Below are 144,179 nucleotides of genomic sequence, written 5' to 3'. Positions count from 1 at the left end.
GGCATCACTCTCGAAACTGCGGATCGCGCAATATAGAATTTTCTGACAATTTCCGAAACGGAGTGTCCCATGTGCCTAGTTATAAATACCATTCCACGTCCAGAGTCAGTTAATTCACGTCGTGCGGCCATAACCACGGCGGAAACTTTTTCACATGTATCACCTGAGTGCAAATGATAGCTCGGCCAGCCCACTGCCTTTTCGTACTTTATGTACACGATGCTACCGCCATTTGTACATGTGCATATCACTTTCCCACGACTTTCGTTGCCTCAGTGTATGTTTGTAGTTTTATTGGTTCTCTTGGTCAAGTTTAGAGCTGTTCCCGTCATAAATCTTTAGAACAAAAAAGAAAAATCTTTCCCTGCATTTATACCTCCTCTGCAATAACAACCACACCAAAAACAATCTGGTGTACCATTCCATACCTAGGCAAGCTATCAGACAAACTAGCCAAAACATTGAAATCACAAAACTATAAATCCATTTTATGTAAGAGGCACTACAGCTAATCTTCTATTCAGCAGCAAGGACAAAACAGATAAGCTAAGCAACAATGAGGTCTGCAAAGTAACCTGCACTGACTGCAATAAACTGTACATTGGTCAAACGGGCCGGGCCATATCAATAAGGCTGACTGGACATCAACGCAGTTGGAGATTAAATAAATCAGACTCCACCTTTGCTGAACATGTCCTCAAAGAAGGACACATATATCTAACACACACACAGAGGTGCTACATATAGCCAACAAAGGCACAAAACTCAGCCTACTAGAAGCACTTGAAATTAACAAACACTTAGCCCTAAATCCTCAGCTAGTCCTGAATGACCAATTGCAACTGAAGACATCACCACTCTTAAATTTTACGCACTAAAGTAAACCTGCTACTAATCGCACAGTGTCCCAATAGTATACAATTTCACACCTCAGTATAATGTCATATACCTTATGTGTTTACATTCGTACTGTAACTCAACTGTAAAAATGTAATATCTGGTATATATCAATGCACAATTTTTCTAATAACAAAATGTAATTCCCAAAGAAAACATCACTGTTGTACAGCCAATAATTAGAGTCCAGTGCAACTGTACACAATAAATACCAAAACATTGTAATTTTGTAATAATATGTATTGTAAGTAATACTAATTGTTGTCATACATGGTACTGACAAACCATAAAATTCGATTTATTGTGTTAAAGAACAGTTTTATACACTCCTGGAAAGGGAAAAAAGAACACATTGACACCGGTGTGTCAGACCCACCATACTTGCTCCGGACACTGCGAGAGGGCTGCACAAGCAATGATCACACGCACGGCACAGCGGACACACCAGGAACCGCGGTGTTGGCCGTCGAATGGCGCTAGCTGCGCAGCATTTGTGCACCGCCGCCGTCAGTGTCAGCCAGTTTGCCGTGGCATACGGAGCTCCATCGCAGTCTTTAACACTGGTAGCATGCCGCGACAGCGTGGACGTGAACCGTATGTGCAGTTGACGGACTTTGAGCGAGGGCGTATAGTGGGCATGCGGGAGGCCGGGTGGACGTACCGCCAAATTGCTCAACACGTGGGGCGTGAGGTCTCCACAGTACATCGATGTTGTCGCCAGTGGTCGGCGGAAGGTGCACGTGCCCGTCGACCTGGGACCGGACCGCAGCGACGCACGAATGCACGCCAAGACCGTAGGATCCTACGCAGTGCCGTAGGGGACCGCACCGCCACTTCCCAGCAAATTAGGGACACTGTTGCTCCTGGGGTATCGGCGAGGACCATTCGCAACCGTCTCCATGAAGCTGGGCTACGGTCCCGCACACCGTTAGGCCGTCTTCCGCTCACGCCCCAACATCGTGCAGCCCGCCTCCAGTGGTGTCGCGACAAGCGTGAATGGAGGGACGAATGGAGACGTGTCGTCTTCAGCGATGAGAGTCCCTTCTGCCTTGGTGCCAATGATGGTCGTATGCGTGTATGGCGTCGTGCAGGTGAGCGCCACAATCAGGACTGCATATGACCGAGGCACACAGGGCCGACACCCGGCATCATGGTGTGGGGAGCGATCTCCTACACTGGCCGTACACCTCTGGTGATCGTCGAGGGGACACTGAATAGTGCACAGTACATCCAAACCGTTATCGAACCCATCGTTCTACCATTCCTAGACCGGCAAGGAAACTTGCTGTTCCAAGAGGACAATGCACGTCCGAATGTATCCCGTGCCACCCAACGTGCTCTAGAAGGTGTAAGTCAACTACCCTGGCCAGCAAGATCTCCGGATCTATCCCCCATTGAGCATGTTTGGGACTGGATGAAGCGTCGTCTCACGCGGTCTGCACGTCCAGCATGAACGCTGGTCCAACTGAGGCGCCAGGTGGAAATGGCATGGCAAGCCGTTCCATGGGACTACATCCAGCATCTCTACGATCGTCTCCATGGGAGAATAGCAGCCTGCATTGCTGCGAAAGGTGGATATACACTGTACTAGTGCCGACATTGTGCATGCTGTGTTGCCTATGTCTATGTGCCTGTGGTTCTGTCAGTGTGATCATGTGATGTATCTGACCCCAGGAATGTGTCATTAAAGTTTCCCCTTCCTGGGACAATGAATTCAGGGTGTTCTTATTTCAATTTCCAGGAGTGTATAACAAAAACTCAAAGTCCCGTTTGATAATTCCAAAGACAATACCACAATTAAAGATCGTATGTAAGCGCGTTGTATCTTAGTCCAGAATGTTTGATTCGTAAGAACACAAGCTCCAGTAGTTATCCGAAGATCGCCTAATAAGCCGAAAGCTAGTTCATACAAATAAAAATCAGTGCACCAAAAAACCGCGTAAGTGTTATTCGACCCTCAATTTCGAGTTGTTCTATCAAGAAGCGACGGAAGGATCCATAAATAAATCTTTAGTCTCCCGGCTTATTCTTAGAACAGACCTATGAGCAATCCGCGTTTCGCGTTTCGCAAATCTCTTGCGGTGTTTATGATTTGCTGTGTATGCATCACGATACTTTCCCCCGCAGAGACGGTGATAGTGATGTTATATGAGCAGCCACGCGTTCACGTGAGCTGCTGCACTATCAGTACCTCGATCTGCTCCGCTCGCACGACGCCGTTCGCGTGCACCCGGAACGGGCGCTCGTCATTTCTGCGTCTCGGGAGCCGCTCTCTTTCTGCAGCCGCGGACCTAGCCCCTTAACTTTATGACCGGCGTCGTTATTAGGACGCCCCAGGTGCATTATCGTCTCAGCCCTTTCCGCCCCAACGGCTGCCTCGTGCGGAGTAATTGGCTCACCGTCTTACTGCATAGGAAATCGATTCCACTGCGGCTGCCGTCTCCTGCGAGGCAGAAGAGACACGCCGCGGACGGAGACGGGTCTCATCTCCAGAACTGGGAACCTTATCTTATATTCGTACGAGATCTGGACTGTCTAGAGTTGTCTTCGGAATGGTGTATTTCGGATACAGATCAAATTTTTCGTCCTCGAAGAAAAAACAATCCATTTGCAATACGATTATCGAACTGAAATTCCACGAGGCGGTTTTCGGCAGTCATATATACCGTTTAAAGAATCTGGACATACTCACGTATCGGGATATTTAAGTAAAAAAAAAAAAACAGAAAATTGCTAGCAGCACTCACCCTGTAAGAGTTCCATTCAATTACATAAACAGATAATAATAATAATTTCGAACTGCTCAATGACCTGGTGCAAGTGTTTCAACTGGACGCAACTTCGGAGACTTGCGTGTACCTAACCTAATTCAATTATCCAAACGGGAATAGCAGCTCTACAGCTTAACGTGGAATCCTAATTAGGTGTCATTTCTGTCGACTCCTCAAGTCGTCGAGAGTTGACGGCTAGGTTAAAACGAGGACTGGAACTTCAATGATCCGACCGAGGCTCGATACTGTGACCTCTCAGTGTTCAGGAAAGCGCGTCAACACTTTTCTTTCTTCACTTTTTCGTCATTTTTCTCATAATTTGGTCTGGGCAGAAGTCATATGACACACTTTCAAGTTAAACGCTGAATACTTCACTGAGTTTCTTTATTGTTTTATTTATTTATTACAGAGGGCAACCTGCCTTCTGAGCGAACACGCTGAGCTACTGTGCCGGGACTACTAGAAGCCCCCCCTCCCTCCCCATGACCGATGATTATATAAACAATTCATTTAGAGGTTGAAATGAGTGAATTTTCGGTTATAAATACACTCCTGGAAATGGAAAAAAGAAAACATTGACACCGGTGTGTCAGACCCACCATACTTGCTCCGGACACTGCGAGAGGGCTGCACAAGCAATGATCACACGCACGGCACAGCGGACACACCAGGAACCGCGGTGTTCGCCGTCGAATGGCGCTAGCTGCGCAGCATTTGTGCACCGCCGCCGTCAGTGTCAGCCAGTTTGCCGTGGCATATGGAGCTCCATCGCAGTCTTTAACACTGGTAGCATGCCGCGACAGCGTGGACGTGAACCGTATGTGCAGTTGACGGACTTTGAGCGAGGGCGTATAGTGGGCATGCGGGAGGCCGGGTGGACGTACCGCCGAATTGCTCAACACGTGGGGCGTGAGGTCTCCACAGTACATCGATGTTGTCGCCAGTGGTCGGCGGAAGGTGCTCGTGCTTGTCGACCTGGGACCGGACCGCAGCGACGCACGAATGCACGCCAAGACCGTAGGATCCTACGCAGTGCCGTAGGGGACCGCACCGCCACTTCCCACCAAATTAGGGACACTGTTGCTCCTGGGGTATCGGCGAGGACCATTCGCAACCGTCTCCATGAATCTGGGCTACGGTCCCGCACACCGTTAGGCCGTCTTCCGCTCACGCCCCAACATCGTGCAGCCCACCTCCAGTGGTGTCACGACAGGCGTGAATGGATGGACAAATGTGGACGTGTCGTCTTCAGCGATGAGAGTCGCTTCTGCCTTGGTGCCAATGATGGTCGTATGCGTGTTTGGCGCCGTGCAGGTGAGCGCCACAATCAGGACTGCATACGACCGAGGCACACAGGGCCAACACCCGGCATCATGGTGTGAGGAGCGATCTACACTGGCCGTACACCTCTGGTGATCGTCGAGGGGACACTGAATAGTGCACGGTACATCCAAACCGTCATCGAACCCATCGTTCTACCATTCCTAGACCGGCAAGGGAACTTGCTGTTCCAACTGGACAATGCACGTCCGCATGTATCCCGTGCCACCCAACGTGCTCTAGAAGGTGTAAGTCAACTACCCTGGCCAGCAAGATCTCCGGATCTATCCCCCATTGAGCATGTTTGGGACTGGATGAAGCGTCGTCTCACGCGGTCTGCACGTCCAGCACGAACGCTGGTCCAACTGAGGCGCCAGGTGGAAATGGCATGGCAAGCCGTTCCACAGGACTACATCCAGCATCTCTACGATCGTCTCCATGGGAGAATAGCAGCCTGCATTGCTGCGAAAGGTGGATATACACTGTACTAGTGCCGACATTGTGCATGCTGTGTTGCCTGTGTCTATGTGCCTGTGGTTCTGTCAGTGTGATCATGTGATGTATCTGACCCCAGGAATGTGTCAATAAAGTTTCCCCTTCCTGGGACAATGAATTCAGGGTGTTCTTATTACAATTTCCAGGAGTTTATATATGTGACAAATGGCCGCGTCTTTTGATTGTATTGACTTAGAATCTTAAATTTTTTACACCGTAATCCTTATTATTTCACATAAATTTCAACTTGATACTTCTATCTGTTCCTGACAAAAAAAGGGGTCTTAACAAACAGAGAAACGGACCGCCAACAAAGTGATCCGGTAAGAATGAGCGCTGGTGTGACACTTCCTGCCAGATTAAAACTGTGTGCCGGACCGATACACAACCTTGACACGTTTGGAATGTAGGAAATAAAGTGCTGGAAGAAGTGAAGCTCCGGGAACCGGTCGTCTGTAATGCTGGGGTGGTTGAGTCGGTGGAGAACGTGCCCGTGAAAGCCAAAGGTCCCGGATTCGAGTCCCACTCTGGTACACAGTTTTAATCTGCCAGGAAGTTTCTGATCCTATAAGGTTTTCCCCATTTACCGACTGAGGCACAGAGTCCTAAAAAGTGTCAGATAACTGGGTCGGTAGTAGCACTTACGAATAGTGAAAACCAGTTTGCAGTGATGGGCGCTGTCTGTGGTATTAGGGGTTTGATATGGTGTTGACTGAGGCTCTGTGCGATAACACTGGTCCCCCTCTCTAGCGATACCAGGATGATCTCAAGGCGTTAGGCTTGTGTTAATGTCGTCAGCTTACACGTAACAGCTAAAGGAGAAACAGCCGTCAGAAACTCCGAATCAATAAAGCTATGCTGAAATGAAAGGCACCATAGATTTTCTTGTGCAGTTCCCTTTTTGTTGTATATTTCTCATGACCTCATTTCCCTTTGAAAATTACGAGCTGCATCCCTTACGGGGACTTCCACAATGAACGCCATGTTGGTAACATAGTCTCACTGGTTTTTCTAATGTCCCATCTCATGCTACTTTAATTCGAATTTCTGTTTATCAAATTGTTTTCGTTGTGAAAGTGCGATTCCACATGTATGTGCCGCACTGTATTTCCCTCTATTACTCGCATTTATTAACGCTGTTTATATTCAAATATTCTTTTTTGGTAACTACGCGCCAAACTACTACCGATATCTGTTCCGAGAATTCCTGAATATTGTTTTCTTAAGTATGATGCCACTTGTCCTAGGAAGATATAGTGTACTTTTCCATTACTGCACTTATTTATTTCAGTTAATCTTACTGATATTGCTTAAGTTACTTCTGTATTCTGAAGTACCTTTCATAATTGTTCCTTCTTTTATTTGGTTTGTGTATCACTCTCCATGTTTTGTACCTACTGTTGCAGCCTTGTCAAGTACTAATTTTATTTTATTTTATTAGCTTTGTTTATTAATAGAAACTGTTATGTAGGCATGCTGTTCCTATTCTGTGCTTTTACTTTGTACTTCATTTTTATTTATTTACTGTCCAATTGTTTACTTCTTCATTGCATTGCCATCACACTGTGAAAGATGTTACTTACGGTATGTTTCTGCTTCAGTCTGGACAAGTTACTTCTCTTCCAATGCTGTTTGCAAAAATTGTAACTTCTTTGGTGACAATAAAACCGGTTAACACAATCAAAGTAAAATTGTAGAACAGAAACAAAGTGGACCTTAAAATAATGATCATACTATTTAACTCAGACGCATGAAAGTCGATCTTAGATTAATATGTATAGTTCAAGACCCAACCGAGTATAAGCAGCAGCTATAGCTACTGCCTTCTGATTCATTACTTCTTTGATTATTAATAAGCACAACGTAGTATGAGAGTTGTTATTTGTTTGTAGTTTAACCAAATATAATTTACCACTCGTCGTTTTAAAAACAGAAGCATTAACTTAAGTTTTTAATCCAAAGCTTAAGTACGTGCTAAACTTTGTTGGAGGTTCCGACCTACAGCTCATTTCGTTCAGGGGTAATGATACCAGAAAATCTCATGCCGACATTTGACAATCATTTAAAAATATTAATACAAGTTTAACATCAAGACATGGTACTTCACACATCCAGAACTCTTCCATAGTTTAATGTTTCAATTTTTTTCTCGACTGACATTGTGAAAAATGAATGGCTTTATATCTCCCAGAGTAGCCCAAGGTGCTGATAGAAGTCGTAGATTCATGCCAACTTCAAGTGTGCTTCCAGCACTGAGATCAAAGTGTTCCTCTCGGACGGAATGCCCACAGATGTTACGTGCGGATATTCCGTCGTCAGCATAGTGGTGTCAAAGCGAGCCGGCATCCCCTCACGTATGCACACTCCGCTCCTGCTGCTCATATGCGAGAAATCACTCCGACCAGTTTCTATTAGTTTAGCTTTCGAAGTTCCTGTTCACTATCTGGCCACCTGTTGCTTGTGTATCAGATAATACTGGACTACTGACTCTAATTAGATTTGGCTGTTTCTATAACTCTGTGTAATACCTCATATCACAACGAATCCATGCGACACTGACGGCTGCAGTAATTCAGCGTGTCTCGTGAATCGTATCTTGAAACAGCATTGAAATGACGGACAAGTGATGTGTGGGCAAAGACCACTTTTAACCGCAGTACGGTCGTGGGCGGCAGATGAATGAGACACTTCGTTTCTGTGATCATACGGTCATTGGAAGTTTTACATAAGACCATATCATGTGTATCGTGTGAGCAAGAATAAACGCCCTTACGAAAATTGCTTATAACACTACTAATATTGAACTAATTTACATAAAAGAACAATGTTTTGTTCCTTACAGTGGTAGAGTTATTACGCATTGCAACAATTCCACGTAATCAGCGACGTCATCAGTCACCTTCCGCAAACGTAAAGGGATAACTGCGACAAATTTCTGCAGATAATCCAGCGGTATGTCTCCAATAACTTAACGAATTCGCTCCTCCAATTCATCAAGAATCTTGTGCCAAAGTTTTTCTTCCGTTCACTCCTGCGATAAGAAGTCGATGGGCATTAGGTCAACACTCCTTGTTAGCCCTCCAAGTGGACCATGTTGACCCAACTAGGGTCCCGAGAACTGGATATGGGTCCATGCACTGGCAGCGTTTGCAAAGTGTAGGGGAGGGGGGGGGGGCGGTAGCGGTTGGGGGTGGGGAGGGCGTCTTGCATATAGATTAGATCGTTTTAATTCTCCTACGTGGGAGGTGAATTATCTTCAGTCATATCAAGTCACAGTTCGGCATTTATTGTTCCTCGCATGACATATGGTTCCACAGCTTTTGTGGACATCATCCTGCACCACACTGTGATCTTTGTACGAGAATGGCTTCTTTGAGTAATCATCCTCAGATGATTAGCTAGTAATAGGAAATTTGCTGGTTAACATCCCCCCCCCCCCCCCCATTTTAAGATACAGTTCCATTTGACCACAGGACGCTATCTAAAATACAGGACTTTTCTTCACATAACGCTACATCTTCTCAAAATTTCCAGCTGATGCTGATTGTCTTCTGGCTCTAGATAACTGCTAGTAGTAAAACGGCTGAAATACGTGAAAATTTAACACGCGCTATAGACATTTTGGGGTTAAACCACTTCCACGAAGTTCTCCCACTCGCCCCACAGTTTTCTTTCCAGATTGTAAGTAATGTGCGTACCAAGGGTGGCTGAAACCTATCCAGGAGTTCGTAGCAGTTTTTTTATCTCCAGCTGTGGCGCGTACGTATATGTCACTACTGTTTCACATATATTTCATGTATTTCACACATATTTTTACACATATTTCATCTGCATCCGTAGCGAATTTCGTTCAGTAGTTTCATTTACACGCAGCTCAATGTTTACGGTGTCATATCTCCTGAACTATGTGCCATACAATGATATAGTTTCGTAGGCACATTCAGATATCTAGAACCTGTCTGAGAATGTGCTGCGAGTAGAGTTAGTAACAAAGAAATAATAAATTTAAACATCAAGCATTTTGAGGTTGTTTTTCACTCATTTTAGTGTTCATGTTCTCATATCTCCTAAACCGTATGTCCTAGAATAATATAACTTTGTAGGCATATAAACTCTGCGCAATTAATTGTGAGTAGAGATAGTAGCAAAGGGGTAATGAATATAAAAGTCATACATGATGTGGCAGTTCTTCACGAATCTCATTCCTTGTCACGTCATATCTCCAGACCTACACGTCATATAGTGATCTAATTTTGCAGGTACACTCAGTGGTATATGTGAGTTCGTCTGAATAATATATCGCGAATATAGTTAGTATTAACGAAGTAATATATTAAAACGTTAGTTTTACTGCAGGAACAGCGAAAATGTGCTAAACGACTAACCTTCTTCTTTTCATCATTTTTGGGGGCTGTCAGCGAGCCAAAGTTTCGCAAACGTCTGAAATTGCACTGATCAGCTAGAAAATTATGACCACCTGTCAAACAGCCGGCATGTCCACCTCCGGCGTGGATAATAGCGGCAACGCGTCTGACATGAAAGCAATGAGGCCTTGGTAGGTCGCTGGAGGGAATAGGTACCACATCTGCACACACAAGTCATCAATTCCCGTAAATTCTGGGGAGGAGGAGGGGGGGGGGGGGGAACGATAACTCTGATGCCAAATTCAATCGAACCCCGGTTGTGTTCGATAGGGTTCAGATCTGGCCAGTTGCGGGATCAGTAATCAACTGGCACTCGCCACTGTGTTTCTCGAACCACTTCATCACAATCTTTGCCTTGTGACATGGTGCATTATCCTGTTGAAAAATGCCACTGCCGTCGGGAAACATGATCATGAAGTGGTGTACGTGATCCGCAACCAGTATACGCCATTCCTTGGCCGCCATGTTACCTTGCACGAGCTCCATTAGACCCATGGATGTCCAGGTGAATGTTCCCCAGCATAACAGAGCAACCGCCAGCTTGTCTTCGTCACGCAGTAATTATATCTAGGAAGCATGCATGCCGGTCGGGGTGGCCGAGAGGTTCTACGCGCTACAGTCTGGGACCACGCGACTGCTCCGGTCGCCGGTTCGAATCCTGCCTCGGGGATGGATGTGTGTGATGTCCTTAGGTTAGTTAGGTTTAAGTAGTTCTAAGTTTTAAGGGACTGATGGCCTCAGATGTTAAGTCCCATAGTGCTCAGAGCCATTTGAACCATTCGAGGCATGCATATACGATAGTGTCAGCAGTCTAAGAAACGTTTTGAGGACTGAGAGTTTTTGTCGGTTGCATCCTCATTATTGATGGCTTACATCGAGCTCTTGTGCAATTTTGCTGTGGGAGAGGGAGACGTTCAAAAATGGTTCAAATGGCTCAGAGCACTATGGGACTTAGCATCTGAGCCTATCAGTCCCCTAGACTTAGTACGTAAACCTAACTAACCTATGGACATCACACACATCCATGCCCGAGGCAGGACTCGAACCTGCGACCGTAGCAGTCGCGAGGTTCCGGACTGAAGCGCCTAGAACTGCTCGGACACTGCGGCCGGCGGAGGGGGAGACGAACAGGCATGTTCATAAATAGTTGACTTGGGCCGAGTCCGTAGTGTAAGGCTGTGACACACGATGCAACGGCAGCCAATAAAACAATGGCATGCGTTGTAGCCCCTGCACTGGGCCTCTGCGACAGCAAGGTGGCTTCGCGCAGCCAGTTGTGAATAGACTGTCTCTTGGAGAAAGCACGTGGCTGCCTTCCGTCTCCGTACACTTGTGGAAGCAGCCAGACCTTGGTTGCATTCTGAAACAAATTTCACCATCAGTTTCGACAGCTTGTAGTACGTGCGGGAATATCCAATTCTGGAGAGACGTACAACATTTCTTCAACTTTATAGCTACTACTTTCTGCCACATTGTTTTGTAAAACACAGCATGTCTTTACTAGTGCAATTACAAATTCTTCTCAAACACCCATTGATCTATGAAAAAATCTCCGTTATCCATTTATTTGCCAGAGAGTCAAAAGTGCGTTCTATAAAGGTCTAGTCCGAGACATTAGATAAATAAAGGTTCTTAAACACTTTCCTCCATAAGGACGCATTAAATTTTCAGTCACAGAAAATGCCTTATCTCCGACAATGACGCATGGCGTCGGTACTCCATTGTTTGATATGGGGCTTCTCTCCGAAATTCCTACATTTTTATTAACGACGATTTCATGGAAAATCGATTGACACTCTTATTTTCCGTTGTACGACAGCTGCTATCGACCTCCGTCGTTATAGTGGCACATGGCGTGACACATGGCGTTATAATACACATCTTTGATATCTTCTACATCTACATCTACATTTATACTCCGCAAGCCACCCAACGGTGTGTGGCGGAGGGCACTTTACGTACCACTGTCATTACCTCCCTTTCCTGTTCCAGTCGCGTATGGTCTGTCCGAAAGCATCCGTGCGCGCTCTAATCTCTCTAATTTTACATTCGTGATCTCCTCGGGAGTTATAAGTAGGGGGAAGCAATATATTCGATACCTCATCCAGAAACGCACCCTCTCGAAACCTGGCGAGCAAGCTACACCGCGATGCAGAGCGCCTCTCTTGCAGAGATTGCCACTTGAGTTTGTTAAATATCTCCGTAACGCTATCACGGTTACCAAATAAACCTGTGACGAAACGCGCCGCTCTTCTTTGGATCTTCTCTGTCTCCACCGTCAACCCGATCTGGTACGCATCCCACACTGATGAGCAATACTCAAGTATAGGTCGAATGAGTGTTTTGTAAGCCACCTCCTTTGTTGATGGACTACATTTTCTAAGGACTCTCCCAATGAATCTCAACCTGGTACCCGCCTTAGCAACAATTAATTTTATATGATCATTCCACTTCAAATCGTTCCGCACGCGTACTCCAAGATATTTTACAGAACTATCTGCTACCAGGGTTTGTTCCGCTATCATATAATCATACAATAAAGGATCCTTCTGTCTATGTATTCGCAATACATTACATTTGTCTATGATAAGGGTCAGTTGCCACTCCCTGCACCAAGTGCCTATCCGCTGCAGATCTTCCTGTATTTCGCTACAATTTTCTAATGCTGCAACTTCTCTGTATACTACAGCATCATCCGCGAAAAGCCGCATGGAACTTCCGACACTATCTACTAGGTCATTTATATATATTGCGAAAAGTAATGGTCCCATAACACTCCCCTGTGGCACGCCAGAGGTTACTTTAACGTCTGTAGACGTCTCTCCATTGATAACAACATGCTGTGTTCTGTTTGCTAAAAACTCTTCAATCCAACCACACAGCTGGTCTGATATTCCGTAGGCTCTTACTTTGTTTACCAGGCGACAGTGCGGAACTGTATCGAACGCCTTCCGGAAGTCAAGAAAAATAGCATCTACCTGGGAGCCTGTATCTAATATTTTCTGGGTCTCATGCGCAAATAAAGCGAGTTGGGTCTCACACGATCGCTGTTTCCGGAATCCATGCTGATTCCTAAAGAGTAGATTCTGGGTTTCTAAAAACGACATGATACTCGAGCAAAAAACATGTTCTAAAATTCTACAACAGATCTACGTCAGAGATATAGGTCTATAGTTTTGCGCATCTGCTCGACGATCCTTCTTGAAGACTAGGACTACCTGTGCTCTTTTCCAATCATTTGGAACCTTCCGTTCCTCTAGAGACTTGCGGTACACGGCTGTTAGAAGGGGGGCAAGTTCTTTCGCGTACTCTGTGTAGAATCGAATTGGTATCGCGTCAGGTCCAGTGGACTTTCCTCTGTTGAGTAGTTCCAATTGCTTTTCTATTCCTTGGACACTTATTTCGGTCTCAGCCTTTTTTCGTTTGTGCGAGGATTTAGAGGAGGAACTGCAGCGCGGTCTTCCTCTGTGAAACAGCTTTGGAAAAAAGAGTTTAGTATTTCAGCTTTACGCGTGTCATCCTCTGTTTCAATGCCATCATCATCCCGGAGTGTCTGGATATGCTGTTTCGAGCCACTTACTGATTTAACGTAAGACCAGAACTTCCTAGGATTTTCTGTCAAGTCGGTACATAGAATTTTACTTTCGAATTCACTGAACGCTTCACGCATAGCCATTCTTACGCTAACTTTGACATCGTTTAGCTTCTGTTTGTCTGAGAAGTTTTGGCTGCGTTTAAACTTGCAGTGAAGCTCTCTTTGCTTTCGCAGTAGTTTCCTAACTTTGATGTTGTACCACAGTGGGTTTTTCCCGTCCCTTACAGTTTTACTCGGCACGTACCTGTGTAAAACGCATTTTACGATTGCCTTGAACTTTTTCCATAAACACTCAACATTGTCAGTATCGGAACAGAAATTTTCGTTTTCATCTGTTAGGTAGTCTGAAATCTACCTTCTACTACTCTTGCTAAACAGATAAACCTTCCTCCCTTTTTTTATATTCCTATTAACTTCCATATTCATGGATGCTGCAACGGCCTTATAATCACTGATTCCCTGTTATGCGCATACAGAGTCGAAACGTTCGGATCTGTTTGTTGTCAGTAGATCCAAGATGTTATCTCCACGAGTCGGTTCTCTGTTTAATTGCTCGAGGTAATTTTCGGATAGTGCACTCAGTATAATGTCACTCGATGCTCTGTCCCTACCACCCGTCCTAAACGTCTGAGTCTCCCAGTCTATATCTGGTAAATTGAAATCTCCACCTGACTATAACATGCTGAGAAAATTTATGTGAAATGTATTCCAAATTTTCTCTCAGTTGTTCAGCCACTAATGCTGCTGAGTCGGGAGGTCGGTAAAAGGAGCCAATTATTAACCTAGCTCGGTTGCTGAGAGTAACCTCCACCCATAATAATTCACAGGAACTATCCACTTCTACTTCACTACAGGATAAACTACTACTAACAGCGACGAACACTCCACCACCAGTTGCATGCAATCTATCCTTTCTAAACACCGTCTGTACTTTTGTAAAAAATTCGGCAGAGTTTATCTCTGGCTTCAGCCAGCTTTCTGTACCTATAGCGATTTCAGCTTCGGTGCTTTCTATCAGCGCTTGAAGGTCCGGTACTTTACCATCGCAGCTTCGACAGTTTACAATTACAATACCGATAGCTGTTTGGTCCCCACATGTCCTGACTTTGCCCCGCACCCGTTGAGGCTGTTGCCCTTTCTGTACTTGTCCGAGGCCATCTAACCTAAAAAACCGCCCAGCCCACGCCACACAACCCCTGCTACCCGTGTAGCCGCTTGTTGCGTGTAGTGGACTCCTGACCTATCCAACGGAGCCCGAAACCCCACCACCCTATGGCGCAAGTCAAGGAATCTGCAGCCCACACGGTCGCAGAACCGTCTGAGCCTCTGATTCAGACCCTCCACTCAGCTCTGTACCAAAGGTCCGCAGTCAGTCCTGTCGACGATGCTCCAGGTGGTGAGCTCTGCTTTCATCCTGCTAGCGAGATTGGCAGTCTTCACCGAATCAGATAGCCGCCGGAAGCCAGAGAGGATTTCCTCCGATCCATAGCGACACACATCGTTGGTGCCGACATGAGCGACCACCTGCAGGTGGGTGCACCCTGTACCCTTCATGGCATCCGGTAGGACCCTTTCCACATCTGGAATGACTCCCCCCGCCTATGCACACGGCGTGCACATTGGTTTTCTTCCCCTCTCTTGCTGCCATATCCCTAAGGGGCCACATTACGCTCCTGACGTTGGAGTACCGGATCTTGCAGACTGAGGGGCAACCTCTGGAACAGGACAAGCAGCCATGTCAGGCCGAAGATCAGTATCAGCCTGAGACTGAGCCTGAAACCGGTTCGTCAGACAAACTGGAGAGGCCTTCCGTTCAGCCCTCCGGAATGTCTTTCGGCACTGCCACACCTTGAGACGACCTCCCACTCAACCACAGGGCAGGGATCAGCCTCAATGCGGGCAGTATCCCAGGCAACCACAGTCTTAGTCTGATCGAGAGATGCGTGGGACGAGCTGGCCGTCCCCGACAAACCCCCATCCGGACCCCTACAGTGGTGCCCATTGGCAACAGCCTCAAGCTGTGTGACCGAAGCCAACACTGCCTGAAGCTGGGAGCGAAGGGATACCAACTCAGCCTGCATCCGAACACAGCAGTTGCAGTCCATATGCATGCTAAAAACTGTTGTGCAAAGAACGTCTGAGCTAATCTACAGAGAGCGCAAACAAATCGCCACAAAATTTAAACGGTTATTAAAATACAAGATTGCCTAGTAAATGCAGTAATGCTGCTACTTGCGCACTGCTGACACACTGCTCGGCGGCGGAAGGAGACTACGCGATTTTACACTATTCAGGCACTAAAACGCGATGCTACAACTCTCAAATACTATAATACGCCTGAAATTTATGAATTACACAATGCAAGTACCAAAAACAGGAAAAGAAATTAGGAATTAAACTACGTAACAAATGCGTGAGGTAGGAGTATACGACGTGCTGCTGCAGCTGCTTATCCAACGGCGGCAGGGAGCACACTTCTGGCACTTCTGGCCGTCTTACTACGACGTCTCCATAGCAACGGGGCCCGTAGATGGCACGTTCAGGCCAGAAGAGTGCGCCAATGTTCTACTAAATATCGTATTATTCAGAACACAGTACAATTGCTGCACAGTGTTCACAGATGATACTTATTTTACATATATCCATTTGTTTATTTTATGCAAACATTATATTGATTAAATAGCCGATGCTATGGATATATTATACTGTTACTAGAAGAAGTAAGAGAATTTCTTTAAAAATAATCTTTTAGAGTTATTCATTATTTTTAACAATCTGTTCTGTCCTATAGGCAGTACTTTCTTATAATTATTCACATTTAGATGAACTATATCTTCAAATGACGCATATTTCGTGTATATCATTCCTCATAGGCTGACGTTGACGTCATTTAGCACAACCAAGGCCTCAGGAGATCTATACAACACAATGCTGTCTAACCAACAGCATCATTTCAGCGACTGAGGCGTACTGACTGTTCTGTACATCGTCAACTTCAGCTGATGGGTTTTCAGTTTTAATAAGTTTTCAGTTTTAATAAGTTTTCAGTTTTAATAAGAAGAAATTACTTTAAGTCAATGACTTTTTTATGTAACTAGCACGATTTCTATCTTTTACAGTGCTGTTCTGAAGATGGTCTAAGACTAGGTCGAAACCGGTAATTTTAAATAAAGTAACCATTGTAATCTAGACTGTTTTCACTAATTCTATGTAGCTTACAAGTCGCTGTTCCTCGAAAACGTTACCAAAAATTTTGAAATCTTTTGTGGCACCACATCTTAAAGGCTTCGATTGTTTTCCGTTGCGATACTCCCAAGTCCATGTTTCGCTAGCATACAACATACTTTCTCAGAAACCTGTTCTTCAAATTAAGCCCAATGTTGGATACTACTAGATTTCTTTTGGCCAAGAATACCCTATTTGCCAGTGTTACGCTGCTTTTTATGTCCTCCTTGTTATATCCGTCATGGCTTATTTTGCTGCCTAGGTAGTAGAATTCCATAACTTCGTCTACTTCGTGATCTTCAATTCTGATGTTAAGTTTCTCGCTGCTCTAATTCCTCCCACTTCTCATTACTTTCACGTTTTTTACTCACAATCCATATTCTATACTCATCAGACTGTTCATTCTCTTCAGCACATCTTGTAATTCTTCCTGTCTTTCAGTGAAGGCGGATTTCAATGTCCTCAGCGAATCCTCTCACTGATAATCTTTGACCTTGAATTTTAATTCCACTCTTGAACCTTACATTCATTTCCACCATTGCTTCTTCGAAGTATAGGTTGAACAGTAGTGTCGAAAGACTACATCCCTGTCTTACATCCTTTTTGAGCCGAATACTTAGTTCTTGGTCTTCCACTCTTACTGTTCCCTCTTGACCACTGTACATATTGTATATCACCAGTCTTTACTTTACACTAAGAGTTTCATAGTGTTTGAACCTCCTTAATTTCACTTGTTCCCTTGTCCAAAGTGGTACAGTCACATTAATGTGACCACCGCTTATGTCAACAACGTACAATAACCCCTCACTCACGGCAGGTGACCACCAGGTGACAGCAGTAGCAATGCAGGATATACGGAGAGCGACGGCTGGGGGGGGGGGGGGGGGGGGGCAGGGGTCGCACGATGAAACAGTGGAGTCGTTGTCTCAATGCCGGAATGGATCGATTTATCTGACGTCCAAAAAAATGTCATCAATCGCTTTCGGTCCAAGGATGGAGGAAGCATCTCTGAAATGGTTAAATTTGTAAACGGTTCACGTGGTGATGTGGTTAAAGTACATCTTGCTTGAAAAAAAGGTGCCTTCCAATACCGTCGTCGAGGCAGATACGGTGCACCACGGTCGATGGATGAAAAGGGTGAACAACGGCTGCGGAAATGTGTACAGGCGAACAGAAGTGCAAGCGTTGAGAAACTTGGCGCCAAAATGGACCAAGGGGTTAGTGATAGTCTCTCCTCAAAGACCATTGAGCGAAGGTTGCTATGTACGGGACGCCACGGAGGCACCTGGTTTATGCATCTATTCTGACTGCAGTTCATCGGCAGATGAGGCTGAAATTTACACGCCAGTAGAGCACCAGGAGACCCACTGAGTGGCCACAGTTCGTCGTTTCAGATGAATCACGTTTTGTACTCCGGTGGACAGGTGTCCGTTGGCATTTTCGGAGTGGAACGTCTGAACGTGAACACCCTGCAACAACCGACGGAATGTTATGGCCTGGGAAAAGTTTTTCTACCAGTCCCTGAGTGATCTCGTCATTCTGCAAGGCACAGTGGATCATTATAGGTCTCATCTATCCTTGGGGACCATGTCCAGCCATGCTTGCAGTTTTTTCCCTTCGCATGATGGCGTCTTACCAGGATGACAATGCAACGTGTCGTACAGGGCACGTGCGTGATTCGAACAGCACTAGGATACGTTTACCATACTCATCCGACCACCTAATTCCCTGGGCTTAAACCGAATAGAGAACCTGCGAGTTTACTTTGATCGGGCTGTGGATCCTCAACCGAGAAACCTAGCACATCTGGCGACGACTCTGGAGTTGTCCTTCTCCGTACCTTCCAGAACTTCACTGCGTCTCGCAGCAGTACATGCTGCAAAATTTGGTTATTCAGGCATTCGACTGGTGTTTACATTAGTATGACTGGACAGTAAATTAACTAATCATCTCTTTCTGAGACTCAAGATTCATATTTCGTTGCGATTGCGAAGGTCGATTTACGTCGTCACATAAGTTATAGTCTTGAGTCTTTTCATATGGCTTCCATGAGAAACGCTCTATCATTCCCATGCAATTCCGGTTTTTGGGCCGCGCGGAGTGACCACTCGGGTTAAGGCGCCATGTCACGGACTGCGCGGCCCCTCTCACAGGAGGTTCGAGTCGTCCTTCGGACATAGGTGTGTGTGTTGTTCTTAGCATAAGTTAATTTAAGTAGTGCGTAAGTCCAGTGATCGACGACCAAACCAGGTCCCTTAGGAAATCACACACATTTGAACGGTTTTTGGTTTGAGTTGTTAACATAAATGAAGACAACAGCTTCAAAGTGTACCTCTCAACTAGTTGTAAACATCGAAAATTCCTGTGTGCTAACATGAATAAAACAGTAAAAAAGTAATCTGTGTAAGACTATCGAATAGCGCCGTGGGAACACTAAGAGTCTTGAGTGAAACACATTGTTGATTTACTTGTAATATTTTGCAGCTGTCTTTGATATCGGTAGTCCTAAAACAAATATTCCTACCCTTCATCCTTCCTTCTGTAGAGAATGGCGACCTATACGTTCTCAGCAGATAAAGTAACTGAACTTTCACATGCTAACATGGCGTCAGTCAGGAAAGCGTTGCTGAAGGGTAGCCAGAAAATACTAGGAGCCACTAAGTCATATGCTTGGTTATGGTAGGAAAGATGGCACATAAATCATGGTATGTGCTATGTGGACTTCTGCCTGAACAACACACTGAAAGTTTTCCACCAAAAGCAACTCATTGTGCTGCCAAGGCTACAAAATATTTAGATGCCAGACTTTATATTCTAGAGGCGTATAAGTTTTTTCAGGAGAAATATCCCCAGATAAAGGTTACATTATACATCTGTTTCAAGGAAAATTTCAACTTACATTTCGGACGGTCTCAAGTAGACTGCTGCTGCACATTAGAAGAGATGGAGGTAAAAATGAGAAGCCCCCCACCTTGACAAATTGCAAAGTGATGTGCCACTGGAGAGCTAGTGCTTCGCAAAAAAGGGCCCAAGAATTTTATACTAAACTTACAAAGAACCTAGAGGAACAGACGAGTTCCATGTACTTGCTATTGGTTTTAACTACACGCAAAGTGTCCACATTCCACCGATTCCTGTCCAGGATACATTTTAACAGCACATATAAAGAGATGGAGGTAAAAATGAGAAGTCCCCACGTTGACAACATTGCAAAGCAATGTGCCTCTGGAGAGCTAATGGTTCACAAGAAAGGGCCCAAGAATTCATGACATTAAAAAAAATGAGGTGGAAGACAGAATTAAAATCATGTTGTATCGGGGCTCCTATTGGCATTGACTGACTGTAACCGGTTTGAGAAAATAATACAATTTCTATGTCAGGGGACACTCCTTCCCCTTTTTTGACAGAGATTACATCATACTCAAAAGAGTACTTAGAAAGCATGACAGGTTCCACACGACAGACAAACCAACAAAGCTCATAATAAATTCCAACAAGAACCAAAATTATGTTTGTGACAGAAATTGATACCAAAGATATATTGGATTTCAAGACTTGATGGCAGCGGTATTACACGAAAACTTGTATTTCAGTTGACACTTCCCTTAAAAATATTCCAAGAGACACGAAAATACACTTTCTTATAAGTAATATCGTGAATTTTTCGTACAGCCCCAGGGTATCATTGCAACACATAGGTCGGTCGCTACTAAAGCCGCAGATGAACGCATATATTAACGGAAGAAAACGATAACTGCTGCAGAAAATATCGAAACGTGTTTGAAGTGCCTTTAAAGTTTTATAACAAGCACAATTTTTATTTTTTCACAATTTAAATGAAACCTGATACTCTTGCTAATATTACGCTTTACTAATACTTTTCAAGGAGGAAAGGAAGAATGGTTTAAGTTCAATCACGTTTTTAATAGTTTCCTAGAAACTGGGCTGGAATGACTGAGGCCACCATAACATAAGAAAAAATGCCTCTATTGGTCGATTCCTTACGGGACAGAAAATTTATCTTCCTTCGACCCCTAAGGAATTCATGTAACATTGAATTTCATTGACTATTGATTACGTGTTTGTTTCACATTTAGGAAGTAGCACTTACAGAAAATTTTTTAGTTAGTTCGAAGACGGTACCAAACAGATGGTTCTGTAGCAGAATCCACTGTAGCCCCCCCACCATGTCGCTGGAGCGCCGTTTCTGTCTCGCTGCTCGCATCTGGGTCTGCTCCGCATCTGGGCCTGCGGATGAGGCTGCCGCGCTGTTCCATGTGTCAACAAAACGGAGCGGACAGGTGGTTTGCCCGCACGGAATGGAGACGGAATATCAAACACGCCGGAGGCCGGCTCGCACGTGCAGGACCTTGCTGTGTTGCTGCCTCGCCCTGAAGGAACCCACTGCTTCCATCAGCTACACGGAATGTGGCTCTACGTACAGCAGGTAGCACGCGTAACAAAAAAGTAACGAACATGCTGCATGCGGTCCCATTTATAAGAATAGTGTCCAGAAAATAGCGTATTTTTTGTTCCATGCTCATAAACAGATCAATGCCCCGATCATGGGAATGATATTTTACAAAAAAGAAAAAACTCAGTAGAAACATTTTAATGAAGAATTTTATCATATTATTATTCCTGTTGGAATAAATCTGGTTCGAAGATAAGCTTTGGAAGCGCCTCGTTGATCGAAGTCAAGCAGGCGGAGGTGAAATCGTATAGCGTTAAATCAGTACTGTACGGATGGTATGATTTGGGTTATCTGTGCGTTTTCAAAACGAGTCCTTCAATGAGAATACCTGCTTGTACATTAGCGGATGCAAGTATATGACGTTCATCAAGAATCCTTTATTTGACTGCAGGTATAATGTCTTGAAGGTAAGTGTCTCAGAGTCTGTTTATTTTTGAACATGTTGTGGTTAATAAAGTCGTAGTTACCAAGTTTCGGACTAGTTTCAGCAACGTTGGTCACTGATCTCCTATTGTGTAAATAGTTCATGACGTTGACGATTGCAAGCACTACATGTATGAAAATAATGCCAAATTTTTACTATCAGCCAGAGACAAGAGGAGTTTGTGACACAACAGGGGGATTGTTCCCATCTGTTACGTTCTTCCTCCTGTGAATAACCAAATAAATTCTTTCCCCAGTATTTACTTCGTTTGCAATACATTTAATTGTTGACAGTAGTATGTGGGTCACTTGGGACCACCCCCCTCTTCTAAGGTTAAATCAACCATAATTCTATTTCTTTTTTAAGGTCCTATTTAACCTTAAAATTAATTGTCACTTGGGAACACCCCCCTCTTCTAGGGTTAAATTCGACCATAATTCTATTTCTTTTTTAAGCTCCAATTTAACCTTAAAAAATTATTTCACAATTTCTTTACTTATGCTCTAAGTATACCTTAAACCAATTTTATTTTTAAATTTTATTTAAGATTAAAACCAACCACACCCTGTCCAATGAGGTTTCTAAAAGTAAATCTTGGTTAAGGTGAAAACTAACCATACAATTAAATCCCAATTTATTTCACAAGTGTAAAATAATTTATGGTTCAAAGTAATCTTAAAATGTGATCAAAAGTTGTGATTAAAATCAACCATGAAAAAGTCACAAGATTTTATTAAAAAATATGGTTCAAAGTAATCTTGAAAAAGATTAAAACGCATTCATAAATGTCGAGAAAGATTATGGTTAAGCTTCATCTTAAACAAGTATTAAAAGGTGTGGTGAAATTATCCATTTTATTTAAATAATAAGTCACAATAAAAGGTTGTAAAAGGTGTGGCTAATCTTCACCTTAAAATGTAATCGAAGATTATTTCAAGAATTATTCCTACAGTGAACCAGCTACCTTCTAGGCTCCTATTAACCTTTAAAAAAATATTTTTTTACCTTTATGGCGTGCTCTAACTAAACCTTAAAAATTATTTTACATATCTTTACGCCGTGCTCTAAGTTAACCTTAACTAACCCTATTGTATTATGGTTTGTGTCTACATTAAAGATTATTTTTTTTATCTTAATCTTATTTAAGATTGTGGTTTGTGTCTACCTTAAAAATTATTTTATTTATCTTAATCTTATTTAAGATTGTGTTTGTGTCAACCTAAATTTTCCTATTTATTTGTTTTCTAATAACCCCAAGGATATGTTTCTATAATACCATTAACCTTGGGCTTAATCATTCTTTTATCATATTCAAATTTAAAGCATTTGGTAACACTCTTATTAATCAAGGTTTTTGATTTAGAATTCCTGGTAATCATTTTATATTGCAATTTAACCTTGTCTATCTCCATATCAACAATATTTCTCATGGTATATATGTTCAAGGCTTTGGAGTTTTCATAGTTTAGTGTGAAACCTTTCACCTTCATAGTTTCCTTACCGTTGTTTGTCCTGTAACCATAGCTCTTAGGTCCTGTAGAGATCCAGTCTGTTATGTGATCATCCTTTCCCAGTTCATCAGTCCATTCCCCCAACATACAACCTGTTTCAACGGTATTCCTACCATCATCAATGTAAACAACACTATCCGTATCGTAGTAGAACACGTTTTTTCCTAATTTGTCTAGCATATCGTAAAGCCGTAGCCGCGCATTTGAAGTTGTGAATGCTGCTATGAAAACGTTAGTAGATAAGCTATCCTCAACAAAATGATCTTTGTACTTATAGGTGACTTTCACGATATAGTCATTAATAAAAGTCATATTGCTTACATCAAGCCTGTCAGCCAACACTATCTGGTACCACCTTTTGACATCCACTACGTATTCACTTTGGGTCAGGTTTTGCCCTTGTCCAAATTTTCCCCACAATGAGTTTAAACAAATCTTAGAAACAGCACGTTTACCAGGGTTTGGAACCACCTCTTCAGGATTCAGGTCGATGTCAAGCCATTTCTAAACCGCAGTGATGTACTCTTCAATAGTATCAAAGTCATCTTTCCATCCACTCGTTTCTAGCTTTATTTTCATAAAGTCCTTAACGTATCCTTTAAAGAGATCATTACTCTTTTCTTCGAAATGCCAAACCTCGTATACTTTTACCGCTTTATAACCCTTCTCTATAGCTTTATTCACTTCATCAGTCGTCCACGTTCCTATTATTGCCCTTTCGTCGTCTGTGTGGTGGCAAACACCACATTTTTCTTCAATACACGTCCTACACAACCCAAACATCAGCTTATCATTCTTTATCGGCAGCACAGGTTGGTACAGTTTCCTCGGTGGTAATACTTTGTGCTTAACCAATCCATACCAATTTTGATCATATTTTCGGGTTTATAAATTCTTATGGGATGACCGACCGGGTAGTAATCGAAATACTGGACTGTAGGATATAGGCTGCATACGTCTATGTATCGTAATAATTTACCTGTGACTTTAAGCTTGCTTGCATTTGTCCTTCCTCCATAAAAGGCATCTCGAGGATTGAGAGGTTCAACAATTTCAATTTTCTTATTTAAGCTTTGGCGGTCAGCTCTCGATTTTACCCATTCACAACTCCAAATTTCTACTAGTTTATGTCCTGCATCACGCAAAACTTGAGTCCGTACCTGTGTCTTTGTCCATAGATCGTCCATACTCTCATTGTTTACATTATTAATGGTTTCACAATCGTAGCAATCAGGACAACCGTGCCAAAAGCAGTCATGGTACTGGTACACAGTATTGGTCTCTTTGTTGAATCCGTCAACCTTTGCCCCACAAATCATGACTTCACCACCATTCAAAGCGTGTTGTACGTTTCTGAACGTGGATAACCAAGCAATGGACTCTTTGCTGAACATTTCTTTCTTATCGGTCTTAATAACAGCCACACTTTTTTCCTGGAGATACTTGGATCGGTATATAGCCATACATACACTCGCGATCGTGATGTACTAAAATGGATCAATGTTAGCTATTTCCAAAAACTGTTTCCTAAGCTCTAGACAACCCCTACGCAAAATATCTACATCAGAGTTACAGTAGTCCATAAATTCCTCTTAAAAGTCAAATATATAATTTTCTTTAATTTTTTGGGTGTACCACTCAAGGAATTCTTTTCTACGCTTCGCTTTCATCGTATCTGCCCCGTTTAGCCTATTTTCATCCAAAAATCTTTGTAGAAACTCGTTCTTATCGTCAGCAATACAAATACACACCCCTTCACATTTCCCACCCTTTTGGTACTTGTTCTGGATGTAACACTTGTATTCATCAGTCTTACAAGGCTCCATGCAATTATAACAAAAAGAGTACCCGCACTTATGCTCTTTAGATGTCGATAAAATAATATTACAGCCTCTGCACTTATAAATTTCCTTGCAAACCTCAGAGTGATGATTCAGGCATTCCTGCGAGTAACAATACCTATTGCAATCATTGCAGTAAACTTTAGCTTTACCTTCGGGAGGGTGTGCTGGTTTCTTGCATAATATACATACTTTTGTGTACGTCTTACACTTGTGCTTATCCTTGTTGTTGTAAGGTGAGTTACAAGTATCACAGTAATAACAGCTTCCTAGGAACACTTTCATACTGTTTATGACATCGAAATGGTTCCCGTTTTTGTATAGAGAAATTTTTGTTTCCCTGTCTTCACCAGAGTATATAACTGAATTAAAATTTTCGGCACACGCAACCTTTATTTGTATATTCAATAATTTTTCCACATTCTTTATATCCTCTAACGTGAAACCTTCCTCGTTGTAACTGCCGAGTCTTTTGCACAACTCTTCAGTTAGTTCTGTTTGAATTTTTCTACCCATTTTTATATGTTTAATATTAATGTCAGTCAGTTGCCTACCGAGAACTTCATTCGAGTGGTACGTCAGTGCTGTTACTATGGCTGGAGGGCAGCACAAATTATCTCTGTTCTTTATTTGAGTGATGCATCTGTAATTTGTAATTTTCGACCTACCTTGACCTCTTGGCATATTCAGAATCTTAATATTGAATCTGGTTTGTGTGATGTCTAGGTTCTCGTTAGAAGATATAATTCTGCCGATATGGTTCATGAATGTTCTAGCACTGACATCTGATTGAACAACAGATGAAATGTCGTGGTGAAAATTCGGATTGCTTGCTACTACAGTCAGTCTGTCTCCTTTTTTGTAGTTTCCCTTCTCTTTGGCCAGTTTAATCATTGCGTTAATAGCGTTCTCAACTTCCATTATTTTACTTACTTTTATGGCGTAATCCATTTCAGTAGCATTAAATTTCTTAATGAATCGCGAGTTGGTCTCTGTGATGGTGTATGGTGGCTTCCGTTCTTCCTTAGGTGGCTCTATTAAGTCGTCGCGAAATCTTAAGTCTTTAGCTACCTTATTACGAAAGACAATGGCTTGTGTCTTCAAAATAGATTCAATTATTTCAGCCTTCCTCATCCTATCAGTCACCTTGATGTTTTTACTTCTTCCTATCTCTAGTAGCTGTTGTACCCTGAGCTTTATCAAATCCTGCTTCTTGTACTACATGTCCATAGTCTTATCCAAAACTTCTTTAAGTTGCGATTTCCTCATTTTCCAAACACTACTAAGATTATAATCTTTAGCCATTTCCCTAAGATCTTCGCGGTATATTTTATCCTTCTTCTGCTCCTCCTTCTCTTCGTTGTTTGTGTCATTCTTAAGATGACCCTTTGATTTCAAGTGCCTGGACAAATTCTTATAAGTGATTTCCCACCCACACTTGTTGCAGTATTTATCTGCATAGTTATATTTGTTTCCTTCCGACATATTCATTTATTATATGTATTTTTTATTTTGAAAAAATCAATATTTTATTTTCGAAAAAATCTTCCTACTTGTACATACGTACAGTTCGTCTACCTTCTACAAATAGTTTTAAGGTTTCGTAGACCTTAAAAATAATATCTTCATCTAATTTAATTACAATGTAGTATTATTTCAACCATCAACTTCTCAAATTGTTTTTCTAGCTGTGACATACCTTCACCTATTGCGTTGAGTTCTCTCTCGTCTTCTACGTGTTCCATAATAATTAGTTGTAAGTACTGTAGGCTGCGTAGATAGTTAAAAACGTGAAACAACAGATTTTCTGGCACCTTATTTATATCAAAAGGAAGTACTGCAGGCCTGTCGTCGCCTTTTATTATGGCCGTCATGCTACAAGGAGGTATTAGTTGGTCATTCTTAAGATGAGTCTTTGATTTCAAGTGCCTGGACCAGTTCTTATAAGTGATGTCCACCCCACACTTGTTGCAATGTTTATCTGCATAGTTATATTTATTTTCTTCCGGGATATTCATTTATTATATGTATTATCTAATTAAAAATAATAATTTTTGTCGAAAACAGCAAAACTTCGTCACTGAGGAACCCTGTGGGGTCTTTTGTCTGTATCATTTCTTCGTCGTCATTGTTCTTCTGCCCCACAGGGTTTTTTTCCTCTTTGTTACCACTTCTCGTCCCATGCTTCTTAGCAGATGAGGGAGAGCGGATCATTGCGGACTTCTCATGATGCCACTCAAAATTCCACGATGAAAACTTTACTCAGTTTTTTCTTCAGAAAGGTGGCCAGTCTTCCTGACCAAACGCGCTGAGCTACCACGCCGGTGAAGCAATTGCATTCGAAAAAGGTACTAAGCTTACTCTCAACATTGCGCGAGTACATCCGACTGATAGTTTTACTCACATTATTTAGTGTAACATACACAACAACACACAAAACCAACAATTTATCAGTGGAAAATTTACGTTTAAGTTAAAATATTACGCTAGAGCAATGCAGACACTGATGATGTCGGCGGACCGACCTTCACCGCTGACCTCCCAGCCTGCTATCGCTACCGCAGAAGCCTTGCCAGTGAAGCTATCGCAAGAGGCGAGGCGGGACACGGTTGCTCGAACCACCGTCAATGAAAATACGGACAACCTTTAATATACCATCATAAGTCAAAAATGTAAATGGTTTACTTGTGCCAATGGTTTCCTTTGTATTTTTACTTTTATTCATAGATAACTCACTATTATCGGTTTTTTTAAATATTAGATATCTCCCTACAAGGGAGTGCTTTATAAACAGAATAAATATGAAAATCTTTACCTTCAATAAAAGATTTTTTGCCAACAATAGTATGACATAAATTTTCCATCTCAAAAATTCTAGCTATATCTTTAGCTTTAAAAACAACCTTATCCTCGCTTCTTTCACCTCTCACTTCAACGTTAAGAGGATGCCCGTTTTTATCCTTAAAACATTCATCATCTAATAATTTAAGAAGTGGTGGTGCATCTTCATATTTGTAAGCACTTATTTGTCCACACAACTCTACTCCTCTCCCTTTATTTAATTTACTATACAAACTTAAAATTCAAATTTTTAAATTCTTGGATTCGAAATATTTTTATAATTTCCTTTCAAATAAATGAACAAAAAAATTCTATTATCAATATTATCCTTGGTATCTGCTCACAATGAAGCAGCAATAAAATATTTGCACAGCTTTGGGTACTTGGACTATCAAGAAGATCAACTTTCTCAACTGAGTGAAGAAGCGTACAAAGATGCACTTACGTTATTCCAACAGAAATATCATCTCGTGGCTAATGGTGAGCTGACTGATGAAACATTACAATTAATGAAGAACCCGAGGTGTGGCATGGAAGATAACGTTTTAAGCTTTACTACACACATCTACAAGTGGAATAAGAAGAATATAAAATGGCATTACTATCTCGCAACTAGGAAAATGTTACAGGTGGCACAATCTGCATTTAAAATGTGGCAAGAACACACGGATCTTACTTTTGAGAACAGTAACCAAATTCCTGATATTATCATTTAGACTAAGAGGGGAGCACACCGACGTCAAAACTGAGCTCTACAGTTCTGTCAACGAAGTTTTGATGGTAGAGGAAGTGTGCTAGCTCGTGCAGATTTTCCTAATTTGTACAACGACCCCATTGAAATCCACGTTCATCAGGATGAATATTGGTACATGGAAATGGACGGTAACACACCTTCTTCACAGACAAATCTGTTGTTCTAGTTCACGAGATTGGTCACACGTTGGGTATGGCACATTCAGATTTCTCTGAATCGGTGATGTACGCATTTTACAATAACACTATCCTGAGCCTATCTGAAGATGATATACGTGGTATTCAAAGTTTATATGCGAAACGTGCTTCTAACGATACGGAACAGCAGCCTACTTCTACTCCGGATTCACCCTCGCCTGAAGCAGTACCCAAAAAAGAGCCTGAACTGTGCACACTGAAGCGGTTTGGAAGTTCTGTAAGTGTGAATGAGTTTCTATACATTTTTTTATGGAAAGTGGGTTTGGATGACTGCTCTTAATAGTAATGAGGAGCTTTCAAAACCGCAACTAATAACAGACTGGTTAACGTTTCTACCTCAACAATTCGAAAATGTATCTGCTGTTTATCAGAGACCATCAGGTGAAGTCGTTCTGATCATTAATAACATGATATACATGGTTCAGATACCGAGCTTAGCGTTACAACCTGGTTACCCAAAAAGACCTATAACAGAATACGAAAAGTATAAAAAGGAGGACCAACCAGTTATTGATAAATTAGATGCGACAGGGAAAGACGTAATTAACGCTATAGAGAAATAACGTGAGACTGAAAAAATGCTACTACCTGACGATGGCGACTATGACGATATGTTCCCTATACCGCCTACTCCTGAGGAGACATCGTTTGAAAGAAGTTTGTTTGTTGATGATCCTATCACACCGAAGACGCGTAGAAGATTAGAACCCTTGTTGGAACAAATTGAAGATGAGGAACGGAGCAAGATTAAGCCTCTAACTAACTACTCAACAACTTACCTTGGACCAACGGTCTCAAAATACCTAGGTGCCCTCAATGATACAACCTTTGGGTTACGATTTGACCAAGGAAGACACTACATGGGTAACTCCGCAGTAACATTTAACAACGATACATCTCTGTTAATGGTAAAGAATTCGATGCTAGTGATGGATTGATGAAACTATTAACTTCTAAAAACGTATCCTCTAATGACTACACTGAGGATGATCTCGATGCTTACGTAACTATGCTGAAGGCGACCAACACAATATTTCAAAATAACGATCCAAAGGGGAATAAACCCAAATCAAGTATTGCACAAAAATACAATACTATTATTAAACCGGTTTGGCAGTCACTCAAGAGACAACGTATGAACTCTCAGACATCGTCACCAGACTCAAAGAATGGTATGGGCTTTGTAAAGAGGTATACAGGCAAACCGGTGGAGTATGTGTGGATGAATGATGTCAGAGGTTCAATTGATAGGCTAATGGTGATTCATGGTGAAGAGAATGCGGGAAATAATAACTACCGCAATGAGAAGGTTGGTATAACTAAGATGATTACGAGTAAATTTAATGACTTCATAGTAAATAATCCAAAGGGTATACCGTACCTAATTCGCTTTCTGAATAATCTTCCTCACACGTTCTGGAAGGCGGAAAGTTATGGAAAGGGTTTAGTGACGCTGATTAATAATCTCCCTGTTGAAATGCATTTACCTAGATACAATTACTGTGGTCCTGGCACCAAACTGGAAGAAAGATTAGAAAGAGGTGGTGCAGGAATCAGTCCTTTAGACGAAGCTTGCAAATGGCATGACATCGCTTACAGGGACCATAAAGATTTGGAACAAAGACATCAAGCTGACAAAGAACTACAGAAAGCTGCAAAGGAAAGAATGTTCAGCAAAGATGCTTCACTTGGTGAGAGGTTAGCTTCTACGGCTGTTGGTGGAATTATGTTCGGGAAACGGAAGCTAGGGCTAGGCTTAGATGATAATGGTTGGGCACTATGAATGTGAATAAAGAGGTGTAATTTTAATGGGTTGTTACCCATTAAAATTTAATGTGGATGTTGCATTAAAATGTTTAATTTATTATTTTTTCAGTTAATAAATGAGAGGATTTAGTATTGACTATAACATTCCCTCCAGTGGGAATCCGAGAGCGAAATCTATTAAAATAAAACTGTCCAATGAGGATTTGAAAAACCATGGCTTTCTAGATGCTTATCTTACAGACACTCAAATGAAACAGAAAACCAATAAACTTAAAAAAGGTGGTAGCTTGTTGATAATATTTTCTATACCTGTCGTGAAGAAGATACTGGATTACCTAAGCTCTAAGAGATTGAAAGAAGGTTCTGGATTGAATAAGCACGAAGGTGGATTTCTACCACTTATACTTGGTGTGTTGGGAGCGATCGGGTCTTTAGCTGGCGGTGCTGCCGCAATAACAAGCGCTTTGCACAAAAAACAAAAAGAAGACCCTGAGTTAGCGGAGCAAAAGAGGCATCATCTTGAAATGGAAAATAAAGCGGGTTATGGTACATTTTTAAAGAAAAAAGTAAAAAAAATTCGAACAAATTGTACAATTAATCTTAAACAAGATTAACCACCCCTTGAGCAACTATGATATCGAGAGGTTAGTAAAGTCTTTAAAAATCAAAACTTTTTGAGGTGTATTCATGGCTGACGAGCTACCTTTGAAACCTAAAAAAGTAGAATCAGGTGTAGTTAACTTGGATACGTCTGATCACATAGGTACTCACTGGACATGCTACTTCAAGAAGGGTAATGAAAAATTCGTTTTCGACTCGTTTGGTGGTAGTATTCCACAAACTTTAGTGAAATACCTGGGTCCTGACAATTTGTTTTACAACGCAGAAAGACTTCAAAATTTCGATGAGTTTATATGTGGACACTTATGTGTGCGTGTACTGAAACTATTTTCAGATGGTTGGAATTTTATTAAAATTCTTATCTCTTTAAGAGATAATAAATGGATATTTTTGGAAACAAGGTACAGAAAGGTACTGGACAACTAGACGATGTCAGAGAAGTCATAAACGGTCTAGAATCTAGCATCAGTAAACTTAATATTAAGAAGTATTTCTCATTTTCAAAGAACTGGGTATCATTGAAAGGAAGACGCATTGTAAACATAGCAGATGCCATAGGTGGATACGACGCAGTCAGCAAAAACCAGCTCGATGCTGTTGCTGAAGTTACTAATGCCAAATACACAAGTATACTAACGACCCTTAATAATTATGTAAGTAAAAACGACCTCACCCATTACTACAGTAAAAAGGACCTAGAGAAAGTTTTCTCTGATTATTATACAAAAGGTGATTTATCTCAATACATTAACAAAACTGAACAAGACGTGAACAAAATATGTGATAAAGAAACAGTTCGATTTACTTTTATGACTGGATTAGAACAACAAATGTACACCTTCGAGTATGATTTTGTACTGAAAAAAGTTATTGTCATTGGAAAAGATATAAACAAAGATTTAACATTTAATGATTTTGATGTTGCAGTAAGTGTGTATGACAAAGTACACGTAACTGAGAATAAGCATAACCCAATATTAATTCATAAAGGAAATTTCGTAACTGTAAGACTAAAAGAGTCAGCGTAGACAGTCCCCGTTGACGTAAGACTCTTCCTATTTGGTGAACTTGCATCAGTTAAAGATGCTATTGATGAGAGCTTAGAATCTTGATCTTTAATTTTCTATTAAATAAATGACAGACGAAAAAAATATTTGGTGTCTAAGCTGCAAAAAAATTACTGCAACACTTCATCCTAAGAGAGTTGTAGAGAAAAACGGTCGTCACAGGATTGAGTGTTATTGTGGGGTGTGTGGAAGTAAAAAAAGTAAGTTTATAAAAATAAAGTAATGTCTCCGACAAGTAAAAGTATTCGCGAAGAAATTATACATGAGCTCCACAAACCACTGTGAAAGAGTTTTCCAAGAAAACCTGTTACATCGTACGGTATAGACGATTTGTGGCAAGCTGACTTAGTTGAGATGGATTCTGGTCACCTAAAAGGTATATCCAAATTCAATAAGGGTATGAAGTATTTACTGACTGTAATAGATGTCTTTTCAAAGTATGCTTGGGCTATTCCTGTTAAAGACAAATCAGGTATAAGTGTAACCAACGCTTTCAAACGTATTCTACAAGAAAGGAATCCAAAAAACTTACAAACAGATAATGGCAAGGAATTCTACAATAATAATTTTAAGGAGGTGATGAAGTTCGAAGGTGTAAACCACTACTCAAACTTTACAGAACTTAAAGCATCAGTCGTTGAAAGGTTTAACAGGACTCTAAAAGAAAAAATGTGGAAACAGTTCGCACTTCAGGGGAATCAAAAATGGGTTGAGCTACTTCCAAAACTGGTGTATGACCACAACAACAGGAAACACAGAACAATAGGAATGAAACCAGTAGACGTAAAAGAAAAGAAGGCAAAAAAGATGGTACCTGCGTTGCAACTCAAAGCAGATCCACCCAAGTTTGTGATAGGTGACGAAGTTAGGATAAGTAAACTGAAAAGCTTGTTTGAGAAAGGCTATACTGCTAATTGGTCGACAGAAATATTTGAGGTGAGTCAGATCAGTAATACCAATCCACATACATATAAGTTGAAGGACACGAATGAAGAAGAAATCAAAGGAAGCTTCTACAAACAGGAGTTACAAAAAACGAAGTAACCAGATGTGTATCTTGTAGAAAAAGTTTTAAGAAAAAAAGGTGATAAGGTAGATGTAAAGTGGTTAGGTTTTGATAGCTCACACAATAGTTGGTAAATAAATGAAATGTGATATTTTAATGGTTAAAAAACCATTAAAATCTGAAAAATGTTTTAATTTTGTTACAGTATTTTCCTCCATTCGATTTTTTAGTCATATCAGCAGTTATGAATCCAAATTCTTCGTTCCAAGCCTTTCTACAAAGTTCTCTAAAGTCACTCCATTACAAGTCTCCACCCACTAATACGTCGTAGATGTGCTTCAGATTAATGTCATCCTGTCTAAATATGTTCAAAAAGTTAAGGTTGTCTCTCAGTAGCTGCTTAGGTATCTTTGAGTATGTTTGTGCTAAATAGAAGCAGTCGATGTTCTTATGTCTTCCTCTGGTAAAATATTCTCTAACAACATCTTGATTTTCTGATATAAAGTCGTCAAACACCACAACGGAGCACTCTTCACATTCATCTAAGAGTATGATGTCATCACTGCTACTGATAGAGGTAGCTACTTTCTCACTGTGTTCATTTTCTATTCGTTTACATTTTTCCATAAGATACTTGTATTTGGTTTGTTCTAAGCTTTTTGAGTAGATGTACAAGTGTTGTATATCATTGCAGTTTAGCCAACCTGGACATAACAGATAGTTATCCACCATTAAAGCTGTTTTACCACAACCACTTGGACCAACGATAGCGCAACGAATTGAACTAGGTAATAGCTTCCCATGTCTGTTTTTGATTCGTTTTTCTCGAATTCTGATCTTTGGATCCCAATCAGTTTTATCTTTAGTCATTTTACTTTTTTATTTACTACTTAATAAATGAATAGAATTTTTGAAATCAGTGGTACATCCTCTAACTTAAAAAAGAGGTTTAATGTGCCGATACGAAACACGTACACAAAGGTTGGGTTGGTTGGTTTTTATTCAACATTTTTAACCCCAAATATCACAAAGGATAATAACAGATTACACTATGAGAAAGATGGTGTGGTTCACAGTATAAATATTCCTCCGGGGCAGTATAGTCTACACAACTTAGAGAAGATTATTCAGAGCCAGGAACCTTTCAATACTAGTAATATAAAGATTAAGGAAAACAACGTACTGAACAGAGTCGAGATAGGAAGCTCAGAATTTAAGCTGTAATTTGACAAGGAATGTAGTATTGGGAGGGTTCTAGGTTTTAGAGACGAAATTGTGGAACCTGCAACAATCGTGGTTGCAAATGAGTTACCAAAACTAATACCTTTTGAAAAAATTAAAGTACATTTTAACTTAGCTGATGGTATGTTTGTAAGGATTCTGACCACTTTCATCGAGAGACAAACATTATTGCTTCTTTTAAGCCCAAGTTGGAGGAGGGTGGCCATTTACATTGTGGTAGTCCGATAATACACGAGCCTAGCTATCCATTATTTTTTTCCGGTTTGTGATAAAGTTCAAAACCTGGAAGTAAGTGTAACGGATGAAAATAATGCTGCGATAGATTTTGTAGGAGCGTCGGTAACTGTGCTTTTAGAAATGCTTTAATGCTTTTTTTTAAAAAATATTGCAGTAAGTAAAATGAATAAGATAGAAAGCTATCAGTGGCAATCTTTTCCAGTAAATGAGAAGACTAGAAATAATTTGAACCTACCGTACAAAGATGTAGAAATAGACATCAAAGTTGGTGATGGTTGGTTTGACAACAATGCATACTTGTATATGACATATAACGTTACTCATGCAAATGGTTCAGATTACACTTATTACGAAGGAAAATCGAATGTGAAACTAGTTGACAATTTTACGACACAACTGTGCAGTGCAGTGATTGTTACGAAAAGAGGTCACATACTCTATAGGTTAGAGCATCCAAGCATTTCTTCAACGGTTTTGTATCACCTTACGTCTTCTCTCGACGATGACATTAGATTCGAGGGTAATTTCATTAACAATGGAAAGCTACATAGAAAGGAAAATGAGGTGTTGTACCCACTAAAAATGTTGGGTGGATTTTTTAAGGATTACAAAGAAATCATGTGGGAAGGTGACTTAACAGTAACATTTGTGGGAAGCGCAAATGCTGGCGATGCATTGTTTAGATGGTTTTCAAAAAATAATAGTGGTGCCGATATTGAAGGCTCTCGACCTGAGTTGGGTAAAGTAACCATTACCAGTTTAGAGATTCGAGTCCCCTTTGTTAAGTATGAGCCTAATTATGAACTAGAGCTAAGAGAAAAGATGCTAAAGAACCCTAAGATTCCGATTTCATTTTTTGATCTACAAACGCAGGAAATAGCAGGAATTAGTGGTAAGAGAAACTTTGAGCTAGATATAACGAATTACTACAATTCTATGGAGTTCGACATGCCATACTTTGTGTTTGTGGTGTTTCAGACGAATAGGAAAGGAAACCAAGATGCAGATTCTTCAGTGTACGATCACGTTCTTCTCAAAAATATTTATCTAAAGAATGGTAGAAATGAGATATTTCCAGAAGAATTGTGGAACATTGACCCTCCCGGTACTTGTTTGAAGGCGTACAATGCATTTGCAGACTTTAAGACAATAACTGAATTGAAAGATGACCATAAAATTAGTGCATACAATGTCATTAATTCGTACCCTGTGTTTGTCATCAATATGAGTAGACGCAAGAATGTAGTTACTGCACAAAAAACACCATTGAAATTATCGGCGACATTTAATGCGCCTATTCCTGATAACACTTTATCATACATAATTATGTATGGTAAAAAAAGTCTGACTTACGATCTTAAGCATGGACTAATTACTGAAAAGTTTTGATAGAGAAGGTTTAATTTTAATGGTTCACAAGCAATTAAAATTTATGGAAACAACTGGTTTTACCAGAGTTGCGTTTACTCCAGCGACATCTAAAGCTTGCTCAAATCTTTGTTCTTCAGTACCGAGATGAGCTGTATACAATACTTTAGTAGCCCACTTACGGAAACAATATCCTGTACCTGAATTGGATCTAAAAATAACCTTTAAAAGACCATTATAAGTAAAAAATGTTCTTTTGACTTGTTTTTCTTCTTCTGACCCAACTAGAGAAGATGTATTTAGTTGGGTCACAAAAAATAACACATAATCTTCTTTCAATTTATAATTAGTTTGTTGTGATCTAATCTCTTATTAAATTTTCCATTTCAAACAATTTTTCAATATCAATAGCTTTAAAATATATTTTGTCTTCTTCTCTGACTCTTCTTACTTCAACTTCAAATAAATTACCGGAGTCATCACGAAACTTCTCACATTCTTCTAACTCTAAAATAGGTGGAGCTTCCCTCAAAACAACTTTAAATGTTGTTCTTAGAATGATTGAGCCTGAGGTAGAGGGTATTATTGAAACATATCCTTGGGGTTATTAAATGTAGGTTGGTTTTACCATATTTAAGGTAATAAGATAATTTAAGGTAGACACAAACTTAAACAAAATTAAGGTAATAAGATTGGTAAAATAATTTTCAGTTAGACTTAGAGCATAACTAATATATAAATAGAAATAATTTTTAAGGTAGACAAAACCCATAAAAACTACCGTAAGTTAAGGTTAAAAGTAGCCATAGCTAATAATACAAGTAAAATGATTAAGGAAGATATTTATGGTTCACTCAAACCACAGGTAACTAGATAAGTAAAAGAATTTTCTAAGGTTAAATGGGACCCTAAAAGACGATTCAATTTTGTTATTTCTCTACCTAAATTCATCTTCTGTAACAGTTTAATGGTTGTGTAGAACCTTAATTATAGTCATAACTTTATCAGACATTTAATGGTTGTGTAGAACCACAATTAATGAAACATTTAATGGTCGTGTAGACATAATGTAATCAGGTATTTAATGTTTTTGTAGAACCTTTATTTTAGACATAATTTCACCAGAAAGTTAATGGTAGTGTGTAACCATAATTAATGAAACATTTATTGGTAGTGTAGATCTATAATTTTAGACATAATTTTTATCAAACATTTAATGGTTGTGAGAAACCACAATTAATGAAACATTTAATGGTTGTGAGAAACCATAATTTTAGACATAACTTGATCAGGCATTTAATGGTTGTGGAGATCCATAATTTTAGACACAATTTAACCAGAAAGCTAAAGGTAGTGTGTAACCATAATTAATGAAACATTTAATGGTTGTGTAGAACCCTAAGTAAATATAATGTACGAATACTTTTCAAGGTTGATATGGAGCACACCGCATCAGATAAGTCAAATAATTTTTAAGGTTAAAAGGGACCTTAAAAGATAAATAGATTTATGGTTGAATTTAACCTTAGAAGAGGGGGGTGGTCCCACGTTGACTTGTAGTACATACCTAAAAATCTCGAATCCTGTTTAGACTTAATTTAACTTAAATTTCTTAAGTAGATTTTATTTAAAGTTTTCTTACCACATTTGCGTAATTCGTTTTCATTAGGTCACACATAATTTTAAGTTAAAGTTGAGTCAAGTTAATTATAGATGACCACACAAAAATACTTCAGATAAAAGTGTTTTTTTATTGTGTCATCGGTCTTCTGGATGGCTCTACGCAGTCTCTCCTGTGCCAACATTCGGTGTCAGAGTAGTACTTGCGCCCTACGTGCTTAATGGTTTACTGGATGTAGCCCAATTTCTGTATTCCTCTAGTACAATGGAAGTTGTTCACTGATGTCGTAACGAATGTCCAATCATTCTGCCTCTTCTCCTTGCCAGTGTTTCCCACATGTTCCCTCAAGCCTTACCTTACCACTCCATCTAATTTGCATCATTCGTCTGTAGCCCTACATCTCAAATACTTCCATTCTCTACCGTTCTGCTTTTCTCACCGCCAATGCCTCAAGCATACAATGCTGTTCTCCAAACGTACATTCCCAGAAATTTCTTCCTCAAATTAAGGCCTATCCTTGATAGTTGCAACCTGCTTTTGGTCACTATTGCCCTTTTTGCCAATGGTAGTCTGTTTTTCATGTCCTCCTTGCTCCGTCCGTTGTGGATTATATTGCTGCCTAGGTAGCGGAATTCCTAAATTTCGTGATCACCAATCTCGATGTTAAGTTTGTCCCTGTTGTCATTTCTGCTACTTCTCATTACTTCCGCTTTTCTTCAATTCACTCTCAATCCATACTCTGTACTCAGTAGATTCTTCGTTCCATTCAACATATACTAAAAGTCTTCTTCAGTTTCATTGAGGACAGAAGTGCCATCAGCGAATCTTATAACTGATTTACTTTCAGGTCGTATTTTAATACCCCTCTTGAACCTATCTTTAATTTTGCTTCTTCGATATACCGATTGAACACAAGGGGCGAAAGTCTTGCACTTTTTTTTTAATCCGAGCATTACATTCTTCTTCTTACAGTCTTTTTACATCTTGGCACTTGTACATACTGTATTATACTTGTCTTCCTCTGTAACTTAGCTCTACTTTTCTCGGAATTTCCAACATCTAGCGCCATTTCGCACTGTCGAATGCTTTTTCTAGATTGGTGAATCCTCTCCTATGAAAATGTCTTTATCGTTCTTTGGTATTACTTCCAGTAACAGCCACAATGCCGGAACTACCTCTCTCGGGCCTTTACCTTTCCTAAAGGCAAACTGATCATCCTCTAGCAGATCCTCTGTTTCCAGTCTTCTATACATTATTCTTGTCAGTAACTTGGATGCATGTGCTGTAAACACGATTGTGCTATTAACTCTCGAACTTATTGGCTCTTGCAATCTTGGGAAGAATGTGGATGATATTTTTCTAGAGTATGATGGTATATCGCCAGACTTACACATTCTACACACAAATGTGAATTATGGTTAAATTGCCAAGTCCCGCAATGTTCTTAAAAATTCGAATGTAATGTAATGTATCCTTTCTGCCTTATTTGATCTACAGTCATCCACACTCTTTCAGTTGAGACTGTAAGAACGGATTCAGTGTCTCTTTCCTGTTTCTTCTTCTTCTATCAATCTGTAAGACAAGTTCCCTCCTTCCACCTGTCCACTACGTCCGCCGCATGGAATTTCACTCTTAATGTTACCGCCCTTACTTTTAATTTCATCGAAGGTTGTTTTGACTTTTCTGTATGCTGAGTCAGTCCATCCAGCAATCACTTCTTTTTCGATTTTTTCACATTTTTCTTGAAGCCTTTTGGCCTTAGCCTCCCTGCACTTCAGGTTTAATTTATACCCGAGTGAATTGTATTACTCTATTCCTGAACTTCCCTCAACATTTTGGCACTTCCTCATGTTACCCTCGATTTCTTCTTACCTTCCTTATACATATGTTTTCATTCCAACGTATGTGATTGCCGTTTTTAGAGAGGTCCTTTGCTCTTCAGCTGAATTGCCTTGTGAGCTATTAATTATCGCAGCATAAGGATTCAGAGAACTTCAAGCGTATTCCTTGATTGCTTAGTACTTACGTGTCCCAGTTCTTTCTGCATTGATTATTATACATGGGGGAAGGTTGCACACCATTCGAAAGCTAAGAAATCTGACTTTTTTTTGTAAATTTCGACTTTTCCCAATAATTAAAGCTGAAGTTATGAACGAATGCTCTTCTCTGGCTCAGATTTTGTGATATTTCATCTTAGATTCCGGCATCTACTAGATACTTTCGTTACCTTAATATTTCCATGAAATATAGAAATGATTTATGCACTAATTAATAATTTCTTATTATTTATTGTCATTTCCAATATGGCGGTGATTCATGTAAACGAGGGGAATCACACTGCAGAAGAAAAATATTATCCATGTACTTTTATAATTTTGCAACCGGAAATTTTTTGTAAATCAAAATGCCATTTTTTCTTGTAGTTCCTTAAAATCAAGGAGATTCCAATCAGGCCAAATTTCATAGCATATTATAGGTTCGAAATACCAGTTTCGTTTCTGACGTCCATCCCTAAGTTATCGGCCGACACCTGAAACATTCATCTGTTAGAAAGGTAACAAGTGATTTGTATGTGGTACAGGCTCTGCTTGCTGACTCACGGCACAAACATGCACTTTCTGTACTGCCCAATAAGGGTAAGGTAACTACCTGTGAAAAGTCTGAATCTCCACCTTTTGCAGCGCAGACCACTGCAAAATGTACAGGAAGAGGGTCAGTGGCGTGGAGCCATGTAGATTACAGTGCAGTGGCCAGCTGCGCTAGGTTCCATGGCTTAGGATCAGTGGCGCGAACGGCCCGATCCTGGTGGTTCCAGAGTTCTAGATTTCGTTTTAATCAGGTGTCATGGGAGTACAGTAGACTCATCCTAGTGCTCTTCGAGGCACGTACATACGATATGAACCGTGTGACACGTTGGATTGCCTGCTGGTAGATGCCATTGTGCAAGGAAACTGCATGTAGAGCTGGATAGGGTCCCCACGACAGATGTATACGTTTGTTGATCCACTGTGTCTCAATAATGACGAAAGAGGGAATGACGTCCAGCCAGGACCCTTCCGACGATAGTTGCAGAGTGTTTTCTTTCCGATGTTTCACGCCCTGCTCGCCAACGGCCATCTACCCGATAGAGCATAAAACGTGACCCAGTCAGGAAAGGCCACCTGTCGCCACTCAGTGTACATCCTGTTGCTATACTGGAGTGCCAATATCAGCCTTCGTCGCCGATGAACAGCAGTCAACATGGGTGTAGGGACCAGGCGCCTGCTGTGGAGGCCCATAAGCAAAAACGTTCGCTTTACGGTCATTGAGGAGACACAGTTGGTAACACCTCGGTTCATCAGCCTTTCAGTTGGTCATCAATGAAGTATGTATTTGCCAGTATATATTTCTGTAGCCGTCGTTCACCCCTGTCCTCTATGGCCCGTGGTGCATAAGAGTTGCCTCAGCACCGACTTCGTGTAGCGCCCTTTTGCCACCCACGGTATTCGTTAACCACTGCAGCAGACGAACAGTTCACAAATTTAACCGTTTTGGAAGTGCTTCCAGCCTTGACCCGAAAGTCAGTGATCATCCGCTTTGGATTTCAGAAAAATTGCTCCATTTCCTCGCTACGTCATCGACTGTTTACCGTCTCCTGTCACCCCACACGCTATGTATATCCTTCACTGTTAATACTGCCACCTGCTATCTTTGAGAGGTTATTGCACGTGGACGTCGAACATAGGAGGTGATCACATTAATGTGAATGGAAGATGTGTAGGTCCGAAATCAGTATCTAATTACTTTCAAGTGAAGTCTACAATCTAAATAAATTTACTTTTCAATTGAATTTTGTTGCGATTAACAAGCACTGTGAACGTTTATTGTCGTCGTAATGAGTGACTGATGAACCAGGTGATGTTAATTATCAGAAGACGTTAATGAACTATCGCATTGTAATTATATCTGATGAGTTACTGAAGGATTGTGCTAAATGTGAACTGTGTCTGTTCAGATAAATTTGAACTCTTTACATTTTGTCACAGTAGAAAACAATGGTGTGCACTGGCCTGAAGACTTGCGCTAATGTTTTTTTTTTCATACTGTAAAAACTTGGCATCTTAATTAATAACTGAAATTTGCTTGCACAAAAATGTTTTTTTTGTGAGTTTCATGTAAAATACGCTGTTGTGTACATTTTTGATCAAACACCATTCGGCACGCGTTTAAATTTCAAGCTTGTAGGAGATCCATTTATGTGCTACTGGGGACGCTTGTACGAAATTCAAGGCAGTTCCCTTGACATTTGGTTAAAGAAGCATGGTTCATTGTCACTTTACGAGACTCACAAGTGATAATTTTTTCAAAAGAGTGGATTCAGGCCAGATTGTATATCAGAGAAGAAAAAAGAAAGGCAAATGTACTGGAAAAATGGGATTGGAAATTTGCTAGGTTAAGGCATTTTCAGCAAAGTAAATATTTTAGACACAGTTTCTCCCAGTGGAAGAGTAGACAAATATTAGAGGAGAAGAAACTGAGAAGAATTTCAATAGCAAGCAGTGAACCACAAGAATCTAATACATTTTGTGGATATGTTGTACAATGACGAAAAACAGAAAATGTATGTAGCGCTGAAACATTGTGCTGGAAACAACAAGATGGGCTTGAAAGCACACATAAAAAGCAGTACCCACTTTGGTAAGAACGCCGGTACTTAATCCAAGTAGTTTGGGCAGCCGTGTAGGAAATAGACCTCTTCAGGTGAAATTGTAAAACTGTCTAAGTACACGAGCATTGTGGCCCATTAATTTGAAACGTCTTATAGTAACATTTACGATGTTATACAGAAACATTATATTTGGAGCACATCTGTTCACTACCTACAAAAACACATCTTGGTAGCAAAGGAACTGTTCCCAAAGTCATCAAGATGTTTGGTTTTGACAGTTGAGCAAACATTCAAGAGATCAGATATCGGTGTTGCGGAGTCATTACATCCATTTGCAAAAGATGACGGATCTTCAACTAATCGAAAATCTCCTGCTTTCCAGTCACCCGAGGTAACTAATGGACATGAGAGCTTTTCTGGGTCCAAGGTTGAAATTTGGAGCAGTGGAGTTACTTCACGTAACATCACTAGTCGCCAGTAACCCCTTGAAGATGTCTGCATCAATAGGTGGTTTCAAAAATTGCAAATTAACTTGACTATTTCGTGACATATTTGCGAAGAGGGGTGTTCGCAAACGATCCAGGAACGAGACTCCGTCTAGAAAAAATTCGACAGCATAGTGGTTCTTACGCAAACGAATCGATCTGTGGAGCATATTCCTTTGCCAACTCTTCGTGGCGATGATTAACATACGACGACAGTTTCACCGTATCTACTGGAATTCCATTATGGGGAAGTAATATCTGGCACCGAAAATCATGTCGATGATATTACGGAGTACCAACTTAGTCAGGACCGAAAGTAGCTACAGCAGCGGCAAGGGACACAACGACAGTTGACAATGAACGCGTTATACTGTTATCCGCAGGCTGCTAGCGACGTTAGTGAATTTGAGTGGAAACGTCCGAACCACTGCATTTGTGTGACGAAAGACCCGCTTTTTAAGCAACAGCATCACCTATTATATTCTGAAGTGGATTGGATCTGTGTGCGTATAGGCAAAACGTAGCCGTCGTTGCCTTCGGTGCGGAACGAACTGGGCTCGATTCTCGGTACCTCGTCAGATCTTTCTTCTTAGGTTGAGAGGATAACGTGCTCCACTCAGCCCTTGTGAGGAAAAATGAGAAGTTACTGGAGGAATTCGCCAGATGCTTATCACATGTCTTAGGGTCATACATCACTCCTGGTACTATGTTAGTAAGTAGAGCCTAATCGAAGTAGTTTTGGACAGCCGTGTTGGAAGTAGACCTCTTCATCTACCCATCAAGTGCGATATTGTAAAACTGTGTAAGTACACGCTAATTGTGGCCCATTAATTTGAAACGTCTTATATTAGCATTTACGATGTTATAAAGAAACGTCCTATATTAGCATTTACGATGTTATAAAGGAACAGTATATTTTGAGCACATGTGTTCACTACCTACAAAAACACAATCACTTCTGTAGTTTTTACTCACATGTTGAATTTAAAGCATTAAGCAGGTTAATGATAAAAATATACATCCACCGTAATGGAGAAAAAATTTGACGCGTGCTTGCAATAACCACTAAACCAGCTCGTTCGGTACATATTCTGATGCTAATCACCTGTCGCCATAATTATTTATTTCAAAAATCAGTCACGAAATTCTGCAGTTGCAGTGCTATGAATTTATACAACAAATAATATGCTTTACTAATAGCATCGTACAAAGCACAACTGGCACTAATTAACTGCCACGTGTCAACTCGCGTCATAAGCGGCTCGTCGCTCTAGACTAAAAAAAACCAGACTGCCTTCTGCCCACATAGTGGACAGGTCACGCCCCGGCACATCAAGCTAAAACTGTCAACAAGGCCGGAGTTTGAAATTAGCTCAAAACGGGTGCAGAATGTTCTGGGTGGTCTGCGTAAGAATAAAGATATGACTAAGTATCTTATTATATATTGCGCTCCATGTCCCTAGCTTCATGTTTTTTTTTTTTTTTTTTTTTTTTTTTTTCAAATTGCGGGCAACCGCAGCCGAACTTTCACATTCTGAACGAGACAATCCGCACTGGCTGTAGAACACTTTTTATTAAAAGTCACGACCGATTTCGCGCCACTAAAGGAGGCATCTTCAGATGATTAAGGCGACCCGTTATAAAGTATCTCTAGTTTTAGAACCCAAGGCCACAATTTTACGCGTGCTTTTGTATTTTTATGAATAAGATGAATGTTATTACTTTGCTTAGTGGTTTATCATACCAGGTCTTGAGATCGACCCTCAAAGGCGACGTCTGTTAAAAATTCCATATCTGCAACTTTCTTCTGATGAGATCGATTACTCTCATTTCTCCTGCAGTCGTTTCGCCCAGGCTTCCCTGCACATCCGTTTATTTTATTCCTAGGTGATTTCTATTGCTGGATTCCTGTCTTTTACTTAACATTTTTGTACTTCCCTCTTGCGTCGGTTAGTTACCAAGGACTTTTTGCATAGAATTTCCTTGAACCTATTTTTGTCTGTCGAACTTCTATGATTGCCGTTTTCAGATATGTCAAAACCTCTTCAACTGAACTGCCTACTGTGGTGTTCATCAGCGCAGTATGTACGCCATTTGAGAGCCTGAAACGCATCTCATCATTCCCATTTCTTTACACAGTGATGCGACTGATTTTCTTAAACTTATCCCTACTCTTCATCATTACCGAACTGAGATATGAGTCAATATCTGCCAGTGAGCACGGCTTGTAATCCAGTATTTGATTTCGGTATCTCTGCACCACCTTCACAAATTGAGCTGCAATGTTTCAGTGTCTCCTGGCTCTCACCATCTCCTCCTGAGATTTTTGAACATTGTACTCGGTATTATTAACTTAAATATATTGCAGAACTTTATTAGTCTTTCTCCTGCTACCAGCCTGTATTCCTCTGTAGCTCTTTCTCCTAATCCTTCCGCTTGATAATGATAACAATCTCCATTTAATCATCGAATTACCCGTTCATTATCGTCATATACTTTCTCACTGTTGATCTTCTGTCTGCGACGTTGAAATATATATCGGCTAGCGTTATTGGCGTTTATTTAGTGTTGAATCTCATTAGAACAAAATTACTACTGAATTGTTCATAGTACTTTACTCTGTATTTTACTTTCTCATTGATAGCAAATACTATTCCCATTAAACAATTCCCTCCTGCTGTTGATAATACACTAGACTTGTCTGATCTGAAATACTGTGTTTTCCTTCCTTCTATTTCACTTCAATGATCCAAAGTACGTCTAGATTGAGCCTCTACATTTCCTGTTTCAGATTTTCTATCCCCTCTAACATATTAATTCTTCTGACATTGTACGCTCAGATTCGAAGAATGAGTAATCAATCTTTTTCTGATGTTTATCTAACATACAGCAGTCCCCTCCCGGAGATTCGAATGGAAACTAATCCGAATTTTTTTGCCAATGCAGATTTCAGGTTATCAATTTTAAATTACAGGCTACATGCTCTGTGGGTATACGTAGCGTATCTTCAATGCAGTGGTTTACATTGCGCTCTGCACGTTCACCGTGTTGATGATTGCTTATTAATCAGCCTATTAGAGCAAGTTACCCTCCCTAAGGGTGAGAGATGGCAAGATTTCACTGAAACTTGGTTTGCTTCTCCTCTCATTTTGGCAAGCAGCTGACAGAGTGAGATAACTCCTTATACTGAAGTCTTCAAACCCCCACTGCTGGAGATATTTATTCAAAATTTAAGCAGCGGCTAGGATCGATCCCCATGTGCAGGACGTATTAATTGATAGTTTAAGACGTTGCTCCTAGCCAACAGATGAAATGAAAGCAAAAACATGTTGCTATTATTCTGTTCTCCATACGTTTGCGTTCGTATGGCTTCACACGCTATACCATCATTACGTCGCAGATCAAAACCGACGTCTACTATCAGTAACAACAGTCCACCGCGGTTCCTTTACAGGAGTGGTTCTAAGCTTCGACAATCAAGATGGCGATATGGGTGTGTGACCGCTGCATCCCATATCCCATTAACGACTATATTACAAGAATGGAAAATGCTCCTACCATAGCACAAAAGAAAGCGAATACACCTGTGTCCTGGGCAGACTTAGAAATGTGGAAGAAGGGATCTAGCTTTCCGACTTAACTGGCAGATTAAAAGACATTTAAATGAAAACACCTCGACATATTAGTTCGTTTCTGCTTGTTAGTCTTATAACCAACGTCATGTAATAAAATGCACAGCGTCAAGTAAAGTAAAATGATACATGATGTCATGTAATATAACATGACACATGTCATCATGTCATTTAACACTGTATTTGTCAAATCGTGCAACATCACACAAGTGTAATTGAAGTTTAGGATGCATACATCATAGGTATGGGATCGGGTTGACGGAGGAGATAGAGAAGATCCAAAGAAGAGCAGCGCGTTTCGTCACAGGGTTATTTGGCAACCGTGATAGTGTTACAGAGATGTTTAGCAAAATGAAGTGGCAGACTCTGCAAGAGAGGCGCTCTGCATCGCGGTGTAGCTTGCTCGCCAGGTTTCGAGAGTGGTGCGTTTCTGGATGAGGTATCGAATATATTGCTGCCCCTACTTATACCTCCCGAGGAGATCACGAATGTAAAATTAGAGAAATTAGAGCGCGCAAGGAGGCTTTCAGACAGTCGTTCTCCCCGCGAACCATACGCGACTGGAACAGGAAAGGGAGGTAATGACAGTGGCACGTAAAGTGCCCTCCGCCACACACCGTTGGGTGGCTTGCGGGCTATAAATGTAGATGTAGATGTAGATACTTCTTAAGACTGGTGTACCTAGAGTCTCGGATTCTTCGTATTGTACAGGCATCCTACTCTCTAGAAGTACATAAATTTGTGTATGTTTGTTCATATCCATCATCATATGGGTAGCAGGGATTGGGTTTGTGGCAGAAATTGTCTCCTTGGGGAAAAAATCGTGTACCCCTACTCAGAAATTAAAAAAATATGTTTCAGCGCCCCCAGTAACAAATCCAACTGCAGAAATATTATCCACCCAGAAAATAAGTTTTAGCTATTAAATGTATGCTCTTTAGCCATATGACATACAGGGTGAACGTTAGTAAAACCGACAAACTGCATGGATGAATTTCTGACGAGAAATGGAGAAAAGGGGTCATATAAACATATGACCGGAAACAGACAGTGTGCGTTCAACGACAACAAATCGTCCCCGATCACAGTACTGAGCTTCATCGCATACGTGTCACAAGAAATGGTGAATACGCAGGTTGATGATGCCAGGTCTTGTGAATGTTACTTCGTTTGCAAAGACAACTGATACCATAAATCCCATAATTGTGATGACCTGGTGCAAAAACCATCGACGGAATCCTTCCCGTAGAGGGAAATCCACTGCTAATAATCTTCGCACTCGTTGCAGGTGATAGGGACAGCAGCGGTTGTCAAGGAGGATACACGTGACCATACTTTGGCTTACACCATGTTGGTGAGCCACTTACCTGAAACTTATACCATGATTCGTCTCAGTATCCTGTAGAAACAGATCCTCCAGATTTGATGTACGCAAAGTCCGCCGTCTCCTGCACGTTCGTCTTTCTATAAGGACCCATGATCACACAAACGTCCAAAAAGGGCTTGAGAAGTTGTATGATGTAGTTGGCGCTCAGAGGAACTTTCATTCGTCAGCCAATCTACGGTGGCAACGATGCACATCCAGAACACGTTCATAGGACCTTTTGTTCTAAATTTCCAGCCAGGATTCAGTCCCTGGGGTTTCTCGGGTTTAATAATGTTGACCCTTTATCTTGTTTACTATGGCTGGCAAATCTTTTGAATTTTGGTCACAGGATCAGTGACTTCAGCCCACTAACTGCAAAGTGCAGGTGTGCCAACACCCTACAGTTAAGGCGCTCACTGCGCTGAGGAAGTAGGATTAACTAGTAAAAAACCGCTAACGTGTCAAAATGTTTTGATTTAAATGTCTTTGAAACTGCCAGATAAGTATAAAAGTTAGTTCCCTTTATTACATATCTATCTCTGCCCTGGACATATCCGCCATGTATTGTGCTACGATAGGAGCATTTTTCATTCTGGTTCCTAATTTTTACTCTGCCGCTATATCTTGCTACAACCAGTCCGAAGTAAGTATGAGTATCCGGAATGAGATTTTCACTCTGCAGCGGAGTGTGCGCTGATATGAAACTTTCTGGCAGATAAAAACTGTGTGCCGGACCAAGACTCGAACTCGGGACCTTTGCCTTTCGCGGGCAAGTGCTCTCGAGAACTTACCCGCGAAACGCAAAGGTCCCGAGTTCGAGTCACGGCCCGGCACACAGTTTTAATCTGCCAGGAAGTTTCACATATGAATATGATTGGCTGAAATAAGCTGCAGAACTGCGAAGCATCGTATGTACGACAAAATACTATCAACTTTTCATGCCTGCACGACAATTGACGATCTTAGGTCTGCTCTGTCCCAAAAATAAATTTTGTACAAGATAGCATAGCAGTTTCTGAAGATTTTACGTGTTAGTTAGGCCGCTATATCATAGCAACCGAAAAAGTTTCACAAATAAACAGGACGACCATTAATTACGTGTATTTCACTATCTTCGTACAAAATTTGAAGCGAACGCACAACTTTGAAAGACAGAAGTGGCACCCGTAAAAAAACTTACAAAAAGGTTTTGCACGAAAAATCCGAATGAACTTACATTTTTAAAAGCCAGTTTTCAATTTTACCGTAATAATGCGTTTTTCCGCACATTCAGTTCGCGTAAGAACAAATTTTACGTTCTTCATATGACTTGAATTTCAGCCATCATAACTCAACAACGGATAAAGGTTATTGGATCAATTCATCCATTTATCGTGCAAGGTTTGAAACTATTCGCACAAGTATAAAGTACAGAAGTGGCGCACTTCACAATCCCCCAGAAAAACGTGTTTTTTAATGTAAAATGGTTCAAATTCTTCTCAGACCAAGATGTGACACATCGGTGGACCAAATTTGAACCAGCATTCTCCCTCCAACCCGGAGTTATTTAAGGGTGACAGTTTTCGTGCCTAAAAGCCGAACGTTGCAAATCCAATGGTGCCATTAACTGAGCGTTAATTTGAACCCAACTAATATCCTTTGCAAAAGGAATTAATTGATTCCCAGAATTTTCCTGGCCCCAGCTTCGGTTCGTCCTTCTAACGTTGTTTAATACACTGTAATGGAGCTACAGTAAGACGGATGTTCGAACGGCAGTACAAAGGCAGCTTGTCCGGGCTAAACCAGAAACTTTTCATCCCATATTCTTAACAGAACCGAATACCAAAACCACATCCTCCGCCCCCTTTCCGCGATGTAACGATACATGCGAGAGTTTGGGTGTGAGTGCGTTTGTTACTGTTCCACGCTGGAACTGCTGGAAGGGTCTGGGAAGCATCTAGAATGGAATTACATTATTCCCTTAATTATCACATAGGCTACTTTTAAAAGTCGAAGTGTGTAGTACAAGGTATTTATAGATTTGAAGAACATAACTCTAAACGTGAGACAGTAACTACTCTTAGGAAAACCTATGTACTATTTGACTTTTTTGTAGCGTGTTTGTGAAAATGCTTTTGTTATTTAATATGTCTTACATAATGTGATTCTGTGTAATGAACACAGTGCTCATATAATGCTCAGACTGTGTAATCCACACTTCTATAGAAGCCCATTGCATTATAGCTTCTCAGATGCATGTAGAGTCACTACGAAGGTGTCACGTATGTGCTGTACGACAGAGAGACACCGTATCTTTACACGTTGAACGTGGTAGACTTTTAGTGAGAATGGATCTGATTATGACATGTGAGCATATCCGCTACTAACAGGAGCATCTGTGTGGCCAGATGACGTCGTTGCTAATAGAAATATCATAAAATCTGCACTGCGCCGGACTAGAAACAACTTATTTTCTGTTTTAGTCGACTTAGTATGTTTGCTACTCCTTCAGGCTGAAGCGGCTGGACGGTTTTGGATGAACGCTGGAATGCAAATAGCCTATATCCTGAACTAACACATACGCTACTTTTCATTTCGAGAGAAATCACTGTTACCGCGACATGGTCTACATGACTACTGTTCCTATGGGATGGGTAACATGAATGTAGTCATTTATTAAATTTAACTATAAAATGAATGCATTAAGTTTAGCAGAGAAATTAAATTACTATTACAACAAATAAAATAAGTACATACATAAAGCTAGAATAGCAGAAATGTGTCTATAGAATAAAGTCATCACTAAAACCCGTAACAATATGAAGTATGCTCATGGAAATATTTCACAGCAGGTAAAATGTTTAGGAAGTGCGTTAGTTTGGCATATTAGCGGGATTCCTAAACACTGACATGGATTTTCTGTTTGGATTTCTATGATTTAAATTTTTTTTGTAGGTTTCGTATTGATACTTCAGAAGAATTAATATTGAGAATTGTATTAAGGATGTTAAGTTGTGAGCGATCCGTCAACTTCTCCCGCCGTCTCAAAATTTGGGATATTTTTCGACGTTGAGTGGTTTACTAGAACGCAAATGGCTCACGCCTCAGTATCTCGAACGGTTAACTTTTGTGATGTTCCATATGTTTGGATAGTGAGTTTCAGCATTAACATTTCTTTACAAATACGCAGCCAGTATTCGATAAAATTAACAACGTTTCGAGCATTACAGGCAGCCTTCAGTATGGTGATTACATGTAAAACGGTCACTATCTAGAAGAATTTTATGGAAATAATTTAGGTTGAAGTAGGCTACGTTCATATAAGTTTATCTCTTCTCTGTTCCTTTCCGTCCCGCTACATTCGTTTGTAAAATACTGTTGTGTCAACGATTTCTACTCTGAAACACAAAAAGCGATACCTCTTTTTACTCACGATGATACAAAAAGACCGGCAAAAGATGTTTTAGCGCATTCCTTTTTACATATTTTGCAGGTGTTCGTCTTTATAGTGGTGCACCTACTGTGCCATTTCACGTACAGTACACAGCTCAGAGTGGGCACTATCAATTTGTTGATAGTGATCCCGGTGGGGAGAAGGCAGAGCGCGTCCAGTGTGTTTATCATCCACATAATTATATTGTTAGATAGCTCCGGTAATCCTGGTGCTCCCGAGCATTGCGGCAGATACACAGTCTCAGCATAATAGCCCATAATTCCCAGCTTTGCGGTCGATCCGTGGGATAACGGGCAAACCGGCGCAATGCAACCTAATAGACTTGCAAGTTCCTCTGCGGCTTAAAACACGACCAGTCTTGCGAACTCGAATCCCGAAACAAAACGGCAGCAGATAATGTCGCTCTGTTGTTGTACTAGCTATTCAGTGTGCACAGGGGATAGCACGTTATTTCGTCCATCCAGATGAACTCGCAAATCACATTTGAAGTGTACAGCAGAGTGATTACAACTTTTACCAAAATCACTAACTAAAGCACTGAAATCATATTCATTAGCTTCAACCAAACGCTGTCAGATGTGACTCATTCATTAGATTTGAAACTCAAGTTACATGAGAGCAAACCGATGGGTACAGAATGGACACCTCACGGTACATTAAGCTCATGTTCGAACGTACTATGTCACGGAGGTCTTAAATATTAGTAATCACATGACACATGAAATCCGTAACGCCTTCTCATAGAACACATTTGTAGAATAGCTTCTATTACCGACAATTTGATGACTATAGAATCGAGAAAAACGCTTGTAATTTTCTTATGGTAGTTTTTATGATTTTCACTTTGTGACAGTGTGACAGGCAAAGATTATACTATACGGTGCTCTCACATCTTTAAGGCAGCCAACGAGAACAAAATATTATAACCACTGCCATGGGTACTAGGGTGAAATTTATTGCCGACGCAGTAAATACTAGTATATTTTCGTCGTGCAGAAAAATGTATAAACACATTCGTTGTCAAATACAAAATAATGCGTCAAATGTAGAAATACTTCTAGAAGTCACTAGTCTTGACCGAGTCGCAAATAAGTTCGCAAATATTTTCTCATGTCTTTGTGTTGTAATTAGGCTGCTTAGGTTTTTATGTTGGTAATGCCACCTAGTACTGTGAAGTTTGTTGAGTCAGAATGTACAAAATCACCTTTAAACGTCGATATTGTGCATAATTATTCACGAGAATTTATACTCAATGTATAATTGCAATTGGTGTGAAAAAGTGTTTGAATGACCGACATTGGCAATCAGAATGTTGCGAACGTTACGATAACTAACACTATTTAATGAAGTGTTCTGTGCTGTTTAAATTCGTTACTAGGGTCGCTAACTGAAAGTAGCTTCATTTGTTGTTATCTTTCTAAGCCGACACTCCGTCCCTGTACACGAACTAATGGTGCAGCAAACACTGTATGCTATCAATTCATTGCATTAGCATTTCCATGTGCAGTGCCTCGAAAAATAAATTTGTCTCGAAACAGACTGATACATAGTATGAACCAGAAAGTATTTAATGGATGTTCTGTTAATGAACGTAATATCAGTGCATCGTGTAGTCAGTGCAATGGTGCGAAGCTCAATTACGTCTCCCACCATTGTTGCATTCACGCGTCATTATACATCATTAGCTCGACAGCGTTACTATTCCATTTACGTCAGTACTGTTTCCACGGGTCCCTCTGTTTCATCATAGACGTTTCCACAAGTTTCACGTTGGGCAAATCATTGTTTACCTTTCTCTTGAACTATGTCACTCTACTAAGTGTTTTTTTTTTTTTTTGGGGGGGGGGGGACTCCGCCCATTCCGTTTGACAGTACTTTCAAGTCTCCTTGGCAGTGTGTCGGGATGAGTCTGTCACATTCTAGCACGGTAATCATTACTTAACCACATTAACGGGTTATGCCTGCACTTTCATTTACTCTAATAAACAGTAATTTTTTTCACTGTTAAGAACATGATTACAGTTACAAGTTCTGGATTAAACTACTTCACTGAATTAACTTTACTCTTAGATTGTAAATATCAGCATAAGACACATTTTCACTGTGTGTCAGTGATTCGATATCCAAAAAGAGACAAAGATGTGCAGTTGGTCATTTGAGATCCATAGTTTCGCTATTATTCGTTTGCGAAATTGAAGACTATTTGAAGTTACAAACAGGTGGCCCTCAGTATTTTCTCAAATTCGTTGAAACACAGTTCTGTCAAAAGAGTAATACACATATTAAATAATATCAGTTTATAATAATTGTTTGGGAGCTTGCCTTGTTCGGTGATGCAGGAATCTTGTATCTGCTCCCCTATCTACATCTACACACACATAGATAGTTCGAAACCCACTGCATGGTGGGTAGCGGAGGCTACACTGTACCACTACTTACCATTTCTCCTCCTGGTCCAGAGCGAAAGAAAAGCGACTGTCTGAACGCCACTGTAAGAGCCATATCTTCTCATATCTTGTCTTCAGGATCTTTGCGCGCGATGTATATTGGTGGCAGTAGAGTCGGCGAACACTCAGCTTCAAACGGCGGTTCTCTACATTTTCTCAGTAGTGTTTCTCGAAAAGAACGTCGCCTCTCCTCCAGGGATTCCCACATGAGTTCCCGATGCCTCTCCGTAACACTTACCTGAGGTTTGAACAAACCGGTAACAAATCTAGCGCTCGCCTCTGAATGGCTTCGATATCTGCGCTCAGTCCGACCTGGTACGGATCCCAAACACTCGAGCAGTATCACAAGCTGCGACATTGTCGCCAATAAAAGAGTCACCTGTATATACAATAAATTTCCTTGAATTTACGTCTATGGACACAAACTTTTTATTAACAGATTACCGGTTTCGGTCTATAATGACCACCATCAGATCTGTTTTATAAAAACAAAGTCCTAATGTACTGCAGCCATAGGGGCATTTGACGATACCACTATGGCAGCAGTACATTAGGACTTTGTTTTTATAATACAGATCTAATGGTGGTCATTATAGACCGAAACCGGTAACCTGTTAATAAAAAATTTGGCTGCAGTACATTAGGACTTCGTTTTTATAAAACAGATGTAATGATGGTCATTATAGACCGAAACCGGTAATCTGATAATAAAAAGTTTGGGACCATGGACGTAAATTAAAGGAAACCGAGCAGTACTGAAGAATAGGTTGCACCAGCATTCCATATGCGGTCTCTTTTACAAGTGAACCATTCCTTCGTATAATTCTCCAAATAAACCGAAGTCGACCATTTGCCTTCACTACCACAAATTTCACATGCTCGTCTTGTATCTTCCTACAGCCACTCAACTTCGACACCTTACTGTTCACTACGACGTCATCAGCAAATAACTGCACATCGCGTGGCCACCCTGTCCACCAAATCATTTATCTATCAAGAGAACAATAGCGGCCCTGCCACACATCCCTTTGGTACTCGCGACGGTAACCTTCTCTCTGACGAACACTCGCCATCATGGACTATATATTGAGTTCTATTATTTAAGAAGTCTTAGAGCCACTCACATGTCTGTGAGCTTATTCCATATGCTCGTACTTTCGTTAACAGCCTGCAATGGGGCACCTGTGAAGTACTTTCTGAATTATGGAATCTATCTCCTGTCCTTCAACCATAGTTCTCACTACACTGAGAAAACGGCAAACTGTGTTTCGCATGAGCGATGCTTTCAAAGACCGTGCTGATATGTGCAGTAAGTTTCTCAGTCTCAATAAGTTTTATTAAATGCGAATAAAGTAAATGTTCGAGGATTCAGCAGAAAGCCGAAGTTAGGAATATTGGCCTGTAATTTTGCGGATCCGCTTTTTACCCTTCTTATATATTGGAGTCAGTTGCGCTTTTTTCCAGTCGCTTGTAACTTTGAGCTGGACGAGAGATTCACGATAAATGCTAGACAGGTAAGGAACCAATGCCATACAATTACATAATGAATTAACTCGAAGAAAACAGTCCATTGACACACAGTCATCATGGGTTTAGAAAACATCGTTCTTATGAAACATGAAGTGTTTAGTGCTAATGAGAAGGGATTTTAAATCGATTGCGTATTTCTGGATTTCCGGAAGGCTTTTGACACTGTACCATAGAAGCGCCTTGTAGTGAAATTGCGTGCTTATGGAATATCGTCTTAGTTATGTGACTGGATTTGTGAATTCCTGTCAGAGAGGTCACAGTTCGCAGTAACTGACGGAAAATCATCGAGTAAAACAGAAGTGACTTCTGACGTTTCCCAAGGTAGTCTGTGTGAAATCTTATGGGACTTAAATGCTAAGGTCATCAGTCCCTAAGCTTACACACTACTTAACCTAAATTACCCTAAGAACAAACACACACACACCCATGTTCGAGGGAGGACACGAACTTCCGCCGGGACCAGCCGCACAGTCCCCAAGGTAGTGTTATAGGTTCTTTACTGTTCCTTATCTATGTAAAAGATTTAGGAGACAATCTGAGCAGCCGTCTTAGGTTGTTTGCAGATGACGCGGTTGTTTATCGACTAATGAAGTCACCAGATCAAAACAAATTGCAAATGATTTAGAAAAGATATCTGAATGGTGCGAAAATTGGCAGTTGACGCTAAATAACGAAAAGTGTGAGGTCATCCACATGAGTGCTAAAAGGAATTCGTTAAACTTCGGTTACACTACAAATCAGTAAAATTTAAATGCCACAAATTCAACTAAATACATATGAACTACAATTACGAACAGCTTAAATTGGAAGGAACACATAGAAAATGTTATGAGGAAGGCTGACCAAAGACTGCATTTTAATGACAGGACACTTTCTGTGACAGATCTACTAAGGAGACTGCTTACACTACGCTTGTCCGCCTTCTTTTAGAATACTGCTGTGCGGTGTGGGATTCTTACCAGATAGGACTGACGGAGAACATCGAAAAAGTTCAAAGAAAGGCAGCACGTTTAGTATTATCACGAAGTATGGGAGAGAGTGTAACTGAAATGATACAGGATTTGGGCGGGACATCATGAAAAGAAAGGCGTGTTTCGTTGCGACGCAATCTTCTCACGAGATCCCAATCATCAGCTTTCTCCTCCGAATTCGAAAATATTTTGTTGACATCGACCTACATAGGGAGAAACTAACACCATGATAAAATAAGGGAAATCAGATCTCGTACGGAAAGGTGTGTGTTCATTCTTTCTGCACGCTATACGAGATTGGAATAACAGAGAATTGTGAAGGTGGTTCGATGAACCCTCTGCCAGGCATTTAAATGTGAATTGCAGAGTATCCATGTAGATGTAGATGTACATGTCGAGTACCTTTAATGAAATCGAACTGAGGTTCCATCCGCACCTTGCGATTTATATTATTTCAAATATTTCAGTTGTTTCTGTACGTTAGGTATGCTTTACACTACGTCACCAATACGGGAGTCAGGACGGTACGTTTGTACGATTCTCTTGTGTGAACGATTTCTAGAAAACGAAATATTATATTTCAGTTTTCGTTTTGCTACCTTCAACTGCCACATCATGCTGGTGAACAAGGGACTTAATGGAACCCTTAGATCAGCTTAGAGATTTTAGGTAAGACCAGAATATTCTCGGGTTCTCTGCCAGATGTTTTGCTAAGGTGTGACGGTGGTAGTTGTTGTATGCTTTGTAAATAGATCTCTCCAGAGACGCAAGAATCTCTACTAACCTTCGCTTGTCATCATTCGTGGGTTCCCTTTTGAACAGAGAGTGCAGCAGCCACTGCTTCCTTAGCATCAGCCAGATTTCGTTACTAAACCATGGTGCGTCTTTTCCATCCTTCATCTACTTACTAGGTACATAACTCTCCAGACTACGATTTACAAACTGCTTAAACATTGCCCATAATTCTTCTTCATACAACTGGAACTATATGATGAGAATTCACTGTCTAAGTGAGTTGCTAGTTACCGCTTATCTATTCTCTCTAGCAGAAACACTCTCCTACCCTCCTTGAATGATTTATTAGCTTTCGTAATCATAGTTGCCATAGTGACATAACGATCGCTAATCCTCGTTTCAGAAATGCCCCTGTCGATAAGGGCAGGCCAATTTGAAGATACAAGGTCTAAGATAATTCCATTTCATGTGGGCTACCTAGCAAGCAGCTCAAGACAGTTTTCAGAAAAGTATTCAAAAGTATTTCAATTAACTGTCTGTCTGTAGCCCCCCGCAATGAATTCGTAGACATACCACTCAGTACTCAGCAGGTTAAAGTATCCTCCAACTGGCACTGCCTGATCTGGATATACACGCATTACTGACCATAGATTTTCTTTGAACGTCTCTAAAACTGCTATGGTAGAATCGGGTTTCCGGTAAAAACAACCACAGATTAACTTGGTTTCACCTGTGTCTGTTACACACGACTAGATGACTTCATTGTTACACTCAGCTCTGACCTAAATAAAGACAACTTATTTTTGTCAAGAGCAATGAAACTCCCCTCCACCCTTCTTTTTTTGAGTCATTAGTCTTCTCACTGATTTGGTGTTGCCGGCCACGAATTGTTCTCCTGTGCCAACCACTTCATCTTAGAGTAGCACTTGCAACCTCAACTATTTGATGGATGTATTCCAATCTGTGTCTTCCTCTACAGTTTTTGCCCTGTACAGCAGTAGTATGGCAACAGGGACACCACCCCAGCTAGCTTCATTGCCAAATTTATTCAAGATGGAGGGTGCAAGAAAGCAGCGATAGATGTGGCAATGCAACAATAACGTCATGACAGGAAGTTCAAATTTTGGTGGAAAAAGATAAGCTAACTCCACTTACATAAGAAAGTGGCAGGAGAATAGGTCACTAAAGCTACCTCCACTAACCTAAGTCACCTGGCCACCACCTCTTCCTTGGAGTTCTCCAGAAAAGGATTCAGCATGTGCTGGATGCTGGATAAGATGGACATAAGTCTTCATTTCGCGTGCAGTGTTTATTTAAACAGTTTGAGTTGTCATAGGCAGTAGCTCCATCCACTGTGTTCACTATGACGTCTGGAGTCCAACTGACCTAGTACACAGTACTGCCACCAGAGGGCACTGTCGTCCCATGGCAGTCTGGGGAAAATGGTGAGAAAAGGACCCAGTCTGTGTCCAACTGCTGAGAGAGGAAGGAGTGTACTTTATTTATTTTGGAACAATTTATGGGGACAGGTTTCACATAGTTTATTTATTACACTGATACAAAGCACTTGCCCTGATGTGCTTGGGGTCACAATAAATAGCCTCCAGACCTGCAAAGTAATTATAAATTATCGAAATGTTGCATTACGCTAAAAACAGCTCATAAGTTGTCAAAATAATGCATGTATAAGTCTATGCAAACACACTCACTAATTGTAAACCCCTAGGGAAATTGTTAGGTTAGTGGATGCGGCCCAATTGATTTATTTTGCTGCCAAAATTTGTACTTCCTGCCATGACGTCATTGTGACGTTGTCACACCTATCGCCGCCATACTGAATAAATTTGGCAACAATGCAACTAGGGTTGTGCACAGCCTACAGACATCTAAACTACTCGTAAATTTTCGAAATAATACAGTACATTAGTGCACAGGCACATTTACTGCAAATGAAATTATCAACAATAATGCATGTATTATGCTATGCAAACACACTCACAACGCTTAAACAACCGAAATAATACAGTGCACAACACTCATTACACATATTACAGCTTTCGAACTATCGTTAAGAAATCAGCGAAATGTTCCCTACCGAGTTCCAAGGTGGAATGGTGCATTCTTCATAGCGATCCTAATGGGACAGCTCGTCCACTCGCGAGATGCGTCTAGTCACGCACATGTTTACTGTAGCTGACTCATAGCATTCAGAGCTGTGGATCCAGTGCTGAGATATTTCCATAGCGGCTCACCATCGCAGTTGCAGAAAAAAGGTTGTCAGTGTTACACTGATGCCACATATCTGTGTGAATAAGAGCCAAGTCTACCTCTTGGAAATTGTTACGTATCGGAGAAATAGTTAACAGTCGCTTTTGTTGCTGTAGAACCTTTCGTGATGTCTCAGCTCGTCTACAGGGAAATTCTCGCCCAAACAGGATCTATTTACGGAAATAGTCCAGGATAACACCGAAAGAATTCTTCATAACGCTCCTAACGAGGCATCTCGCAATACCCTTCCTGGAAATTGTGAAATACTGATTTCAACATGTGTCTCACTACTAAAAGCCTTCAGAAATGGTTCAAATGGCTCTAAGCACTATCGGACTTAACATCTGAGGTCATCAGTCCCTTAGACTTTAAACTACTTCAACCTAACTTAACCTAAGGACATCACACACATCCATGCTTGAAGCAGGATTCGAACCTGCGACCGTTGCAGCAGCACGGGTCTGTACTGAAGCGCCTAGAACAGCTCGGCCACAATGGCCCAAAAGCCTTCATCATGTTTGTCGACACTTGTAAAAACACCACTAATCATAAAAGCATTCGTGTTGTATGGGAAAAGAGCATTGTCAAAGCACAGATGAGAAAATCAGAACAATGATGCAAACAGAATTCGAAGCACTGACCGGTAGATGAGAAAAATGGTTGAAATTTTCGGTGTCCTACAGCTCTGGAAATATCTCAGTGCCACAGTGGCGGATGAGGGACAGCATCCCGCCATAGACACCTTGGTCCCGTCTTGCTAGGATCAGTCTGTAGAGCCTCCGCTAAATTACTGATGCAGCCGGTGTGGGAGCTCTGTCCGCCTTTTTTTTTCTACAGACGAGGCTTTCGGTATCAAAACTATTTAGTACAGATCGCAATAGTGCAGTGACAGTGAAACCTTGCAAAAGTGGTCTACACATCGTCAAATACAGGAAGTCACTTCCTTCAATGACACTGCTCTGCTACTGACGACGGAAGCTTGAATACTTCAGCTTGAAACCGATATTTCACCACATATCATATGGACGTAGCAATCATCCAGTTCGTATCCTGCATCATACAAAGTTACTTCTGCATCACGCATATAGCTAGCGACTACCAGACACTCGTACATATACCGCGTAGACTGTTGTACAACTCTAGGATTACAAGAACACATGGTTTTCCAGAATATTGTATTATTTACGAGATACTTCTCGATATCAGGCACATAACAATATCGCTTGCATAGCAGTTTCGCTTACGCAGTATAGTTCCGGAGATACAGACTGGAAATTATTTCTCTAGAAACCCGAAACTTTATCGAGGTGCAGCGTGCTGTAAATCACCGAGTAACTAAATATCTATCCCGTCTACAAAAGATCTTTACATGAAAACTAGGAAAAAAAGAGTAAACATTTCCACTCGCGTAAACCCATGTCAGTGATATAACACATTCCAAATCATCCTTATAATTTACAAAGTCAGCTAAGGTGTTTCTTATGTCTCGAGAGCCAGCAAACGTGTCTTCTACCCTTCTTTCACCTGCTACATACGCACACCACAATCGATGTTCTCTCAACTAAATAAGGGTGGGAAATGTGCAGAAGCAGTCATTCGGACAATTTACATGGGAGGGAATAATGGTCCAGTGCAAACACACGTCCATATTGAATCTTCTCAAATTTCCACGCCGGCCGCGGTGGTCTCGCGGTTCTAGGCGCGCATTCCGGAACCGTGCGACTGCTACGGTCGCAGGTTCGAATCCTGCCTCGGGCATGGGTGTTTGTGATGTCCTTAGGTTAGTTAGGTTTAAGTAGTTGTCAGTTCTAGGGGACTGATGACCACATGTTCATGTTCTGGTAAATAGATGGTCAAGCTATATGAAGCTCCCTAAAGGTATAGCTAACAAGAGGGCATGCATATATGTCGAAAACAAAACCGATCAGTCTTGTTTTGCATGGTCAATCCTGGCTTGCGAAGAAAAGTACGATAGTAGGATTATCCTGAGCGTCCCAGTAAATAACATGTAGGTGACATTATTCGTGGGTTTAACAGTTTAAAGAACATAGTCCTTATTACAGGTAACAGCGATATATAATTATTATAAATAAACTGGAAGCAGTCTTTATCGCATAAAGTTTTTTCATGTCGTGAGCGGTTTCGATCTCTGCAGTACACCAACAGCTACAAGCCAGAGGGTGGCCATGCGCCACCGCCTCCGGCAGACAACTATAATCTCAAGATTATCTTATAGTAAGATCGAAACTGGTCACCACATTAAAAAAAAATTATGCGATCAAGACAGCTTCCAGTTTATTTATAATATTCGTGGGTGTTATAACTTTCCTCGTCAATATCCAAGACATGTCTAAATTTGAGGAGCAAAATACCTTAATATCGGTTCACGTTTATGGCCTGGAGAAGAAAAGCAAGTCAGATGAGCAAGACAAGCATACTGTCGTCGGGACCCTTCATTTCTCTAAATCTGCCGGAGAGCCTGAGTTGCACGTAAACACGCTGATCTTCTCTAAAGGTGATAATTTCCACTATGTTATCCACCCCCCGTAGCTGAGTGGTCAGAGCGACAGAATGACAATCCTAAGGGTCCGAGTTCGATTCCCGGCTGGACCGGAGATTTTCTTCGCTCAGGGATTGGGTGTTGTGTTATCCTAATCATCATCATTTCATCCCCATCGACGCGCAAGTCGCCGAAGTGGCGTCAAATCGAAAGACTTGCAACAGGCGAACGGTGTACCCGACGGGAGGCCCACGATGTTTTTATTTTATCACTATGTTTGGATCAAAGACATGTCCTGACTCCTTTCCTCCCAACTATCACTACACTATGGTGTTTTATATCTGCTGAGAAAAGCTATTAGTAGCGCATCTAGTAGACTGTGCTTCCAAGGCCCCGGTACCTGTTATTATGCCTAATGGGGAATTCTCACCACCAGGAGCGATGCCCGTTTGTAGTGTACGCCGACTCTGTAAGCTTTCCCGCCCCTGTGACCCATTGTGAACGTGACCCTACAGCCTCACATACCACCTTTATAGAAAAACACGTACCATATGCGGCAGCGTACCAAATTGTATCATCGTATGATTCCAGTCTTAACCGCTACAAATCTTATACCGTGAATAATCTTGCTGGTTGGCTGCTCGCTGAGCTCGAAAACAGTTCATGGGAGGTTTGCAAGTTTTACAGCAACAAAGTTCCCATGACCAAAATCGAAGGAGAATGAAGATTTGTATAATAACGCAGTTGATTGTTATATTTGTGGGCTCCCGCTAGAAAGAGAAACGGAAACTCCTCGTAGCGATCTCTGGAGAAGTTCCATGGCGCAGCTCACAATGCGTGCAATTTGAAGTAAAAGCTTCCTAGACACACACTCGTTTTTTTGCATATTTTAAGCAGGTAAGACACTCACTTTCTAGTTGAGCACTTGGCTGTGAGAAAAATCAGGACGACGTCCTACCTGAGAGCATCGAGAGATAGATTTCATTCTCCAAACGAATGACGCCAAGAATTAAGCTCCGCTTCCTTGATACACATCAATGTATGAGTTACTCAAAAATGTTGAAATGTGTAAGAATCTTAAGGGACTTAACTGCTAAGGTCATCAGTCCCTAAGCCTGCACATTACTTAACCTAAATTATCTTAAGGGCAAACACACACACCCATGCCCGAGGGAGGACTCGAGCCTCCGCCGGGACCAGCCGCACAGTCCAAGACTGCAGCGCCTAAGACCGCTCGGCTAATCCCGCGTGGCTATGAGTTATTATCCGTCGCATTCCATACCAGAATGAGTTCCTGTTTAGCGTTTCTAATAATCTGCCACATGTCCACAAAGTAGCCCATAATCATACAGTAAATTGCTTGTACTCTGCAACTGTTCTATCCTCCAGATCGTCCATGAACAATCCCGCATTTCCAAAACGATGCAGATCCGCGGGTGATGCAGAGGCGTTTGTTTCAAAGGTTGATGTTAAGCTGACATTGCATGTTCGGTAGGTCTCAGTCCCATTGAGTTCATAGCGTATCTCTTGGAACAGCAGTGCTGACGCGTTCTTGTAAGCTTGGTTCTCACTGTACAGCTCCCGTCGTTTTTCTTGAATGAACGCTGTAGTTATTTGAAACTCTTGCATGGGAGCGTCAGTGGGTCTTGGTGCTGGATGACTATCCTAATTGCATCGTTCTTCTTAAATGTTGTCGAAGCATAAATTTTAACTGAGAAGTATTCCTGACGTACAATTCTCTTATAATACTCTACAGTACAGGTTATATTGAGTGAGGAAGCCATTGCGAGGTTTCAAGCCAACTGATTAAAGAAAGTCGTAGTCAACACTTGTTATCACTTTGCAGTTCGGTAGCGAAGTAACGTGCTGTGGATTGTGTGCATTCGTCTTATACCGCACGCCTATCCTGCCTTAGATGTACACGTACAATGATTTCCTGACCACGAAAGTCAACTAGTTGATTATTCTGCTCCACAATACGCAGCTCCCAATAGCTCAATGTCTGAGCTGCCACTGGAAGGTATATTTCATTGGCAGGAGTCTTATACCCCGTTGTAACTGGGGGAAAGAATCCGTAAATAGTATGAATCAGACTTTCGTTGAGACAGTAGTTCGTTTCATTGTTACACTCGAATTGGATTTTGTTGACGGGAAGTATGTCCACAGTCTGATCTGACCTGTAAAATGTACTAGAAACCTTCAAAACCGGCCCTTTTGTGAAACTCAGCAGGCGCCCTATTGAACCTTTCTGGTTAACGTCAATTGTTGCATTTGCCGTTATTATTTCACATTTAAGTTTATTGATGTTTGCACGTAACTTAATACATTCTCCCGGCTGTTTAAAGAGTTCATTTAAAGCCTCGATATCGTATGCACCCGGCTCTATTTGCACAATGTGTTTTTCAGCATTAATATCCAGGCGCAGTTTGTTGTTACTCTTGATGATATTTAGGATTCTGTTATACGTCTCCAGTCCAGTCAATGCAACACTCCATTTACCAATGCTCAAATCAATTGGCGGGAAGTAATTTGCACGCAATACAGATGATCGTTCTTTTAACGTCGAAGTGTACCACATTGCATCTGAGCCTCAACTGATGAAGGAATGTTTAAAGCTCCTGCTTATACAGTTTGCTTCTTCTTCTCCCTTGTAAACCTCAAGAGAAACATCATGCATAGATATCCGCATAGGTGTGTATTAAAGTCCTGCTAGCGCCGAAAATTGTAGAAGACACGTCTTTTGTTAGTGAAGTATCGTAATTCTTCTGGCGGTTGCAGGTCATCAAATGAGTCGAAATAGTAGACTGTATCCGCATTTTTCATAACATATGACACCCAGTGGGTGCCGGGGCCTCCAGCAACACCTAAATTCACATTGTCACATTCACCAATTTTCCACATTGTCTTTGGTAATGTATCCCCCATAAACACACCACGGAATCATGGAATGTTGCATTTTTTCTTACAAACTTAAAAATATCAGTAACTGTGAGTGGTCGATTTGGTAGGAACGCTAACGGGCTTTTTTTATTTATGAATAGACCAAGACCTCTCCTGTACAGTTTCAAGTATAGTCCTCTTCCCATAGCTGCGGCTTCGATCTTGCGATTATGTCTACTTGCCTCTTCTAACTGCGCTTGGGAGTTTTGGGTGTTCATGACGTTCGAGCAATAACTGCAGCACCACCAGCGACGGACCCTACCGCCGAGAGCGCGGAGAGGGCTGCGATGAGAAATCTAAGAAAACTACCAGACGTCTTGAGTATTGGTAGAACTCGAGGTGCCTTAACCGATCCTCTTATTCTTCTTCCCGCACCTTTCTGCTTCAGTGTGTCTTTAGCTGCGTACATTGATGTCAGGATACAGCTCTTCAAACAGCTCTGCTCCCCTTTTCCTTCTTCTTGTTTACTGCACAACGTTCAGCATTCATAACTCGCTTGAAATTCATTACTCCTAAACCCAACTTAATTTTTCCACGCATTGTTTTATCAACTGCAAATGCTGTGATGCGTTGACCTATACGAGTATCCTTTCTTCTTCGTATCGCCTTAGCCTTATCAGCTAAAATCCTATCTGCAATGTGACGGTTTTAGAGATCTCTATTTGCAGAGTATGCAATGTTATGGTCCATACACGTTTCGTCGAGCAGATTAATCTCCTTATCACCTCGTGCCAAGCGTTTCTGAACCTTTGTTCCAAATCCAGAGTAGTTATTGATCGGAATGTGTAATTCCACCGGCAGTTTGTCTAGAATACCACCACCTCCTCTAACGCGTCTCCTACGCAGTGCAGGGTACGTAACTTCAACTGTGACTCTAATAGTACATTCGGTTCTTACTATCAGTATTTCGAATAAAACTACATGAACTGTGCTCCAGCCTCAAAAGGTATTGTAGTGGTGTTGACAGCAATGAAAAGATTGTCTGTAACAACCTGACAACTCTTGTAGATGTGGCTCGTAGCATAAATACGAAACGTATCAATCTGTGAGCGCCCTTTGTGAAAGCAATGAGTGAGGCGTTGTCCTGGATAACTGAGTATCACACATTACCGCAATCACTTTCATCAATGTTCTCTTCAGACGCACTGTCATGAGGAGGTAGTAAGATGTGGACTACTCACTCGACTCGTATGTCTAAACCTTCCCCTCGTTTCGTGTCGCAGTCGTCTTAAGTGAGTAGGATGCTGTATTGTTATACCAGCATATATACCCGAAATTCTCCATTAAAACTCCATTATCAAGTTAGTACTATGATTAGGTAATAATCTTATTGACATATTTTAGAACACGTGGACCAAACATCCATACTGGCCATTCCTCAGAGTGCCTCACCTGGAAGCTCAAATGTTAGTGGATGAAGCCACACACCTATTACATGGCAGTAGTGTATGGCGGCAAGTCCTTTTCCCGTTACCACTGACATTAGAAACACGTTACGAGCTATACCCTTTCCATCCCTCCCCTCTATCGCTGCCCTCAACTCCACTCCTCCAATCAAGGCACCTGCCTTTGAAGTGAAAGATCGATTCACAGCATAGTATTTTAATGGAAATAACGCAAGCTTTCTTTGAATTGGCATCAAGTCCTAAGATATGGAGTATATATTTTAAAAGTAAGCTTCAATTGAAGTGCACCATTTTGTAATACATTTGGTATTTGCTGAAACACACACACACACACACACACACACACACACACACACACAGACAGACACACACGCACACGCACACACACACACACACACAGTAAGTATGAAGAAAATCTACAAACAGCAAGTTGGAGACATTACTACATCCATAAATTTATCGTAAACAGTTTTAAGTATGTTATGTCTGCATAATTAAATTTCCTTAAATACTATACTGCGCTTAAAATTCAGGCTTGCACCAACAACAGCAGCTCCACATATCTACCTTTCTAACTCGTAATTAGTTTCACATTACTAATGATTCGCACATTGTGCATCATTTCCCCGAAAAAAACTATTATTCGTAAGGTTAAAGAAATTTATTTCTAATTTTTTTTTCGATGGGTTGCTTCTAATTAATGCTGATATAGTTTCCATCCATAGAGCTTGACAGAATGACAACGTCTTGAGAATTCTGTGTAGAATATGATAATCCTTCAGAAACTGCCTTCATATTCCATAGCAAATCATATAGGTCTTCTTATCATATAACGTGGAATTGAGCTTCTTTCGAACATCTGGATTGTTGAAACTACGTGGTGGTACCATATCATCTGGATATAATGGTAGAATAGAGTGGAGTTCACGTACATTATATGCATACTCAGTCTCCACTTCTACAATACACCGAAACAACTTATTACATCAAATCGTCCACATATTTCTGTGCAACATAAGAGAATGGTAGGTATTACAACAGACAGTTAAGATCGGATTAGATAGTGTAAGACTCATCCATATTTTCTTCAGAGTCAGCAATGAACGATACTAACTCTGATGCCACACTCAACAAATTGTAAATGATCTATGTCTATCTTAAGTTGCTATTTTGGATTAGTGTATACTTTCAAAAAGTGGTGCCCAACAGCAAGTACATATTTAACAAATGTCATGTTACCGCCTTCAATTGCGGATAAAATTCGTTATTTACACAACAAGTTTTGGCAAACTGACATCAACAGTTTCATGAAGCTGTTAATATTTTTATGAACCTGATGATGGTCAGTCGACTGAAGCTGGTTCACTAAATAAAGATCTTTATCTGCAGATTAAGGCGGTAATAAGACGCTTTTCATTTACAATATTAGTTTTCACATTCCGAGCTGATTGGTATCAAATAAGGGGCTGGTTCTAGTTTCTACGTTTACTGCAGAGCGTGCCCAAGTTGTCAAACATGTCAGCCAAGAGCAAGGCGTCGGTTTTCAGGCAGAATAATCACCTAATCCTTTGCATTCAGATAAATTCCAAACTTTGCATGCTTTTTGGTAATCCTATTCTTTGATAGTTGTCTCACGAGCAAACATGTGGGTGCCGCAATAGGCAACCAAATGGATTCACCAATTACGTGCTTCTAAGAAATGATGATTATCTTGTTGATAAAATTAACCCGCTAGTCATTGGGAAATATCCCCTTGTTATTTTCAACTCTTCACGCATGAAATATGAGACCCATTTTTCGAGATAGCGTGCCAGAAACCTGAAGGAATCTATAAACCGAAATTTTATGTCGATATGGTACCACACTGAGAAAGTTTAAATGACGGCTTTGTATTTTTCCGTGTTTGCACTTCACGGAAACATGACGTGGCTTTGTTTCCGTCGTTTCTTCCCCTTGTTCACAGAAGTTTATTATTATTGTGTGCGCATCGCAACTGAACAAGTTGTAAAACACAAAAGATACTATAAAATTAGGTCTACAATTTAAATTATGTTTAGCATGTGCAGCACCAGGAAATCTGCCTGTAAAATGGCAGAGACGTCGGCTTTGTACATCTGTCAGCTTGAAGCGTTCCTTCCAGCAGTGCCAAATTTCTGCTGCTGAAACGCTGTTTTCACTTAGGTCATCTGCTTGTTTTGCAATAATTAATTTTTAATGTGCTCTGCAATCAGATACAGCTATTAGCTAAGCCCTTCCGTGCCAGCAGCACGTCAATGCAGCTGAAAATTTCTATGTTCTTTGCTGTAGCTGCATTGCACGTAGACTGCAGAATGATAGAGTTTGTGCACACGAATTCGTTGGCAACACAGGAAGCTTTAGAAGTCCAAGTCTGAATGTAACAATGAACGACGTCTACACCAGTTTGTTATAGAACTCCAAATTTATGATCTGATTCTCTGCTTTGGGGGTGTCACTTCTCACTGGTAGTCCAATTTTCTTTTGACTGAAAATATAAGCACCGGTCACATGCTACAGTACGATGATGAAAATGAATAATGCTACTAGGCACTAGGCTGAAATGTGTTTTATGTTGCGGTAACAGAAATGGTAGATTTCTGTGTTTGTGATGGACAGCTTGAAGAGATTCACATATTTGTACCATTTATGATGTGTCGATACATAGAATGGAACCAGTTTAAACCCTGTTAATGCTGTGTGAAGTTCCTATAATAAAACATTCATGCTCATAGTACCGTGTGCCATACGCATTAATTCATACATTTACATTGTTTTTCTCAGATACTTCACCATTATACAATTGAGTAAGAAGTAAAATGCTTCCAGAATATAATCTGAAGGACGGTTCACATGATAGTTTGCTGGGTAAAGACCAGCAAAAATGCACCATTTGAAGCCTTAATTATCGATGACAGAACTAATATTCATCAAAGCTTTTTTTTCTCTGCATTCACATCTTTATTTACATATCCATTAACGTAAACTTGTTCTATTAACACCTATTGAAACCGTACTCTTGGAAAGCTATCGGTTTTTTAAGTCAGTATATGACATTGGTTGAACACCATACGAGAACGACAAGAGACAGCTAAAAAGGTATGTTCTTGGTATTAAAATACGTTTCCCTTATTTTTTACTCACTTTGACAAAAGGCATTTACAAGCTAACGAGATATTTATTTTAATAGGGCTATTCAGCTCTCGCACACTATTGGTGAAAACTGGGAGCCATGCAGTGAGATTTTAATTGGATTCTTTAAAACAGTCATGATTGGCCAGTAAACACTGCATTTAGAAGCTGAAACCACACAAAAAACACATCCTAGGTTACCAGCATAGGTTTTAACCCGCTTCATAGACGGCCAGCCCACCAAACACGATTACATATTTTACTTAGTCTCGAAGTCTATGACGTCCACAAAGTTTATCTTACCGAGAGGCTGCAATTACCTTCTTCGTCCTCTTCCCTCAAGTACTAGCCACTGCAATTCTCCAACTGCAGATTCCCTACTGCTTCTTCTGGATACTGGATGGTGACTGCTTGTAGTTTGTAGACACTGCATGCAAAGCGGTTTGAGTTATGCCCAAGTAGGTGAATTTGGTTATGCCTTAGATATGACAAGGAATCCCACCGATCAGCGTATATAAAAATGCCAGAAACATGATAGACTGCATAGCCAGAAACGTTCTAGGAAGAAGGAGTAGAAGAAGACCTGCTTTTTTTCAGAGTGTTGCTCAATGCGTTGATTTATTTCGCAAAAGGATGTATTTTTTTCGAGAGACTACTGATGCCCATTGTCCTCTCCAGCTGCTCAGAGAGTCTGCAATACTGAATGAGAAAAACATCAATAAGTTGCAATGAAGTGACCAAGTAAGGTCTCATCACATAAATTATGATGTGTCTGGTCGGGATGGTGCATGAGTTTCTGTGGCAGAAATCTAAAGAATGAGAGACCACAGTCAGTGTGCGAAATAGTGTAATATATTCAACTTAGTGCAATGATCCCTCACCTAAAACCTTATACAAGTCCTCAGACAATGCCGGGACAAATCAAACACCTGAACAGTTCAAAATTCACGTCCACCTTGCAGTCGGCAGAATTAAACGTAAGTATTGAGGGCAGTTCTATTGCACAACGCTCGTAAAAACAGCTGCGAACGCATTACGACGATACTCCACTGCTGCTTGACTGAAGCTTATCAGCAGGGCAGACTGCCGTCGGGCGGCCTCTTTAAGCTCGCAATCAGTAGCGCCAGTGGCGACTCAACTCAGAAATCGTGGCACACGTGCAGCCGGCCGTTGGGCGGCGCTGGTCGCTCTCGCTGCCGCTGCCGAACATCGGAGCCTCTAGTGTAGCGGAAAGATTGCGCCCTGTTTGGTGTAGCCCGCGCAGGACACAGTGGCCGATGCGCACAAACTACACTCCTGGAAATTGAAATAAGAACAACGTGAATTCATTGTCCCAGGAAGGGGAAACTTTATTGACACATCCCTGGGGTCAGATACATCACATGATCACACTGACAGAACCACAGGCACATAGACACAGGCAACAGAGCATGCACAATGTCGGCACTAGTACAGTGTATATCCACCTTTGGCAGCAATGCAGGCTGCTATTCTCCCATGGAGACGATCGTAGAGATGGTGGATGTAGTCCTGTGGAACGGCTTGCCATGCCATTTACACCTGGCGCCTCAGTTGGACCAGCGTTCGTGCTGGACGTGCAGACCGCATGAGACGACGCTTCATCCAGTCCCAAACATGCTCAATGGGGGACAGATCCGGAGATCTTGCTGGCCAGGGTAGTTGACTTACACCTTCTAGAGCACGTTGGGTGGCACGGGATACTTGCGGACGTGCATTGTCCTGTTGGAACAGCAAGTTCCCTTGCCTGTCTAGGAATGGTAGAACGATGGGTTCGATGACGGTTTGGATGTACCGTGCACTATTCAGTGTCCCCTCGACGATCACCAGAGGTGTACGGCCAGTGTAGGAGATCGCTCCCCACACCATGATGCCGGGTGTTGGCCCTGTGTGCCTCGGTCGTATGCAGTCCTGATTGTGGCGCTCACCTGCACGGCGCCAAACACGCATACGACCATCATTGGCACCAAGGCAGAAGCGACTCTCATCGCTGAAGACGACACGTCTCCATTCGTCCCTCCATTCACGCCTGTCGCCACACCACTGGAGGCGGGCTGCACAATGTTGGGGCGTGAGCGGAAGACGGCCTAACGGTGTGCGGGACCGTAGCCCAGCTTCATGGAGACGGTTGCGAATAGTCCTCGCCGACACCCCAGAAGCAACAGTGTCCCTAATTTGCTGGGAAGTGACGGTGCAGTCCCCTACAGCACTGCGTAGGATCCTACGATCTTGGCATGCATCCGTGCGTCGCTGCGGTCCGGTCCCAGGTCGACGGGCACGTGCACCTTCCGCCGACCACTGGCGACAACATCGATGTACTGTGGAGACCTCACGCCCCACGTGTTGAGCCTCCCGCATGCCCACTATACGCCCTCGCTCAAAGTCTGTCAACTGCACATACGGTTCAATTCCACGCTGTCGCGGCATGCTACCAGTGTTAAAGACTGCGATGGAGCTCCGTATGCCACGGCAAACTGGCTGACACTGACGGCGGCGGTGCACAAATGCTGCGCAGCTAGCGCCATTCGACGGCCAACACCGCGGTTCCTGGTGCGCCCGCTGTGCCGTGCGTGTGATCATTGCTTGTACAGCCCTCTCGCTGTGTCCGGAGCAAGTATGGTGGGTCTGGCACACCGGTGTCAATGTGTTCTTTTTTCCATTTCCAGGAGTGTAATTTTCGCCCAAAGAGCTGGCTGAGTACGTTCGTATGTTCGGACTGGGAGGCCGACAGTGTATGAAACCTTCCGGTCGGTCGGCGATGGTAAAATCGAGGCGCACGCCCTGAAAACATTCTCGAACGACTTTACAGAAACTATTCTGTACTAAAGTTCGTTTTTGCTTCACTTATAGCTTCATATGTCAGGTTCATGATGACGTGCCAATCATTTCGTTAATGATCACAGTTATTGTGATACTTACGTGGACACTGCGCGAAATTCGAAAAAGTATGTAATGAAAAAAATAGGTCGACATGATTTTTAGTTTCGAGCACATTATGTAATACGTTGCAGCGTATGAAACGTATGTAACATATTTAATTGTTCCTTAAACTTGGCTGGTTCAAATGGCTCTGAGCACTATGGGACTTAACTTCAGAGGCCATCAGTCCCCTAGAACTTAGAACTACTTAAACCTAACTAACCTAAGGACATCACACAACACCCAGTCATCACGAGGCAGAGAGAATCCCTGACCCCACCGGGAATCGCGGGAATCGAACCCGGGAACCCGAGCGCGGGAATCGAGAACACTACCGCATGACCACCAGCTGCGGACTCCTTAAACTTGGCTAGAGGTTTCTATCTATCACCAATCTCGAGGAAACTGATCTGACATAGCACACTTATCGATAAAGCCAGAGTGAAATGTCCACAATATTCCTCATGTTTCATAAACGGCTTGAGAAATCGAAATGAGATTTCGGCAAAGAATAGCACGCAAAGAGGAGAGTAGTTTTCGTTATGACTGTTACGCAAAACATTATCTACCGTGTTATTCCCCTAACTACAGACTTTTTCGATGAAGGAACGCAATATTTGAAGGTCATCGATAGCTGGTGAAATGAGAAAGGCTATGGGGTTTGGAGCAACATAAGTGAAGACGAGTTTAATTTTGTACCAAGAATGTGCTTTTCACAGGTCCTCATTTAGTGAACTTAATAAACTACTTTTCTCAGAATTCTTTTGCAACTGCATCTCCACAATATGGTAGTGAGGTGAGGCGGTGTAAACTCCGCTGTATTTTTACAAAAGAAGCTAATTTAAACATGACAACCAGAGATATATTTAGGTTTCACTCTAAATTCGTCACTCATAATGCATCTCTGAAAGTTACAAATGGTTAAGAAGCCAGGCGAAAATAGATCGCTGCAGACTGGGCGAAATTCTTTCTAGATACTAACCAAATCACAGGTGACAGTACATATTTTTGAATGACCAGCATGCAAGTGTGGGTGTGGAGGGCCCCCACTTAATATTCATAGAAAATGTGAGCTTAGGCTTCAGTGTAAACGGCTCTTCCCCTCCAGCACTTGGTATATCCCCTACAGCGCCTGCACATTACCCCCACCACTACTGCTCTCCCTTTGTGTGCCATCTGCACACCTAGCTGCCAAGGCATTCTGCATACACGATTTCGTCAGACTACAATACCACATACAGCAAGTAATCAGAAGGTCAGCAACATAAGATTTTTAATAGTAAAATGCGCACTTGTCAGACAATTTTTTTGCTTACAGGTGTTCCTTCAAAGAAAAATCGTTGAATGATTCAGACGTTTCAGATGATACAGCATCAACACCTTCCTCGAGTACAAGCTCTGCTTTTATAATCCCCCTCCCCGTCTCCCTACTGAGGTACCCAAATGGTACTGAACCTTCTGCTGAATCAACAACTGGTGAGGGTGGGGATTTCCTGAAATTTCTTATCTCGTGTTCCCACCAGTTTCCACATATGAAGAGCGTAATGCAATTCCAAGTGCGAGTGTTCTATCACTACTGTCATCATATTTTGCATCTACATTTCAAGCAACAACAAACAGATATGCAGTTTCAAGGACCTCAAAATGAAGGTCTTACTCCATCGTCGCTGTGCTGCATGCATTACATTGGCTGGCGATAATTATAATTTCACAGTGATATTGACTCTGTTGTCTAACGCTCTCGAGCAGGCGGAAAAATATCACAGCATCTGATTGGAACCTCTTAGTGAGCACAGCTGCCCGTCAGGGACACATTCATCTATTTGCAGCTGCTTCCAGCCCAAACGGGCTCTCAGAGGAGGCATCCTGTGTTAAACTCTGGTATGGAACGCTACTGTAGAGAAAATCAAGGAGACCCGGATCAGACCACTTAGAAGATGTAAGCTGGAACAGAAGGCAACATCGACATTTATTTGCTGTAGAAAATGTATTATACGCAAACAGCAATGTGTCACAAAATCCTTTGCTAATGAGTGTAGCGGCAGTAGCGTTCAGACTTTACACAGGGAATTCAAAGAGGCGAGACATACTGAGAGAGAGATCAGATTCTATAATCTAGTCAATGACCGAGAATTCTCTCTGGTGTAAATGGTAGGCCAGTGTGGGTAAAGTACATCTATATCTACGTGATTACTCTGCTATTCACAATGAAGTGCCTAGCAGAGGGTTCAGTGAACTACTTTCAAGGTGTCTCTCTGCCGTTCCACTCTCAAACGTTGCGCGGGAAAAACGAACACTTAATTTTTTCTGTACGAGCCATGACTTCTCTTATTTTATAGTGATCATCATTTCTCCCTACGTAGTTGGGTGCCAACAGAATGTTTTCGCAATCGGAAGAGAAAACTGGTGATTGAAATTTCATGTGAAGATCCCATTGCAATGAAAAACGCCTTTGTTTGAACGATTGCCATTCCAATTCACGTATCATGTCTGTGGCACTATCTCCCGTACTTCGCGAGAATACAAAACGAGTTGCCCTTCTTTGTACTTTTTCGATATCATCCGTCAGTCCCATCTGATGCGGATCCCACATCACACAGCAATACTCCAGAATAGGGCGCACAAGCGTGGTGTAAGCAGTGTCTTTAGTAGATCTGTTGCACCATCTAAGTGTTCTGCCAATGAATCGCAGTCTTTGGTTGGCCGTACCAACAACTTTAGCTATGTGATCGATCAAGTTTAGGGTATTTGTAATTATAATCTCTAAGTATTTAGCTGAATTTACAGCCTTCAGATTTTTGTGACTTACCGCGTAATCGAAATTTAGCGGATTTCTTTCAGTACTCATCTTAATAATTTTACTCTTCTTTATTCAGGGTCGATTGCCACTTTTCGACCTATACAGGTATCATATATAGATCATTTTGCAATTCTTCTTGGTCATCTGATGTCTTTACAAGACGGTAAATGACAGCATCATCAACGAACAGTTAAAAGAAGTTCACATCCTGCATGCTTCGGTGCTAGAAGTACAGAGAAATTTTGGCTCCATCTTTTCTTTTCGGTCGTTGACACGTGTTGAATGAGTGATGAAGTGCTCTAAAAGAAATGTAGTGTACTGGTGGAGGACTATAGGTTACGAAGGTATAACTGTTATTAAAGAAATCCACAGCACAAATGCTGAGGGAGGAGAAACATAATTGGTAGAATATTGCCGAAGCACTCAAAGATCCAATTGGGAAAGTGACAAGGTGACATATTCATTATATGCTTGCATCATGCGGGAACGGAGTGAATCAGCAGAAGTTTCGAACTTCCTTTATTGAAAACGAGGAGCGTCCCAACTTTCCTGAAAGTAGACAAGTGCAAATATGTATCTATTATACTGACTGAAACTGGAGAGTTACGAAAGAGATGATCGTTCCTTTTGCCAACTTTCGTAATATCTGTAATTAAATGGAAGATGTATCACTTTTATACTAGAGTTTGTTTTCTGATTAATAAAAATATTTTACTCTTTAGCAGATTTTATCAAGTAGGCTATATGACAGGTCGTATGTATATTTCACACTCCATTAATCATATTTATGATATTATTTTCCTTCAAGGTTTTTCAACAAAATCCTTGAAGTTCCTTGCATATGTCACTGCAAATATCAGAATGTATATAAGATACTGCAGCAACTGCCGGCCGTGGTGGTCTCACGGTTAAGGCGCTCAGTCCGGAACCGCGCGACTGCTACGGTCGAAGGTTCGAATTCTTCCTCGGGCATGGATGTGTATGATGTCCTTAGGTTAGTTAGGTTTAAGTAGTTCTAGGGGACTGATGACCACAGACGTTAAGTCCCATAGTGCTCAGGGCCATTTGAACAATTTTTGAACTGCAGCAACTGAAACGCGGAAACATCGATCACGTAAATGAATCCAGTTACTAATATACAGAGCGTAAATAGTAGCCTTTCTTTGGATTGTGTTAGTGGCTACAAACTGGTGTTCATATTTTAAATTTCCAAGTCACTTGTAATGAGAAGCCAGCGATAAACAACTGACATATGTTTAAAGTCTTGAAATAATGCTAAGGTAAGATTGAGGTGCAAATCAATGTTTAGAGTACTTAATCGACGCATTCAACTCTTATATCCTTATTTAGACACCTTAATTTTCCCTTTCCCGAAACATTTTGGCTTCTTCGTCAAAAATAATGTACTCGTCATGCAAAATAGTACTCTCTCCTCTCTAAATACGAAAGTTTTACATTCTGGCTCTAACGATACAATATTGTACCCTGCGTGCCGATTTTTGCATAAAAAAAGAACAATAAGACCTATAATTCAGCGTTCAGAAGCTACATTTCAGGTTCCATTCTCTCTAGTGTAAAATCTTGTCCACGGCTACAAGCGAATGGTAGCGAACACTTGCGACTTGTCTGCGAATGCTCGTTCGCTTGTTTTTGTTTCCATTCACTCACGTGAATGCCTCAGGATGCTAAGAGTTTAGGGGAGTTCCAGAACTGAGACTTTGCTACAGATCATGACGACGCTCATCGAATACCTGCAGCCAAAGGAGTTCTCCGCTAGGAAGAAGGAGCTGCTCCGCGAGTTTTCTACAACCAGTCGCCAAAGTGGATGCTGTAATGGTCGCAAAAGGTTAAAAATGAGTTTTTCTCCCTCCTTCATTTCGAACATCTTTATAGTGTGTACTTATTGATATATCATGCGGTCTTAGGCTCTATGGCATGAAAAAGGTAAAACCTCCAATATTTCCATCCCTTTTATTCCATTAACGACTCAAAATATCGGAACAAGATTTCTGGCAACATACAATTACATGTTCAGACTGATTAATCTTTGCATCCGGCACGTAATCATTACTTTTTTTTATTGTAACCCACATGCTTTTAAGTAAATTGAAACAGAGGCTATAACTATAAGCACATCGTTAAGCCTGCATTAAATAAAAGCAATATATAAGAGTCTTCAGAACATGTTTAATCGTCATAACCTCGAAAGGTGGACATACACCATGTTAATGTGCAATAATGCAGTTTTAGTGCATCACGAGTCAGTCGAAAGCAAAAGGGAATAATCCATACGATAATAAAGTGAAAACTCAAGTTTGAAATCTGCTGTTGCATATGAGAACATTCGATCAGTTGACAGATGCTCACAAAAAGTACATTTGGTAGATTTGAAACATTTCACGTAATTATCGAATGGGATTTAGCATATGAAACAGCATGCAATGTATCTTGTTATTAGCTCTCGACAGATCGCAGATTTCACAGGAGAACTGATAAATATAGGCTGAATTGCAGAGCGAATACTACGTACCTTTCCTGGATGGATGACAGACTGTAGTGTATAAGGTAGCGCCCAAGTATAGGCCTTTCTTATCTGAGAGGATGCTGGTGACTGCTGCCAAGTGTCGTGGTGTTTGAGTGGCTCCTGCCTGGATTACATTGCGCACGTTAAAGAGCGGTACTAAAATGTATAAATTTTTTGCAACAAACTCGTTCAAATGGTTCAAATGGCTCTGAGCACTATGGGACTTAACGTCTGAGGTCATCAGTCCCCTAGAACTTAGAACTACTTAAACCTAACCAACCTAAGGACAACATACACATCCATGCCGGAGGCAGGATACGAACCTGCGACCGTAGCAGCCGCGCGGTTCCAGGCTGAAGCGCCTAGAACAGCTCGGCCACACCGGCCGGCAACAAACTCGTAGCAGCCGCTACACAGAGATGCAGAGAGAGGCATTCGACTTCATTGAATATGCTTAACTGTTTGCAACGGTTTTGCATACCTGAACTTAGTTTCCTTGCATATGCATTCCTCGGAGCTTGGATTTCCCCAAGGTCATGTTCCTTGCGAATGAAAAAAAAAAAATACGGTGCTGCGTCGACAATACAGAAACAAATGACTAATCACATTTATTATACATTGGAACATGCTGACACTGCATGGTGGCATATTTTAAAATCTAGGAAACTCGCTGCCACTAGCTTTGCCATTAATAATGCACTATCAGAGATGTCGCCACCATCATAGTCATCATCATTATTAATCATTTCCGTATTTCTGCACTCAAAACGTAACTACAGCTTGCTCTACGTATTAATAACGTACACTATATATTTTGCCAATAAATTACCTGTTTTGATACATTAAACCATGCTGAATAATACGTTTTGGCTGAAACCAGGCGTAAACAGTAATGAAATCCTAAACTCTGATTGGAATGTATACCGCAGAGATAGGCTGGACAGTGAAGGGGGAGGCGTGTTTATAGCGATAAGAAGTGCAATAGTATCGAAGGAAATTGACGGAGATTCGGATTGCGAAATGATTTGGGTGAAGGTCACGGTTAAAGCAGGCTCAGACATGGTAATTGGATGTCTCTATAGGCCCCCGGGCTCAGCAGTTGTTGTGGCTCAGCACCTGAAGAATAATTTGGAAAATATTTCGAGCAGATTTACCCACCATGTTATAGTTCTGGGTGGAGATTTTAATTTGCCGGATATAGACTGGGAGACTCAAACGTTCATAACGGGTGGCAGGGACAAAGAATCCAGTGAAATATTTTTAAGTGCTTTATCTGAAAACTACCTTGAGCAGTTAAACAGAAAACCGACTCGTGGCGATAACATATTAGACCTTCTGGTGACAAACAGACCCGAACTATTTGAATCAGTTAATGCAGAACAGGGAATCAGCGATCATAAAGCGGTTACTGCATCGATGATTTCAGCCGTAAATAGAAATATTAAAAAAGGTAGGACAAAAAGCAGATTACAGAGTACGTGACGGCTCAACACAAAAGTTTTGTCTCAAGTACAGATAGTGTTGAGGATCAGTGGACAAAGTTCAAAGCCATGGTACAATATGCGTTAGATGAGTATGTGCCAAGCAAGGTAGTAAGAGATGGGAAAGAGCCACAGTGGTACAACAACCGAGTTAGAAAACTGCTGCGGAAGCAAAGGGAACTTCACAGCAAACATAAACATAGCCAAAGCCTTGCAGACAAACAAAAATTACGCGAAGCGAAATGTAGTGTGAGGAGGGCTATGCGAGAGGCTTTCAATGAATTCGAAAGTAAAGTTCTATGTACTGACTTGGCAGAAAATCCTAAGAAATTTTGGTCCTATGTCAAAGCGGTAGGTGGATCAAAACAAAATGTCCAGACACTCTGTGACCAAAATGGTACTGAAACAGAGGATGACAGACTAAAGGCCGAAATACTAAATGTCTTCTTCCAAAGCTGTTTCACAGAGGAAGACGGCATTGTGCTTCCTTCTCTAGATTGTCGCACAGTTGACAAAATGGTAGATATCGAAGTAGACGACAGAGGGATAGAGAAACAATTAAAATCGCTGAAAAGAGGAAAGGCCGCTGGTCCTGATGGGATACCAGTTCGATTTTACACAGAGTACGCGAAGGAACTTGCCCCCCTTCTTGCAGCGGTGTACCGTAGGTCTCTAAAAGAGCGAAGCGTTCCAAAGGATTAGAAAAGGGCACAGGTCATCCCCGTTTTCAAGAAGGGACGTCGAACAGATGTGCAGAACTATAGACCTATATCTCTAACGTCGATCAGTTGTAGAATTTTGGAACACGTATTATGTTCGAGTATAATGTCTTTTCTGGAGACTAGAAATCTACTCTGTAGGAATCAGCATGGGTTTCGAAAAAGACGGTCGTGTGAAACCCAGCTCGCGCTATTCGTCCACGAGACTCAGAGGGCCTTAGACACGGGTTCACAGGTAGATGCCGAGTTTCTTGACTTCCGCAAGGCGTTTGACACAGTTCCCCACAGTCGTTTAATGAACAAAGTAAGAGCATTTGGACTATCAGATCAATTGTGTGATTGGATTGAGGAGTTCCTAGGTAACAGAACGCAGCATGTCATTCTCAATGGAGAGAAGTTTTCCGAAGTAAGAGTGATTTCAGGTGTGCCGCAGGGGAGTGTCATAGTGCCGTTGCTATTCACAATATACATAAATGACCTGGTGGATGACATCGGAAGTTCACTGAGGCTTTTTGCAGATGATGATGTGGTGTATCGAGAGGTTGCAACAATGTAAAATTGTACTGAAATGCAGGAGGATCTGCAGCGAAATGACGCATGGTGCACGGAATGGCAATTGAATCTCAATGTAGACAAGTGTAATGCAATGCGAATAGGTCCCTTATCATTTAGCTACAAAATAGCAGGTCAGCAACTGGAAGCAGTTAATTCCATAAATTATCTGGGAGTACGCATTAGGAGTGATTTAAAATGGAATGATCATATAAAGTTGATCGCCGGTAAAGCAGATGCCAGACTGAAATTCATTGGAAGAATCCTAAGGAAATGCAATCCGACAACAAAGGAAGTAGGTTACAGTACGCTTGTTCGCCCAATGCTTGAATACTGCTCAGCAGTGTGGGATCCGCACCAGGTAGGGTTGATAGAAGAGATAGAGAAGATCCAACGGAGAGCAGCGCGCTTCGTTACAGGATCATTTAGTAATTGCGAAAGCGTTACAGAGATGATAGATAAACTCCAGTGGAAGACTCTGCAGGAGAGACGCTCAGTAGCTCGGTACGGGCTTTTGTTAAAGTTTCGAGAACATACCTTCACCGAAGAGTCAAGCAGTATATTATTCCCTCCTACGTATATCTCGCGAAGAGATCATGAGGATAAAATCAGAGAGATTAGAGCCCACACAGAAGCATACCGACAATCCTTCTTTCCACGTACAATAGGAGACTGGAATAGAAGGGAGAACCGATAGAGGTACTCAGGGTACCCTCCGCCACACACCGTCAGGTGGCTTGCGGAGTATGGATGTAGATGTAGATGTAGATACAGATGTAGATTTTCCCGAACAATGTACTGTGTCTAGCTTGCCAATCACTCAACACTGATTTGTTCTGGAGGAATGTCGGATGGTGCTCCAAGTAGCATGGTTACTTAGGGTGATTTCATTTTCTCGTGAACTATGAGTTAAATACAACTTATGCAAAATGGTTCATGGAAAACCACCGCCATCGCACCATGGGCACCGCTGATGTGCGACTGCCTACAGTGTCGATTCGTATACACAAATTTATTTCACCTGAGTCACGTGTCTATTTGAATGGTTTGGAGGAAGTGAAGTGCGTTAAAGACTTTTTGCCAGAATATACTGTTCGTTATATACTTGACAAAGGCTGCCCCTGATGTTCTGTTCCCCAGTCGAAAATGTGTGTCGACAAACACGTATGACACTGGAGAGTTAGATACAATGTTGTTGGAACAGTGGTGGCATTATTGTCACTCGCAAAATTTTTCAGATGATTTCAGTGAGCAGAATAGACTTAACTGTTGAACAATGAGAGAAAGATTCATCACTATCATGGTTAAATTGAGGATATATTTTTCATATCGTGTACAGTTTGCTCACTAAACTGAGTACCATTTCGATTATATGAAGGCACATGCAGCAGTCAAAACATTGCTGAGAGAGCATAAAATATTAAATGATTTGTTCACTGGAATTTCTGTTGTATCTGGATCCCGCTCCAGCTACTGCCGGTTTTGGTTGTTACTATGGAATGTTTCAGTGTTAGTTGCAGAGGGTGGCAGGGTGCCCTTCCTGACGCCGCCCTGAACCTCCCGGGATGGAATAAATGTACCCCATCTGTCTGCGTCTAGTGTAAGTCATGGAACAGCGCGAACGTCTGCAGATGTCTGTCAGTTGTGTAACTGAGGCGGAATGTGGGGACCAGCCCAGTATCACCTAATGGATGTGGGAAACATCCTACCAGGCATACCGGCCCTCGTCGTTAATCCGTCGGGTGGATGCGAACCGGCCCTTCGCGCCTACCCGAGTCCAGGATGCAGCGCATTAGTGCTCTCTGCTACCCTGGCGAGTTCACTGGAATTTACTGCTTCAAAATCTAAAAAGAAATTATAATATCATTCTCACTGTGATTTAGAGCATAAAAATGTAAAAAGAAATAACGTAAAAGAATTGGAACCTATAATTTTTCATAGTTTTTCTTTTTCCTTTCATTCTCTCTGTAATATATTTTTACTGAATTGCTAATGACTGAACGTCGGCACTACAGAGAGAGGAAATTTACAATAATGTATACAAACAGTATGTGTGTCTTTATTACAGGTACACATATGCTTATAATCATAACTTGCTTTTAACTGCATTTACTCATGCAATATTGTGGCAAAAGGCACCAACAGCTTATGTACAGCAAAGTACACAGTGGGCAAGAAGTACACCCACATTGATCTTACCTTATGTGCCCATCGCAACTGACTGACACAACCAAACTGACAAATGTTACCTACAGTTGTCAACAGGACACCTTTGCAGGTGTCATCCTTATGCATAAGTGCACGCGCTTATGACTGCCTATTACTTTTCTGCTGTGCTGCCAAAAACATTCTAAATTATTGATAAAGTTCTTAAAAGTATAGAAATATCAAATTTACATAACAGAAATTGCTGACAATTATGTATTACAAAGCAACTAACCTTGAAATGAAAAAAATCCTTTTTATGTTGAGGAAACCTTATTGATTTATTTTTACAAAGCAACATATGATGTACAGGGTGTCCCAGCTATCTTGTCCACCCAAAATATCTCTGGAATAATAAAAGTTATTGGAAAACGACTTTCACCTGTATCAATGTAGGGCTGGGGCCCATGAATGTACATATTTGGAAACATTCTAAAACGAAAGCATATGTGTTTTTTTAACACAAACTTATGTTTTTTTTAAATGGACCTCCTATTTTTTTCAGCAGTACATAGTATGACAAAACACATACACAATGGCGTTGATTGCATCGCAATATTCCCATTACATCCCGAGACATTGAGACTCGAAGTTGACGCTTGAAACACCCGACATGCGCTGCTAGCGCACGTCCTGAGGCTCAGGCATGAACCCCATTATGCCCGTAATCGCGATGTGATTCACATGTGTAATCACACCTCCATACTTATCAAGAGGACCGAAACGAATAATACAGTCTGCTGCCATCAACTCTCATAAGCACATAATGGTTTCCCTCTTGCACGTTTTACTTATCAACGTACACAGTATGAACCAGAAACCATCGGTGTAGACCCGTCAGGTTGTCTTATTTATCCTGCACACCCAAAATAAGGTTTATCTAATGCGTTATATGACCCATTCTGCCTGTCGCGCAGGGCCTGGCTCTACCTAGGCAAGTGTCCAACGTTGTTCCCACTACTGGCACATTTACCACTTCGCCTTGTTTATGATTTGCGACCCATGCAAACTCCTGTACTCCACCACCCTCCGAGCATCCCATTTCTTGTTGCTTTGGCGTGCAGTACACCGCTTGCCAGTGTAGTCGTGCATCAGAGTAATCTAGTGACGGCACGGAGGTAGTACACATTGTGAATAAACGTTATGTTGTGGAACTTATACTGTACAGTATAATGTACACACATGAAGATATGGTAGAAATGCTGCTGATCAATGGAGAATGTACGTTGGCGGGAAATACGTTATGAGATTGCTTGTTTGCTGATAGTACTGTTAGCGAACATTATGATTATTTAGTTAATATGTCTGTTTCCTACCCTACCCTAGAAACCTGTACTGTACCTTGTTGTAGGTGGACGAAATGCTGTTCAGCCAGAACGACTGTGCAGAAGACGATTCCCTGACAAGCCACGGCCTTCGGGCCAGATGTTTGGTCGTCTCACATCTCGTCTACGTGAAACGGGAAGCTTAAATCCAAGACCTCGACATCGTCCTAGAACACGCACAGATGAACGTGCTGAAGTTGCTGTGTTCGCTACCATAGCTGTGAATCCTCAAATCAGCAGACGTCAAATTGAACGTGAAATTCGTGTGTCGAAATCAAATTTCACAGCGTATTCTTAAACGTCATAAATTTCATCCTTACCATGTTCATTTACACCAGGATCTTCATGGAAATGACTTCCGCAATAGGGTAACGTTTTGTCGGTGGACTCAGCAAAAACTTGTGACTAATCCAAATTTTTTTGCAGATGTTCTCTTTATCGACGGGGTATCATTCTCCAACAAAGGAATTGTCAATATGAGGAATATGCATTGTTGGTCTGCAGACAATCCAAAATGGCTCCGTGAGGTGGAGCATCAACGTCCGTTAATGTTTGGTGTGGGATTATTGGAGATACCATTAGCGGACCTTTGTTTATAAATGGCATCCAAAATGGCAGACGATACTCCAGATTTATACGACACAATCTTCCTGTTCTCTTGGACACCGTACCTCTGAACCGGAGAATAGTCATGTGGTATCAGCATGACGGATGCCTTGCACATAACGCCTTACGAGCACGACGTCTTCTGAACCGTACGTTCCCTGGTAGGTGGATTGGACGAGGTGGCCCAGTTAGGTGGCCTGTCCGATCTCTGGACCTTAAACCGCTGGATTATTTTCTTTGGGGAGCAGTGAAGCATTCTGTTTACCAATATGAAAGAACAACACCAGAGGACATGAAGCAATGTATTATAGATGCTTGTACAGCCATCAAAGAGGGACAGTAGCACGAAGTAGGGCATCCTTCATCCGCAGAGTGACCCTATGTATTCAACCCAATGGGCATCACTTTGAGCATGAGATGTGAACGCTATGTTTAGTATGTAGCGCTGGTATCACAGTGGAAGTTTCTACAAAGGACCATTTTACACAGTGATGTTAAGAAAAATTTGTTTGCAATAATTTATCATTTAACGCATTAGATCAACATAACATTGATAATTATGTGATAATAAAACTAAGTGGTTAAACATGTTTACATTCATCTTCTATGTCCCACCTGAACTTCCCAAATCAAAACATTTTTACCTAAACAACGGTAAAACTTTTAGTCCACTTGCTCGTTTCACTAAAACCATCAGCATGAATTTTACTATTACGAGTGATTGATTAAGTGTTACTTGCGCTAGATCTACAGTAAAGTTTTATCGTTGAACGGCATTACCTTTTTAGTAACGGATTAACGATAAGGGAAGTTAACTTTGTGATATAATGTAGCGGTACACAGATACAATACAGAACTGCATCACCCCTAGCCTATGGGATAAATACCTGCTGGAATGTACGACGTTAATGGAGGATGGCAGCAGGCCATATTATTCGTTTCGGACCTCTTGATAAGTATGGAAGTGTGATTACGCATGTCAATCACATCGCGATTACGGGCAGAACGGGGTTCACGCCTGAGCCTCAGAACGTGCGCTAGTAGCGCTTGTCGGTTGTTTCAAGGGTCAACTGCGTGATGTAATGGGAATATTGCGATGCAATCAACGCCATTGTGTATGTGCTTTGTCATGCTATGGATTGCTGAAGAAAAAAGGTCCATTAAAAAAAACACAAGATTGTGTTAAAAAAAACATATGTTTTCGTCTTAGAATATTTCCAAATATGTACATTCATGGGCCCCAGACCTACATTGATAACGGTGAAAGTCGTTTTCCAATAGCTGTTATTGTTCCAGAGATATTCTGGGTGGACAAGATAGCTGGGACACCCTGTATATGTGAAACGTCCCCTTAGAAAAATTGTACAAGACTGTGCTTAAACTGAAACACAATAGTTTTTAGCGCAACGCAATCTGACTTTCAATAATCCCTACAAGAGAATAGCCCTGACTAACATTAACCTATATGTTTCATAAATTACTTACCTCACAAAAATCTTCGTTACTCGAACTACTGCAATACAGCGAGCGCCACTACTGCCAGCTAACTAAAAGATTCAAACTACGGAAGTCACTAACTACTGATAGGCACAGTTAGCAAATGAAAGATTTTAATAGAGAACAAACAATGTATTCACCTTTATAGTCATTATATATATATTCTTACAAATTTCAAAACTCCGCCATCTCTCTCCCCACGTCCACCACTGCTGGCGGCTCACCTCCAACTGCCAACTGCACAACGCTACGCGCTGTTAGCATCCAGCTGCCGCTGCCCAACGCTACAATGGCGAGTATTACAACAATGCCAACCAGCCACAGACTGCACACGGCACAGTCAGTGATTTTTATACAGAGCGCTACGTGGCGGCGGCGTTACCAATAAAAAAACCTAAACAGCCTACTTACATAGCCCCCATGCTCCCCACAAAAAAAATTATAAATTGTTTTGGGCAGTGGCCAATACAGATTTGAAAATTTTTTTCATAATTACAATGACAAAGAAATGAAATGCACACACTTATCGATACAATGTTGGTCGAAAGCTAAAATGTTCTCACAGTCCATAAAGACAGTCCTGATCACTCATCAAAGTAAAATTGCAGCGTTTTTCTCAAAGTCTGAGTAGTAAAAGAAAATGCACACAGAAGTAGTGAATTTCCATACAGTCTTGAAGAAGTAGTGTTGTCCTTTCAACGAAAGAAAGTGCTGACTCTCGACATGCAGACAGGTAATGGGCCACAACAGAGCAAACCCACAGCAGAGTCAGTCGAAGTTTTGACGAATATTGGTAGGTAGGTCATCACAGAGTAGACCCATTGTAGTCCTGGTAGAGATGCAGACCCACTGTAGACCTTGTAGAAGTAAGGGTATTGGTGGCCATCAAAGGTGTAGACCCACTGTAGTCCTTGTAGAGATGGCCAGCAGCCATGTGTTAGACTGTGCAGGCGCACAATCACCATTGAAGTGCCTTGCGGATAATATAGCAAGTCCATAACCACCACTTGTGCACTCACAAAAATTGTTTTTGAAATGTCCTTAGAACCAGCAATGCTGTTATCGAGTCCCTTACTGAACTATTAACACACGTGCAAACACTATCAGTCCCTACTTCTCACATATTGTCCATATACTATGACCAACAGAAACGTGTGCAGTGAAATGTAATTTACAAGTTACTTAATTTGATGAACTGGTGTCAATTACAATTTTATAACATAAGAATACAATAACAAAGATACAAAATATATCATTAAAGAACATAATAATACAGATAACATTTGTAGTAGTACAGGCTTTACAAAAGAATCGAAATAGCAAAAATTACCACATAAGTACATACATAAAAGATCAGAATAAATTTTGAAACATCAACTTCACACATGAGCATTAGAACAAAACAGAATAAATAACGTGTAAACATCTTTACAAAGTAAATAACATGTTATTAATGAAAATTATATTTGAGGATAACAGTATTCCTCATCATAGTGAATGTAGCTTAGTATTAGAAAAATTCTGCAACCTAAGTCTTATCAGATAAACATATAAAGACAGGAAGAACATAAATACACAAGGGTACACAAACACATAGTGGGATAACACAAGGAAAGGGCAGGGTTTGTTTTACTGCAGTATTTTGCAAACAAAACTTTCTTTACTTCTCGGAGATCTCCCTTCGTTCTTCATTATTTCCAAAAAGTCCTGTCTATACCTGCATTCTGTACCATTTTGTAAAACTTCTCAATGCATTTCTTTCAATTCAACGCTACTCATTCTCTTATATAGTCTACCCCCTCTTAAGCTAACTTAAATCTACTGAGCCTAGATGCTAAACTAAGGCACGAGGCAATACAGCAGCACAAAATGATTAATACAAACAACAATGAAATAAAATGGAAGTTGTCAAAGAAGCAGCAATATTAAAACTAATATATGGCAATGCACAGCAAACAAGAAAAATAAATCCGTAGTAAAACTGGCTTAAAAGAGTACTACAAAGTCAAATTCAGTAACATTATGCCTGGCAAACAGCAGCAGCAAATGCAATAACTTATATATAAACATGACAAAGCTGAAGCAGAAAAAATATTACAGTAAAAATGTTGAATACCTATGTCACATCTTAACACTAGAGTGATGTATCACGAGAACATACGCTAGCAGATAAGTTACCAAATCGTAAAAAAATTATTTTTGCAATTCCTGTGAAGGGAAATGTCTTTTCTAAGAAAGTACATCATAAAATGATTCTTTACTGGGTCTGTAGACAGAAAATAGTGATATTAATACATCTACTAAATTTTATTTTAACCAATGCTGCAGTGCAGATAGAAACTGGATATTAAACAAAATGAGCAATCTCTCAGCTAGAAAGACAAAAGATATAAAATCTTTCTCATCATTTCATTTCAGTAAATATCATAAATTAAAAGCTTCACAGTGTAATCACATGTTTTCAAGTTTGGGCGTGTCGTATTTCCGATGCTTTCTACAAAGGAATGTCAATAGCGAGGTAAATGGCCTCCTTTTTTCTCCACCTGTGCCTCTGAAAGGCACACACTAATGACTTTTTCTCAAGGCGGCTGGCACACCTGGACGCTCACTACACATTACGTCACGGTCACTTACCTTTCATACCGAAATATTTACGACATCAGTTTCCGCTACAGTGACAGTCTCAAATAAAAATATTTTCACAGGTTGAGAATTTGCGTTACAAACGTGTAGAAAATAAAAGCCTATAAATATAATAGTGTCCAAAAAATTTTCGCCAGCATAGTGATACATTCACACATATACACACATTTCATAACTCTTAAAGTACGATTCTTGGTTTCCAACAACCTTTTTCACAAACCAGAGTCCCTAACCACTACTTATTATTCCTTACCTTATTCGTTGACACTTCTTCAATATTCCATCATAACAGATAAGTAGCATAATCAAATAACTCATATAGCATCAGCTTATTGATCATAAACATACCGCAACAGCGTAATACACATCGTCATCATAACATCATAAAACCTCAGCCAAATCTCAAAATCGTCGTAGCTTCTTCCAATAATTTCAAAACCTAAAAAAAATTCTCAGCTCATGTCAAAAGTGTCATCCACCTCAACCGTACTTTAAAAATCGTGATCTCATACCCAATTATGTCATTCAAAGCTCTCATAGTATCACAATGGTTCCGAAAATGTATGAACAGTTCACAAAGTACAGACAAAATACAATTTCGTAAGTGTGAAGTTATCAAACTGTGTAATTACGTAAACATCTGTCACTGATGTAGTATAATAAATGTTTGTTTCTCTCAGTTAAATGACCAGATAGCTGTGTAATTTATGTGTTAGAGAAATATGGTACCGATGTGTAAAGTTGTATAAACAAATACCATATTAGATAGGGCTCCTTGTGCTTGCCAAACACATGGTACACAAAGTAGATGTGTACCCTCCTGAGGATTAATGTAATTATATCCTCAGATGTTACAGATTACAGCAATGGAATGAAATGTATCACAGAAAACCTTTGTATCATTGTATTTCAAATATCTTTAAAAATAAATGCTTTAAGTACAAAATTAGTCACTCAAATACGCGTACTGTAGCGCTAAACTGTGCGTCGTGTTGTAAGATAATCTCTGTGGAAGTGTCGTAGTTATCGTCCTCCGAAAGCTAATTTCTGCAGAAGTCAATGTACTTACCTCATGATAAACAAAAGTGAAAGCTTTGCGTATAGATATCGTAGTTACTACGCTTATTGCCGTGATGAAGTAAGTACTGTACTGTAACGTATTGTTGTGCTACAGGAAAGGCTGTCTCATAGTAGCTATACCACAAATTTACTACTAAAACATGTTTTCCTTTCCAGAAGAACTCAGAAAAACGGTGCAGGTATAAAACAGATACACCGCAAAAGCACAATGTAAATTGTGTCACACATTAGTAGAGTCGTGATATAATCGTGTAGCTATCAAATAAACCAAATGCTAAGTCATCTTTAATATCACAGAAAGTACTTCAAATAAAGAATGTCTTTTCAACTAAACCAAAATGTTGCATTAAAATCTCATTAACAGTATATGTTCTAGGTACGTGAGCCTTATAGTCGTCATGTAATCGTGCAACTAACAAGCAAGAATGTACAAATAACAACACTGTGTCATCTGTTCACTATAACAATGCATTCGTAATTTCTGTTTAAAAATGTTCCCTAGGTTCTAGACTGGATAGTTAATTTCAAACATGGTTGCATGTTAACAGATTCTAAGTCTGACAAATTGTACTAGTAGCGTGAAGTGAAAAATTTTATGCAAAGGCAAAGTTAAAAAGCAGATTATATTTCAATAAATGGTTTTACTTGTGAAATGTGGTGTAAACCTTTACTCTTCCTAGTACGCAGACTGTCAACTGAAAAGCAATTATCATGTGATTACGTCGGTAAGGAACACTGGAATTTTGCTCAAGGTTAGCTTTTGTTATTTTTCTCTGAGCCAGCCGGCGCACGCGGCTACCTGCGGTGCGAGTCATTGTCTGTCTCTTTGTTGGCGCGCATCGTTATTGGGATTAGGAGACCTAACTTCTACTAATTCACCTTGCCGAGAGGACCCTGCTCTGTTTGAATCCCGCCAGTTCTGATGCAATTCAGGTCTGTCGTTACGATCATATCGTCTGTCGTCATGTCGGTAATTTCTGTAATTAATTTCTTGTCGGTCACGTGGTGGAGAATTTCTCCCTGAATCGTAACTGCGCGCTGGACCGTTGCGTCTGAAGTTATTCCGTCTCCCTTGATAATAATTATTTTGGTTCCCGTATTGTCTGTTTCTCTGATTGTCTGTGTGATATTCATTACTACGGAAATGCGATCTTTCTCTGTAATTATTACTCTGCCAGTGGTTGTCATATGGGTGGTGTCTGTTTAGGTCACGATTTGTGTTGTGAGAATGGCCTTGTCGTGTCCAGTTATTGTTTCTTTCATCGCGGAATTGCCACGGATGTGACCTGTAGTGATTTTTTTCCTGTTTTCGCATCCTGCGACTGTCTGTGTCAATTTGTAATTCTTGTAAGAGTCCCTGAAAAGCTTCAATGTCGTCTTTGCAGCGCCCTGCCAAAATAATATTCCTTAAATGTTCAGGCAATTTGATTCAGCAAATGCGGATGAGTTCTGACGGGCTGTATGGGTTTGAAAGATACTGGTTCATATGCAACATGTCTTCAAAATATTTGACAAGCCTGGAAAATTCAGATTGTTCAAAGTGTTTCATCATCATTTTGCTATGTTTTACTCGGTGTTGTGTAGCTTGAGACCAATATGCTGATAGGAAAGCATGATAAAATTCTCCTTCACTGTGACAATCGTGAATGACTGATCGCATTCTTACAGCTGGTTCATTCTCCAAGTAGCCACACATAAATTCTAATCTGTGTTCTAATGACCAGTTGGGAGGAAAACAATGAGAGAATTGATGAAGCCACGCTTGTGGATGAATGTCGTTGCCATAATTCTTAAATGTTTGGAATTTACGTGTAGTAATGAACAGCTTATAGTCAAAATCATCATGTCGGCGAGTCGCATATCGGTCATTGTTACGTCGTTTCGGCGGTCCCATCTCAAAATTCGGTGTACCTTGCCAATTTCTTTCATAATTTCCGAAGTGCCCAGTGTTATTATTTTGTGGCTGTTCCGTATTTCTATGTCTCTCTTCCCGTATTGGAGCGCGAGTGTCCTCTGAAATACGTAATTGATGTATTACCTGTGTCAGCTGATCTTGTACTTCCCGGATTTCTCTTTGGTGTTGCGTACTAATTTGATTCAGACTTTGTTTGAATTTCCTAATTTGTTCGCACTCTTCTGTGTCATTAAAGACTACCGGTTTTGTGTCATTCAGATTATCATCTACCTTCTTAGATAAATTAGTGAACTGATCCGAAAGTTCGGCTACTTTCTCCGATAGTGAACACATTTCCTCAGTGTGTTTTTCTGAACCAAGTTTCAGAGTCTCCATTTGTGTTGAAATCGAATCTACTGTGTCCTTTAAGTTTTCCTGAGTTCTTGCAAGTTGCGTAACCAAATCGGTGGATGCAACTGAGTCCATTTTAGCTTGCAAGATGTCGTGATTTTCACGAACAACAGTTTGCAATTCTTTTATGGCTGCTTCGTGATTCTGTAATGCGTTTTCATGCCGCGAAAAAATAGGTTGAAAATGCTCACAAATTTGTGTTTTTACGTCATTACAGATTTTTTTGACATTTCGATTCAATGTTACGTAACTCAGTAGTTAAATCTTCACGTGTTTGTTCAAGTGTGGTGTCTAACTTCCGAAGATTTTGTTCCATTGTGTCTAACTTTTGAAGCTTTTGCTGTGTTTGTCTCTGATTTTGTTCCATTGTGTCTAACGTTTGAAGATTATGTTCCATTGTGTCCAACTGTTGCTGTGTTTGTCTCTGATTTTGTTCCATTGTGTCTAACTTTTGAAGCTTTTGTCCCATTTGTTGCATTAATTGTAATAACAATGCACTGGTGTCTGAAACATGTTCCTTAGTGCTATTCGGCAATGCATTTGAACCGGCAATATTCGCAGTTTGAAAAACATAAAATGTGTCTTGACTTATTTGAGAAACCGGTGAGGACGCAAAACCTGAATCTACAGTATTTGCAAGAATGTGTCCTGTCATTTCGGACTCCTGAGGCGAGCGGTTGCCAACCGATCGATCGATAATGCTTCCCTGTTCACTAATTGTTTCACTGTCTACACCATTGTTTGCAGCCCGCTCCATTTCCCTATGTACAATTACCAAATTACTACTTTGAACATTAGTTAATTCATTACATGGTGGCGCTAACACACTGCTTTCGTCTGCACTGTCATTTCTCAGTTTACTTTGGAGCCTAGTATTACGTTTTTCACACGCCTTTGTAGTCACAATATTTCACACGACAACACAGAAAAGCACAATTTGAAGAGCAAAATAAGAAAACACATTAGCATAGCACTGAAAATAATAACTAGTTAATTGCAAGCGCAGCTGCGAAATACTTCGTGCAAAAAATACATGCATGCCAAAACTGTTTTACTGTACAAAAATGAAAGACTGCAACAACAAAGGAAATTCTCTCTATGATTACGCGCTAGCAATAAACAAAAGTACACTAATTACACAAACTACAAGAAAAAAATCAGAAGATTCCAGTGAGGTATCCTCGGCTAAGGATCGACATATGAAACGTCCCCTTTGAAAATTTATACACGACTGTGCTGAAACTCACACACAATAGTTTTTAGCGCAACGCAATCTGACTTTCAATAATCCCTACAAGAGAATGGCCCTGACTAACATTAACCTATATGTTTCACAAATCACTTACCTCACAAAAATCTTTGTTACCCTAACTACTGCAATACAGCGAGCGCCACTACTGCCAGCTAACTAAAAGATTCAAATTACGGAAGTCACTAACTACTGATAGGTACAGTTAGCAAATCAAAGATTTTAATAGAGAACAAACAATGTATTTACCTTTATAGTCATAATATACACTCCTGGAAATTGAAATAAGAACACCGTGAATTCATTGTCCCAGGAAGGGGAAACTTTATTGACACATTGCTGGGGTCAGATACATCACATGATCACACTGACAGAACCACAGGCACATAGACACAGGCAACAGAGCATGCACAATGTCGGCACTAGTACAGTGTATATCCACCTTTCGCAGCAATGCAGGCTGCTATTCTCCCATGGAGACGATCGTAGAGATGGTGGATGTAGTCCTGTGGAACGGCTTTCCATGCCCTTTCCACCTGGCGCCTCAGTTGGACCAGCGTTCGTGCTGGAAGTACAGACCGCGTGAGACGACGCTTCATCCAGTCCCAAACATGCTCAATGGGGGACAGATCCGGAGATCTTGCTGGCCAGGGTAGTTGACTTACACCTTCTAGAGCACGTTGGGTGGCACGGGATACATGCGGACGTGCATTGTCCTGTTGGAACAGCAAGTTCCCTTGCCGGTCTAGGAATGGTAGAACGATGGGTTCGATGACGGTTTGGATGTACCGTGCACTATTCAGTGTCCCCTCGACGATCACCAGAGGTGTACGGCCAGTGTAGGAGATCGCTCCCCACACCATGATGCCGTGTGTTGGCCCTGTGTGCCTCGGTCGTATGCAGTCCTGATTGTGGCGCTCACCTGCACGGCGCCAAACACGCATACGACCATCATTGGCACCAAGGCAGAAGCGACTCTCATCGCTGAAGACGACACGTCTCCATTCGTCCCTCCATTCACGCCTGTCGCCACACCACTGGAGGCGGGCTGCACGATGTTGGGGCGTGAGCGGAAGACGGCCTAACGGTGTGCGGGACCGTAGCCCAACTTCATGGAGACGGTTGCGAATCGTCCTCGCCGATACCCCAGGAGCAACAGTGTCCCTAATTTGCTGGGAAGTGGCGGTGCGGTCCCCTACGGCACTGCGTAGGATCCTACGGTCTTGGCGTGCATCCGTACGTCGCTGCGGTCCGGTCCCAGGTCGACGGGCACGTGCACCTTCCGCCGACCACTGGTGACAACATCGATGTACTGTGGAGACCTCACGCCCCACGTGTTGAGCCTCCCGCATGCCCACTATACGCCCTAGCTCAAAGTCCGTCAACTGCACGTACGGTTCACGTCCACGCTGTCGCGGCATGCTACCAGTGTTAAAGACTGCGATGGAGCTCCGCATGCCACGGCAAACTGGCTGACACTGACGGCGGCGGTGCACAAATGCTGCGCAGCTAGCGCCATTCGACGGCCAACACCGCGGTTCCTGGTGTGTCCGCTGTGCCGTGCGTGTGATCATTTCTTGTACAGCCCTCTCGCTGTGTCCGGAGCAAGTATGGTGGGTCTGACACACCGGTGTCAATGTGTTCTTTTTTCCATTTCCAGGAATATCAGTTCATGACACCAATTCTTACAAATTTCAAAACTCCGCCATCTCTCTCCCCACGTCCACCACTGTTGGCGGCTCACCTCCAACTGCACAACGCTACGCGCTGTTAGCATCCAGCTGCCGCTGCCCAACACTACAATGGCGAGTATTACAACAATGCCAACCAGCCACAGACTGCACATGGCAAAGCCAGTGATTTTTATACAGAGCGCTACGTGGCGGCAGCGTTACCAATAAAAAAACCTATACAGCCTACTTACATATGGATCACACAAAGGCAGGACGCTACGAAGTAGATCGTCATCCTGTATACAACCCTATTTCATTGTTGCAAAAAAATGTTTCAAATGGCTCTGAGCACTATGCGACTTAACTTCTGAGGTCATCAGTCCCCTAGAACTTAGAACTAATTAAAGCTAACTAACCTAAGGACATCACACACATTCATGCCTGAGGCAGTATTGGAACCTGCGACCGTAGTGGTCTCGCAGTTCCAGGCTGAAGCGCCTAGAACCGCTCTGCCACCAACGGCCGGCTTTTGTTGCAGGGCACAGTGCCAAGCATTACCACGTGGCATACAAGGAGTCAATGCTTAAGCCTAAACTATGCTGTTCATTATTGTACATTAGCCATGTGCTGTCTAAAAATAAAATAATGTGAAACGAATAAAGCACTTACAGCTTTACAAATTACATCATTTGTGTGACCTTCGCTACCAAGTCCACAGTTTGATATCACCGCCACACACCACACTTGCTAGGTGGTAGCCTTTAAATTGGCCGCGGTCCGGTACTATACGTCGGACCCGCGTATCGCCACTATCAGTGGTGGCAGACCGAGCGCCGCCACACGGCAGGTGTAGAGAGACTTCCTAGCACTCGCCCCAGTTTTAAAGCCGACTTTGCTAGCAATGGTTCACTGACTTCTACGCTCTCATTTGCCGAGACGATGGTTAGCATAGCCTTCAGCTACGTTATTTGCTATGACCTAGCAAGGCGCCAGTATCCGTACTATAGATACTGTGAATCATGTATGTCAAGAGCGACGTGCATCATCAATGGATTAAAGTTAAGTATTCCACCAGCTACGTCCGTTTTTCTCAATTCTAATTCCCTTGTCATGTTCCAGACCTCACGCCAGCCTACGTGAGCTAAAACGCGTGCATTTCGGCCTCCTTTAGTTATACGGTTGGCTCACCTGCCAACCACAACACACAATAATGCATTAAACAAGCAATACACAGCATCATACTGATCATCATTCGATGCAGTCATCACACGTGCTGCAAAGGCCATATTCAAAGACAAAAGTTATTTATGCATAATTTATACATAATAATCATAGACAGAAGTATTACATAAAATGATGTAACTACAAAGAGCTACATAATAGAAGAGGATCTTATAAACAGTATGAGTCTTCAAAAGCGGTGCAGGTTTTCATCATACGCTTTTGAACAACGGTATCAAAGGTTATGAATGCGTGCACCTTAAGGTGCCAGTAACATAACAATCGCTCACAAAAGGAATAACCATAAGTACCGCTGACAGATACAGTACTTATGTTACCAATGCCTACTGTATCATACAATGTTTGGCCTGTGGGCCCGAACACCTTACCACCTTCATATCATGCATTAAAATTTTATTATTAAAACGAAATATCTTGTTGATTAGAATGTGTAATGAATAAAGTATGAACATATTATAAAAATGAAGAGCATGTATAAATGCAATGCCAACAATTTGATCATAGTTGAAACTTCCGTGCTGAGAGGCCGTGGTCGATGTATAAAATTTCCACCTAACGTTTCGTCTCCATTTGGGGGAGACATCTTCTGAGGTCGTCCACCTACTGCCACTGAGGCTAAGGAACTGTCGCATTTATAGAGCGCATAGAGGGCACCACCATTCGTCACTTGATGCCGACGGTATGCCCATCTTTGGAAGGCGTCATCATCCGCGATTAAGAGTAATCGATTGTCATTCTGCTGGGGCAACGTCGACATCCACATATTGTCTAACTTTAAAACTTCCTCTTTTCTGTTAAAATTATATTGGTGTTTGTGAATCTCTATTGCTTCTCTAAACATGCGCGCATGGAAATGGGATGTTCGTGCTCGAACGCTTGTCTCATTAATTTCGTGCTTACCATCTCGAAAAACATGCTCAGCAGCGGCCCATTTTCTGATGTGTCCTAAGCGACAGTTTCTTTTATGTTCGGCTAAGCGGGCCCTCTCAGCCCAGCTGTTGCCAATTTATTTATGGAGATCTTCGAACAGCGAGCGCTGCAGACAGCCAGTAAAAAACCACCTAAATGGTACCGCTATGTTGATGACACATTTGTAGTGTGGACTCATGGTGAAGAAGAGCTGGATGTCTTCTTGGTGCATCTGAACAGTATTAACCCGAAGATACAGTTAACAATGGAGGAAGAAAGCAACGGTCAGTTCAATTTCCTGGATGTTTTGGTAATTAAACGGGTGATTGGGACTCTGGGCCACCAGGTATATAGATCGATACCTCCACAAGGAATCAAACTAACCTCCTAGGCAAGAAAGAGGTACCATGAAAACCTTGGAGGACATGGTCAACAAAATCTGCGAGCCGGCTTACTTAGAAGATGAATTAAATCATTTGCGCTCAGCCCTAATGAAAAACGGATATACCAACCCCGGAAACTGATCGACCCTCCATCAAGACGAAAATAAGCCAGAAGTCAAGAGCAACAACGGTCACCACTGGAAATGTTTTCCTACCGGTTATTAATCAAGTCACGGACCGTATCGGGAAAGTCCCGTCCAAGTGTGGGATCGAAACAGTCTTAAGACCCACCAAGAAGATTAAGTAATATTCAAGAACTGCAAAAGACACCCGACACCCCCTAGCAACACCTCGGGTATACAAAATTCCATGCAGTTGTGGACAAGCATATATTGGAACAACGAAAAGAAGTGTAAACACCCGCTTAGACGAACATAAAAGAAATTGTCGCTTAGCACACATCGAAAAATCGGCCGTAGCTGAGCATGTTTTTTGAGATGGGAACCACGAAATTAAATTTAATGAGACAAGCTTTCTAGCACGAACATCTCATTATCATGCGCGCATATATGGTAAGTAGGCTGTTTAGGTTTTCTTATTGGTACCGGCACGTAGCGCTCTGTATGAAAATCACTGGCTGTGCTATGTGCGGTCTGTGGCTAGTTTGCATTGTTGTCTGCCATTGCAGTGTTGGGCTGTATCGGATATCATGAACTATATATATTATGACTTTTGAACATTATTAAGGTAAATACACTGTTTGTTCTCTATCAGAATCTTGCATTTTCTAACTGTGCCTATCAGTAGTTAGTGCCTTCAGTAGCTTGAATCTTTTATTTAGCTAGCAGTATTGGCGCTCGCTGTATTGCAGTAGTTTGAATAACGAAGATTTTTGTGAGGTAAGTGATTTGTGAAACGTATAGGTTAATTTAGTCAGGGCCATTCTCTTGTAGGGATTATTGAAAGTCAGATTGCGTTGCGCTAAAAAATATTGTGTGTCAGTTTAAGCACAGTCATGTATAATTTTTCTAAGGGGACGTTTCAGTAAAAGTAGCAAAAGAGATTCACAAACACCATTATAATTTTAACAGAAAAGAGGAAGTTTTCAAGTTGGGCAAAATACGGATGTCGTCGTTGCGCCAGCAAAATGACAATCGATTACTTTTAATAGAGAATGATGGCGCCTTCCAAAGATAGGCATACCGTCGGCATCACGTGACGAATGGTGGTGCCTTCTATGCGCTCTATCAATGCGAGAGTAGAAGGAACCTTGGTTGCAGTAGCCGGACGACCTCAGAAGATGTCTCCCGCAGATGAAAACGAAACGTTGGGTGGAAATTTTGTACATCGACCACGGCCTCTCAAAGCGGAAGTTTTAACTGCAGATAACACTGGTCGTGAAAGCCTACAGTGTATGATTTTGATCATAGGTGCTAGGTTCCTTAATTTCAAAGCATATACAGTTATGATATGATTTTTTATGGATAGTTCTTGAGCCATGGTCCCAATTATTACAGCACCTTGAAATGCGTTAGCCTAGTTATTGTAGCGTGTGCCATCTACTGTAGGGCGGTCCTCTACCCTAGCTCCATCGACAGGTTTTGAGCACACATCCCTACCCTCTTTTACACGTGGAACTAGGTACTATGTACCAGGAATGCTACAAATCATTTGCTACATTCGCGTTAATGTGAATGCATTTTCCGCTATAATTGCCTACCTTATGCGATATTACATGCCACTAACAACCGCAACTACATAATGTATCTGATCCAAACATAAAAGAGTATATGCCACGCAGTACGTATATGTAAGATCAGGCCGGCAGTTAACGTTCGAGTGAAATGCTAAGCCACGTATCATGTTTACAGTAATGAAGCTCTTACCAAATGAATTTGGCGTCTACACAAACCACCATAACTATCTTTTCCAACAAATGGAGAGTCATACACTATATTGCCGACTGCCTCACATATTGCTATGGCCATATTCATTAATGTAACATAAGGCACTGCTGATGGAGTTTTAGCATCAATTTCAAAACATACACATACATATAAAACATCTACAACTACTCATTATCTACACATCTTTACTGTAATCCATATCCACAGACATAAGTGTCTAACGCGTGCAAACACTTACCACCTCTAACAGTACTATTACACTACTGGCCATTAAAATTTCTACCCCAAGAAGAAATGCAGATGATAAACGGGTATTCATTGGACAAATAAATTATACTAGAACTGACACGTGATTTCATTTTCACGCAATTTGGGTGCTTAGGTCCTGCGAAATCAGTACCCAGAACAAAATCCTCCGGCCGTAATAACGGCCCTCCGCCACACACCATTGGGTGGCTTGCGGGGTATAAATGTAGATGTAGATGTAGATATGCCTGGGCATTGAGTTGAACAGAGCTTGGATGGCGTGTACAGGTACAGCTGCCCATGCAGCTTCAACACGATACCACAGTTCATCAAGAGTAGTGACTGGCATATTGTGACGAGCAAGTTGCTCGGCCACCATTGACCAGACGTTTTCAATTGGTGACAGATAGGAAGAATGTGCTGGCCAGGGCAGCTGTCGAACATTTTCTGTATCCAGAAAGGACCGTACAGGACCTGCAACTTGCGGTCGTGCATTATCCTGCTGAAATGTAGGGTTTCTCAGGGATCGAATGAAGGGTAGAGACACGGGTCGTAACACATATGAAATGTAACGTTCACTGTTGTGGATGGGAACAAGAGCTGACCGAGACTTGTAACCAATGGCAACCCATACCATCAAGCCAGATGATACACCAGCATGGCGATGACGAATACACGCTTCCAATGTGTGTTCACTGCGATGTCGGCAAACACGGATGCGACCATCATGATAGTGTAACCAGAACCTGGATTCATCCGGAAAAATGACGTTTTGCCATTCCTGCACCCAGATTCGTCATTGAGTACACCATCACAGGCGCTCTCCTGCATGTGATGCAGCGTCAAGGGTAACCGCAGCCGTGGTCTCCGAGCTGATAGTCCATGCTGCCGTGAACGTCGTCGCACTGTTCGTGCAGATGGTTGTTGTCTTGCAAACGTCCCCATCTGTTGACTCAGGGATCGAGACGTGGCTGCATGATCCGTTACAGCCATGTGGATAAGATGCCTGTCATCTCGACTGCTAGTGATAAGAGGCCGTTGGAATCCAGCACGGCGTTCTGTATTACCCTCCTGAACCCACCGATTGCCTATTCTGCTAACAGTCATTGCATCTCTACCAAAGCGAGCAGCAATGTCGCGATACGATAAACCGCAATCGCGATAGACTACAATCCGACCTTTATCAAAGTCGGAAACGTGATGGCACACATTTCTCCTCCTTACACGAGGCATCACAACGTTTCACCAGACAACGCGGGTCAACTGCTGTTTGTGTATGAGAAATCGGTTGGAAACTTTCCTCATATCAGTACTTTGTAGGTGTCGCCCCCGGCGCCAACCTTGTGTGAAAGTTCTGAAAAGTTAATCATTTGCATATCACAGCATTTTCTTCCTGTCGGTTAAATTTCACGTCTGTAGCATGTCATCTTGGTGGTGTAGCAATTTTAATGGCCAGTAGTGTACATTGCAACATCAACCTCACAATATACTACTGATCAGTAACCATCACACTTTAGAAAACAGTACATTCCTTTCCTACACTATCTCAACCGTACACTTCATACATTATATTACCTTTTTAAAACACTACAAAATCTGCTATACTTCAATTCGACTGCTTTTCGAACTTCACCCTATATACCTCCAACTCTTCAAGAATATATAATTTGGCACCATTTTTGAATTGTATGAAATGGTCATAGTATTCTCTATAGTACCTGGCGCTTGCCCTCATTTCTTACATGATGCCCATAATGCATTCTTTTCAGTGGCCTGATTGTCTTCTTTTACCAAATCTCAAAACTCATATCCATTTCCCCTACGTAGCACTTACGACAGAGATCACATTGGTACTTGTAGACACCTACATTTTCGATTTATTTCATTTTTGCCCTCGGCTTAGTTATACAGCATTTATCTAAATCTGTTCTTTAATGGACCCAATGTACTGTATAATTTTATCGTTCTTTGCCAAGAACACAGAAATTTGTTGGTGTCTTCCCTGAAATAGTGTAAAGTAACATACTTACTCTATTTACTAAGCACATCCTCTACTGTGCTCTATATGCAGACGAATGAATCATCAACATATCATGTGTATGGGATGACCCAGTTCCACTATTCTGAATTCTCTGTGAAAACCTTCCGTTGCAATCTGTTTATACAAATATCTGCCATGAGACCTGGTACCATGTCACAGGACTACGCATAGAAATCTGTATATAACTGTAACTCTTCAGTATATAACTGTTTGTATACTGAAATATGAAAAGGTATTACTTATGATAACTTTATTGGCATTGCATATATACATGCACTACACTTTTATATTACGTTAATATTTTATTCGCCTTGTAAGAAACAAAACATTCTGTTTTAATAAGAAAAATTTTAATGCATGATATGGAAGATGGTAAGGGGATCAATTCCACAGCCCTTTCATTGTATGAGACAGTACGCATTAGCTACACAAAAATGTGCCGTGGTGTATCTGTCAGTGTACTTGTGGCTGATTCCTTTCTGAGCGAAATGCTCATGTTATTATATTATTAGCGTCCTTAATGTCCGTGAATATATAATCGTTTGATACAATTGTTCAAATATATATGACCAAGGTCTGCACACCTCATGATGGTGCGTAATATTTGTAAGATGATCTTTTGGTAATGTAGCCCTATATAATGATATATTACCAGCATCTTATAAGATACTTACCCTACGATATTAGGTTTATATGCTTACCCCACAAACAACTTTTTTTTATGTGGCCTTCATGACGTGAATGGTGATTCCGTCAGATGCTCAATACGATGCTGTGTAATGTGTACTTAATGCCTTGTTGTGGGTTTGGTACCAAAGGTTATAAAAAATAACGTAATTTGTAACGCTATAAGGGTTTTAAGCCTTTCAACTTACTTTATTTTTAGACAGTACGCAGCTAACAAACTATAATGAAAAGGAAATTGTAGGGTTTAGCATATACATCTACATGAATAGTCTACAAATCATGTTTAAGTGCCTGGCAGAGGGGGGGTTGTTCATCCAACCACCTTCAGAATAATTGTCTATTTTTACCGTCTCTGTGGAAAAAACGAATACCTATTTCTATCCGTACGAGCTCTGATTTCCATTATTTTTTGTGATGATCCTATGTAGGTCGCCGTAAACAAAATATTTTTGTGTTAGGAGGAGAAAGTAGGTGATTGAAATTTCGTGTGATTGTTACGTCGCAATGAGAAAAGCTATTGTTTAATTGATGTCCACCCCAAATCCTATATCATTTCAATGACACAGTCTCCCGTATTTTGCGATAATGCAAAACGTTTACCCTTCTTTGAACTTTCTGAATGTATTTCGTCTATTCCATCTGGTAAGGATCCCACACCGCGCAGCAGTATTCTAAAAGGAGACGGAGAAGTGTGATGAAGGCAGTCTCTTTAGTAGACCAGTTAAATTTTCTAAGTGTAGAGATTTAGCCTACCCCACAACATTTTCTGTGTATTCCTTGCAGTTTAATTTATTCGTAATTGCCATTCCTAGGTATTAAGTGGAATTCACAGCCTTTAAACTTGACTGATTTGTGTAACAACCGATGTTTAATGAATTCTTTTTAGCAGTTATGTGAATGACCTCACACTTTTCGCTATTTAGGATCCAATGCAAATTTTTGCACCAGGCACATATCTTTTCTAAATAGTTTTGCAATTTCTTTTTATCTTCTTATGACTTTCCTAGTCGAGAAACGACGGCATCATCTGCAAACAACCTAATACGGCTGACCAGATTGTCTGCTAAATCGTTTATATACATAAGAAACAGCAAAGGTTCTAAAACACTACCTTGGGGAACGCCAGAAATCATTTCTGTTTTACTCGATAACTTTCCGTCGTTTACTACGAACTGTGACCTCTCTGACAGGAAATCACGAATCTATTGAAATGACGCAATTTCACTACAAGCCGCTTGTGTGGTAGAGTGTCAAAAGCATTCTGGAAATCCAGAAATATGAATCGATCTGAAATCTCTTGTCAATAGCACTGTACACTTCATGCGAATAAAGAGTTTGTTGTGTTTTACAAGAATGATGTTTTTAAACCCATGTTGACTGGTCAATAGACCGTTCTCTTCGAGGTAATACAAAAGGTTCGAACACAATGTATCTTCTACATCTACATCTACATCTACATGACTACTCTGCAATTCACATTTAAGTGCTTGGCACAGGGTTCATCGAACCACAATCATACTATCTCTCTACTATTCCACTCCCGAACAGCGCGCGGGAAAAACGAACACCTAAACCTTTCTGTTCGAGCTCTGATTTCTCTTATTTTATTTTGATGATCATTCCTACCTATGTAGGTTGGGCTCAACAAAATATTTTCGCATTCGGAAGAGAAAGTTGGTGAGGTGTTCCAAAACCCTGCTGCATATCGACGTTAATAATGGGGCCCTGTATTGCAGTGGATTACTCCTAGTACATTTCTGTGCAACTTTCCAGTCTGTGGGTACGGACCTTTCGTCGATCGAACGGTTGTGTATGATTGTTAAGTATGGAGCTATTGCTTCGGCATACTCTGAGAGGAAACTAATTGGTATACAGTCTGCACCGGAATACTTGCTTTTGTTAAGTGATTTAAGTTGGTACACTACTCCTTGGATATATACTATTGTTGGCAGCTGTTCTTGATTCGAATTCTGAAATATTTACATCGCCTTCTTTGGTGAAGGAATTTCGGAAGTCTGTGTTTAGTAATCTGCCTTAGCAGTACTGTAGTCGGTAGTGTTTCCACTGCAATCGCGCAGAGACGGCATTGATTGTGTCTTGTCGTTAGCATACTTCACATACAACCAGAATCTCTTTGGATTTTCTGCTAGGTTTCGAGACAAAGTTTCGTTGTGGATACTATTATAAGCATCTTGCGTTGAAGCCCTCGCTAAATTTCAGGCTTCTGTAAAAGATTGCCAATCTTGGAGACTTTACGTTCGTTTAAGTTTGGCAGGTTTTTTCGTTGTTTCTGGCACAGTGTTCTGACCCGTTTTGTGTACGAGGGAGGATCAGCTCCGTCATTTGTTAATTTATTTGGTATTAATCTCTCAACTGCTGCCGATACTATTTCTACGAATTCAAAGTACATCTGGTCATCGTTAATTTGGGAGGAGTGCAGATTGTTTCTCAGGAAGGGGTCAAGTAATTTTTTATCTGCTTTTTTGAGAAGGTATATTATTCGTTTATTTTTGTATGCAAGAGAGTAATGCTTGGTACTATATCATGCTACAAAAAACAAAAAGTTGTACACAAAAAGACGCGGTATCTCATGGCCTCCTGGCTTTGTATGTTCCATTTGGACACTGCGTTATTTTGTAAAAACAAAAAAACAAAAACATTAGTATTACCTGTAATATAAATTTGACATACTTATTTGGATGCTAAGTTGTTTTGCTAAACAAAAATTCAGCACTTTCAATAATGTAACCTTAATATTTCTTCACTTTTAAAAATATTATCCATAAATGACAGTGGTTGCGGAAGCACCATAAAAAACTACTAAGCACATATGCGCATGCACATGTGTATGTGGGCGACACCTGCAAAGGTGTCATGTTGACTATTGTGGGTAATATTTTTCAGTTGGTTGTCTCAGTCAGTTGCAACGAACATATAGGCTAATATCAATGAGGGTATTGTTTCCCATTGTATATTTTTCTGTAGAGAAGCTCTTCATGCCCTTTGGCACCACATTATGTGAATAATTATGGCTCATAGGAAGGTACGTCTATAGGTATATGTGTACCTGTAATATGGACATACAGAATGTTTGTTCACATTATAATAAGACATGTAATTTGTAGTTTAAGGCGTGTGGCTTGATAATGGGCTGGTCATCCAAAACCGGTGATCACTACAGGTGAATTTTATAGCAGTGCAACTGACTTGGACGAAGTAAATAATTGTTTAATTTCCTCAGTACTGACCACTTGCGGGACTACGATCCCGTGCCAGCATACCTCGAATAAGCAAGTTTGCGGATCATCAGGCAGCATGCAAATGAAGCAGATACCTACTGGAAGAAATGACTTTGCCTTGCAAGATTCAGAGCTAAAATTGATTTTAACTGTAAATGTTTGTTGTAGAATATGGTTCGAAAAGATGCAGAAGTATATATTCGTAAAAGTTTGTTGTACAATGTGGCTCCAGAGTATGACGAAGAGTGTAATAAATCTAACAATGCTAAACTTATGAAGAATAGGGCGGAGCTCATGTGGATAAAGTCAGAGGTACGCGAAGCGTATGGTCTGAAGGATAGGTTGAATAAGGATATTTTTAAATTACATTTGGTGCTGTCTGCCGTATTGAGTTTCAGACTGTTTAGCATTTTTTACGATAAAGTATGTTAGTAGGTAGCATCTCCGCGTAAAACTATTAAGATGAGACAAGATGGTAAAACTAGACGTTTACGTAGTGTTGAATGTAACCGTAACGACAACACTGACGAGAAAGTAGTTACTAATCATTTTTATCACAGTATAGTGAACAGGACAGATACTGTATTCAGTGAAAGTGTAATGTTGTTGATAAGTAATGGACTGCAGTTTGCTCCAACGGCTAGGGTTTCTGAGGGTCATATTGCGGAAATAAAGTCAATTTCTGTATGCGGTACGTTCACTGAGGTAGCGGAAGCAAAACTAGAGCTTACAGCTCAAAAACTACTGAATAAGGAATTGGCTTGTGGTCACATTGGGGACAAGGTGGACAAAGATGTGAAGCTTGTTAATGACACCTATAAAAAGTTACATACGAAAAAAGCCATCATAATAAGACCCAATAAGGGTAATATCCTTGTTGTTTTGACAGAGACGAATATAGTGTTTAAGTTACACAATTTTTGGAAGAATGAAGTATAAAGTCGGGAGCGAAAGACTCCACAGTTTTTTTTTCAGATAGGTGAGGCGTCACAGATTCTCTTGCATCCACGGGAGAAAGGAATACTGATTTTTATGAACTACTGCCCCACCATTAAGGGCACAACTGAAACTGTGTAAGGATGATAACAGTAAGATGCTAATAATTAATGGTACATATTCGCCCTTAGCAAGTTTGAATAAATTCCTGTATAGGAAATTAAAGGAAAAATGTTAGTACGATATAGATTACAACGTTGTTGGTAGTATAACCTTTAGGAATGAGGCGAAGGGGCTACAAATTACAGACTTGTAGATGACATGTTAATGGCATCATACGAATTCGTGAATTTATACGCTAATGATACATTGTACATAATAAGAGACGACCTGGTCTGCCACCAGGAATGAATGTAGGGGAAGTAACCGAGTTCATGAATTTGCTCAAATTTAGTTATAGTATAATTATATCTAGTTTGGCTGGAATGTGTATCGGCAATGTGATGGCCCAGCAATAGGTAACTTTTTATCAGTTCTCTCTGCAGGCATTTATGTAAACGTGCTGGCAATGAAGCATTTTCAGAGAGAATTCAGAACGATGGAACCAAATCGTCTTTTATAGACTGTACATTGGTGATGCATTCATCACCATAATGGTCACAGTATACACACTGGATAATATGACGACGGTATTTAATTCGCATCATACGAACGTGGTATACGCGCTAGAGCATGAAGCAGAAAGGAAAATTAATCTCCTAGACCTTACGCTCTCCAGAAAAGAAATATTTAGCGTTTAAAATTAACAGAAAACCAACTCATGTAGACATGATTATTCATAATAGCTCTAACCATCCTAGAGACCATAAGACAGCATTGTATAACGCAAAAGTGACACACATAGGCAAACTACCATTGGATGAGACAGAAACAGACACGAAACGCAAGACGCTCGCGGAGATAGCTGTTGCGTGGTTGCAGATCTGAAGTTGTAAACAATCTGTACAGTAAGCATAAGCAAAAGAAACGAATGCTTTAATAAAGAGATTAGGTACGTTACTGTACACTTGCAAGGGGAAGTACAAAAAAAATTGTTTTCTGCATTCCCAAAGAGATGATAAATTCCATATAGGATGTCAGGTCTATTAAAGAATAGACTAAGGTATATACTAGGTGAACCAGCCTAGGAAAAAATTACATTAAATTCGAAAACGCAGGTGCCTACAAATTACAGTGTGGTACCTGTGTGAAGTTGTACGTAGTGGAGACAGGCAGCAGTTTCGAGATATGATATAAAGAGCGTATCAGCTGGCTGTACAGAATGGGTTACGGACAGCATGTAAGAACTGAGGGGTATGCTCCAGGTACTGCGGAGAATATGATGACCATTTTACACGAGGCTAAAAAGTGCCAAAATTAGATATTCTTGACGAGTTGGATACATATAGGGCGAAGGTGCAAGAGCCTAGCAAACTGCTAAATGAGCAGGCATAAGTGAAGTATAGTAGAATTTTTAAAGTTTTTAAAAATGTATTCTAATATATGAAGTGTATGGTTCAGATACTATAGTAAGGGAATGTACTGTTATGTAAAAGGTAATGGTTACTGCTCACCAGTATATTCGAGCTGGGTGTTGCAAAATATTAGCACCTTTAGAAGTGGTACAGTGTTTGCATGATTTACATGCGTTTGACTGTGGATATGGATTACAGTTAAGATGTGTAATACATAGATATGAGTATTTGTTTTGTATGGATTTAACGTAATTATATGTTTAGAAGTTGATGAAACTCCATCAGCAGTGGTGCAGGATACATAAATGTGTATGACCATAGAAAACTACGAGGTAGTCAGTACTATTTGAATGTTTCATTTTGTTAGAAAAGATAAGTATGGTGGTTTGTATAGGTGACACATTCCTTTGATATGGAAATCATGATCGCATGTGCCTATAGATGTGATACATGCCTTGGCACTTGACTAGAACTTTCACTGTCAGCATGACCTTACATGTAGGTACCACTGTCTACACTGATATACTCTTCCGTGTCTGAATCAGACACGCCAAAGGTAGGCACTTATATTAGAAAAGTCATTTAATCTGGTGTAAATGCAACAAATGATCTTTAGTGTTCCTGGTACATAGCACATAGCACCAGATGTGTTACAGGGTTGGAGATTTGAGTCCAAAAACTATGATGAGTGCACAGGACCAGCATACAGTAGACTGCATTACCCTACGAATAACTAGGCTAATGCATAGAACTTTTACGTACTGAAATAAAGGAAGGTACCAGACGTGAGGAAATTGTTAGCTTTGCACATGTACATGTATCACATATTTTAATACACTCACATTATATTCATGACTTCTTGTAAGAAGCATTATTTTTGTTCCAATAAGAAAACATTTGATACATGATAAGAAAAATGGTAAGGTGTTTTATTCCACAGCCAAACATTCTATGATACAGTACACACTGATCACACTGTGATGTATATGTTAGTGATACTTATGGTTATTTCCTTTCAGAGTGAAATGCATATTACATTACTTGTGTTCTTAGGGTGCACACACAGATAATCGTTTGAGACACTTGTTCAAACATGTATGACTAAGATCTACACACCTCATGATGATGCATATTGTTTGTAAGATGCTCTATCGTAATGTGGCCATATGTAGTGACATATTACCAGCATTTTATACAATACTTTTACCTACAATTATGAATGATCATTGTGTCAGATGATGCTCAGTATGGTGCTGTGTAATGTGTATTTAATGTGTTGCTGTGTGTTTGATACCAAAGGTCATGCTAAAAATGTAATTTGAAAATCTGGAAATGTTTTATGTCTTCACCCAATTTTGTTTTTAGACAGTATGTGGCCAACAGACAACACCGAGCAGTATATTTTAGGCTCTAGCGTTGACTCCCTGTATGCAATGTCGTAGTGATTGGTACTGTACTATGCTACAAAAACACAGGGTCGTATAAAGAAACAGGGTGTTGCATGTGTATGCCAGTATGTCTAAGAGCGACACCTAAAAAGGCCTCCTGTATGTAACATTTGTCAATTTGTTTGTGTAAGTCAGTTGCAACACATACAAAGGGTAAGATCAATGAGGGTACGGATTGCTCACAGTATACTTTGCTGGACAGAAGCTCTTCACGCTGTTAGCACCAAAATGGTTTAAATGGCTCTGAGCACTATGGGACTTAACATGTGAGGTCCTCAGTCCCCTAGAACTTAGAACTACTGAAACCTAACTAACCTATGGACATCACACACATCCATGCACGATGCAGGATTCGAACCTGCGACCGTAGCAGTCGTGCAGTTCCAGACTGTAGCGCCTAGAATCGCTCGGCCACCCCGGCTCTGTAGTACGGACATACATACTGTTTGTATACATTATTTGAAGATATATACTTAGTAATTTTACGTGTGTGCTTCGAGAATGTGCATGTCAGCCCAGAACTGTTAACGACTATGGCAACATTTTATATCAATGCAACTGAGACGGAGAAAACAAACAAAACATCTTGGTTCCTGAGTACTGAGCAATTGCGGACCTACCATCTCGCGTCGGATAAGCTAGTTGAGTGTGACTGTAACGTGACTGAGTGATCCGCCCAGTGGCTGTCGCCGAGGCGGTGGTGGGGGAGTTGGAACAGGAGGAGGCGGGCGAGCGCGCCGGCGAAATGAGATTTTCGCGGCTGAGCAAACTAGACGGGGCGTGGAGTGACGCCGCCAGGCAACAGGCCATTAAGGGCGGTGGCGAGGAGCGGCGGGCAACGCGACCACTTGCCACTCGTCTCAGCCTCGCCGCCGGCCGACTCCGCACGCCGGAGATTGCTTATAGCCGGCCCCGGCTTTGTGCTGGCAGCGCCCACAAGCCCTGTTCCATCTCCCGCGTAGTCGGGGTAAAACTTTACAGCCACTCCAGTGCCGAAAACATAAAGCCGACACGTCGGGCGGTGAAATATTGCAGCTACCTGTCTGCGAGTAGCAGCGTCGCACTGCTGGCCTCCGAGACTAACGACAGCTACAGCATTGTAAATGAAACTGATGTACGATTGGAAGAAGAAATCCACAGAATGGTGCAGTTATTAGTAGCATGTTAGACCTCTGAAGGTGGCTATATAATTTTGAATTGTCAGGTTACCTTCGACTAGGAAAGTGGGTGCACTCAGCGACTGTGATGTGATTTACACTACTGGCCTCTGTGCCAAGGGTAACTGACCCAGTCTTCTTCGCGGTATATGTAGGAGTGTCTGGTGGTCGCTAGCTACATGCGTGATGCAGAAGTAACTTTGTATGATGCAGGATACCAACTGCATGATTACCACATCGATATGGAACGTGGTGACACATATCCGGGTTGGAGACCGGTTTCAAGCTCAAATATTCAAGCTTCCGTCGTCAGTGGCAGAGACATGTAATTGAGGAAGTGCTTTCCTGTATTTTACGATGTGTAGACCACTTTTGCAAGGTTTAACTATCACTGCAATAATTCGACCTGTACTAAATAGTTTTCATACCGAAAGCCTCGTCCGTAGAAAAAAAAAAGGCGGACAGTGCTCCCACACCGGCTGCATCAGTAATTTGGCGGGTAAAGTCACTAAGGGCTCCATTCATTTACAAGGCATCCTTTGTGCCGGGACATAGGAGCCTCTACAGACTGATCCTAGTAAGAAGGGGGCAAGGTGTCTATGGCGGGATGCTGTCCCTCATCCACCACTGTGGCATTGAGACATCTCCAGAGCTGTAGGACACCGAATATTCCAGCCATTTTTCTCATCTGGCGGTCAGTGCTTCGAATTCTGTTTGCATCATTGTTCAGATTTTAGCATGTGAGCTTTGACAATGCTTTTATGATTAACTGTGTTTTCCTGAGTGTCGACATACACCACTGGGCATTAAAATTGCTACACCACGAAGATGACGTGCTACAGAAGCGAAATTTAACCGACAGGAAGAAGATGCTGTGATATGCAAATGATTAGCTTTTCAGAGCATTCACACTAGGTTGGCGCCGCTGGCGACACACACAACGTGCTGACATGAGGAAAGTTTCCAACCGATTTCTCATAGACAAACAGCAGTTGACCGGCATTTCCAGGTGCAAAGTTGTTGTGGTGCCTCGTGTAAGAAGGAGAGATGCTTATCATCTCGTTTCCGACTTTGATAATGGCTGGATTGTAGCCTATCGCGATTGCGGTTTATCGTATCGCGACACTGCTGCTCGCGTTGGTCGAGATCCAATGACTGTTAGCAGAATATCGAATCGACAGGTTCAGGAGGGTAATACGGAACGCCCTGCCGCACCCCAACGGCCTCGTATAACTAGCAGTCGAGATGACAGTCATTTTATCCGCATGGCTGCAACGGATCGTGCAAGACAACAACGATCTGCACGATCAGTTCGACGACGTTTGCAGCAGCATGGACTATCAGCTCGCACAGACAGGAGCGCCTGCGATGGTGTACTCAACAAGGAACCTGGCTGCACGAATGGCAAAACGTCATTATTTTGGATGAATCCAGCATCATGATGGTCGCATCCGTGTTTGGCGACATCGCGGTAAACGCACATAGAAAGCGTGTATTCGTCATCACCATACTGGCGTACCACCCCGCGTGATGGTATGGGGTGCCATGGTTACACGTCTCGGTCACGTCTTGTTCGCATTGACGGCACTTTGAACAGTGGACGTTACATTCCACATGTGTTACGAGCCGTGGCTCTACCCTACATTCGATCCCTGCGAAACCCTACATTTCAGCAGCATAATGCACGACCGCATGTTGCAGGTCCTGTACGGGCCTTTCTGGATACAGACAAAGTTCGACAGTTGCCCTGGCCAGCACATTCTCCATATCTCTCACCAATTGAAAACGTCTGGTCAATGGTGGTCGAGCAACTGGCTCGTCACAATAAGCCAGTCACTACTCTTGATGAACTGTGTTATCGTGTTGAAGCTGCATGGGCAGCTGTACCTGTACATACCATCCAAACTCTGTGGGACTCAATGCCTAGGCATATCAAGGCCGTTATTGCAGCCAGAGGTGGTTGTTCTGGGTAATGATTTCTTGGTATCTACGCACCCAAATGGTGTGAAAATGTAATGACATGTCAGTTCTAGTATAATATATTTGTCCAATGAATAACAGTTTATCATCTGCATTTCTTCTTGGGGTAGCAATTTTAATGGCCAGTAGTGTATAAATTACAGAGCGCAGTAATCAGTCGTTCTTTTTGGTTTTTTGCAGGTTTTATTTGGCAAATCCAGATTTCGGATAGTTCCTAGCCATTATCAATTAACTATTTCCCCTGAATACTCAAAGAACAGTGACTGACCCCCTAACAACTGGGAACTGACATGCATCACGACTAGAAAGTAGTTGCACTGATAATGGCTATGCACTAGCCGAAATCTGTGTTTGCCAAATAAAACATGCAAAGAAAGAGACGACTGATTGCTGCGCTCTGTAATTTATATTTTTTTTAATTTATTCTCAGTATTAGAAACCTTCGAAAGTACGTGAAGGCAAAGGTTATTTGCACTTTTGGAAATCGTCGTGAATTAAAACTGCGATCAATGCTGAAGTAGAACACAGATCTGTGCTGTCGTAAACGATTACCTTACTGATTTTCTTCTAACTTTATGCCCGGATAGTGTCGAGAATGATTATATAGGATGTAAATACAGGGTGATTGTAATTAAACTTTAAAAATGCCGTAGAAATAACACCGCTGGTCATAATGTCGTCAAATTGCAACAGAATATCATTGGAGAGGGTCGGAAACGTACAACAGAAGAGAAAATGTAGTGTAAAAATTGATCAATCGATGGCGCTGCATGTGCCAGAATACGTAAATGAAAACATCTGTCATGCGTAAGACCCATTGAAGTTGGTATAAACACTCCGGGTACACGGCTTTACCTCCTTTCGCGTCTGCGACATTCACCATGAATGTCTCAATGCATCTGTATTACAGGAATGATAATTTTGCATACGTCACTCTGTAGAAGTTCCGGACACTGAAGGGTTTGAAAAAAGGTGTTGGTCTGATGACTGCCGTGGGTCTGGAGCCAACGATTCGGAAATTTGAAAAGACGAGTTCTTTTGGTGTGCAACGTGGTAGAGGGAGGAAACGAATTGATTCGACTTCAGTGGAAGCAGTGGTCACAGCAATGCAGGAGAAGACGAGTGGTGGTCTGCAAACGTGTGATGCACGGAGAATTGCCCGAATGTTAGCCATACTCGTGAGAAAGGTGCATAAAATCCTACGAAACATCCTTCTCTGCTATCCATTCAAAATTACCCATATGAACGGGTTGCTTCCTGTTGACCTGCCAGCAAGAGCCACCTTTGTTTCATTATTTCTTGTTCGCATCGAAGCGGACAGTGATTGGCTGTGAAAGATTTTGTGGACAAACGAAGTAAACTTCCATCTGACAGGATATGTCAATATACACAATTTTCGAATATGGACAACGGAAAATCCACTAGAAAATCAACCATGCCTTCAACCTGAAAAGGGCACTGTCTAGGGGGGGTTTGCGACATCATTTTTCATATGCCCATATTTTTTCGAAGAGACAGGTGCTTCCGGTCCTGTTACCTGTACCGTCTCCGGTAAGCACTATGACTGTTTTTTGCGCAACCACGTCATTCCAGCTCTCCAACAGCGTGGACGTGTGGATGGGATATTTTTATGCAAATTGATTTTCATAATCAGCAACAAAATCCATTAATAAGTAGATATATCGGGAAGTGAGTTAAGAAATAAAATAGTCATAAAACGGCTTCTAAGATGTACATTCACTTAATTAATACATCTTTACTGTTCGCTTCTGCTGAAAATACGTTTAGCTTACTTCAAGTTCACTACCTCAGGAGATAATTCAGTAACATAGAATTTAAATAGGCAAAATAAACCAACCCTCTTATCTTTCAGTCAACACAGTGGGAGACACTGAAAAGAGCTGAACTGAGTTTTTTGATTACAGTAGTTTTTCATATGTTCTCTCCATTTTAACTACTTATACAGCTAGCCTACACATAATTTTGCACCCCTTGATTACTCCAGTATATAACCATTAATGTCTAATTCTGAAGATAGGTCATTACTGATCGTTTTAAATTGCATAATATGAGTCTTTGCGACATTTAGACTTAAAGTATTAGTTGTGAGACATTTGTAGACCTGTTGACCTCTAATCATGAATGTGTCTGCTAGGACTGAGTTTGTATCCTTGATTGGTATGTCTGTGTTATCAGGAAAGATTACAGTCCTTGAACAGTCGTCTAAATTCGAAGACGATACACACAATTCAGCTGTGGTCTCACCGGTCCCGACGGAGGTTCGAGTCCTCCCTCGGCCATAGATGTGCGTTTTTCCATAAGATAATTTAGGTTAAGTAATGTGTAAGCTTAGGGACTGATGACCTTAGCAGTGAAGTCCCATAGGATTTCACGCACATTTCAACATTTTTTTGTGGTCTCACCAAGAGATTCCCGCTTTCAGAGGGGTGAACGGCGTTGTGCTAAGGCACGGTGCGCAATCGCAACACGACTAGCGAAGCCCTATCTCCAAAAATAAACCGTCTCATTGTTAGTGACGTCAGTGGACAAATGTTGAATTTTAGACTGCCAGCTGTCAATCCTGGACGCTGCTGTGTCTTCTTCTGTTGCTCATAACGTGGCATGCCAGGTGCCACATGCATTCCTCAGGTGAGCTATTTCGAAATCCATGTTGAATCTACTATGCTCATGTGTGATTCCCTAGAACAAAATGTTCAACGTCGCCTACCCACCTGTTTCATTTTCGGAGTCTTTCACTGTGTCTTTTTTAAAAATTTTCTGCCTTTATTTTTAGTGATTAATGCATTCTTTTATGGAAAACTTTGTACTGAAATTACTGGTGTACCACTGAATGTGGTTGGGCGTGGACTGAAGAAAAAGAAAAGAATGGAGTGTGCCAATGAGTAACAATTTTTACAGAACACGTTTTACAAAACTGCTACACAATCTCACCAACAAAACTGCTTCCGGTGAGGAGATCCAATCAATTTAAATTATTAACACATTCCTTGAATTTGTTAGCTAGCTATGAGAATGAACAAGTGCTCTAAGGGCAGTATAGCTTGCAAACAATTAAAACAATTATGCTGAAAGCCAGGATTCTGTCAGATATGGCTTGGGAACAGAGTTTTTCCGACAAATGAGAGAACACGAGTGCAGCACGTCAGGAGAAAGTGCACTGCAGGCTGTAAACTTTCGGCGTGAGAAAAACGTTAAACAATGTCCTTTAGAAAGTATAAGATATGCAAAAGCAGGAGAAAAATACGACATACTCAGCGTAGGAGATAGCTATTGTGAACCAAAAAGGCCGCAGATGTAGATGTTTAAATTTCATGAAGGTAGCAGAGACTCGCGAGTGCTTAGGTGCCGACTTTTCTATTCCATGAAAATCGAATGTACACATACAGTGAGAGACGATTTCTGTCTACCTCCCCTCTCCAGAAGGCATCAAAGCAGTACTGGGTAATCAGACAGTTTCGTTAGGAGTAGGAAAATTCTTTTAAATGCTATAAATGGCTACGGAGATTCCAGTGCAGCCACAAATAGCTAGATTTGTGGAGAGTGTGGGCAGAATAGAGTTCCTCTTAGGGAATGACAGAATCCACCTCAGTGCTGCAGAGGAAGATGTCGTCTCCTTTGAGCTGTGTACAGATATTAGGGCTCAACTTCGGATTCTCATCCACTACAGCCTCTGCACCTGAGCATAGGCTGCAGTTGCGTATGCCTTCACTAAAGGTTTGTGAGGTTAGTTTTAAGACAAATTTTCGGTCTTATAAATCAGTTCTACGGCCAACTAACTGCCCTCAGCATGCAAATGAGGTGGTGCTTGTTCATACTTTTCTAGGTCTTTCCATTAGGCTACGAACGTGTTCAAGAATCACTGATTTCAGAGAACACGATTATTGTGTCAGTCTTTCTCAAATCCACCCACCTTTGCCATCTTGTGCTCCTTTGCAATTATTTGCAAGGGAAAGACACCTAATTTTGGGAGGTTTTTTAAGCAGGATTTAGAGGAAAATGGAAACCATTTATGTTAGCACAACCTGGAACTTATTTGGTTTCTAATTTTAGGAAGAGGGCTGATGTCAGTTGGCATGACAAATCTGGATCTTGAAATTCCATTGTTCCAGGAATGACATTTTTTGAGATCACTAGGAAGATCCTTCTTTTGCATCCTCATTACCAGGTGAACTACTCTCAGGAGGATCAGCCGATTGTTCTACAAAAGCAAATTCATGGGGTCGTAAATATTAACGGGTGCATGGGAAAGAACATCCCTTCTGGAAACTACTACTATTTCTGCTGTTGCTGCTTCTACATAAGCCTTTTAAAAGATGTCGCTTTTCTGGTACACAATTGCAACACTACAAAACTGACACTTAATTCAGCTCTCAGTCTCCTGAGCGTAAAATGTCCAATGGCTGCATTTTTGGATGTTATGGGGTGGTAAAGATAAAATGGAGACATGGTTATCCCTGACATTGGTGAACTGCCCGTCAACGTCGAGAACCGCAGGATCATCTTTCGCCAGATTCATATGGAGTAAGAAGTGGCGAAACCATTGTATAAAATGTCTGTTTTAAACCACCGTGAAGCATGACATGCATTAATAGAAACTAGAGGAGCACCATCCATTAATTTCACCTTTATATTCTTCCGTGGGAAAATCATCAGAGGGGGTATGAAGCACCTCTAAGGGCTCATGCGTGTCACAACGGTAACGAGTGAACCCCTTTCAGCAGCCTGTAGAGAAGCGATTTGCTTTTTCCCCCTTCAGAGAAACAATTTTACTGTGCTTACGCTGCCCAACTGTGATACTAGTTTCGTCAGAGTTACATAATCTGACTGAGTTGCCCTTGACTGAAGCTAAGGCCGCCTCATTAATTTCAAAAAAACTTGTTCACAGTTTCGGCTGCGAAACTCTTAGACTTGGCCAATGAAAATCCTTGGGGAGACCTAACAAAGAGTTCGGGATTCCACTTTAGGAAGTTGCGTAACCATTTTTATCATCTCGCCGTTTTTATTTCGCAAATAGGTTTTCAATGTTATTTTTTATAACAAGCTGATAGGGAAGACTTCAGACATCTTTCCTAAGAGGTCATGTAATCACTGTTCCATTTGGATGTAGTAATTCTTCAAGTCCTCTTCCAGTTCTCGAGGAAAGTACGTTTCTTTCCTATTTTTGTGTCCATAGAGTCATCTGGACATTTTCTGCTTTTAACATAACGTTCCAATGTTGTTTGAGAAATGCCCATTTCCTTACTGCGCGTTTGTTTGAGGTTCTAACGTTTTCTAGGTGCCATCTACGAAAGAAACATAGCCTATTATTAAGGACTCTGTCTCTGTTTCTGTAAAAAATTCTTTCTTTGGTATGCCATTTAGCATAAAAAACTAAAAATGTTTGCAGATATATAAGTAAGATATGTCTAAAATTAATATTATAGGCAGGAAATGTGATTAAACGTACTGAGAGACGAACTTAAATTTACAAGGATAATTTGGGACCCTAATTTGAGGGGCCTCGTATTTGGAATCCCAGACTTCCCTAAATTGAGACACCTGCACGTGCCAACAAAACGTATTCCATTAATGCACTTCGCAGTTAGCGAACAAAGGAACTACACTCCTGGAAATTGAAATAAGAACACCGTGAAATCATTGTCCCAGAAAGAGGAAACTTTATTGACACATTCCTGGGGTCAGATACATCACATGATCACACTGACAGAACCACAGGCACATAGACACAGGCAACAGAGCATGCACAATGTCGGCACTAGTACAGTGTATATCCACCTTTCGCAGCAATGCAGGCTGCTATTCTCCCATGGAGACGATCGTAGAGATGCTGGATGTAGTCCTGTGGAACGGTTTGCCATGCCATTTCCACCTGGCGCCTCAGTTGGACCAGCGTTCGTGCTGGACGTGCAGACCGCGTGAGACGACGCTTCATCCAGTCCCAAACATGCTCAATGGGGGACAGATCCAGAGATCTTGCTAGCCAGGGTAGTTGACTAACACCTTCTAGAGCACGTTGGGTGGCACGGAATACATGCGGGTGTGCATTGTCCTGTTGGAACAGCAACTTCTCTTGCCGGTCTAGGAATGGTAGAACGATGGGTTCGATGACGGTTTGGATGTACCGTGCACTATTCAGTGTCCCCTCGACGATCACCAGAGGTGTACGGCCAGTGTAGGAGATCGCTCCCCACACAATGATGCCGGGTGTTGGCCCTGTGTGCCTCAGTCGTATGCAGTCCTGATTGTGGCGCTAACCTGCACGGCGCCAAACACGCATATGACCATCATTGGCACCAAGGCAGAAGCGACTCTCATCGCTGAAGACGACACGTCTCCATTCGTCCCTCCATTCACGCTTGTCGCGACACCACTGGAGGCGGGCTGCACGATGTTGGGGCGTGAGCGGAAGCCGGTCTAACGATGTGCGGGACCGTAGCCCAGCTTCATGGAGACGGTTGCGAATGGTCCTCGCCGATACCCCAGGAGCAACAGTGTCCCTAATTTTCTGGGAAGTGGCGGTGCGGTCCCCTACGGCACTGCGTAGGATCCTACGGTCTTGGCGTGCATCCGTGCGTCGCTGCGGTCCGGTCCCAGGTCGACGGGCACATGCAGCTTCCGCCGACCACTGGCGACAACATCGATGTACTGTGGAGACCTCACGCCCCACGTATTGAGCAATTCGGCGGTACGTCCACCCGGCCTCCCACATGCCCACTATACGCCCTCGCTCAAAGTCCGTCAACTGCACATACGGTTCACTTCCACGCTGTCACGGCATGCTACCAGTGTTAAAGACTGCGATGGAGCTCCGTATGCCACGGCAAACTGGCTTACACTGACGGCGGCGGTGCACAAATGCTGCGCAGCTAGCGCCATTCGACGGCCAACACCGCGGTTCCTGGTGTGTCCGCTGTGCCGTGCGTGTGATCATTGCTTGTACAGCCCTCTCGCAGTGTCCGGAGCAAGTATGGTGGGTCTGACACACCGGTGTCAATGTGTTCTTTTTTCCATTTCCAGGAGTGTATTTATGTCACTGAAAGCCTAAAGGGTGTAGATTTAATGTATGTATAGTTACCTAATTATGTACTCACCTAATATATTTCCAGATTTCTAAAATGGGTAATAACCTTCAGGTACGTGATCAGTGCTTTCCTCCTTGTAGCAACACAATACAGTGATGTTCTATTGAAAAGTGGGCTTTCAGGGACAATCACATGCATGTCCTCTAGCTACAATGTTCACCTCACTATGCCTGTGAATATTTGATAGAAATACGTGACTTCCCCAAACTGAGGGACCACTCCTAAATAGGGGACTTTCCCTGTTGTATATTCAGTTATTAGAATAACATTAATGCATCTAAAGTGGACCTTTAGTTACATTTAATAGCTTCATGGAAGATCGGTCTGGAGCGCTGCAGTCATTGACTGTGCGGCTGGTCCCGGCGGAGGTTCGAGTCCAGCCTCGGGCATGGGTGTGTGTGTTTGTCCTTAGGATAACTTAGGTTAAGTAGTGTGTAATCTTAGGGACTGATGACCCTAGCATAAGATTCCACACACATTTGAACATGGAAGATCTTATTAATATTTCTATATGATTTGTAGTAACTACACATATCAAAAAATGTTTTGGATCATCTCGGTTCCTAGAAGTCCTGAAGACAGACGTTGACTGTGGATACTGTAACACAGACACAGTCCGTTTCACTTTTCAGAGATGTCACTAAACCCGCCCATAGATGTAAACAACCATGCATGAGCAGCGCCTATTAGACGGAGGAGGTCCGACAGCAAATCAATTCCAGCCATTCCACCAGCAAGAAGATACAAGGCTCGTGTTGTCTGTAGTTCAACCGTGCGTAGGCGGTCAACACCGCGGTTCGATCGCATCCGCATTGTTCAAATGGTTCAAATGGCTCTAAGCTCTGTTGGGCTTAACATCTTAGATAATCAGTCCCCTAGGCTAAGTACTACTTAAACCCAACTAACCTAAGGACATCACACACAACCATGCCCGAGGCATGATTCCAACCTGCGACCGCAGCAGCAGCGCGGTTGCTGACTGGGTCACCTGGAACCGCTCTGCCACAGCGGCCGGCTCCACATTATTACTTTGTGCCGGGAAGGGCTCCTCAACAAGAGAAGTGTCCAGGCGTCACGGAGTGAACCAAAGCGATGTTGTTCGGACATGGAGGAGATACAGAGAGACAGGAACTGTCGATGACATGTCTCATTCAGGCCACCCAAGGGCTACTACTGCAGTGGATGAACGCTACTGTGGTGGTTCTCTTTTGTATTGGTATTTATATGATATGAAAAGTTGTAGCTAGTGTTATTCTTCCTACTTCACAACTGGAAAATTATTTACGTCAGCTAACAAGTTGTGATACTTATCCCAGTTACTATGCCCGACAGGATGTATTTGTATTAAGACACTCACCAAGACGCAAAATTCCAGGTTTATAACTGTAATTTTGCTATTGAAACTGGCTTTTGTTAATTATTTTTTACTTTTATGAAAATTCAAGGGTAAGGAGATTCTTGCAGTTTCGTTAAGCGGAGATCGAAAAAAATTTACTGAACCTAGTTTACTCAAATATGACTCAATATTGGAAATATTGACCTCTGCACCAATGATCCCCTATAAAATTTGCATAAAGACATTAATTTTGCAGGTTCATAAATATGGGAGCTGGAACATAAAAAATTTTGAAACACTTCTAAGTAATCTTTGGTTGTATTTAGGTTAAATATTGCATGAAACTTACACGATTTTCGCGTCTCGTCACAAAATGGCTTCTTACATTACGCAGGAACAAAGGGAAGAGAAGAGCGATCTTTTCCAAAAGAACAGAGATTTCAGTTACATTCGCAGATCATATTAATTGATTACAGAGTCTTTGTTATTTTTCTGCAATAATATTGATTGCGTTACGATGTCAGTTTTGATATTTTTGCGAAGTTATTGAATATCATTTTATCAGTTGTGTCGCGTGCCGCCACACTCCTAAGGATTATGGCTAGGAGGCACTCTGACAAAAACGCCACCATGTTGAATAATGCTTTTCGTGCAGCCACTGGACGTCGTGTTACGACTCAAACTGTACGCATTAGGCTGCAAGATGCACAACGTCACTCCCGACGACCATGGCTACGTCCATCTTTGCAACCACGATACCATACAGCGCGGTACAGATGGGTCCAACAACATGCCGAATAGACCGCTCAAGATTGGCGTCACATTCTCTTCACCGATAAGTGTCGTACATGCCTTCAACCGGACAATCGTCGAAGACGTGTTTGGAGGCATCCCGGTCAGGCTGTCTGCCTTACACACACCGTCCAGCGAGTGCAGCAGGGTGGAGGTTCCCTGCAGTTCTGCGGTGCCATTATGTGGGGCCGACGTACCCAACTGGTGGTCTTGAAAGGCGGCATAGCAGCTGTACGATGCGTGAATGCAACCATATCGGAAGCATATTGCCGAGGCATTCGTGTACATGGACGACAATTCGTGACCCCATCATGCACATCTTGTGAATGACTTTCTTCAGGATTACGACTTCGCTCGACTAGCGTGGCCAGCATGTTCTCCAGACATGCCCGGGTAGATTTAAAAGGACTGTTTATGGACGATGTGACCCACCAACCTCTCTGAGGGATCCACGCCAAATCCTCGTTGAGAAGTGGGACAAGTTGGACCAATTGTGCTTTGATGAACTTGTGGATAGTATGCCACGACGAATACAGGCACGCATCAATGCAAGAGGATGTGCTACTAGATATTAGACGTACTGGTGTCAACAGCAATCTGGACCAACAACTCTGAAGGTCTCGCTGTATGGTGGTATAACATGCAATGTGTGGTTTTCATGAACAATAAAAAAGGCGGAAATGATGTATATGTCGATCTCTACTCCAATTACTGTACAGGTTCCGGAACTCTCGGAACCAAGGTGATGCAAAACATTTTTTTATGTGCGTACATCCATTATCGCTCTGGCCACCCCTATTTGATTCAGAAATTCAAGTTGTAATCGATTTCTCAACTTTGCTTTCTCATTTCATATGATCTCGTGGGTAGCGATCATTTCACTATATAGGCCACAGGGTTCCAATCTCATAGCATCTTCGGCGAACGTTAAATGGTCAACTAAAATCGCAAATGGGCGTTTGACGACCCTGATCCGGGTTCTTTTAGAAGTCTGCAGTTTTCTGATGTGCATTCAGCCACAGTTTGAATAACTTAACCATATACTACTTTCTATAGCCAGCAAAGTAAACGCAAACACCGTGATACACTGAAGAGCTAAAGAAATTGGTACACCTGCTGAATGTCGTGAAGGATCTCTCACGAGCATGCAGAAGTGCCTCAACACGACGTGGCATGGACTCAATTAATGCCTGAAGTAGTGCTAGAGAGAACCAACACCTTGAATCCAGCAGGTCTGTCCATAAATCCGTAAGAGTACGAGGAGGAGGAGATCTCTTTTGAACAGTACGTTGCAAGGCATCCCAGATATGCTTAATATTGTTTATGTCTTGGGAGTTTGGTTGCCAGCGGAAGTGTTTAATCTCAGGAGAGTGTTTCTAGAGCCATTCTGTACCAATTCTGGAGTGTGGGGTGTCGCATTGTCCTGATGGAATTGCCGAAGTCCATCGGAATGCACAATGGGCATGAATGGATGCAGGTCATCATACAGGGTGCTTACGTACCTATCTCCTGTCAGTGTCGTATCTAGACGTATCAGGGGCCACATATCACTCCAACTGCACACTACCCACGCCATTACATAGCCTCCACCAGCTTGAAAAGTCCCCTGCTGACATGCAGGATCCTTGGATTCCATTTCTCCCCATCCGTACACGTCCATCCGCTAGATACAATTTGAAACGAGACTTGTCCGACAGGCAACACATTTCCACAGCTCAAAGCCTGTGTTGACGGGCCCAGGCGAGGTGTAAAGCTTTGTGCCGTGCAGTCATGAAGGGTACACGAAAGGGCCTTCGGCTCCGAAAGCCCACAACGACGATGTTTCGTTGAGTGGTTCGCACGCTGACACTTTTTGATAGCCCACCATTTAAATCTGCAGCAATCTGCAGGAAGGTTGCACTTCTGTCACGTTTAACGTTTTTCTTCAGTCATCTTTGGTCCCGTTCTTGCAGGATCTTTTTCTGGTCACAGAGATGTCGGAGATTTAATATTCTCCTGTATTCCTGATATTCGCTGTACACTCATGAAATAATCGTAAGGGAAAATCCCCACTTCATTGCTACCTTGGAGATGCTTTATCCCCGCTCGTGCGCCGACTATAACACCTCGTTTAATCTCACTTACATCTTGATAACTTGCCATTGCAGCAGCAGTAACCAATCTAACAACTGTAGCAGACACTTATTGTCTTATATAGGCGTTGCCGACTACAGCGCCTTATTCTGGCTGTTTAAATCTCTTTGTTGTTGTACACGCATGTCTATACAAGTTTCTTCGGCGCTTCAGTGTAATAATGATTTCAAGTAAGGAATGTTGTGTTATATTACAAGCACTGTGCTAATTAGCACCTTTCTTATAGCAAGAAAAGGGAAGGTGTGTACAGTCAGTCTTTTTCTGAGTCCCAATGTTAAATTTTTGGGGATGTATTTATTTGTGTTTGTGATTTAGTAGGTATTTTATTCTTTCTTTTTCCTTGCAAAACACAGAAATTTCGTAGTAGAAGTGTTTTCTTTGTGTCAGCATTCCGTCGTGTGAAAGTTAGTCCATGAGCTTGCATTTTGGCATGAATAAACGAAGAAAAGGAATTAGTTAATCAATAACCTCAGAGAGTGGGTGCCTAGAGGGATCGTTCTCAAGAGATCGAAACTAGGGAACGTCAGAATAATAATTTGCAAATATTTGCGGTAACAGGCAGTGACGCAGCTAATATGCAGGATAGTGGGGCCCAGTTGGAGAGCCGGCCGGTGTGGCCGAGCGGTTCTACGCGCTTCAGTCTGGAACCACACGACTGCAGTGACGCAGGTTCGAATCCAGCCTCGGGCATGGATGTGTGTGATGTCCTTAGGTTAGTAAGGTTTAAGTAGTTAAAATTTCTGGGGGACTGATGACCTCAGATATTAAGTCCCATATTGCTCAGAGCCATTTGAACCCAGTTCGAAGCTGAATCTTTGTGTGAGGTAAAAATGATATTGTCACAGGCAACGGAAAACTCCGAAGCTTCTCGGCTCTAGAAAGGATCACGCTGCGCATTAAAAGTGTGCGACAACCCTTCCAGTTCCAGCACTTTCTGATAGCCACTACTTTCTGAGTGAAATGGGGCTCGAAAATAAACTATAAAAAGAGGAATTCTAACACCAATACAATGAATATAAAGAAAACTTCGCAGCACTATCTTTGATAAATAAGAAACAAGATGAAAATTTCGCAGTACTAACATTGAAAATAACAACACGATATGAAGAACAATGAGAGTTGCAAAAATGTTGAGGAACATCGTGAGGGTAGCTAGAATAGAAGTTAGTCGATCAGGCAATGTGGATGAAGATACATTTTATAGAAAATAGGTAAAATGTTGCGAAGATAGAATAAATGCTAGCGGATCGAGTAAAAGAGAGCGATGAGAGGATCATGGATAAGGATCAGGGAGGAGATAAAAATGTGAAATCAAAACAAAGGCACAATGGATGAATTGTATAAAGTAGTAGACGTCATCAGGGAATCGGAAGCAGACAAGACAGGCAAGGTAACGAAGTTCAAGCAACAAGTTGAACTGTTGTCATTGTGAAGTGACTTGGAGTCAGATATGACCATTCCAGATAACTTAGTAGATCATACAGAAATAATCGATGTAACGCCAATTCTGCAAATGTGTGAAGAATTGATATCGAGTGTTACGAGTCCTGATTTATTCACCACCCCGGTAACTGATGTAATCGCGCAGACCATATTAGTAGAACCTGTCAAAAGTAATAGAGCGAAATTCGCGCTAATGTGAAAAAATATTGTCGAATCGGATGAAGCAGGACAAGGTGCAGATGAACTGCTCACCAAAATAGAACGGCGGGGTGCCGAACTGGTAACGTAAACTGAGGAACACTTTGCAAACACTCATGAAATTCATAAATAAAATGGACGGAAAATTGAGGATACGTCATTGAACTAGAAGAGCGTTGAACAGTGCCACCAGGACGGGAAGATATTGATTGAAAATATTGACAAAGATATTCAGAAGACCGGAACAACATTAAAAACGATCGCACAAACGGGATCTATAAAGCATTTAACTAAAAAGTTTTCAAGTTGTTTGCACAGTGGAAAACTACCGAGAGATTGGAATGAAGCCAAAATAATCATGATACATAAGGGAGGTAGTGCCAGAGACGTAAAGAACTATCGCTGCATCAGGCTTCTCTCCAGACTGAACAAAGCTTTTACTAGGATCTTGACTACCAGATTCAACACTCCATCTGACATGGCCTCTCCCGCCGGAGATTCAGTCCTCCCTCGGCCAGGGGTGTGTGTGTTGTTCTTTGCGTAATTTAGTTCAAATAGTGTGTAAGTCCAGGGACCGATGGCTTCAGCAGTTTGGTCCTTTTGGAATTCACACACACATATATTTAACCTAATTCAGCCGATTGATCAATCTGGGTACCGCGCAGTGTTCAATGCAGCCGGTCATATCCTCACTCTACACGAAATAATTAGCACTACAACTAAATACCCTCTACCCATTATCTTTGTATCTATAGTTTTTTAAAAGATATTCGATTCGATTAGTCATCCGGCGGTATTTGAGGATCTAACCGAACAGGGAATACAACAGGGCTGCATTAAGGTATTAGGTGGCTTATAAAAAATCCTCCACAGGATTTGTGAGTATTGTTGAATAAACCAATGAATTTTTCATTGAAGAGGGTGTAAAACAATGTGACTCTGCATCCCCAAAACTATTTTCAGCGACACTAGGGATACCAATGTCTAAATTGGAAAGCAAAGGGGAGCCAAGTTCTGGGAAATAGATTAAATAACGTGAGGTTTGCTGGTGATATTGTTGTATCTGCAAAGAATGTGGAACAGCTTCAAATACCGGTTAGCGAACTTGGCGTTAGTCTGCTCCGAAGCTGATCTGGCAATGAAATGTGATAAGCCAAGATCATTATAAATGAATGAAAACAGGAGGCTGGAAATATGCAATTGCAAATGGTCACAGAATATGTCTGTATGGATCAACTGATCAACTTGTAAATATAAAAGAAACCATAAAACCAGAAATATTTTGACATAATAAACTACGCTGTCGAGTTTATGGAAGATACTCTTCAGATTTGATGTCTAAGGTGTCGGCACGACCGAAGAGAACATTACATATTGCCAGTAATAACTGTTCAATATGGACATTAAATGAATTCATTCCTAGAAAAGTAATACTGACCCAACGAGTAATGGAAACATCAATGTTGAACTATAAAAAGAAAGCGAGAAAGATTTTGCCTGATATCAGGAATATAAGAAAGGCCAGTGACATCATGGAAATGCTTGAAACAGCAGTGGGCTGGTTTTGTGGGTCGAAGATAAGACAGAAGCTGGTCGAAACAAGTATTAGATTGGAACCAAATGTACCGAAAAAGAGCAAGGGGAAAACCACCGGATGGATAAGACACTGACATCAGTGAACTGGCAACAGGTAGATCAAGGTCGTCAAAAATGGGAGGACCAGCATGGATCCTAGTATGCTGCTCGCCGATTCAAAGAGGCCACACCACCAAGTGATCGAATTGGCTGATGATGATGATGGAAACAATTAAGTTTGTTATGCCAGAGGTAAACCAGTACCAGATCTTTCAAGTTTCTGACCTAACACGATTTTCCGTGTTCCAATTACTGAACGCAGAGTTCCGTTATATAAATTTGTCTCCCATAAATTTCAAACGGATTTTGACATTTATTTGAATTACCCGAGAAAGGTAGTTAGCGAATTCATTTCATTCCATTCATTCATTCCAAATGTTGAAAACTTGTAAAGTTCTTTAAAAATAACTTTGTGTGATTCAAATTTACTATCTGATGTATTGTTGAGCAAATGATGTGCTTAATCAGTTTTACTGTAATCCAAAGAAAAATTAAAAAACTTAATATGTAAAACCAGTATGTAATTCCTACAATAAAATCAATCCCTCTGAAATATACTGTCTCGTCAGCACTGTGTTCTATGGCCCTGAGCAACAAACTGATAAAATTCCCTACGCAAAAAAAAACAATGAAATACATTTTCCATAGCTCTTGAGTAGCAACGGACGTAATTTTGGTATTCTGTTCTCCCCACATTAGGCATACAAAATTTTCAATCTTGGCTCAGCCGGCAGTAAATTAGCTTCATACAAATAATGTCATACCACATGGTAGAGCATGAGGTACCGATAACAGGATATGGCAAGATCGAATTCTCCTTTTTGTAAATTGTATTCCAAAAACAGTTTCACCTTCACAAGATCTAATACGAAATATTTTACATTAACTTCAAAATCAGTGAACTTCTCAACTGTTCTACAGTTCTAACTTACTGACGTAGTTAACAATACTTGGACTGTTATCTGACAAAAGGTCTGACATCGTTTGACAATATGGATTCCAAAATTTAACTTCTCTGTATCAGGAATGCGAAACACACAAAACTTTACAAACCGGGCATACCAAATTAACGTCTACATTAAATCTGATGGCAAATACATCGTTCCTACATTCAAGGGTCAGTACTGTAAAATTAGCAAAAGCCCCATTGCTTTGCTGCATATTTAAAACAAAGTATACAAAATTTCATTACCTTACAAAACTGTATTATGCGGCGTCCAAAGGCCAACAGCTAAATTCTCAAAGCTAGCTATTAGCCTAAAGTCTTACATTTTACCTTTAACAGAGTGTAATAGCAAACGCAACTGCGCTCTGAGCGCCCCTACTTACAATCGATTCTGCCACTCAGGCAACATCTTTGGTTCAGTGGCGTCAAAGATACAATCTCTTCTATATGTGATAACCATTACATGTCATTTATCATGAAACATATTACGAAATCTGGCTCCACGTACAAGTGGAACCCTCACAAACTGCTTTCTGTCAAGTTTGCGTAAACATATTTTTATTGCTTTCCCCAAGGAAATACTGCAGTCGGCAAGAACTTAATCTAACGAAAGCTCGCTGTGGAGTCAGTATTCGACCGTATTAGTAAACAGCACAGACAGATCTGCTGTCACATGTCCGTGAAATAACAGCAGGAAAACAAAATCCTCAGATTGCAGCGCCGATTTGCATTGGGCTACCAATCTTCGGCAATATTCGGAACCTACAAATCGCCTCCGGTATACACTTCCTGCTCATAGTAGCCCAGTGACAATTTAGAGACAATAAAATGTCGTCGGTTCTTTTACGAAACCGTTTGAGAAACAATATCTGTAAGCACAGGCTTATACAATAATCTATAACTGGCGAAATACAGCTGCATTAGGTTCGAGACGTCGGTTACTTTGGTAGATTAATTAAAGTGTAAATAACACGAAAGTACACCGAGTCGGACTTAAATGAAATTTGTACTGATGCCAGAAGCAGACGTGGATGTAACGTATGCACATGGTATGGGTTCGTAAAACGGTAGATAAATCACTTTCTTCTGCCAGATGTATCGTAGTGCCATTTTGTCATTACACACAGAGTTCCTTGTAGCATAGATACGCATAATACTTAATATGCACTTTCGTATACTGAAAAGCAGATTTTAAAAAAATAATAAAATATGAAATGATGATTACCTCTACGATTAATAATTGTAAGATTTCCATTCATCCGAATTTTAAAGCAAGTGTTGAGTTTGTTAATGGGAAGTCTTTCCTTCGATAATTCAAAGAAGTGTGAGGCACGATGACGCAACGCTTGCTACTCTAACCAGCGCATAATTTAGCGAAATAAGCCGATTAATAAACTGGCTATTACAATGAACAGATATGATACTAATTGAAGAATTTGACAGAGCATTGAAAGACCTAAGTCGATATAAGGCCCCGGGAGTAGACAACATTCCATTGGAACTACTGTAGTTTTGGGAGAACCAGCCATGACAAAACACTTTCATCTGGTGAGCAAGATATATGAGACAGGCGAGATACCCTCAGGCTTCAAGAAGAATATAATAATTCTAATCCCACAGAAAAGATGTTTCGACACGAGTGAAAATTACCGAACTATCAGTTTAAAAAGTCACGGTTGCAAAATATAACACGAATTCATTACAGACGATTGGAAAAACTCTTAGAAGCTGACCTCGGGGAAGATCAGTTTGGATTCCGTAGAAATGTAGGAACACGAGAGGCAATACTGACCCTACGACTTATCTGAGAAGATAGGTTAAGGAAAGTCAAATCTACGTTTCATTCATTTGTAGACTTGGGGAAAACATTTGGACGATATTGATTGAAATCCTCTCATTCAAATTGTGAAGGTGGCAGATGCAAAATATAGGAGACGAGAAGCCATTTACAGTTTGTACAGAAGCCAGATGGCAGTTATAAGAGTTGAGGGGCACGAAAGGGAAGCAGTAGTTGAGAAGGGAGTGAGACAGAGTTGTAGCTTATCTCCGATACTATGCAATCTGCATATTGAGCAAGTAGGAAAGGAAACAAATGAAAAAATTGGAGTAGGTATTAAAATCCATGGATAAGAAATAAAAAATTGAGGTCGCCTGATGACATTGTAATTCTGTGAGCACATAGCAAATGACCTGAAGGAGCAGTTGAACGGAAAGAACAGCGTCTTGGAAGGAGGACATAAGATGAACATCAACAAAAGAAAATGAGGATAATGGATTGTAGTCTCATTAAATCAGGTGATGTCGAGCGAATTAGATTAGTAAATGAGACACTTTAAGTTGTAAATGAGTTTTGCTATTTGGAGAACAAAATAACTGATGATTTGGAAGTAGTGAGGATATAAAATGAGGACTGGCTATGGCAAGGAAAGCGTTTCTGAAGAAGAGAAATTTGCCACGTGTAGTGTCTGGAGTAATTCTTGCAACAATATTGTTTCCAAAGTCTTTAGACGAGGCACATATGCTTAATACTGTATGAAGTCAGATCGTTTGTGTAGGTGGAGGTCACTCAAAACAAACTCTATATCCATTCCTTTATTGCCAATCCTGCGATCGGGTACAACGCCTTTTAACGAATCGCGTACTGAGTTATGCCGCTGAGGAGGAGCACCATCTCGCTGCTAAATGATGTTCTGTGGTTGAGCTTCTTCTAATTGAGGAAAGAGGCAGAGCTCTAGCGCATTAAAATAAGAAACACCAGTTACAATTGCTTCAACGAAAAAGAAAGGCCCATAAACTTTCCGTCGGAATATAGTCCAAGGAACATGTAATTTCTTAGAGTCTCGTTGTGAGGGACTATTTGTTGACTCCAGATGTGCACGTTACGTGTGGTGGCATTTCCCATTCGGTGCACTGTAGATTCCTCACTTAAGACGACACGATACAGAAAACTTTCATCTTCATGTAGCAATATTTCGACAGCAAAGTTGGCAGGTCAACCGTAGTCTTTCGCTTTAGTGATTATAGCAACTGCAGACTGTGAGCCAGTAGTTGTAAAGAAAGATATGACTGCAATTCTTAAATCAAGACTAGTCCGAAGACCTGCTTTCCTGGGACTATGCGTTAAAGAATCGCACTTGTTCAGTGCATTCTTCAGTCACTCTTGGTCCTTCCTCTGTTACTCTTTTGCCGCTAGTTCGAAAACTGTGCTTTAGAAGACGTAAATAATGAATGCGCAATATTTACTTCTTTAAAAGGTCAGTTTTCGAACAATTGCGTATACACTCCTGGAAATTGAAATAAGAACACCGTGAATTCATTGTCCCAGGAAGGGGAAACTTTATTGACACATTCCTGGGGTCAGATACATCACATGATCACACTGACAGAACCACAGGCACGTAGACACAGGCAACAGAGCATGCACAATGTCGGCACTAGTACAGTGTATATCCACCTTTCGCAGCAATGCAGGCTGCTATTCTCCCATGGAGACGATCGTAGAGATGCTGGATGTAGTCCTGTGGAACGGCTTGCCATGCCATTTCCACCTGGCGCCTCAGTTGGACCAGCGTTCGTGCTGGACGTGCAGACCGCGTGAGACGACGCTTCATCCAGTCCCAAACATGCTCAATGGGGGACAGATCCGGAGATCTTGCTGGCCAGGGTAGTTGACTTACACCTTCTAGAGCACGTTGGGTGGCACGGGATACATGCGGACGTGCATTGTCCTGTTGGAACAGCAAGTTCCCTTGCCGGTCTAGGAATGGTAGAACGATGGGTTCGATGACCGTTTGGATGTACCGTGCACTATTCAGTGTCCCCTCGACGATCACCAGAGGTGTACGGCCAGTGTAGGAGATCGCTCCCCACACCATGATGCCGGGTGTTGGCCCTGTGTGCCTCGGTCGTATGCAGTCCTGATTGTGGCGCTCACCTGCACGGCACCAAACACGCATACGACCATCATTGGCACCAAGGCAGAAGCGACTCTCATCGCTGAAGACGACACGTCTCCATTCGTCCCTCCATTCACGCCTGTCGTGACACCACTGGAGGCGGGCTGCACGATGTTGGGGCGTGAGCGGAAGACGGCCTAACGATGTGCGGGACCGTAGCCCAGCTTCATGGAGACGGTTGCGAATGGTCCTCGCCGATACCCCAGGAGCAACAGTGTCCCTAATTTGTTGGGAAGTGGCGGTGCGGTCCCCTACGGCACTGCGTAGGATCCTACGGTCTTGGCGTGCATCCGTGCGTCGCTGCGGTCCGGTCCCAGGTCGACGGGCACGTGCATCTTCCGCCGACCACTGGCGACAACATCGATGTACTGTGGAGAACTCACGCTCCACGTGTTGAGCAATTAGGCGGTACGTCCACCCGGCCTCCCGCATGCCCACTATACGCCCTCGCTCAAAGTCCGTCAACTGCACATACGGTTCACGTCCACGCTTTCGCGGCACGCTACCAGTGTTAAAGACTGCGATGGAGCACCGTATGCCACGGCAAACTGGCTGACACTGACGGCGGCGGTGCACAAATGCTGCGCAGCTAGCGCCATTCGACGGCCAACACCGCGGTTCCTGGTGTGTCCGCTGTGCCGTGCGTGTGATCATTGCTTGTACAGCCCTCTCGCAGTGTCCGGAGCAAGTATGGTGGGTCTGACACACTGGTGTCAATGTGTTCTTTTTTCCATTTCCAGGAGTGTATCTAGTCGCAAAATAGTGATGTAGTTGTTGTTGTGGTCTTCAGTGCTGAGACTGGTTTGATGCAGCTCTCCAAGCTACCCTATCCTATGCAAGCTTCTTCATCTCCTAGTACTTACTGCATCCTACATCCTTCTGAATCTGCTTAGTGTATTCATCTCTTGGTTTCCCTCTATGATTTTTACCCTCCAGGCTGCTCTCCAATGCTAGATTCTCCTTGTATTTTAATACTTATTCAGAATTTTTCTTTTGTTTTCTTTACTGTTTGCTCAATATACAGATTTAATAGCGTCGGGGAGAGGCTACAACTGTCACACCCCCTTCCCAACCACTGCTTCCCTTTCATGACCCTCGACTCTTATAACTGCCATCTGGTTTCTGTACAAATTGTAAACAGCCTTTCGCTCCCTCTATTTTATCCCTGCCACCTTTAGAATTTCAAAGAGAGTATTACAGTCAACAACTTCAAAAGCTTTCTTGAAGTCTACAAATGCTAGAAACGTAGGTTTGCCTTTCCTTAATCTTTCTTCCAAGATAAGTCGTAAGGTCAGTATTGCCTCACGTGTTCCAATATCTCTACGGAATCCAAACTGATCTTCCCCGAGGTCGGCTTCTACCAGTTTTTCCATTCGTCTCTAAAGAATTAGTGTTAGTATTTTGTCATTCGTGTTAGTATGATGTGTCAACACCTGTTTTTTTGGGATTGGACTTATTATATTCTTCTTGAAGTCTGAGCGTATTTCACCTGCCTCATACATCTTGCTGACCAGATGGTAGAGTTTTATCAGGACTGGCTCTCCCAGGGCCGCCAATAGTTCTAATGGAATGTTGTCTAGTCCCGGGGCCTTGTTTCGACTTAGGTCTTTCACTGCTCTGCCAAAGTCTTCATGCAGTATCGTATCTCCCATTTCATCTACATCTACATCCTCTTCCATTTCCATAATATTGCCCTTAAGTACATAGTCCTTGTATAGACCCTCTGTATACTCCTCCCACCTTTCTGCGTTCCTTTCTTTACTTAGAACTGGGTTTTCATCGGAGCTCTTGATATTCATACAAGTGGTTCTCTTCTCTCCAAAGGACCCTTTCATTTTCCTTTAGGCAGTACCTATCTTACCCCTAGCGAGATAATCCTCTACATCCTTACATTTGTCGTCTAGCCATCCCTTTTTAGCCATTTTGCACTTCTTGTCGATCTCATTTTTGAGACGTTTTCATTTCGTTTTCCCTGCTTCATTTACTGCATTTTTATACTTTATCCTTTCATCAATTAAATTCAATATTTCTTCTGTTACTCAAGGATTTCTACTCGCCCTCGTCTTTTCACCTACTTGATCTTCTGCTGCCTTCACCACTTCATCCCTCAAAGCTGCCCATAGGCACCACAAAAATAAGGGAGGACATAGTGAAGAATGTGAAATAAAAAGTTCGGAATACAAATATGTGCTTATGTTTCGGAAGTAAATTGGTAGTGCGACCTCCAGACCAGATGAGAGGAAACGCAGATGCCAACAAACTATCTCACAGAATATGTCTCAGAGTAAAATAAATAAAAAAGAACTGGTAGAAATGGATTACAGTTGCAGCAAGAAAAGGCGGTTTTATTTACAACTGCGTGGAAAATATTGTGTGTAATGATGTGCACAAATACACATGTGCGCTTCTCGGTGAGAAATACGTCCCGTGTGAGGACGTCTTTAGACTGATATCGCTGCCTGCACACGACACTGTTACGGAGGCAGGGGCGGCAGGCTGTGCCGCAGCACACGGAGGGCTGGCTGGCTGCCTCCCGCCTGCGCCGCCTCTGTGCCGATGTCAGAGCGGCTCTAGTTCGCGGCAGACGCGGCGCTCTTCGGTAGACGCCCCTACCACGCCAAGTTCCCGAGCCGTGATTCCCACTCCCGGCGCGGCTTAACCGCACTACCTCAACTTCCGTTACACTGTTCATAATTACGCGAGCCAGCGCAAAGCGCTGTTCTGCGGGAACTGATGGCGTTCGCGGCAATTTCGGGAACTTCGACGTTACATCCCGTGACTACCGCCGATTAAGCGGTATCGCGTAGCAGCCGAACAACAGCCACAAATTAAACGAAGCAAATGAAGGAAAGTTGTAGTAACATCGTTTCTCGTTAGACGGATGCATCTTCCCCTACTTAATACTTCATAGACTATTTGGAAATTTTTGAGGTAAAAGTGATTTCATACAGTGTAGCTTGCTCTTGATCCACACAACACTAATTTCACAGAATGCAAGATTTCGTGGCCGGTATTCGCATTGTTGGTGACTTCTGGTGTACGGACACTAGACTGGTGTACGGGCACTAGATCGTGGTCCAAGGCATATTTCTCTTCCTGATGTTTCATACTACAATACTGGAGACATCATCAAGTCAATAAAGATTCAGATAGTAGAGTAGAAAGCCGAACTGTATAACTTATCTAACTGGTTTTATGTGGTCCTGTGCCAACCTCTTCATCTCAGAGAAACACTTGCAACCTACGTCCTCAATTATTTGTCGTATTCCATTTTCTGCCTTCCTTTACAGATGCCAATGCTACCAAGGTGGATACTCTCTGACGTCGTAATACGTGTCCTACCACTCTGACCCTTCTTCTGGCCAGTGGTTTCTATAATTACTTTTGTCGCCAATATGATGAGAATCCCATTCTACGTTACACCAATCAACCTAATTTTCACGATTCCTCTGTAGCATCACTTTTCAAATGTTTGGATTCTCATTTGTTCCAGTTTTACTGCTCCCTTTGTTTCAGTACTATACAATGATCTGCTCCAAATGTATACTCTAAGAAATGTCTTCTTCAAAAGAGGCCCATGTTTGATATGAACACATTTCTCTTGTCCACAAATGCCCTCTTTGTCTCTGCTTGTCTCCCTTTTACGTTCTCCTTGCTTCCCCTGTCATGGGTAATTTTGCTTCCAAGACAGCAGAATTCGTCTACTTTGCAACCAATTCTTTGCATGCTAAACTTCTCCTTATTCTCATTTCTGCTACTCCTCATTACTTTTGTCTTTCTGCTGTTGACTCTGAGTCATAGGAAGATCAACCTCTGACACATTTTTGGATAGATCTCTCCAAGGTGTGTCAGTAGAGATATTTCCGAATCTCTACGCCAACTTTCTATTATGTCGAAGTCCTCTCACTGTAGGCCTGCAGCGAGAGGACTTTAACAGGACAGAATGTTGGCGTACACGGTGTGTTTCCGTAACAGCGTGCAAAAATGTAACAGGACACAGGGAACGCACCACTGAACAACTTCAGTCAGGGAACCTGGGGTCGGAGAAGACAGCTTCAGGAGATGTGGCAGTAAACTTGTCTACCGCTTTGTCTAGCATTACTGTTTTCCAGCTTATTTACAACTAATTAGGGTACTCGTCTACATGTACTGTGCTGTTTATTTACACGTAAATTCTTCGTTTCCTGCAAGGAAACCAGGAGGACGAGCCTGATTACTAGGAAGTCTACCTGGCCATCTCAATGGTCACCTGTACTTGAGGTTCGTGCAATGAGTCGCTGGAGAACGTATCTTCGACTTTTCGTGAGATGTGGATACAACATGACGGTGCACCGCCTCACTTCCGTGTGGATGTCAGCAGCCGTCTCAACGCTGTATTTCCTGGTCGCTGGATTGGAAGGGGAGTCCTATTCCATGGACTGCGAGATCACTTGACCTGAATTCCCTTGACTATTTCCTATGGGGACACCTAAAGTCACTTGTGTATGAGTGGATCGGAGGTTAGTTGCCAAAACTGTGGCTGTGATTAAAAAAAAAAAAACCAGCGGTATTTGCCAGGAGGGCACGTTAGAATCTTGTTCGCCGATGTCATGCTTGTCCTGAGGTTGATAGCAGTCAGATGAGCACATTTTGTAAGATACAGTACAAATAGTACGCTCATTCTGTCAGTGATGATATTTGCAGTTCACTGCACCTAATGTAAATAAATAGTAAACAGTAGTGTGGTTTTTAATCCTATTATCTCCTTAAACAGTCTTCTTCGACCCCAGGTCCCGTACCTCAAATTGTTCCGCGGAACATCCTCAGTGTCCTGTTAAAGTTTTGCGCGCTCTTATGGAAACATCCTGTTGAGTGGGAAATGGCTTCAATTGAGACACCCCGGAGAGATTGAGTGCATACCGGAAAAACGACAAGGGTTCGATCTTGCCAGGAGAGTGTCACCCGAGCTACACAGGATAAGAACGAACCACTCAGGATATGTAGAGTTCATGTATAAACGGCACAAAGTTACTTCCCGCAGACAGACATACGATTACAAACATCGTGCAGGGAATGTCCTTTTAGAAAGTACTGTGGCCAACTGCTGGTTTCCTGAATGCGCCGGAAGAGGCCATCGATTATATTATTAATCTTGACGCAGCCTTGGGTGATGTGCATCATACTTTGTTGTATAATGGCTAACACTTCTGTGTCTTTATATGTGTACTTATACCGTTACTTATATCTACGTTTAAATTTTTCTTTGGATATTGATGATCTGTCTGTAACTTCTTCTTATTTCCTATTTACGCATTTATGAACCTTACTGGTGACGCTTTTTAAAATGCAGTTTGTGGTATACGCTAAATAGATAAATAAACTCTCAATCCATATTCTATACTCATTTTACGTTTCATTCCATTAAAAAGATCCAGCAGTCCTCCTTTACTTTCACTGAGGTTAGCAATGTCATCAGTGAATCTTCTCATCGTTATCGTTCCACCCTGAATTTTTATCCTACGCATTAACCTTTCTTTTATCTCGTCATTATTTCTTCAATGTGTAGATTGAATAGAAAGGTAGGCAGACTACATCCCTCTCTTACACCAATTTTAATCCAGTCTTCGTCTTCTAATGTTATTGATCCCTCTTGGTTCTGGTACATTTTTCACATCATCCGTCTTTCCCTATAGCTAACTCCTATTTTTCTCAGAATTTCGTTTTCATAACAGGACCCTTTTGGTTGTCATCCGCGGCACCCTAGTACGTCAACGATATTTTACGGCTTGTGTTGTTATCCTTCATGGCAGTCCATCCTGGGCCTACATTTCAGCAAGATAACGCCCGCCCACGCTCGGTGAGAGTTTCTAGTGCTTCTAGTGCTGCCAAGCTCTGCCTTGGCCAGCAACGTCACTGGATATCTCCCAATTGAGAATTGGAGCATTATGGGCAGGGCTCACCAACCAGCTCGGGATTGTCACGATTTAACGCACCAATTGAACAGAATATCGTACGACGTCCCTCAGGAGGACATCTAACAACTCCTTCAGTCAGCAGCAAGCCGAAAAATGTTTGCGCATAGGGGCCAGAGGTGGATCAACGCGTTATTGACCTGATCAGTTTGTGAAGCACTTTCTCTTAAATAGATGATGTAATGTTGTCTGAATTTTTAATCATTTGTTAGTCTGTACATGTGCATGAAGACTGTACCCGTGGACTAGGGGTAGCGTCTTTAATTCATAATCTAAACGTCTTCGGTCCCGAGTTCAATCCCCGCCACTCCCTAAATTTGATAAATAATCAGCATTGGCGGCCGAAGACTTCCGGCATAAGAAGTCAGTCTCATTCTGCCAACGGCCTTGTCAAAGAGCGCGGAGGAGCGGATAGAGGTTCAGGGCACTCTCTTGTCCTAGGGGTAGGAAATTGCCCCTGAAGGCGGAGGATTCAGCAATAATCAACGACATGAGGATGCAGAAGGCAATGGAAACCACTGCATTAAAGACACGTAACGTGTATCCACAGGACATGTGGCCTGTAGTTGACGACGTATCATGATGATCTCTCCATTGGCAAAAGATTCCGGAATAGCCCCCATTCGGATCTCCGGGAGGGGACTGCCAAGGGGGAGGTTACCATGCGAAAAAGATTGAATAATCAACGAAAGGATAATGTTCTACGAGTCGGGGCGTGGAATGTCAGAAGCTTGAACGTGGTAGGGAAACTAGAAAATCTGAAAAGGGAAATGCAAAGGCTCAATCTAGATATAGTACGGGTCAGTGAAGTGAAGTGGAAGGAAGACAAAGATTTCTGGTCAGATGAGTACCGGGTAATATCAACAGCAGCAGAAAATGGTATAACAGGTGTAGGATTCGTTATGAATAGGAAGGTAGGGCAGTGGGTGTGTTACTGTGAACAGTTCAGTGACCGGGTTGTTCTAATCAGAATCGACAGCAGACCAACACCGACAACGATAGTTCAGGTATACATACCGACGTCGCAAGCTGAAGATGAACAGATAGAGAAAGTGTATGAGGATATTGAAAGGGTAATGCAGTATGTAAACGGGGACGAAAATCTAATAGTCATGGGCAACTGGAATGTAGTTGTAGGGGAAGGAGTAGAAGAAAAGGTTACAGGAGAATATGGGCTTGGGACAAGGAATGAAAGAGGAGAAAGACTAATTGAGTTCTGTAACAAGTTTCAGCTAGTAATAGAGAATACCCTGTTCAAGAATCACAAGAGGAGGAGGTATACTTGGAAAAGGCCGGGAGATACGGGAAGATTTCAATTAGATTACACCATGGTCGGATAGAGATTCCGAAATCAGATACTGGATTGTAAGGCGTACCCAGGAGCAGATATAGACTCAGATCACAATATAGTAGTGATGAAGAGTAGGCTGAAGTTCAAGACACTAGTCAGGAAGAATCAACATGCAAAGAAGTGGGATACGGAAGTTCTAAGGAATGATGAGATACGTTTGAAGTTCTCTAACGCTATAGATATAGCAATAAGGAATAGCGCAGTAGGCAACACAGTTGAAGAGGAATGGACGTCTCTAAAAAGGGCCATAACATAAGTTGGGAAGGAAAACACAGGTACAAAGAAGGCAGCTGCGAGGAAACCATGGGTAACAGAAGAAATACTTCAGTTGATTGATGAAAGGAGGAAGTACAAACGTGTTCCGGGAAAATCAGGAATACAGAAATACAAGTCGCTCAGGAATGAAATAAATAGGAAGTGCAGGGAAGCTAAGACGAAAATGCTTCAGGAAAAATGTGAAGACATCGAAAAAGATATGATTGTCGGAAGGACAGACTCAGAATACAGGAAAGTCAAAACAACCTTTGGTGACGTTAAAAGCAACGGTGGTAACATTAAGAGTGCAACGGGAATTCCACTGTTAAATGCAGAGGAGAGAGCAGATAGGTGGAAAGAATACATTGAAAGCCCCTATGAGGGTGAAGATTTGTCTGATGCGATAGAAGAAGAAACAGGAGTCGATTTAGAAGAGAGAGGGGATCCAGTATTAGAATCGGAATTTAAAAGAGCTTTGGAGGACTTACGGTCAAATAAGGCAGAAGGGATAGATAACATTCCATCAGAATTGCTAAAATCATTAGGGGAAGTGGCAACAAAACGACTATTCATGTTGGTGTGTAGGATATATGAGTCTGGCGACATACAATCTGACTTTCGGAAAAGCATCATCCACACAATTCCGAAGACGGCAAGAGCTGACAAGTGCGAGAATTATCGCACAATCAGCTTAACAGCTCATGCATCGAAGCTGCTTACAAGAATAATATACAGAAGAATGGAAAAGAAAATTGAGAATGCGCTAGGTGACGATCAGTTTGGCTTTAGGAAAAGTAAAGGCACGAGAGAGGCAATTCTGACGTTACGGTTAATAATGGAAGCAAGGCTAAAGAAAAATCAAGACACGTTCATAGGATTTGTCGACCTGGAAAAAGCGTTCGACAATATAAAATGGTGCAAGCTGTTCAAGATTCTGAAAAAAGTAGGGGTAAGCTGTAGGGAGAGACGGGCCATATACAATATGTACAACAACCAAGAGGGAATAATAAGAGTGGACGATCAAGAACGAAGTGCTCGTATTAAGAAGGGTGTAAGACAAGGCTGTAGCCTTTCGGCCCTACTCTTTAATCTGCACATCGAGGAGGCAATGATGGAAATAAAAGAAAGGTTCAGGAGTGGAATTGAAATATAAGGTGAAAGGATATCAATGATACGATTCGCCGATGACATTGCTATCCTCAGTGAAAGTGAAGAAGAACTAAATGATCTGCTGAACGGAATGAAAAGTCTAATGAGTACACAGTATGGTTTGAGAGTAAATCGGAGAAAGACGAATGAGAAGTAGTAGAAATGAGAACAGCGAGAAACTTAATATCAGGATTGATGGTCACGAAGTCAATGAAGTTAAGGAATTCTGCTTCCTAGGCAGTAAAATAGCCAATGACGGACGGAGCAAGGAGGACATCAAAAGCAGACTCGCTATGGCAAAAAAGGCATTTCTGGCCAAGAGAAGTCTTCTAATATCAAATACCGCCCTTAATTTGAGGGAGAAATTTCTGAGGATGTACGTCTGGAGAAAAATGGACTGTGGGAAAACCGGAACAGAAGAGAATCGAAGCATTTGAGATGTGTTGCTATAGACGAATGTTTAAAATTAGGTGGACTGATAAGGTAAGGAATGAGGAGGTTCTACGCAGAATCGGAGAGGAAAAGAATATGTGGAAAACACTGATAAGGAGAAGGGACAGGATGATAGGACATCTGCTAAGACGTGAGGGAATGACTTCCATGGTACTAGTGGGAGCTGTAGAGGGAAAAACTGTAGAGGAAGACAGAGATTGGAATACGTCAAGCAAATAATTGAGGACATAGGTTGCAAGTGTAACTCTGAGATGAAGAGGTTAGCACAGGAAAGGAATTCGTGGCGTGCCGCATCAAACCAGTCAGTAGACCGATAACAAAAAAAAAAAAAAAAAAAAAAAAAAAAAAAAAAAAAAAAAAAAAAGTGCGTGACAACTAATGATTTCCGTTCCATTGGGATAACTCCTTGGTGGTGCAACTTTTTTGTCTTAGAGTGTAATTAAAAATAACACACGTCAAAGGTATAGATTTCAATGTTAATTCGAATTAGCAATAAAACCATGAGGATCCCCATATAAATCCTCCGACAAGAGAGACATCCTTTTACAACTGCATTTGTTGTGAACAGATAACAGTAAGAGTGAATTCGACAAGGTTCTTACGAAACCACCAGTCACGATAGTTTCTTTTGGTTATCTGCCCTCCTCCCTGACTTTCTAGAGCAAAGAACAGTCTCCCATATTCCTTGGACTCTTACATGTGATTTAGGGTGAGCAGACACTAGTGCTGTACTACATTTGAGGCGCAGACAGTTGTAAACTAATCTGGACGCAGCACATGTCCACCGTACGACGCCTGTAAACCGACTACAGTGCCTTTTATAGCTTAGCTGAGGTCCATTGAACTCTGGGAGCGGCAGCTAGTAGCCTATGAATTCGTAGGAAGTAAGAAGTTTTAACGAGCAGCAACAACTGCCTGCTTTGGCAGAATTATGTTTTATCACTGGAACAAAGCAAAAGGAAACCAAATGTTCCGGTAGGTGCATCTTAGGGGATAGCGAAAAGTTACGGGAGTCTGAAGGCACATAAAGTAATATTTTCTTATGTGGTTCCCAATTAGTCCCTTTTATTTGTGTAATATGTTATGATTCTTTTTAATTTGATGTTACTTATCTTATCTTCAGCGGTATGAGGCCGAGCAATGATTAAAATTGCCGATACTTCAGAAGATCTTATATGTAACATAGTGTCGAAGGTGGGGCCAGCAACTTGTGACCACAGAAAGGTAAAGAAACGCTTATTATATGCTTCAGTTTTGTATGTTTTCTTCGTGGAGACATACAGATATTGCAGGGTCCTGCCCTAGTCAGAATATCATAGAGGAGGCGAAAAAGCAGGTAACGGTTTCGTTGTATGATGAAGTCAATAGCGAAAGATACGTAACCAGACATTGTTTTCCGATACATCCACACCTCAGCTTTCAGCCATCAATCTGAGAAAGGATGCCATTACCCGCAGAGCCTTAAGTATATTTCAGTATATCAAGTATTTTATAAAATAATATGACTTATAATCAGAACGCTTTCGACTGTTTTTGTTCCTTATTTCAACAAATAGGACACAAATTTATACTTTACTTCAACTACCCAAGTGCAATAAAGCAACAAATTCAGCTGACCTAACACACTGGACTATTAGGTCTGTAACGAGCTATGGCCAATTCGAAATTCACTGTACAGTGAAAAAAGAAAAAGCTTTGTAAAGCATCTCGATCGAACAGACGTATAGTGTTACTTGGCAGTATTAAATAATCAGTTATTTGGCAACCACCACTTACCAAAGGTGTCTTCCACACTTCTATGTTCTATGCTCACTGCGACTTCAGATGTATGGACCCCTATTGCTTCTGTCAGTTTTATGATGGCATTTCCTATCTTTTTTATAGTACCACTATTTTTGTGTTTTATTATCTCTTTAAATCGAGGGAATGATGTCTTCAGGCCACCTTCAGTCCATTCGTTTATCTATGACTCCTAATCCATCACCATTTCCTTTTCATTACAGTTGTCATCACGTCTTCCAGTCCGACCACGAAGTCATTTCTTTGTTTCCTGCCTTCTCTTAATGACAATTCCCAGCTTTAAGACGTAAAAGCAATCATATAAATGTTGTCACAACACAGAATTGCAGCAAACATCGCACATGCACCCTTAACACGAGTGTATCGGGTACTCAGTGAGAAGAGGGTATTTAGTAAATGTAGGAAAATCTCCTGACCTCAGAGAGAGCAAAATTATTCCTACTATCGTATTTACTTTCGTGCAACGTTGAAACGACAGAAACTAAAACCATTGTACAGCTCCTACACACTGATGTGTCCACCACTGGACACAGTAAAATGCTGCTACATAGACAGGAGACACACCGCTACGCATCGTAGACGGCTGACTCACAGAACCAGTACATAAAGTAGACATGGGAAAGTTTTCTTTAAGAAAGTAAGTAACACGTTAATATTGGAAATAAAATCAGCTTCTTTTTCGTTCATTCCAAGCTGACATCATGTACTCTCAGGTTTATTGCGTACGTTTGATCAAGGTAGCAAGTTTACATTTTGTAATAGATTCATTTTTCGGCAAACGATAAAATTTAGAGAGGCACATAATGTGGTAATATTTGCTGCATGATTAACGACATTATTACGTGTATCAACATAGATAATGCATCACGCTTTTTAATTATGTTTTTCTTTAATTACATCCGCAAACTATCGAACAACGAAGACGACGCTGCAACAGTTGCTCATGTTACTGTTGAAACTTCTCTAACACGTGTCTGAGAAATAGCTAGACAACTCGCTGTAATCTACTATGTGCAAGCTCCACAAAGCGAGACTCTCATATTAAGCTGCGTCGTTATGTCCAGCCTATAGTCAGCATAAGAACAAGTGATATTTTAAGATTGGTTATTACTTTTCTAACCAGCTTTACATATGCTAAATGTTGACAACCAGCTAGATGCGCAGAGTGAGATGATGAAATACAGAAA

The sequence above is a fragment of the Schistocerca gregaria genome, chromosome 4 (assembly GCF_023897955.1).
Source record: "Schistocerca gregaria isolate iqSchGreg1 chromosome 4, iqSchGreg1.2, whole genome shotgun sequence".
In the NCBI taxonomy this organism is placed as follows: Eukaryota; Metazoa; Arthropoda; class Insecta; order Orthoptera; family Acrididae; genus Schistocerca; species Schistocerca gregaria.
The sequence above is the reverse complement of the archived record's forward strand: the minus strand, read 5'-3'. Positions refer to the sequence as shown.